The sequence below is a fragment of the Meleagris gallopavo genome, chromosome 1 (genome assembly GCF_905368555.1).
Source record: "Meleagris gallopavo chromosome 1, MGAL_WU_HG_1.1, whole genome shotgun sequence".
Lineage (NCBI taxonomy): Eukaryota > Metazoa > Chordata > Aves > Galliformes > Phasianidae > Meleagris > Meleagris gallopavo.
Window position 1 is genome coordinate 191,296,411 of NC_139404.1, and position 144,179 is coordinate 191,440,589.

Genomic DNA, 144,179 nt, shown 5'->3' on the forward strand with positions numbered 1-144,179 from the left:
GAGAACAAAGCTGGAGGAGCCATGAGGAGAGATCACAGGATCATCATGGAATTAAAGAATGCCTTAGGTTGGAAGAGATGTAAAAGATCATCCAGTTTCAGCCCTCTATTGTGGAAAGCGTTGCCATAAGGGTGCCATCATCCTGAAGATAGGGTTTGGGAAAGAAAACCCATTTCTTCCATTGGAGCAGGATGAAAGGATGAAATTTAGTCTAGGGAGGAGCTAGGCTTGGGAAATTAATCCCACAAAGTACAAATAGTGGACATTTCATAGGGTCAGAGATGGAACCTGCATTTGGTCACATCTGGGTTGGATGGAGAAATAAAAACAGCTTAAATCTATGGAGTCATTGTAACCCAGAGGTCACCCACTCCTGATCCTGAGCCCTCCAGCACCCTGTTTGCTACAGGCCAGATCCATGTAGACATAAGCTTGACAACAACTGATGGCAGTTCTGCCCACTCTTTGAAACTCATACAGAGCTCCAGTAATAGAGTCACGTAGCCCTCTTCCTCTCCATGTGCAGTCCCTGTTAAATCACTGAGCAATTTACAGATGGAACTATTTTTAAAGCTTTGTTCCTTTATGACTTCTGTTTATCTTTCTGTTCCATGACGGCTGAAGTAATCCCGGCCTTCAGGAATAAACTCACTGCTTCACCTGTGTTTAGTTAAAGACCACGAGGTGCAGCGCTTCCCACAAACGCTGCTTGTCAAAGGGGCCATGCATCATGCATTGTGCTGCAAATTGTCTTACCCAAATTTGGTGTCTGTTTGATGCCCAATGGAACCGGTGGAGATATTTAAAGTGCTGGCAGGAAATAAAGGAAACAAGCCCTTATTTTCTTTTCTGCCGAGATCTCGGCTGAAAACCGAAGAGGTCTCCCAGTCCATCTCCAGATTGCTGCAGAATGGGGATTAACTTTGCAAAAAGAAGCAAAATCCCCCTCTCTCCATCCAAAAAGGCCCAGCAACAACAACAACAACAAAACGTCTCCATAAATCTCTACTGAAAACATTACATCTGAGCAAACTACTGGTGTCACTTTCTGCTCTGAGATGAATCTTCATCCATCTCCCATTACACCTTTTAGCCAAAGCCTTCATTGGCCAAGTGTAGCTTCTCCAGGAAGTTCAAGCCCTTAACCTCCAGTCCTTTTTCTGGCAGCCTCGAGCCTGAATATTTTGTGACAGATGTTCAGGGCCATGGATCATTAAGGGATAAAGAACATTAAGAAAGAGGAGTTTGCCTTTCTCAGAGTTAGTCTGGAACATTTCATTCAAAGCCCATTTTGCTGCACGCTGCATTTTTCATTTTAGTTTCTAGCTGTTACCTATTTTCCATCTGTGTGTAAAATAAACCACGAAGAATTTCTCTGTTAAAAAAAAAAAAAAGAAAAAGAAAAAAAACTGTAATAGTGGTCTTGTGTGGACCTCTTGGGAAAAGAGCAACTGCAACATGTTCAAGGCAAGTGGAGAGATCTGAAATCTTCATCCAGCCGATGCTGAGTGCAGAAATTACTGTTCCACAATTCGGGCTTCCATCCAGTGGTTGCTCTGTGCAGGCTGTAGAGATGCACCAAGGTATTATTTCTAATAATCGTAAAATCATAGAATTTACTCTAGAGAGCTAAACACAAACAGGGCCCATACTTTGGATATTGATGATATAACTCAGCCATGCTGAGTTATCCCTGTTATACCTCTGCCCTGGACAATCCATCCCTCCCTTACATGCCATAGTTTGGGAAAAAGCACGGGATATTCAGACACAATTCGGTAGGTGCAGTTCTTTGCAGCTTAATCCAAAGCAAAGGGAGAGTCCAAATTCATTTTCTGAGCTCAAGAAACAATACCTGCACTTTGGGGAAAGGCAGCTAGTGATAGAAGAGGAGGTAATGACCTTAAGCTGCAGCAGGAGAGGTTCAGGTTGGATATTAGGAAAAATTTATTCTCTGAAAGAGTGGTGAGGCATTGGCACAGGCTGTCCAGGGAGGTGGTTGGGTCATCATCCCTGGACGTGTTCAAGAACCATTTAGAGGTGGCACTGAGAGACACGGTTTAGTGGGCATGGTGGTGATGGGTTGGGGTTGGATGACTTGATGACCTTAGAGGTTTTTTCCAACCTTAATGGTTCTACAATTCTATGACTCACAGAAAATGCAGTGTGTTTAGCTATTTGGGTTGAACATCAGTGTTACATCAAAAGATGTTGAGTGGCTTGCTGCTTCTTACATCAAACAGAATGAAAACCATGAGGTCCATTTTCCCTTGCTTTTGCTCTGCAATCACAACTTTTTGCTCCATCAGAGATTCACCCTGGCTGCATAAATGAATCAAATGAGGTTTTTAAAATCATTTTATTTGGGAAAAATCCAAAACTTTGTGTGGGCACAGGTTGATGCAATCCCTCACATTATAAGTGTAACATATTTCCAAGGAACCAATAAGCCACTGGAAAGCCAGAAAACAGAATTTGATTCCTACACTAGTGCTTCAGTGTATTCAGTCAAGCTGAAGAATAAAAGAAAATGAAAGAGATAGGAAAAAAAATCAATCAAACAAACCAAAAAAGAATAACTTCTCATAACTTCTACATGGAAATGTGGCTGCAGCGGCTTTGAGTAACTGATAAAAGCACAGACACAAAGCAGGCATGCTGTCCCTGTATTTGCTGGCAAGAATCGTCCAGCAACTCCATCCAGACTGCTGAAGGGAGGGTGAGATGGGAAGGGAGCCTGCAAGCACTGCACTGAGGAATTGCTATCAACACTCCATGCTTTGCTTGTGGTGTTTTTCCCCCACCGACTCACACAGTAGGTTTGTGACTTCAATCTGTTTATTTTTAGTGGGAAACATGAGTAGGTAAATATGTGCTCTGAGCTGATATTTTAGGCAGGAAGGTTTAATTATGTATGTGTGTGCACTGTTGTTGTGTTTCTGAGTATTATTGATTTTGGACTCACTCCTGCACATCCCCACACACCAGAAGAAGTAAGTTGTTTGGCTGCTATCACAAACACTTTGTGCTACTGCTGTACAAACTGGTCAGGGTGCAGCTATTTTTCCCCCGGTTCTTTGCTAGAAAAGTCAGAGCTGTTCAAAGCTGCCAAAAAGATTTGGGGAAGGGAGCCTCCCATTTATCTGCAGAGGATAGATATTGGACATGCACTTTCCCCCACGTTACACTTGCAAAATGCAGCCACTAAGACATACACTTGGCCCACGGATGGACTCAGCCTCCGTTCTTCTTCAGTATTTGTTTCTTTTGCTGCAAGAATCACAGAATCATGGAATTATAGGGTTTAGAAAGGACTCTGGGGGTCACCTAGTCCAACCCCACGAGACCAGTGGTATCAGCACCAACAATGGCTATGAGCTTGGCCCACTCTACCAAATCTGTTGATGCCTTACATCGTATCACATGTAATAGGTCAATGAAGAGGATCAGGGCTCCAGACAGTGATAAATTGACACTGTCTCAAAACCTTTGACACTGTCTCCCACGGTATTCTCCTGCAGAAGCTGGCAGCCCGTGGCTGGATAAGGAACTGGCTGGAAGGCCGGGCCCAGAGAATGGTGGTGAATGGAGCTAAATCCAGTTGGCGACCTGTCACGAGTGGTGTTCCCCAGAGCTCAGTGCTGGGACCTGTCCTGTTCAATATCTTTATTGATGACCTGGATGAGGGCATTGAGTGCACTCTCAGTAAGTTTGCAGGTGACACCAAGTTGGCTAGAAGTGTGGATCTGCCTGGGGGTAGCAAGGCCATACAGAGGGATCTGGACAGGCTGGATGGCTGGGCTGAAGCCAGTGGGACGAGATTCAACAAGACCAAATGCCAGGTCCTGCACTTTGGCCTCAAGAACCCCAGGCAGTGCTACAGGCTTAGGGCAGAGTGGCTGGAAGACTGTGTAGAGGAAATGGACCCAGGGGTATTGATTGATGCTCGGCTGAACATGAGCCAGCAGTGTGCCTGGGTGGCCAAGAAGGCCAATGGCATCCTGGCTTGCATCAGGAATGGTGTTGCCAGCAGGAACATGGCAGTGATTGTCCCCCTGTACTCAGCTCTGGTGAGGCTGCACCTTGAGTACTGTGTCCAGTTTTGGGCCCCTCACTGCAAGAAAGACATTGAGGCCCTGGAGCTGGTTCAAAGAAGGGCGGAAAAGCTGGTGAGGGGTCTGGAGCACAGGTCTTATGAGGAGCGGCTGAAGGATCTGGGATTGTTCAGTCTGGAGAAGAGGAGGCTCAGGGGAGACTTTATTGCTCTCTATAACTACCTGAAGGGAGGTTGTAGTGAGCTGGGGGTCTGCCTCTTCTCTTGTGTAACTAGTGATAGAACTAGAGGGAATGGCTTCAAGCTGCACCAGGGGAGATTTAGGCTGGTTGTTAGGAAATACTACTTCTCTGAAAGAGTGGTCAGGCACTGGAATGGGCTGCTCAGGAAGGTGGTGGAGTCACCAACCCTGGAGGTGTTCAAGGAACGGCTGGATTTTGTGTTGAGGGAGATGGTTTAGTGAGAACTATTGGTGATAGGTGGATGGTTGGACTGGATGATCTTGTAGGTCTTTTCCAACCTTGGTGTTTCTGTGATTCTGTGAAATTGAGTATTTCTCCCTCTGCTTGCATAGTAAATCTGCAGTTGTATAAGCACTTGCTCCAGTCACCCCAAATCCCACAGGCAGCATGAGATCCCTCTAACATGTACAAATGTGTCCTAGAGCATCCTTACATGGAAACTCTTATCTTTATAAAATGGAAAACTAAATTTTGAAATTGCGATTTTTGGGCAACTTTTATTTGACATTCAATTGTGTTCAGACTCCTTAGGTAAAAATCTCTCAGGGCTAATACTTGTTTTTGCAGAAAAACTACAATCCAGTCCCAAACCTGATCCACGTGTCTTGGATAAGATCAGAAAAATAGGATCTTAGAATCATGGAATCATTAAGGTCAGAAAAGACCTCTAAGATCATCACATCCACCTATCCACCCATCACCACCATGCCCACTAAACCATGTCCCACAGTGCCACATCTACCCTTTTCTTGAAACAATTCTAAAAATTTTAAAGCAGGCAGGCAAATTAAGGCATAAAAGATAGGCAGATAGGCATACAAGATGGCACAATTTTGATTAAAACAGAATAGAAATTTGGACAAGAATTTAGACTGAATGACTCAGATCAACTTGGACTATCACCAATTACTATATCATCCATAGCTTTACCCTGCATCATGTTTTTTCCAGTCTATAAATCAAGCAACCTTAAATAATGACCATCACCCCACGCAGACATCTCTTCTAATCACATTGTCATGACAATACATATTTGTAGTATTGCAGATGTTCAGGACCATCTTATAAACAGGATGTAAGTGAGCATCTATTAAAAAATTAACTAGATTGCTGCAGTTGCTAAATATTATTAGATGTTTCATAATACCAAGTGTTTTATGGCCAACATATAAACCAGCAGCTGCTGTTGGACAAGTTTGTTTTTCCACTCATAATCAAATTTTGGCTTGTGAAACGGTGCTATTTACTACCCTTATTCTTTTTTCTGGGAATTTTTGCAACAAGCGCAGACAAATAGAAGAAAAGAGAAAAAAAAAACAACTATCTTAGCTTTTTTTTCATGAATTTCTTTTTTGTGTGTGTGTGTTTAATCCACCCACCCACTTCCCTGTTGATTGCTGATAGCTCTCCTCTGTTGCTTTTTTGCTGTTGGAAATGGCTCATTGCCTCTGCACTGCTGCACAGGGGGTATTTTCCAGGTCCCACATCTGGGTGGGTGCCCAAGACTCCTTCCTGTATCTTTACCATTGTGAAGCTGGGCTGTGCATCAGATTTTCTATGTATTATGATTTCCCTACAAAAGAAAGCCTGGAGCACACCTACATTGCAGCTGTAGCAAACAGGTCTGTCATTGCATGGCTGGTAGGTCAATATTCAGGAGAGTCATTGCATTTGTTACAAGATATGCACAGAGGATACTTAGAGGTACAAGTATAGAAGAGAAACAATCTCATTTTTCTCAGGTTCTTGAGTAAATTACAACAATGTGAAGATGGAGCATGCCTCTTGGCATAAATTCATCCAAAGGAGACATCACTAGCAGACTGGCCAGGAAAAGGTGACAACTCATCCAGCATCAGCTATAAGAGAGGAATATCTAGCCTAGGACATTAGTTTCCCACACCACTGCAGCTTCCTGAAGGTCTACAAGGGATCCACCTAGCTCACAGGCAAAGCACAAAGCAATGGGCAGACATGGATGCAGATGGAGGAACACTGAGAACAATAAACAACCATCACTGTTCAGCAGAAGTCATCAAGCTTTCTGCTCCATTGGTGACGGAGCTATCCCTGCAGGGGAATTCTGCCAACAGTGAGGCACAGACTGGAAAAGCACAGATAGATCTTTGGAATCTTTTAATAGATAGATAAGTATGGTTACATCCAAGCAGAAGCAGTTGGACTCTTCACTTTTGGGTGTGAGAATCATAGAATCATAGAATGGTTTGGGTTGGAATTTACCTTGAAGATCTAGTTCCACCCCCCTGCTATACGCAGGGACATCTCCCCCCAGGTCAGGTTGCTCATAGCTCCATCCAGCCTGGCCTTGAGTGCTTCCAGGGAGCAGGCATCCACAATCTCTCTGGGCAACCTGTACCAGTGTCTCATCACCCTCACAGTGAAGAATTTCTTCCTAATACCTAGTCTAAATAGACCCTCTTCCAGTTTAAAGCCATTTCCCCTCATCTTGTCGCTACCTGCCATTATAAAAAGTTCCTTGCCAGCTTTTCTGTAGGCCCACTTCAGGTCCTGGAAGGCCGCTATAAGGTCTCCTCAGAGCCTTCTCTTCTCCAGACTGAAGAGCCCCGACTCCCTCAGCCTGTCCTGAAAAGAGAGGTTCTCCAGCCCTCTGATCATCTTTGTGGCCCTCCTCTGGACCTGCTCCAGCTGCTCCATGTCCTTGTGGCAACACAGCCACAGTGCTGCACCTCAGCACTGGGCTCTGACCGCTCTGCTCCATGCTGACACTGCTCCTGCTTCCCACTCCTTCCCACAGCAACCTCAGAACCTGCATCTATCTTTTTCCCCAGAAAAAGTTCATTTTCCTTCCAGAACCCACCTCTCCATCTCCCATTGACTTCCATTGACTTTTGACTCTTCCTCTCTTTGTTTTCTGGTCTTTTCTTTGGATACTAAGTCCACACTTTCCTCTTTGAGACCAGGACCCCAGAAGGTATGCAGCCATACACTTGAAGTCACCAACACAGCTATGCTAGCATCTCTCTTTTTCTACCCTCAGTGATGGTGAAAACGTGTGTTTTTCCTGTAAAACCCAAGATTGAGACTCTCATTCCAGAGCACACTGCCTTATCTCTATATTCTCATCTAATTACTCTTTTCTTTTTCCTCACATTCTTTAGCCTTGTGCCTTTGCCCCTTCCCTGTGTCCATGTGTCAAACATTCTCTGTTCTTCAAAGCACTGCTTAAAATGCAGCCCTCCAAGCAGCACTCCTCTTCTAATCACTGTTAACCCCGGATAATCCTCACCATGGAATATTTTCCCATGTGTTTAACTTTGCTGCTTTAGATCTGAAAGCCTCCTGGACAGGGAGTATGTATTATCTGTAATCTATAAAGTACCGTTTGTGTCTATGCTTCTTTACAAACCTTATCTAATACCTGGATTTCACTGCAGTATATTTATGATCAGCCACAAAAGGATGAGGGGGACAAACTGAGATGTGAAGTTAACCATTTAAAGCCTAAGGCAAAGAACCTAACGACATAGAATAGGTTGGAAAAGACCCTCGAAATCATCAAGTCCAGCCTCAACCTAACCATATTATCTTAACTCTTAACAACCTACTGCTAAATCATGTCCCTGAGCACCACATCCAAATGGTTTTCAAACACATTCAGGGATAGTGACTCAACCACCTCACCGGGGAGCCTATTCCACTGCTTAACAACTCTTTCTGTAAAGAAGTTTTTCCTGATATTCAACCTAAACCTTCCCTGGCACAACTTGAGGCCATTTTCCCTCGTCCTGTCAGAAAGAGATGGATTTCACAGGAGATTTTGCTTTGTATTGTAAAGAAAGTTTCATTCACAGCTACATGTGAGCAAAGAGCTGGGTTGGTGATTTTTTGCTTTGTTGCTTCCATCCAGAAGGAATTTCCTCTGAAGCACAGGTCTGTGAATAGGTATCTCATGTTGCTTTATTCTGATGGCAACTGCTATGCTAGCAGATAAGGCCTGGACAACCAGAGGACCACGCCGAGGACCAGGTTCTGACCCTGTTTGGCTTACTGGGAGAGTTGTAGACAGTGAAACGAGGCATGCGGACTGCCAAAGGTCAAGATAGTCTGGAAAAGATAGAAGTGCCTTTTGATAGCTAAGAAGAACACAGGGTGACCTTCAGCTCTGTTGTACTCAGCAAAGCAGTACCTCCTGACCTACATGATGAGAAGATCTTTTGGGAACAGAGGGAAAGGCAGCTTAGAGTATTAGATCCCTAATAAATCATGCTTGAGCTCTAACATCACTGCAAACAAACTCAGCAGTTGCCCAGCCACCAGCACTAAAAGGCTTGGCAGAACACACAGCACCAGCTGCTGTATCTTGCACACAAAGTCAACACCTAGATTGCTGTAGCTTTATAAATTTAAGTTAGAACAACTGGCTGTTCCTAATGCTCTTACATTCCACCCTGAATGAAGTGACTCAGCAGAACAACAGCCAACAATGTATATCACTATATATATATACGTATATTTCTACACATGTATATAATATTTTATATATATATATGTATACGTACACATAATTTCTATCTATTTTTTCCTAAAAGTACTGCATACCTAGTTTCTGGCTAATGGGCTTGAAGAGTCTACAAATGCACAATAAAATCTGAGGGTGACACATAAGTAATTTCCTCTTTATTTGGAATATGAATCTCAGCATGTAATTGATTGGAACTGAGGTTCATGAGCAGGTCTGTGAGCTATAAGAGTCACTCTCTGGTGAGCTGATTGATGAGTGCTCTGTTTGAACCCAGCCAAATGCCCTTCACCAAGCCCTGCAAACCACTTTAACTCATTTTGGAACCACAAAAAACAAACCAGCCTTGAACATCACTACACATTTATATTTGTACAGAATCATAGAATGGTTTGGGTTGGATCTGGTTCCATGGGCAGAGTTGCCATGTGCTAGATCAGGTTGCCACAGCTGTAGCTGCAACTTCTAAGGATGTATAAGGCACAGGTTCTTTCTGAGAGAAACAAAACTTTCACTGAACAAACTGTGCAGTTCTCAAAAGATAACATTTACAGCATGCAGAGCTGCCTTCGCTTCTGAAACCAGCTGTAGAGATGCTGAGTTGAACAGTACAGCCCAGAATTTGCCCACATACTTTAGGCAGTTAATTTTGGCAGTGTCACTGATGCAGGGTGTGTAGTTTTCTGCAGTCTAACTCATAATCTTGGCTTGGAATTAGTAGTAAAGATGATATATCTATGGACATAATAGGTAATAAATATGACATACTTATAATAGACTGAAAAGACTGAAAAAAAAATAATAATAATAAGTCTGAAAAGTGCACTGCTGTTCCTTAGTGGCACAGGCTTCCTCTGGGGAGAAGAGAATGCAGGGAAGACTCTGGATGAGGAAAGCAGGCATATTTTGTTGGTCAAGAAACACCTGAGGATGTTACAAGGTAGGGAGGAAGTGTGCTGGATGAAGGTAATTTGTCAATTAAAAGTTGCCAGTTAAGAAAAGAATTTGCAGGAACCTGAGGGAAGTGAGGATACCAGATGAGAAGCAAGATTGGCAGCTCAGGATGGCAAACTGGCCTCGAGGAAAGACACAGCAGTTGGTTAATTACATGAGGAGAGGTGGGGACCAAAGGGAAGACTCTAGAAGATGCATTTTTCTCTTTCTTTCTTTTTTTTATTTTGCCCTAAGTCCACACAGTATCCAAGCAACCCAGAATCACAAATGGATTTTATCCTCACGCTACCCTGCAAAGCAAGGAGATGGCCAAATGCTTGGGAGCTGAGGCGAAGAGCAGAGCCAGTGATGTATTTGCCTGGGGTCATAGGGACTGTCTAACTCCAGTCTGGCATTTTTACCACAAGGGCATGCTCCCCCTGAAGGGGGGAAGCTGGTCAGCAACTTGCTGGTGTTTATTTGAGAAGAGAGGCCTGAGGGTAAGAAAAGCATTAACAGAGAAGGGACAGAAATTTCTCTCTCACACACACATATCACCTTGTTGTTATAGAAATTGAGTTACAGAAGTTGAGTTACAGAAGTTTTCCACTGGAAAAAGAATACATAAGCACTTTTCCCACCTGCACCCACACACTGGAGCGAAGCTCACCATGCATATCTCTGTTGGGTGAGCTTGAGAAAGAGGGTAGTGAGATGGGGGAATCTTGGTGAAGGGTGATAGAGGTCCCCTAAGGACAACGTCATACTTTTTCTAAAAGTTGCATGAAGACAATTCTTGTATCTTTTCTGACATGGAGGCTTCATGTTTCCTTTTCTACCAGCTGGACAACCTGGTGATGGTATCAGTATGTATGTATCAGATAGTATATGGAATCATGGGATCCTTTGAGTTGGAAGAGACTTTTAAAGGCCATTTGGTCCAATTCTCCTGCACTGAACAGGGACACCTACAGTTCCATCAGGTGCTCAGAGTCCCCTAAGCCTGACCTGGGTGTCTCCAAGGATGGGAACACGCACCACATCTCTTGGCAACCCATGCCAGTGCTTCACTACCCTTATTGTAAATAACTTTTCCATATATCTAGTATAAATCTCCCCAAGATTCTCCAGTTTTGGTCTCTCTAGGAGTCTTCTTCCACCTGTTCCTTAGAGACCATTACAGCACAACAGAAAATATTAGGAAATGTTATCTTTGCTTAGTTCCATTTCTCAAAGAAATGCATGCAGCATTCTCCAGGAAAGTTGCTATCCTAAGCAAAGGTGACTTGCACGAAGGCTGTGAGAAGGCAGAACTTAGTAATAATTTCAGAGAGTAAAATACAACTCACGTTCTGTCCAACCCTCATTTGTTGCTCTTACACTTGTTTTCCACACTGCCAGTTGTTAACATAAGCACTTTATTCCATTATTCCATTACAGAAAACCACTATCCTTCCTCCTTCTCATAAAGACAAATAACAGAGGACTTCCCACAAATATTTTAACCCATCACAGTTTCTTCAGTTGTGGGCTTCTGAGAACATTGTGTTGGAGACACTTATTTTCAAATAATAGCTTTTCTATTCCTAGTTACTTATAAAATGTTTCCCCTTTAGAATTGCAGAAAACATATAAAGAAATAAACATGCCTGCATCTTTCTTTTTTACTTTTGGGTATCACTTCAAATGTCAAGGAATGAAGAGCAGAAGAAGAAACTAAATACAAGTTGTTGAATGGCATCATTTCTCTCTTCCAGTTGAGTCTGGGAAAGAAATGAAGAATTCGTGTTTGTAATGTCATGGTACATGGTGTGACGAGATTAAAGGATTTGGGGTTTTTCTGGTGGTAATTTGTTGTGGATTGTTGAGCTATTTCCTTTGTGAAGTGATCACGAAGGAGACCCGCCTGCTACCAAACTCAAACTGCAACATAAAACAGTGATTAAGTATTATTGTTCTTCACAGGAAACAACACATCCCGCTGTAAACAGTTTGTGATGTTCTGGTTTGAGTTCCCCTTGAAACATCTGCATAGGGCTGTTTATGCTCCTGCAAAACAAGAGGGAGTTTGCACCATGGCTGGAGAAATGTGGCTTCCGTCCTACAGGGCTTCATGCAGGTGGTATCTGAAAAGATACCTGAAGCTTTGATTTATCCTTTACGTCAATTAGCATGTGTTATTGGGACAAAAAAATTAAATCATACATTTAAGACAAAGCTCATCTGCCAGCTCAGCCCTCCAGCGTCCAAACATGAGGCCATAAAAAAAGAAAAACCAAATGTTACATGCTCGTGTTTGAAAACTGAAGCGCACAATTAAATACATCAGTTTTTTCCCAAGCAGCAATATTTCTCCTTTTCCATTATAATCAGGATTTATTATTTTGACAAACCCTTCGTTTGGTGAAACAAACTGCCAGTAGCTGATTCTAAAAGCAAACAGAATTGAAGCACGGAAACCCATGTAAGTCTGAATGGTCTTTGGTTCCTCAGCTTGACCCATTCATGCTACACATGAGCTCCTCACTGTCACAGGCATCAGAAATCTCATGAATTTCTTGCTTTTGTATTACCACAGGCCAGCAGTATCCCACACACTTCAGAATAGAATGGAAAAATAAAATGGTATGATAATATAATGCAATAGGGAAGAAGCGGCAGGAGCAAGTCTCAGACCTTTCTTACCATATTTCATCATTTAGGTTGGATATTAGAAAAAATTTCTTCTCGGGAAGAGTAATTGGGCACTAGAACAAGTTGCCCAGGGAAGTGTTGGGGTCACCAGGCCCAGAGGTGTTCAAAAACTGTGGAGATGTGCACTGAGGGACATAGTGGGCATGGTGGGGGTGGGTTAGGGTTGGACTTGGGGTTCTTAGAGGTCTTTTCCAGCCTAAGTGATTCTATATTCTATGATTCTATAATCCTACTTCAGCCTTCCACACTGTTTCACCAAGATATGGATGAGAATAAACTGGAGTACTCTTCAATAAACCTTCAGAAGATGCTGATGCTTCATGTTTTTATGAGCCCCCAAGCAATGAGGCCAACATCCCAGGCACTGTGCTTCCCAAAAACAGACTCTTCTTCCAGAAATATCCTTCAGACATCATCAGAGACCCTTGAAATCTGCTCAGACAGCACGAGTTCTCCCCCAGAATTCCTCATCAGGGCTCTGCTCGCTGCAGCTAATTACACAGAGATGTTTTTTCCCTGCAACACATACTCTGGCCACTTCTTCAGTCACCTTCTTTGACTCTGTCAAACTGGACAGTTGCATGAACCAGCTCCATGTCATTCCCTCAGATCCTGTCATTGTCACAGAGAGCAGAGATCAGCGCTCCCCCTCCACTTCCTGTAAGGAGCTGCAGGCCATGAGGAGCTCTAGGCCGCCATGAAGAGCTCCAGGCTGCCATGAGGAAGCTGCAGGCTGCCATGAGTCCTCCCCTCAGCCTCCTTTTCTCTGGGTCAAACAACCCAAAGGACTTCAACTGCTCCTCACACATCTCTTCCCCTCCAGACTCTTCTCCATTTCTATAGGCCTCCTTTGGACACTCCCTAATAGCTTTATGACCTCTCTGGTTAGGAGGAGATGGATCAGAACACGACATTCAGAGATAATTTTCAGAGACTTTTCCAAAATTGATAGTTTGTGGGAGAGCAGGTAGAATTTGTACACACCATGACAGCAAAGTTCACTGCCACGGTCTCAGAGCAGTAAGGCTGTAGCCAAGTCACCATGCTCAGCAAAGATCGCGTTGTGTCAGCACACAGTGAGGCTGGGTTCCTGCCAAGCCAACCAGAATGTATCCACGCTACGTCCTCTTGGGTTGGATTATTTACGTTTTGGTGTTAGGATCTGACAAATAAACCTAGCAATATTTTTGGCAAGGCTCCAACAGCAGCAATAGCAAATCTTATGTTAACACAAGTTACTGCTTACTGCACTGCAATAACACAACATGTCTGGTCAAGGGAAGTAGAAGACAAGTCTGCTAGACAAGGCCAACCAGACAGCACAAACTGCAGGAATAGGAATACCCTGTATCATTTGTATCACTTGGCTTTTTTTGCTGTATTTTGGTGACAATGAGCAAAAAATGCTGAGCATCAAGTATGGATAAGAAGGAATGAGTACCAAGGAATCATAGAATCCTTAAAGTTGGAAAATACCACTGATCATCTAGTTCAACCATCCACCTATCACCAGTATTCATTAGCAACATGTTAAGTACCACAACTTAACACAATTTCTTGAACATCTCCAGGGACGGTGACTCAACCACTTCCTTGGGCAACCTGTTCCAGTGCCTAACCACTTTTTCAGAGAATTTTTTCCTGATATCCAACCTGAACTTCCCCTGGCACAACTTGAGGCTATTGCTTCTCATCCTATCCCTCTTACCTGGGAGAATAGGCCAACTCCCACCATGCCACAACCTCCTTTCAGATCACTGTAGAGAGCCATAATGTCCTTCCTGAGCCTCCTCTTCTCCAGACCAAACAATCCCAGTAAATCCACTCCCCATAAAACTGGTGCTCTAGACTCCTCACAGCTTTGCTACCCTTCTCTGGACATGATCCAGAGCCTCTGGGCCCATCACTACAGGGAGGACACTAAGTTGAACACCAGTGCTGAGAGGGACAGTCATCTCCTGCTGATTGCACAATTTCTGATACAAACCAGGACGCCATCAGTATTCTTTGCCACCTGGGCACACTGTTGGCTCATGTTCAGCTGAGTATCAACCAACACCCCCAAATTCTTTTCCTTCGCACAGCTTTCCAGCCACTCTGCCCCAGGCCTGTAGCATTTCCTGGAGTTGTTGTGACCAAAGTGATCTGGCACTTGTCTTGTTGAAACTCATCCCATTGGCCTCAACACATCGATCCATCCTGTCCAGATCCCTTTGTAGGACTATCCTACACTTGGGCAGATGAACACTTCCCTCCATCTTTGTGTTGTTTGCAAACTTACTGAGGGTACACCCAATTCCCTCATTCAGATCAAAGAAATTATAAGCGTCCAGGAGAAACTATCATCATGTTCTGCAAAAATAAAACCCAGGCTGTTCAGATGCATCCCTACATTCCAATTGCTTATCATCTTCTAGAGCTCCCAAGTGATCTCAAAAAACAGTGAAGGAGCTGCCATGACTTTAATGAATATTAACATAGAGCACTGTAACAAAAGAGCAGTGAATGTTTTTGCAAGATGGACTCATTCATTTGCAGGGAACAGTATAGTGTAATCAAAAAGCCACAAAAATGTGAAACAAAGGAAGAAAACACATTGGAATCCTTGCAGGAGACTCCATAAGATCCTGGGGAATTGTATCATATCTATTGTCACTATTGTACCATGAACCATAGAATGGCTTAGGTTGGAGGGGACCTTAAAGCCCATCAAGTTCCAAGCCCCCTGCCATGGATGATTGACACCCATTAGATCAGGCTGCCCAAGATCCCATCCAACTGGTCCTGAAAGCCTCCAGACATGGGACAACCTCAGCTTTTCTGGGCAGCAGTGTCAGGGCTTCACCTCCCCCTGAGTAAAAAATTTCTTTCTAACATCTAACCTGAATCTCTCCTCTTCTAGTTTAAAGCCATTCCCTCTTGTCCTATCTTTATCTATCCATGTAAAAAGTCAGTCTCCTCCTGCTTATAAGCTCCCTTCAAGTACTGGAAAGTAATAATGAGATCTCCCCAGAGCCTTCTCTTCTCCAGGCTGAACAAAACCAACTTCCTCAGCCTTTCCTCTATGACGATAGGAGAGGTGATCCAGCCTCCTGAGCATCTCCACGGCCTCCTCTGAACCTGCTCCAAGAGCTCCACATCCCTCCTGTACCGGGGACCCCAGACTTGAACACAGTACCCCAGATGGAGCATAAATCCCATCACTTCCAGAAGTCTTCACTCATCCCATTGGACAGCAATCGTAATTTCATAGTTGAAGTCACACAGCTTTTGATGACATGATTGAGAACCTGCAATTTTCAAATTGTATTTCTTGGTTCATATCTGACTTGCAGAGCTCACCAGTCCTGGGCTGAAAAAGAGGTCCTTAGATGGCTTGTCTTTCTCCCTTTCTGTTTCACACCAGCCCCATGGGCTCCATCTGCCTGTGGAGTGGTATCTCAAAGACAATATGCCATCATGATCTCTGAAGCGTAAGAATCCAGATCTTCTACACTTATAGTCAGGAGGTGGCCTCATGCTTTTCTGCAGTCATCTTAATCATCTGGGAAATTTCTTCATTATTTCCATGGGAAATCTACCCAGATTAGAGCTAATCTCTGTGCTGTAGACATTATTGCAACATGACCATGAAGAAAGGGATAGAGAAAGGAAAAGGTAACCATGAAGCCCCTTGGCAAGCACACAAAGGACATCCTTTCTGCCAGAACCAAGAACGAGGGTGTGATTCATGAAGAAAACAAACCTCACCCTCTTAAGAAAGTTGTTGGACAGGAAAAGTGATTTCAGTGGCTCTAAGAACTTTAGAAAAATTATTTTCTCGGGGTGGAAGGTGAGGAGGAATGAGGTAATGGGTCCACCTTGCTCAGGAATTTGATATCTTTGTTTTACTCTGAGAGCCATTGTAAGCTTTGCAAACAAGAGTGCCACGACCAAATCAACCATTTGGGTACAAAATGGGCTGGCCATGTCTCACTGTAGGATCTGCAGCTCTCGGGGGGGTGGATTTTGGCCTATTTTATTTCAAGACACAACTGCAATACTCTTCTATAAAGTGCACTAACACTTCTGGTAACAGAAGAAACTGAGCTCCATGGTACATACAGAGAGCCAGGAAATTGCTCTATGAATCCACACACTACCATCAGTTTAATCTGATAATAATTATTTGTAATAATGCCCTGTTCTGAGCTCTTTGTAATCAGGCAACTCTGGTTTGCAGTTTCTTTGTCCTGAAAAGTTTTTGCAGATCTTTGGTGCTGTTTTGGTCTATTCAGCCCCATTTAATGCAGAACTTGTTCATCCCTGAGGTCAAGTGCAATCTTAGCCACAAAATGAGTTTGTATGTCTTCAAGGCACATAGATCAAAACCACTGCTTTACAGGGAAATCAGCCTAAAAACTTCCAATATCTTTTTGGGCTAGCAAAAGCCTTAAATCAGAACTAAAACCATGCTGTGGTCACCTATGGATCTGTACATGGAAGACACGTGGTGTTCACTAACAACTCCAGTTGTAGATGAATGCAATTAAGAAAACATTTCTGAGCATCCAAATCCTTCTCCAGACATTATTTTCAATAGTAAGAAATACTAGAAAGTGAGAGATCACCACAATGCTTTCTTAGTTCCCAGTGTCAACATAGTCCAAATGTAGGGATTATATACAAGTAGAGTCCGGAAAGGAAAACAAATATCCCTATTTCTGGGAACCCTGGAGCTACAAAACTTTGTTCTCACTAAACTCGTGCTACTTCCTATTTCTTGTGGTTTGTTCTCATGCTGTTTTTAACCTCTTCTCAATCCAATACAGTATTTCCATTTCATGTCCAAAACAAACCAAGGAAAAAACAGAAGACACAGTGCATATGAAAAACAATTGAACAGAAACATTTTCATTCCCAGAAGGATTTTAGCCACAATTTAGGTCAGTTCTACTTTTCCTTTTCTTCTCTCCTAATGAGTTCACATGTTACTATTTTAGCTCATTACAAAAGCAGCACTGAAGTGTCTCTAAATGAAACATAGGCTCTGTTTTCCCATTGAATAACAAAAGGTGCAGGTTTGGAAAAAAAAAAAAAAAAATTCCAGCTAGACCATTTGGTTTAAAGGTGATTTTCCCTGTTTTATTACTACATCCTCTTATTAAGAAAAACAGCTGGGTGGAATGAGAAGGAAATATCATGGAATCACAGAATTGTTTGAGTTGGAAGGGACTCTACAAGGTCATCTGGTTCAACTCCCCTATAGTGAATAGGGACATCTACAACTAGATATACTCCACATGCTTTGAGAACTTGGGAAACTGAGGCATGCAGAAAGCAAAGTCTTCTTTAAGAGCTATTGAAGAGCCTTTTCTTGACTCTTTGAGCACAATCAACCCCAATTAGAACACTGAGCACTCATATCATCCACAGTCAGATCACCATACATGCCCGAAAACCCTTCGTGTTCAGTCCTTTCTAGGTTGGGATGCCCTTTCATGATCTCTCATTTTTGAAAGCACGCTGCTTGCAGGAGGTAAAAGGGTTGGGTAAATAGCAGAGTAGGGATAGCAATGCAGGGTGGTACATCCTATCGTGGTGGCAGCTGCTGGGCATTTCCACCCAAAAGCAACACAGTGAACTGAGCATCAACCACTTATATTCCCAGCTACAAGAGTAAGACATGTCCAAGTCTTTGCTGGGATGGTAGAGGAGAAAAAAATGGCTTTGTTTTTTCATTTCTCAGCAGATATGGACACAAGAATGGCTTAGAATTGATAAAAGGGGAGGAGGTCCCAAACGTGGAACTGCAAAAGGAAGAACACCTTCTTTATTCACCTGCAATAGACAGGAGAAGTGCAATTACAAGAGAAAAACTTCACTTTTGGCTCAGGATTAGTGCTACTTTACGCAGTCCCGCTGTCCCAAAAGGCACTCGCTCCCTCACAGTACCCCAAAGGAGCTGTTTATAATAAGGGCTCTGCTTTTATTTCTTATTTCAAAACAAACCTTTGCCATTTCCTGACCAGAAAAGCTGTGCTTTTAATTCTGTTCTGCTAGAGACTTTGAAAGTTGAGAGACTGCTGCTTTCCACTATAAATAGCCTGGGCTCGCTATGACATCTCACTGTGACATTTAGTTCAAACAAAGAAAGAAACCTTGACAGGAAACAAACAAACAAAAAAAAAAGATAGAAGGGAAGAAAAAAAAAAAAACAAAAAACACGTACAAGAAAAGAAAATGAGTTCCTACATCTCTGGGAGAAATTCATTTCTGGATAATGTCATAACCTTGAGCGAAGTCCTTGTTTTCAATCCTTGAGACACATCCCCACCCCATAGAAGATGCCTGATCCTCATTCTGGAGGAGGCAAGTCTTCTCCACATGACACACAGTAGGAAAATTTTCTTCCAGCATCTCTCAAAATAGTCTCAAAGAATTTTGTGGTATCATTTTCACACTCCAGAAAGTCCATGGTCACCATAGCTCCAAATTACTGCCTTTATTTCCCAGAGCCCTGAAAGCAGTGGCTGTTGCATCACATGTATCTGAAACCCTCCCATCAACAGGCACTCAAGCAAGAAGACATAGGTCCCAAGATGTGCATCTTGCCATAAGCCAGGTTATTGAAAACTTGAAACAGAAGTGATTTCTCCAAGTATTTTACATCGTTAGTTTGGCTTCCATTTAGTTTTCTTGGAGTACAGATGAAAGGTGATATTCTCCATGTGTATAAATACCCAATGTGTGTGTGGAGTGCTTATAGGACCCCAACTCAGAGATCTCCAAAAGCTGCTTGGAGGTGGTGCTGGGCACTCTGCTCTGGGTGTCCCAGTTGAGGCAGAGGTACCCATCTAGAGGTCACAAACTCAAGACCAGAAAATTCCATATGAGGTGGTTGAACACTGGAGCAGATTGTCAAACTTTCACCCTTGTATATTTTCAAAACTCATCTGGTCATTGTGCAGAGCATCCCCATTTTCCACCTGGAAATTGGGTTATCTTCTTGTAAAGCAGATAGATCAGACAACAGGTCTGAAATAAACTGATGGGGAAAGCTGATATCCGGGAACACAGAGAACTGGGAGAACGGAGACCTGAGAGGCACCAAACAAAATCTATCTTGCTTGCCTTTCTTCTCAAAAAGGCTGCTGCATCAAGTAGCACTTCAACATTTAAGGATTAGTTCATCTGCTGGAAAAGCCCGGCCTGATCCAACATCCATTTCAAAGCGTTTACACTTATGGAGAGAGTCAGTGGCCAAAATGATGAGTACAGTGTGGCAAGGACACTCATAACTCACTGCTATAGATAAACAGTCTGTTATGTTCTGCATATGCATTTAAAACAAACAATAAAAAACGTTCTTAGCAGCAATCAAAGACTTTGCAAAGAAGCCTTCAGAGCCTTTAGTTGATTTCTGGTAGAGAATGATGTGAAAGAAGTCCTAAAGTCGTGGAGTCCTACAAGTCCTCAGGACAGTTCTGGCCAACAGCTACGGAAAGCTGTTTGTTAAAATAAATGACATGGAATTGGCTGTAACGAGCAATAAATTAGACACGTTCTCACACGAAGAGTCGTCAAAATGTTAGCAAAACCTCCATCAGAGAGGATGCTATATATATTTCGGGCACTTGACTGACAAAATCTCTTTGGATTCTCATACATCGTCCATGAGACATTCCTACTCCCTCTACTGGTTCCCTGATAACACAAGGAGCTCAAGTTCCTCAATACCCACCCAAGTTAGGCAACATGGGGTTAAAGAGAACTGATGTCAAATTTCTTCTTGCTTCGGAATCCACAAACACATTTAAAAGCAATTTTTTCCTCGCTTTCTCCTTGTTAAATTCATCATGGTGACCTCTAAACTTATCCTAAGCTAAGTTTTACATTGGTACAGGAAGAGATTAGATTCACAAATTGCAGAATGGCTTCAGGACAGACTTTGGATGGGGGAAAAATTCTTCAGTCCCATAGTATGGAAGGAAACTTCGCATGAGCTGTTCGTTACCATTCTTAATGGCTTAAGGGAGCCAAGTCCTGAGCCCAGTATAGCCATAAAGGCACTGAATAGGCTGTATGGCCAATAGAAGAAAGCCTCTAAGCAGCGTGATTTTTCTTGCTCAGTATCTTAATTACGATCAGTCCTTTCTGGATTGAACTTTTGCAGTGTGCCCATGGGGGTTTCGTAACCACCTTTGTCTGCAAAACACTTCTTAGTTCTCAGGAACGGTTGATATACCAGGGGAAAAAGCACGCACAGAGTCTCACATTTCCCTGATTTTGATTTTTTGGAGGTCTTAGACTTTCTAAGTCTAAGACTTTCTATCTGTTCAAAGGATTCTCCACATGTGAGATGACATTTGTAACTCCAAACAGTTTCACGTTTTCTATTTTGTCCTCGATTTTCAAAAGCCCATTTTGTCACAGGTAGAAAGACAGAGACTAAGAATGCATTTCTCCTAAGGGTTAAACCTCTCCAGTAAATGTGCTGCCCTCTGAGACTGTAAGCATCCTTAAAAGTATTCCTGACTTATCCTTTATTTCAGTACTTTCTCCCAGCTTTGTATCAGATTTTGAAAATCCATATAAACACTAATGCAACACCAGAGCACATTTACTGAAATGCTGAATTCAAAGCAACTCAAATCCTTTTTTACTTGCTCTCCAATTCTTCCACATCTTCTCGCTACGTTACAACCCAATTAGCTGCCAACTCCTAAGAGCGTAGATTATCATCATCGTAGCTCACCTTTATTCTGTTCCACGGGGAATCATCACATTAATTTCAGGAAGGACGATGCAGCTTATTAGTGATAAGGGATATGCGAATGTTAATGTACATGCTGATGGTTTATTTTTAGGAGCTGAGCGATATTTATAAGGCTGCAAGGAATGGGTGCAGGGCTACAGCAGGATTCTCTTCTGTAGGGAAGAAAAGGGAGATAAGGCCAAATGGGTTATCTCATCTTGCACGCTTCTTATTGCTAAAGGTATTTATGAGGTTTAAGTGCTAGAACAATTAATTAAGTAAGGGAATCTGAAACAGCTCATTTGGGAAAGAATGGGAAGAGGAGGAGCTTCAAGTTAACCTGAACACATTGATTTCAGCAGTCTTTTTTTTCTAAATTGCTTACATGACCCCCAGGTAGCTCCCCATGTGCTCCCATTTGCCAGCCTATAAAACAACTGCTTCTTAGAGTAGCGCTAAAAGCTTTCATGTTTCTCAAGATACTGCTATCTTCAAGCAACTGTCAAAAAGTCACTGCAGATCTGCTCATACCTTTGCTGCAAAGTCATCACTAATGGTGCAGACAAAGTTCTTATATAAAACATCAGATCTAACCAGGACTTAACAGTATATGTAATACGTTAGCAGTGAATTCACCTTATGCATTTTCTTAGCATGCCCTTTTTGACCGCAAAAAGGATCCTAATCATAGGATCATTAAGGCTGGAGAAGACCAGGAAGATCCCCAAGTTCAACCCCAATTCACCCCACCATGCCCACTGCCCATGTCTCTCAATGCAACATCTCCACGGATCTTGAACACCTCCAGGGATGGTGACTCCACCACTCCACTGGGTAGAATTTATGGCAACATTTTTGCACAAATGTGCTGAAGAAAAACCTTGCTTTGCTTTTTCTTTTTATGGCCTTTCAGATCTTGATACGGCAGGGACGCTCAGAACACAAGATGCCAGGAGACAGCAAAAACGTGATCCAAGCCAGAGGAAAATTTGAAGCCTGAGACCATAACTCAAGACACTCTTGTTGGTCAGAATTATTCCTCAAGAGTGACAGCTCCCAAACGACTACCACAACTGAACAGCTTAGAATGGCACGCTGGTAAGGTTTTTCTTTTAACTTGACAAATGCTATGTTTCACTTCATATAAATTCTTACCCATCCTGAATATTAAGCAGAACAGAAATCTATTCCAACATAAAGGTAACGCAAAAAAGAAATGAAATTAAGCATTTGCATGTTGATAATTTCATCTCTCGACCATAATAAAAATGTGTGATTCAGAATCAGTGGCAATGGAAGAGAACACAGAAGAAAATGCCTTATGAAAATCGTAAGGACTTCCTTCAAAATATAACTGAGGTTAGATGAAGAAGCAACAGCACCATCTAGGGGATTCTGCACGTTCTGACATGCATGGATATTCAGGACAAGGAAAAGTAATGTTTTAGGTTTTGTATTTTTTGTTTGAGAATCACTCTAGTTTGAATTTAATCGTAACTACAGTATCAACAGTAAAATCACAGCTTAAAAAAAAGACTGACGCAAAAAAACTGTATTAGACTTTGGATGAAATCTACTTACAGTAGTACTCCAGCACCAAAAAGTGGGCAGTTAGGCTGATAGATGTATATACAATTAAATGATATGTCAAAGTCTTAAAATGCTTAGTTATTTATAATGAAATCTATACAAAACAGTTAAAAACGTGTTTTTTATATACATTTCAAAACAAAAAAAGTATTGTCTTCATTAGCAGAACGTATTAAAACTGGTTCTCATATCCCATCTGAACCCACTCCCCCCTCTCTGTGGCTTGTAACTATCACAGAAACCCAATGTATTGCTTCAACAAGCCAAGTCATAAGGCTGATTTCAGAGACCTACCACTGTATACTGATCTCAACATCGAAACTCCCCAAGTGGTCACTTTAAAAACAGCATGTCAGAGTAAAATACAGATTTTTTTAAAAGCCTTAGCTCACTTCTAAGCTCCGAGGTTCAGCTTTTAAAGACGTGGAACCACTTATCCCCCAATTTTGAAAAATGGATATATAGCAAAATACATCCCCCACAACCCTTATTGTACTAGAATTTACACACCTGCCTGTTTAACAGGAACTTTTTAAACAACTTGGACTCACTTTAAGTTTTAAATAAATAATCAGAGATCAACTAGAGTCGATGAGCATTTCATGTGCTTATGGCACAAAGAAACAGCTCGTACACCGTTACCCTAATTCCTTTAAAGCATGAAAACAAAAATCCACGAGCAAATCCACACTGCTACCAGTTAGTGATTTTGCTTATTTCCAAACATTCAACAACAAGAATTTTAAAAAAATAAACTATATTTTTCGGCTTATGAAAAAATCTTAACTCTAAGTGAGCACAAGTGCAAGAAAGCTAACCAATTCCAAAACTCCTGGGGCTCTTCCAGCACTGTCAGAGACACTGTTTCTCTCACATGCTATTTAAAAATACAAATATTTATTACACATTCTCTTCTTTGATGGTGTTTTGCTCAGCAGCTAACAAAAAGACGCAGCAAATTAAAGATCTCTTTTCAATGAAAGCTCTTTCAGTATCTGGGCAAGGGCTTCAATAGCACGGGCTGTAGAATTCGCTGCAGATTTGCTTGTTAACAGGAGTACATTCCACTGTCACGGGATTACTGTATCTCAGTAACTACACCTTTTTTTTTTTTTGGAAACAATTTCTAAGATGCAGCTTTTGCAATACTGTCTTGTTAAAACACACTGATGCTTCAAGGGTCCAATGAACAACTCTAATAGGCAAAGTGCTCTAAGACATCACAAAACAAGGGCATCTGGGATACTCAAATCCCCGGATAGGTTAAAGTGCACTCCAGTGTCCCCATTCCTTAGGATTGTTCAGCAGAACTCTGAGAGGGGCTGGGCTCAGTGCCATCCTCAGCGCTACTGTCCATGTCATGTTCCACTGCAGTCTCCTCATCATCATCGAGACGCTGACTGGTGAAGTTGTTGAGCTCCAGGAGCCCGCTGGGTTCCACTACCACGTTGGAGCTGGAGTGACAAGGGATGGAATATCGAGGGATAGTCTGAAAAAAAGAGAAAGATTTAAGTTCTAACATGCACAGCTTTGGCAGGCAAAGGCATCTCAGCAGGCACAGGAACTCATGGAAAAAGGGCTATTTAGTTTTCCAAGAACAATTTTTCCTAGCTAACGCCTGTTGCAAACATTTGTCAGAGCTTCAAAGGACCCTTTCGTAAGATGAGGTTGTGAAAGACAACATCTGAATGCTTTGTTAAGGCACTGATCGTGGGCTTGGACCTTCACTAAAGGTCTGTGACAGAATTGCAGCACAACAAACAGCAAAACCACTGACTGCCACCACTCATCACTCTACAAATGCAAAGCAAGAGAGAATACTCTTCAGCATCTTATGTTTTCCTCAGCTGAGCATTCAGATCTATGGAATAGCTCTATTTCTTGTATGTGATAAAAGCTCTGACCCTGTTCAGTGCTGCAGTAGCACAGAGGCTAAGGAAACAAAACAGATCTAGGCTGTTTATTTCTCCTTATGCTTTTTCTGGTCCTGGAAATTCAGTCTACATCTTTATACAATTCAAAACTTGGGCAATGTTCTGACTTTGAAAAAGTCTGTAGCATGCCATGACGATAATCAACATCTCCAGGTATAGAAAATAAAGTAGAAATTTCCTTTGGTCTGTTTAAGGAAATGAGGACTAGGGATTGCACAAAAGCCAAGTTAGCTGCAATGAAGAGTTCACAAAGTGACAAGAAAAATTTGAATGCTCTGTACACAGTTCTCCCCATCAAAAGTATTTCACTGTTACACGATACACAATAAAACCATTTCAATCCGCACATCATTTCTGTAAACAGATACACTGCCAAATATCTGCAACAATTCATATATAACACTATGAGACCTCAGACGACTGAAATACTTCACCAGTTGACTTTCTGACCATGAATTACATCACAAAATATCACATTTAAGACAGCAAAATCAATTAAAATATCAATCATCAGATAGGCAATGATTCCAAGCATCTAAAGATTTAAAGTCTCTTTATCTTAAAAGTGAAAAGACTGTTTATATACAGTTTACAAACGTCCTTGTGAATCCAGACCTCATTTACTGAACTTTCCCATCCAGTGAGCACAACACCTCTACTTCATTTTCTGCCCAAATTAGTTTTATACTCATTAAATGGCATAAAAAATTCTAGATCATAGATCCACCGTATGCAGTGATGGTCACGTTTGAATCATTTCAAAGTGAAGCACTTTGTAATAGATGAACTTGCTTTGTTTTCTTAGCAGAAAAACAAAGGAAGACACTGAGAACACCATGAATGACAGTGCTGAAGAAACCTGAGCTCATTTTAACAAGAGCTACATACTTTGAAGCTGTAATCCGTTGCAAGCCTAAGAGTAGAAAAAGCAAAAACTGAAGAAAAAACAAAAAATACTTGAACACTGTTCAGCTGCTATCATGACATTAGACAAAGCACGTTTGCTCTGCTAAATCTTTGCCTTATTTGCTCTGGTCTTCTCTTACCTGGATAACAATTTCTGATGAACTCTCTTCAGCTTTCTTTTGTGATACATTCTGAATGTGTATAAAGTGGTTTGTTGTAGGCATTCCTTGTGCATCGAGTTTCCTCTCTGTTATAGTAGGACCAACAGCAGGAGGACTTGAACTGGATTCTTTACATGTCTGTTGCTGGGGGATGGAAGTTGCCGTCATCCCTACTGCAGCCACCCTCGGCACCTGGGTACAAGGTGACGACTCTGCTTCGCTAGCAGGTTTACTAGTGGACATGGCCTTGATTTTGCGGATCCACTATCACAGTTTCTACATTTGTATCAATCTGAGCTTCCACCACCATAGACATTCTCAAAATGTCTGCTACTGCTCTCTTCATGGATGCCTGCATGGGAAACCGTAACTGGCAATGCCAGTTTGGGCACACAACTGCCACCTGCTACCTTTGAAACAGGAGGTTGATGCCCCTCAAAAGTTATCTTTGTAACAGTGGATCCTTGAGTTATAATTGGATGCTTGCTGCACCTGAAAATCAAATTTTTGTTGTTCACATTACAGCTAGATTTTTTTTTATTATTGAAAATCTAATCAATATTTCCAAGGACAGTATTGGCACAAACAACATACTTGCTATTAAGAAGACAGTTGAAACTCAGTGTTTTAACAAAGGAATTAGCAACGAGATGGCAACAGGTAATTGAAGCCTGGGGAAACGCAGCTCTTTGGGCTGCTAGATAAGGATTGTAGCAGTATAATACCACAGCAGCCTCGTCTCCTTTGGGATTTACATCCCCAAGTGACGTTTGTTAACTCTCTTGTTTTCACACGTACTCCTGAAAGGGACAAAGAATTTGTACTTTTCTGGAGTTAAAACATATATGTATTTTTTCCATGTTCCTTAGTTGTTTCATTTTCCCCTCCCAAGGAAAATGAATTTACTCTTGTACATGAAAGCCACTGAACTTCAGGAAGATGTAAACTACAAAGGAAGATGTACAATGGAGAGCCTTAGGAGACTGCAGTGTATTCATCTTTATTTCCACAGAAATAAAAAGTGCTACGGGAACGTAAATTAATAATGTGTCATATCTAAAAAAAAAAAAAAAAAAAAAAAAAGGAAGAAAATAATTAGGGACAAATTCCATGCACCAGTGGTGGCAGAAATTCATAAAAACTGTCCAACAAAACACGTTTGTGAGCTCTACGGATTTTTCCCCTATAACACATGTGCTTCTCTTTCCTAGTGTCAACCTTCTGATGGGGTAATTAATATCAGCGGAATGAGGAGTTCTCTCTTGCCAGGACAAAACACTGCTACAGCGACAGGGTTGGTGTTTAGATTTTTTCCTTGAACAGCGACGTGTATTTTGCATGCTATCAATATTCCGTTACCTGGCTTGCTGGCTGTTTCTCTGAAGAGGCAGGTAGCTGCATTTGACTCTGGGGGGGTTGGGGTTGCATGTAGATTTTTTGTGCCGTTGGTGCCTGTTGCAGTTTGGGCAGCTGCTGCGTGGTTTTTACTGCAAGCACCTGTACTACAGTTTGCTGTGGCTGCGCCACTAAGGTAGGGAGCTGCCTTTCTTTGGCCATCATGTGGTGTGGGGGGTGCTGTGCATCTGGTTTGGTCTGTGCTTGCTCTTGCTGGAGGGGGGTTAGCTTTTGATGCCTTATAGAAAGCTGGGGCATTTGTGGGAGTTTGTGCTGGATTTGGTCGGCCTGCAGGTGGATTGTCTGCTTCTGCTTAGTCTGGAAACATTGCAGAGTTTTCACTTGCAGTTGAGTCTGTTCCAGCTGCGGCTGACTCAGTTTTTGCTGTTTTTGTGCCTGCGATTGTGTCAGGGCAGATCTGTAGAATAGGCCAGTCTGAGGATCTAAGGTGTCCATCTCTTCCACTTCTCCCTCCTCAGTTCCAAGCTGTTCACTCTGTTTGGTGAACGCAGTGTGACTGCTTAAGGCCTTAGGAAGAAGAAGTTGGAGCAAGTTAGTAAGGAGCAATCTGATTTATAAGAAAGCATGATCTAAACATAATTTTTGATGCTTCAATCTTTCTGCAACTGATTTTACTACTGCTGACTCCCATCTCACGTATACATTTACACAAAATTCATGACACCTATGTAGTTAATAATACTGTTTCCATGTTGAAATGTAGCAAGCCCCCACATGAGAACATTAACTGCGTTAGCTGCTCTTCAGTGGAAAATACACAGCCCTGGCTCACATCACACTAGGGTTCAAATCCATTAAATCAGCATGGCAGATAGATATGAGAGAGTAGGGACAAAGAGGTGGTTCAATCGTTAACTTCTCATTAAAACCAGAGCCCATCTACACAACTTCTTACTGTGCCTCTCGAAAGTCTAGTCAACCCCTCCATCTTTTCTCCTGCAGCTCCCAGAGATGCCCAGAGAGGTGGTGGTACCCCATCCCCTGGTGATGCTCAAGGTGAGGCCGGATGAAGCTCTGAACACCTGACAGAGCTGTTAGGTGTCCCTGTTCAGTGCAGAGGATTTGGACTAGATGGCCTTTAAAAGGTCCCTTCCAACTCAAGCAATTCCAAGATTCTATAATTCTCTACACCTACTATCCATCCCATTTCAGCACAGATTCTCTTTTCCTTCTCCTCAAAATTTTACTACAACTTTTCTCATGCATTTCAAGGAATTTGATTGGATTTTTTTGAGGGAGCAAGAGACCTATGTTACTACACTTTGTGTATCTTCGCATAAGCATTCTATTGACTTCAGCAGCCTACTCAAACACCAGTGAAAATCTGTTCTTTGAAGTGGATTTATAATCCTAACACAGCACTGCCCTTGTTGCACAGCTGAGGTTGCTGATTTTTCTACACTAATGCCAATATAATCTGCAACGCTGACCCCTACAACACAACAATATGGAAAAAAGCACCTGGTTGCTCTCAAGAAGATGACATAAACAGCAAAAACTAATCTAGGAAAGACTTCTCCACAGTGACTGTGAATACCTCTTTTAACACTCTCAAGTCTTCCTTTTTAACCCACCATCCTCCCCCATCAAAACAGGCAACGTTGAACTCATTTGCCCTCACACTTAGCATTTCCAATGAGAGGAACACACTCATTCAGAAGAAACCCTGCTCCTGCATCATTCACATAACCTCCTGCTGTTTTACAGACTGTTTGCAAAAGAAAGGGTACAACCTGCTGCATGATATGGGTAATTGCGCCTGTGGAGGATGCGGGGATAGATTTCACCACAACAGAAGTCTGCGTTGCTGTCTGTGACTGAGCCACGTGCTGCAGCAGAGTCCTCTGGGGCTGGGATGACTGCTGGTGGGGTTGGGACCGATGACTAACTGAAAGTAAAGAGGTCAGTGGCACTTCTCCAGAACTAACTGCAGTAACTTCAACTGTTTGCTTTGCATTTATCCTTCAGCTGAAAGCATGAGTGAAATAAAGAGCTGAGTACAAAATATATTTGATTGTATGACAGCTTCAACTTTAAAGTGCAGATCTATTTTGAGAAGCCTCTTAAAATAGCATCTCAGGGACTTTGCTTTTGTCTCTGTTTCCTAAGTCATCACAGTTGGTCCAAATCTCCTCTGGACTCCTTTTCCCAGCACGCCAACTTTGCAAGCGGAATTTGTACTCTGTTTTCAGCTGGGTTCTTTTTATATAACCCATACTACACAACACCGTAGAGCACAAATTATTCTGTCACCTTTACAGGTGCCAAAAGCACCTGCACAACTGACTGCAATTAAGAACAGCAACCCCTGCACACTGAATTTCTATCACTGTTAAATCACAACAAATACTCTCTCAAGTACAAGCTAAATTTGTGAGATTAGCCATTAAAAAATGCTCAGATATTATTAAGAAAACAAGCAAGGCCGATCAGAAATCACAGACTAAAATTAGAGACCTTGTCAAGGGTCTGTTAGAACAGACACGACCATAAGTTATGGAGCAATGGTTATGGCTCCATAATTAAATAATGGATTAACAGAGAAATGATTCCCTTGGCAATTCAAAAAATAAAACATCAATCATTCCATATTGCAGTCACTGATAAGACGTAAATCCAAATTCCACGCCTATCCATACCAACATGTAAATACTTTCATTAACGTTTTGGTCATGCAATACTGAATAACTGAAGGAGAAAAAGCAAAGTTTATATTCAGTTATACTATAACTGAAAGTTAAAAGACCAGCAACCTTGCTGAAAGTTAGAAGGAAGGTCAAATTTTGAAATAATACGACAATTTCACTTTCCCGTTCCAGGAAAGGAGTTGGATGATATCAATACCAGCTTGCATGCTGTGCTAGATCCATTATGGATATCCCCCAACAGTTCCTACCCAATTCAAAGCTTCATTTAAAAGTAAAGTTTCTAACCTATGTGGTTGTGTAGATATTCTTCCGAATGTGAACCAAGACAGTGTTGTCTTCCTGAGTCTGCAGACAGACAAAAAACGGTGACACTAAGATGCGTGAACTGCTCCCTTGTCCTCACCAGGAAGTACACTTTGAATCCCAGCTCCCATACAGATAAAAGTGCACCTAATCCTTTGGTGGAATCGTATGCAGGAGATTCCACAGTCAATTACATCTTGCAGACTACCTTACTACTGAATTTTCTAGCAGAAAATACAACTGTACGGATTATGATGAATCCTGAGAAGCAGAAATTAAAACAAAAGGAAACTCTGAATTACCTGCATTCCCTGGTAATGTGCAGTTAAACTGGGTGAAGGGATAAAAATGTAAGAGCAAAATAATCGGTTTTGTGCTGTAGCAGAGACTGCTGTCAGTCAGCCCACAGTAGCCTGCATTTCCCTGGCAGATTCCTGTAAATCATCTCAAACTTTACCAAATAAACACTACTTTAAGCATTAATTGTTCAGGGAAGCTTTCAGCTTTTGTACTCCATATGACAAAGTCTCTACAGAGATACTGACTTTCTCTCCTCTCCTCCCAGCACCCAAAGGGTCCTAGTTTACATCAGCTTTTGCAGTAAGACCCAGTAACAAACAGAACTTTGAATACAAACACAATGCATGGCATCTATGTCAGTGAGCATGACTGACTTGGTGACTGGAGAGCAGTTGAACATTATTTATTCTATTTCAGAGCTCGATTTAAAAAAGATCCAAGGGAGAATGAGTCAAACATTCAAAACCAAAGCCAGACACATCAAGTGTTATTTTAGAGTAACAATAAGCCCCTCCATCCCCAATTTTACACAACTTAAATTTAGAATACAGAAGGGACGGAAACGAAAAAAGGAGTATAGGACAGGAAAATGACAAATAAAAAGAAATTAGATTGGACATTGAACGGTACAAACACTGAAGTTACAGACACATACTTATTTCACTCCCTCAATGCATATTTTGAACACATTCATGTTTTCATTTTCCAAATAAAGACAGTAGGTAGACCAACAATGTGGACTTAAGAAATTCAATCAAGTAGTTTGATCCTCTTGTGTGAAGCTGGCTCATAAGTAGGATTCTTAAGGTAGCAGAGAGCATCCAAAGAGACTTGGCATAATTAGAGAGTTGTCCAATGGAAAGGAGTCATGGGCTAAGACAAAAATGACATCCAGATAGGAGGATTCAAGTGTTAAAAAAAAAATAAAATACAGAAGGTAAGAGTTGTTTCCCAAGTATAATTTCAGTTTAAACCATTTCTTCAAAAAGTGCAAATTTAGCAGTTCAAATCATTCCGGCAAATGAAGAAGCCGAGAACTGCATTAGGAAGCCAAAAGCACATCTGGCTGAAAAACATACTTTGTGCTTGTAAGCAAGTAGCATTTTGCCAATATGGATGAAGTAAAAAATAAGTGTAGTTCCTGTAACTTCGTTTTCTACTTCTTTCTTACTAGACATTTTCCCTAAAGACAAGAAGGGCAGCGTTTCCTCACCATCTAATCAGAGGACAGAACGTCTCTTTAATTATAATGTCTTGAAACAAGAATCATTTGTTTCAACTAAAAGCACTTTCCAGTATGTTCCAGAAAAGCAGATGCATTTTCTGCCCCACTCTGCATAGGGTCTCAGTAGTGGAAGAAAACACTCATTTCTTCACTGGAGGATTACAGTGAAATACAAGTGAAAGAGAACTCCAAAATAAAGTCCCAAGACTTCAATTACAAAACTACAATCAACTGTCTGAGTCACTTACCAGTTGTGATATATTCAGCAACTAATTCTGATTCTACTACAGCAATTGAAGGGCTTTCTGGAGAATGTCTCTTTTCTTGGGTCATCTGTATTGGGACAGCCATTTGGCTCAAGTCAATGGTAGGCTGCCTTGGCTTCGATTCTAACTTCTCCTTCACTGCTTTCAAAGAAAAGCAAAGCAGGATGCATTAAAACAGATCTCCAGTATGAAAGCAATAGTTTAACTGTAATGTAATTAATACATTATGTACATTACATAATTGTTTCAAAAGAGCTTTTATAGAATAAAAATCAAACTAGTTTTGTTCATTTAAGGTAGGTGCTTTTCAATTACAAAATTTCTTACAAACTGCTGCCTAAGCAAATATAGCAGCTGAGAGCTCTGAAGTAATCCTAACCAATCAAATGCATTTCCACACCTGTTGTCTGCTGAAGCTCTAGCAAAGCTTTTATTGTGGAAGTAGCCGACTGAGATTCACTGGATACATCCTGGTAAATTATTGTAGGGCTGGTGTCCACAGCTATTTCGTGTTCTGACCAATCTTGACTTCTTGAAGCAATCACATGGACTACAGGCTGAGAATCTGTTGACAAAAAAAAAAATGTAAGGCACATGAAGTCAGTCATCATGGAACCAAGTGGGTTGGAGGTCTCTTGTCCAACATCTTGCTTGAAAGAACAGTTGGGCTCAAAATCAAACTACATTAACCATTATTCTTTAGTTCTGAACTTTTACAAGGATGCAAAGCCTCATACTGCAATGCTTTTGTTTAGTTTTAATTACAAGTGACCCAAAGTAAAACACAATTCATTTTATCAAGTTACCAAGATCTTATTTCTTAGTTCTTTATCAAAGCTTTGATAAATCAAAGTTCAGCATCTCTCTTTGCATGCTGAATTCACCTTGAAGGTTTTCACAGTTCAGTTTATCAACATGCATTCAGCATTTTGAATTTGCACTGCCTACCTTTCAAGTTTTTCAGTCTTTTTTTTTAAAAAAAAATTTATTGAAAATGACAGTATAAACCAAAAGTTACAGTATTATACAGAAAAGGTTACTGATTGATAAGTAAGTGTGTTTAACTGAGAAATTTCCTTTTATTTAGTGTAGTGATACATTCTATGGTCACTTCAGACGAAAGGTTGAGTGTTAGTTACTTTATAAATACATTTATTATTTATCCTATTCTTTCACATGAGAAGCTGCATCTATATCAGAGCTTGAAGGAGTGGTGGCTGTACTGTCTTCACAACCAAGAGCCCAGCAAGGAAATATTATTTCTATTTTTCACAAAGGATAATGATGTATCTATTAAATAGCTCATGCAAGATGAATATACCTATAAGGGAAGTGACAGTGACACTCAGTGACAACAGACTAGATGAAGAACTTTGCTGAAGAGATGCACAGAGTTATGTGAAACTAATCAGCATGCTTGGTAGAAACTCCACTCCTATTTTAGGAAATGTTGATGCATACCTTGGGAGCTCTGAGAGGACTCTGTAGAAGAAGAGCTGCTATCAGTGTAACTTTGTGGTTCTTCTTTCACTTCTGGAAGAGATGAATTCCCTGTCTCTGCTACCCTTGACGCCTGCTGTAACGTTTCAGTTACCAACTGCCTAGTTTGTTCACTCACAACTGTTGCTTGAAATGTCACTGGCTTTGGTTTTATGAGAACCTGGTTAGAAAGATAGATTGCGTACAGTAAGAGCACTCATGAAAACAGATCTGAGCAATTAGAGAACAGTGTGCCACTAAAAGAGATCTACGTACAAGACTTAGACAATACTGATAACTTGCTAAAAGAAGTCTACCTGTAAATTCAGCAACTCTGATTGTTAAACCATGAAGTCCCAGTAAATGGCACTGCACAAGAATGTACTTCTCAGTAATTTTGAGCACTTAACATAATAAAGCACTAAGCAGTCATTCTTCGCAGCTGGACACAGTGATGTGGACAAGAGAAAGCTAGGTAAGTGAGCTGGAACATGCACTGCATTGCTAAGGACAAACACCTGTCTTCCTTAGCCCACGATAGCCTTGAATGCTCAAGACACACAAAATATTACACCTGCTTTTAGCTCTTTCATATACAAAAAGCAACCGGAGAAAAAAGGTGAAACTGGGAGCATCCAGACAAAAGCCAGATTCTCTGTCTACAGCCCTGCCAATAACACAAGACTGTAGGGGAAATGTGAAAATACATCAATGATAGAACAGCTTCAATAAAATTCTCACATTTGACACGACCTATGTTCAGTCTCCACATCTTTACTTTTAATGATCTAGTCATTAGCTTTAAGACTTAAAAGAGGCCTCCTGAGCCATGACCAGACATCTTAAATTTCAGCTATGTAATAGGCTTAATAATTCTTTTCAACTTATTCTATGCCTCCAAGAATAGCTAACAAATGCCAACACTGTGCTCAAGAAGCCAGAATCAAGGCCACCTCATAACTTTCTTAAGTCTCATTCCCCACAGACACATTCCGCATATATTCATCTCGCAATAATTGTGGCAACACAGTGAAAAATGATCTATTTCCCATTAAAATTTAGGGGTACATTTCAAAACAGAAATGGGTCCTCACTGTACCTGCGTTTTCCCTTGCTGACCATAAACAATTTTAGTTGGGATGATTTTGGTGGCTGGCTGGACCGTGGACCCTATTCCTTTTGGCTGTGTAACAATCATTTTTGTGATGGGTCTCGTGGCAGTGATGATAGCAGGTTTTGCTCCTGCTGGCACTGCCTGAACAGTTTTCTCCCCCTGTAGAGAAGTCAAAGTTTACAGGTTAACTGAGTGAAGTTCTTCAGGGAGACCCACTTCTCTAAAAAAATACACAGTTATTGGTGAGTGTGTGTACCACAGAATCAACCTACTGCTGTTAGAACTAGATGTATTTAATACAAAGAACATCCAAGACTTAAAGAACCCTATGGCTTTGAATGGAAAAAATACCCAAATCCTCTTTTCCATTACTTTATCTTTCGAACTGCTCTGAAGGGTTGAGCAAAGAGTAACTAAATGACACTGACAAATTTCTTGAAGTTGCTCCAAAGAATTCACCTAAGCTGGAACTTTCCTCAAATCTTTTGCAAATGTTTATTTAAAGCCTCTCATTTTGGCATAACATCTATGAAACTCGAATTGGAAAACTAAAAATAAATGACATAAATATAAATCTGTGTAATCCTCCTGCCCAAAATATTAATTGTATCTGTTTTTTGTGTGTTTTTTTTTGTTTTGTTTTGTTTGTTTTTAAACAAATTAAATTCCTTTATTTTGAAGATGCATTTTCACAGCTGTTCCATGGGAAACATTGGATTTTGAAATATTGCTGACGGATAACTAAACTCCTGATAGCTTAAGAACAGCAAGGAAATTGAGCATGCTTCTTTAGTTCTGCACAGTAACAAACTACATGAGGAACCATGTTAGTTGCCAGTTCTCTCAGTACTACACATTCCCACCAAGTAGATGGAAATTCCAACAACCATACTTTTTTTTTTCTGAAATACCACCAGTCTGGTGTCTCCTATTGTGTAACATCATGAGATTCCTATTTGCATGAAAACATAGCTTTAGGTTTTGTTCTTGTTTAAGCCAGAAAAGTTGAAATTTTCAAAAAATATGTCTTGAAAAGTTTCAAAAAGATTCCTGCTCAGCTAGCCAAGTAAACTTTAAAAGATAACGTGATTAAAGCATTCAATCTCACAGTTCTAGTTATGAATGAAAAGCAGGTTCATAATGTGTGAAGGAAAATCCAGCTGCATCTGGAAACTTGATTCTGTTTTTACTACACATCATGTTATTCAAGAACTACACCACTACCTAATACTCAGGAGCAGGAAATCAAATGTGGTACCTTTACTGTAAAGGAACAGCTTATTTCTGCCCAAAAAAGACACAGAAATGCATGCTTGTAACACGTCTAAGGTTCTCATTACAGCATTAACAGGGTAAGATTCTACTTCTGCTTAATTCTTCAGGGTTACAAAACAATTAACTGTGGAAAAAAGGGCAAATCATAACTCTGGGAACAATCCCAGCTTGTTTTAAATATCTTTAATAACTTGCAAAACATATTTGTTCTTCTAACATCCTTGAAATTAAGGCATGCTGTATCTGCTACGAAGCTCATGCAAAATTGGCTTTTAATTGAGACTTTAGCAGAAAGAGCACAGCAGTTAGCACAATCTGTCATTTGGCCATAGATCTTTAAAGTCTTACTTACCCCAGCATTCAACAACGTTGTGACAACATTTTTGCCAGGAAGCCCTTGAATTGTGGTTCCTTTTCCAGTAGTCTTTTGCACAACAATCACATTGGGTTTGGAAGTCATTGGAATTGTAGTGATTTTGGTTGTAGTTCCTAAATTTTAATGAGAAAAGAAGGAATGTGAAGCTTATCCCACATATATTTCCTTTCACTTTAGAAGTTGGCTGCATAGAAATCACTGTATTTAAATCTTACAGAACAACAAAGAAAGCATCTGGAATTGGAATTTATGCAACTCAACACATAAAAGATCAACTGCTTGCTCCACAAATCTTTCGTCTATAGGCAAAACAGGCATGTGCTGAACAAGAGCAGTTCATTCTGTATTAGAACAGACAGCTTCTTCTCATGAATTACAGAGAAGACTAATGCAAGTGTCTCAGGATAATACATCTAACTTCTCAAAAGCTAGAGTTAGCATTAAGGGCAATGGTAATACTCAAGTCAATGTCCTACATGCACAGATAAGAGTTGACTTAGATGACTTTGGAGCTCAACAGATAACTTAGGCAGAAGAACCTGTATGTGTCAGTAATAGCCATCTCTTTCTAGAATTGAGCTGCTGCAATATAAGTGACTAATAGTGGATTGAAGGAAAAATGAAAATTAAGAAAAATATGCTACTGTGTTAAAATCAGTTCTTGAAAGTTGAATTCCTAACTATTTTTATTTTTATTTATTTCAAAGAGCTGTGTTGGTTATTTCTCTCCCTCTCCCACTATGTAATAAGATCCATTCCCTGCATCAACCTGCAGAGCAGGCAATGCTGGACCACCCTCCACAATCTACAATGGCACACACACTGATACTTATGTAATTAATGTTATCAGACTGCCATTTCAAGATCTACTCAGACAGCCTTTTTTTGTTTTTAACCACCGCTACCATTTTCCCTCTGCAGAAAATACTGCTCAGTCATCACAGTTGCAATCCCAAGAATTCCTCTCATTACCTTCTACCCACTAGTCATGCCTGCAGATGCCTCACTATACAGTTCAGATCAATAACTGTACTAATCCTGAGGAAGGGAAGATTTGCTGAGACACAACCATTATTTTCTTAGCTTAGGAAGCCTCTAGCTGGCTGCTCCATTAGCAGAAAAGGAAAAGAACATGAAATAAAAAAAGAATATATAAAAAAAGGAAGATATAGTTTTTAAACTTGTGTAATATCAGGACAAATTGGTAGAATCCTCACCAAGATCAAGTAAGGGCTTCCCTGCATAGTCTGCTGCTCTGGAGAACAATAATACTCTCTTTTGTTTATGAACTCGTTAGTCTATCTAGAAATCTCCTTAAGAACTCATCATACCTGAAACAGGATGAAGAAGTTACCGTTTTAGTCCTAAATCCGATTTTGCAGAAAGTAAGATTAAAAAAAATTGAGGCACGTCTACCAGACTACACTCCAGCATGGCTTTACCCCAGCCTCTGGCCTTTCAGTGCCAGGATCTGGCTGGTGGTACTTTGGGATTCTGCTAAGAACCAGCAGCATGAGCTGTTATCTAAGGACAAAAGAATCCATACTTCTACCTGTTATTTGTATCTTCACTTTCAGCTATTTTCTTCTGAGTTAACCTCTCCAATAAAAGCCCTATACATTATTTAAGCACACAATCCAAAGAAAAGCCCTGAACAATCTGAGCAAGTATAGACTTGCTTGTGAATTCAATCCCAATATATATTAAAAAAACAAACAAAAACAACTCATATGCTTACCAGAAACAATATTACTACTGATAATCTTGCCTCCCAGAGTAGCCAGTGATTTTGGTACTACTGTAATGATGCTACCACTCGTGGTTTTCACATAAGTTGCAGCCCCTGGAGTTCCAGCCATCCGAGCCCCTATAGAGGGGCTAACTGTCGGCCGTGTGTATGTTGCTTGAGTTCCTGTGTTAAAGAACAAAAGACAAAAACAGCAAAGTTCTCTGTTAAAACATAATTCCCTATTATTCGTTAGGTGGGGAGAAAAAAAAAAAGTTATATTAGAAGAAAAGCACTAGATTGTATTCAGAGAGACTCTATACTGCAATTTATTGCAACTCCTTGTGAACCTACAGGTAGTTTCTAAACATGCAAAGCAATATTCAAGCACTTGCCATCTTTAAATTAAATAGAGTTTTGTTAAATATTGCACTACATGCTCTATGACTGACACATTTTAACTCGCGTCCTTCTTCCCAAGATTTTACTTTTCAATAGGTGCACAGATTCTACCTGAATTTTGCCATTTACTCCGCTAGACACCCAAGAATTAGTTCTTTGATGAAACTATGAGAACTGATTTCTGTTCCTCCTGAAAGAGGCCTAGACTCCCATTTTGTCCATGAGACAAATCATTTAAGAACACGAGTAATTACTTCCCTCAGAGATATATTTAGACCCAAGAGTAATTTACAATGACAATACAATTGCATAGATCTAGCGTTTAGCTAAATCCTATTTTCCTCTACCTATTCAGAACAGAATGAGGTGAGAGTACACAGAAGAACATGCTCAAAATAATAACAGGAGTCAACAGCTACACTATGAACACAATTTCGTTCTGCTTGTACTGCTGCCAATAATTTGCTACAGATATTAATTGTTAAACATCACAGAGAAAACCAACTTGCTTTACCAAGAAAGCCATATGTTCAAATCTAAGAGAGCAGAACAAGGTTATATGAATTAAAAGTACTGCAAAACTGTTAACTCTTTTTTATATACTTGGAAATGTTTGTGCGAAGCAGGAGCTATAGGTTTTTGTTTCTTTTTAAGATATCATTAACTATCAACATGAGCTAATAATCCCAGCTCATGCTAAAAATTCAGAAAACAGGGATAGAGCTCCTTTGCACATTTTCCTATACAAGATCATAACTTGCACCATCTGCATTATTTCTGATCTTCAATGAATAAGAAAACACAAATACAATTAGATCTCCAGAAAAAAAAAAAATAAATGGGATTTTAAAATTCAGTTTTTTGGCAAGACTATGAGCAAGTCATCTGTCTTTTAAACTCCATGTGTCTAAAATAGAAATGATGATGACCTACCTACTTGAGGCACCTAAAAAAAAAAAAACAAACACACTAATGTAAATTGTCTAATGTAAGGTGCTACAGAAGTGCAAAGTATCAGTGTATTGCAAAAAAAAATAATATATATATATAAGTATATATATATATATATTTAAATCAACTCAATGAGGATGGAATTTTCACTGTTTCTGCATTAATGCAAAGAGATCACAAGAGGAATGAAAGAGCTAAAATCCTTATCTAGCATAATGATCCAGGTCCATGAATGTGATGTTGTGCTCACTGTTTACAAGAGAGAAGTGACCTTTTTCCCCCTAGCAAACCGTGTTTTGCTGCCTGCATGCCTGGGTTTAACCCTCCCTTCCCTTCTCAGAATCGTAACTTACCAGAGGGAGTAGTGACCAGTTTAGTTGTCATGACAGTCCCATTACTGCTAACAACCATAATAGGTGAATTGCTACTGCTGGGCAATGCCGCTGTAACTGGTTTGGGAAGGATTTTACTGAGCTGCACCTGTTGAGTGATTATTTTAACACCTAGGAAAGGAGAAAGGTTACTGTTAAAATACAGGCACGAAAAGTTACTTCCTGAAATGCTTTCTCAGACTGAGCCCTAGTGGGCAGGTAGCCTCACAAGGCTTCTATTCTGAGCCCATTTATTCCTGATTATGAAAATACTTTTCTTTTTTGTAGGGCTGTTTTCTTTAATTGTTTGTTTGCTTATTGTTTTGTGGGTTTGGTTGTTTTTTGGTTTTTTTTTTTTTTTTTTTTTTAGATTTCCTTGCAAATAAGATATTCATCATCTTTGCTTTCATGTGCCTGTTTCAATTCCTAGCGACTCCCACTGAGTCACAGGATTACATTCTATCACTGATTTATTTCATTGAGTTTTAATCTTTTCAGGTTCATGACTCAAAAACTAGAACACATTTCCCAGGCCAACAGGTTACAACCAATACCAAATTGTTTCATGTACAGTGAAGCATCTAAAAAGGAAGTAGTAATCCATAAATTTAGTCTGTTAAGTTTTAAGGTTTTAAACAGCCCACTTGAATTCCATCCTTGTGAACACATAAAAAAGCTTCCTGCACAATCAGTTCGGCTGGGTGTAAGGAACTAATTGTAACTCTGGCTACAGAAGGTTGCTTTAAGTAAAGTATCATCTCTTGGGTTATTGGTTATCTTGACATTAAGAAGAACTGGAGTGAAACAAACTCAGAGTAGAAGTAGCAAGGATGGGGACACCTCATTATGGCAATGATTTTGCTCACTTTCATTCAGTTATCGTAGAGGGATGGGAGATGTTCGAGATTCACTTCTCAGTTGCAAACCAAAAGGTCACTGCTGTAAGCTCAAAAGTTATCCAGGCTGCATGTTTCTCAGGTGGTCAAGTTCTGTGTTGAGATTCCACTGTGTTGGTTAAATGCTACGAAACACTCAGCCTGAATTAATCCCACCCAAACGTAGGCATTTGTATTTGTACACAAAGGTTTGCAGGTGAGCAATTTTCAGGCCATGAAACATCCTCCAGAGATGTTTGCTTCTTCTGCATTGACTATAACCACAGTACAGAGTACATAAGCTCCAAATCAGAAAAGAAAAACTGAAGCCTTTGAATCATCCAGACACAACACTGGATAAAAAGCCAAGCCTTCATGAAAATCAGCTCCCATCTGCCAGAGAGAATAGGTTGAGAATCAAATGGCATTTCCAAAGAAATTTAAACTAAAAAGCACTCTGAGTCCAAAACCATGGTAAAGGCACAGAGTGAAGCTCTTATTGATGAAGCATTGTTTAATAATTGGAGGATGGAGGTGTCCTATTTGTCTTCATTACAGGGCACTTTTTCCTAGGCAGTGGTGGTGTAATCCAAGAAGTTTATTAAAGGACAGGGGTAGGTTTGTTTGTTTCTTCATTCCATAGCCTGTTTTAATTTTTTTTTTTTTTAAACTAAACAGTACAAACAATTTTACCAATCACATTATTAATATAAAACATGGATTTAAAAATACTTTGCACTTTTATAGCACTTTTTGTTTTAGAATTTGCTAACTTTGCAAGTATTACTTCTTATTTTACAGTAGAGTAAAGCCAAGGAAGAAAGATTATGCAACTTGCCCAAAGTCAACTGAATGAGTCAACATTACAAAGAGAATTAAGATCAACTCCCAGACTCAGATCTAATTGTATTTTTGCTGTAACAAGTAACTCAAAAATAGATTTCAATTTCTGGACCACAGAAAAGAATTGAAACATGGATTAACTTTTTTTTTCCTTCAGTTGATACAGCTGAACAGCTCTTGGATCTTCAGAAAATCGGCGTCTTCATGTTTCAACTAAGTTATTTTTCAAGATAATTACATACCTTTCAATGTCTAATGATAAAATACTTAATCCTAAAGTATGGTCTACAATACCTGAACCAAACAAGAATGACAGAATCAAATTCTTCAATTACTGTTAGCTGACAACATAATATCATCCTTCTCTATTATTTAATTTTGAAATACTGTCCTTACGCAGCTACGCCTTCACAGCTCCCTCTCTACGTTTGGGATAGAATCCGGCCCCTACTTTCTTGAGGTTTGGGGGTAGATCACAGTTGGCAATATAACTCAAGATTAACTCCAACTACCTGATTCCTGTTTGATCTGAATGGTGGGCTTGATGCCAGGTGGAAACTGAGATTGCTGGGGCTGCTGTTGAGCTACAGAAGACTGTGCCAGCTGTTGTTGCTGTGGCTGCTGCTGTTGTTGCTGCTGTGGCTGTTGCTGCTGTTGCTGCTGCTGTGGCTGCTGTTGCTGGGCCTGTTGCATTTGGTGCAGTTGCTGCTTGGGAGACTGCTGATGCTGTTTGGGGAACTGTGCTAAGATCTGCGTTGGATTCCCAACCAAACCTTTTGGGGATGGTAGTCTGGTAGAGGCTACTTTAATCGCCGATGTGGATACGCCTGCAAAAGAGTAAATGGTTTGAGATTTAACAGGGTAATGTGAAAGAAAAGTATGATTTCTTTATATATATACTCTTTCACTTAAACTGCCTTTACTACCGAAGGATGCAAATAAATACAGAATGGTTAAAAAAAAAAAATAGTACTTGTGCCAGAAATGCTCTGTTCAGTGTCAAGGGAGCTTTATACAGGCTTTCAATGTGACAGTAGAATATCTTTAGGTAGATAACATGAAGACCACAATTCTAGCCTATTTCCTGCACCTTTTGTAGTAAAAATAACTTCATGAATCTTTTCAAAGCCAGATCTTTAATCTTCAATAAAGCAAAACATTTATAGTGAATAAAAATCAAGACTGCAACAAGCTAGAACACGGGAATGACAAATGTCAAATCCATCATTATAAGGCAGTATCCATTAGTGAACAAAAAATTGTCTTACAAAAATGAATCAAGTAATGGTATGTGATTTAGAAAACTATGGAACATGTTTTTTTTCTGATGAAAGGTTAAACAATCTTACAAGTAATAAAGTGGTGCAGTCAGATAAAAAAAATCTTTTGAATACATAAGCATTTAGGTTACTTCCTTGCACAGCTGGCAGAGCTGTCAGAACGTTTCCTGCAAATTTGGGCTTTACCTCAAATTCTGCACTGTACATCCTCAAGCACCAAAAAAGAATCACAGAATGGCCAGGGTTGGAAGGGATCTCAAGGATCATGAAATCTCTAACCTCCCACCACAAGCAGAGCCACCAACCTCCACATTTAATGCTACACCAGGCTGCCCAGGGCTCCATCCAGTCTGGCCTTGAACACCTCCGGGGATGGACGGGGCATCCACAGCCTCTCTGGGCAGCTGTTCCAGCACCTCACCACTCTCTCTGTAAAGAACTTCCCCCTGACGTCCAACCTAAATCTTCCCTCCTTCAACTTCAAACCATTTCCCCTTGTACTGCTGTTATCCACCCTTCAAGAAGAGTTGAGAAAGACAAAGTCCATGTCTTAAACTGGCATTTTTTAACCAAGTCCGTGCTAAAGTGGTAGGCTTTAATCTCTTCTCTTACTTTTCCTCTACAGTTATAGACAGCAATAACACTAACAGTCAGAGCAACCTACAATTCTGACAATCTAAATAAGCAACCCTTTTCTGACTGCATGACCTATCAGCTTCTCCCTTTTCTCGGTCAGCTGTTCTCGTTTACTGATTTCATTTCTCCATGGTGGGAGCCATTATCAGTTTATCACAACATTTCATCAGTATCTTTAGTAATTATATTGAATTTTTAACCTGCATCAGTTACTTCTGAATTGTAGCTGCCACTTCCAAGATCAAATCCAATTAAAAATCCACAGTTCAATATGAAACACTGCTGTAAGCTTTTGCGTGCTGTAGATTACTGATGTACCTTAAGGACTTGATTAATGGAAGCAGTATGGCCTTGATTTGGCTCAGCAACTTTTTGTGGAATGAAAAATAGAATGGAAAAATATAGACCAAGAAAAACACTACGCAACAATTGTCACTGTCAGGCAAGTGGTGGTCACTGAGGTCCTCCCAGTCACTCACACCTTCCCATCCAAAGAGACAGCCAATGGGCACAGAGTTGAATCAATCATGCTAGCAGGCATAGCTGGAAAGAGAAACCAGCAACTCAGGTGTTTTAAATTCAGGCTCACTCAGCTCTTAAGATTAAGGACCTGAAAGTTAAGCTGTCAATAAAACATGAAGATAAAATGTATAAGCCTTTTTTAGAATATTTTTAATACTTCAGAAGTATTACGATACTGAGTATGTCAAGCATAAGCTTAATTTACTTGGTGAGAACTCTGCATCTTTCTGTGAAAGCATTAAGAGAAGCAATCAACATGGTATTCAAATGATACTGGAAACACCCATTCTTTGTGAATCAGACAGAGCTCTCTGAAAATACTCATTCTGGGGCAATGTTTTAATGCCAAAAGAAATTTTTTTTTCCTCCGAACTAAAAGCTTTGCCACACTGCCTCATCAGATTCTCTTTAATAACTGAATTTACACATCAGTGATTGAAGAAGGAAAAGAGCTGTGCCCAGCAAGAATTCCTCTGTAGTATCTTAGATTAGTTTCATCACTGTAGTGTTTGTTTTTTAAAAACTCCTCTTTTGAACTCAGCATATGTAAACATAAACCTCATCTCTAAGCTGTTCTCAAAGCAATGCCTAACTTATCAGCAAAAAAGCTCTTAAACATACAACGTTTTCACTATACCTTGTGCTACCGTTGACATTACCACAGATGGCGTTGATGATACCACAGCAGTCACAGCAATTGTACTTGCAGTACAGGAGGGAGTGGAACAGCTACTGCTGCTGGTGCTACTGCTGACCAGAGAGGACTGAGAAGCAGTGATAACCACCGGTTGTTTCTGAGTAGTTGATGCGATGACTGATGTTGGAACGAGTTTCGTAACTGCTGCATAGTTGTGGGACTTGGAAAGGATGTTGGGTACAAAAGTTGAGCTTGGAGATGTGGTTACTATTATCACCTGAAAGGAGGAAAAAAAAAAAAAAAAAGAAAGAAAGAAGAAATTCATGTGTTCTTTGCACTTACAAAGAGCATAAAACTTCAGTAACATATTGGTGTAAGAGCATTTAGTTCTGGATACACGTTTATCAAGACCATTTAAGAGTGTGAATCACATTTGCTGGCAACTAAAAATTTCCCTTAGTTTGAAAAGACAGTTATAAACATTTCCTTAGAAGATTTTTTTTTTTTTTTTTTTTTTTAAGAGATAATTCTACTTTAATTAGATAGCAATTGCTGGTTTGAAGGCAAACAGACAGGAGGAATTAAGAGCTCAGTTCTGTTAACCAAGCCAGGAAGCCTGAAGCCCATTTTGAACAAAACAGCAGGGAGTTAAGTACGTTTTAAACACCATTCTCCCTAATCTAGCACAAATATCAAGAAATGGCAATGAAGAGAATAAAGAAATGTCTTTTTCTCTTCAACAACTAACAGCTGCTGAGTCAGTAATGGGAAATATTTTTGATCCACAAGGATGTAAGCAATCAATATTTCATCAGTGGAAAACCTGTTCTAGGTTCAGAAACAATTTGTTTTAATTAGAGTCCTCAGTAACAATAAATTCTTTCATATCTGCCTGAAAACCATTTGTCTGAAGACAATAGGCATTACTCCTAGTATGATCTTCACTTACAAGCCTATGCTCTGATTTGACATTGATATACATAGAAAGAGGTCTGTCCTTATGCAACTGACCTAGAAAACTGCCCATCTCTTTTTAACATGGGAACTACTTATGTAAGGAGGTTTGTGTTATTCTGTTTACTCCTACCTCCTTGTATTTACAAACACACAGTTGAAATAGAAACACACAGGACAGAAATACAACGCATTCAGTTTGCCATGCAGGAACGTCAAGAAATGGTTTCAATAAATCACCCCCACATCATTTATTACAAATCTAGAAATTTAAAACTTAGTCACGATTTCATTGAACAAAATCAAATAGAAAAGAGGTACATCAGGAGGAAATAAAATCTTGGCCAGAACAAATTGAAGGTCTTATACTACTTCCCAACGCTACTGAAATCTTGCTCTGAATTGATGGAATGGATGGAATCAAGACAGCAGATTTCACCACCGTGGTTGCCTCTGCCTCTCCTTTCTACTCCTCACTACTTTTATGATCCCCGCTACTTAACTCAGTTTTTAAACATTTTGACACGAGGAAAAACAAAAGTTTACTACCTTCACCAATGACAGCACATTTACCACACCTCATCACCACCCAAAGCATAAATTTCCCATACCCACTGCTTCGCCTCCTTATTTCTTATTCCAAGAAGAACGTTTTTGCTGTGCCACCCTTATTTTTGCTTTCTAAGTGCAATTTAATCCAAACACTCTTCTGAAACTGCTCCTGGGCTGTGGCCAAATACACATGCTGAACACTACATAAGCCCAATTTTGGTACTAATCTTGCATGTGAAAAGACCCTAAGGTATGATCAGAGTTTAATTATCAGATGGCACTAGTAGTTTTTGAATATTAGGGCCAGCTCCATTCCATATAGGATAACTAATTTAGGAGCACACACGACAAGTTGCAGGTTATGAAGGAAGATTATTCATATTAAACTTCCTACATAATTCCTAGTGCAACAGGGCATCTTAAGCATCTCAGCTAAGTACAAACATGCAGGATGCATCTGGATGTAATCACAACTCCTGAACAGTGCTGTTCTTCAATCAAAGCAAGAGATAAAACCATCAGTTCGAGGTTATTACATAACAGGACTTTGTTTAATCATGCAGGGGAAAAAGTCTTGTCAAGTATTACAGCTCAGAATCAACTTGCTGTCCTGTGACTAAGCAGGTTTGGATCTCTATGTTCTGCTGTGTTAATTCTGGGAGAAGAAATGCAATGATGATTAGTGATCTTCCTGCATGAAATATAACAAGAATTTCTTTTTCTGATTAAAAAAAAAAATTACAAATTTTGAAACTTAAATCACAACAATTATGTTTTTGAAATACTATATTTTCACGTGTCCAAACATTCAATGGCATGGAGATGCGCCAGGGAAAGATCAGGCTGGGTGTGGGGAAAAAGTTCTGCAGAGGGTGGTGGGCATGGAACAGGCTGACCAGGACAGAGGCTGTGGCCTCAAGCTGCCAGAGCTCAGGGACACAGGGTTTGGGTTTTGGGTGGAGCCAGGAGATGGACTCAGTGATCCTTGTGAGTCTCTTCCAACTCAGGATATCCTGTGATTGCATGTTAACTTGTCACCAGAACTGCACCACATCTTTCCACAGCAGAAAGACTGACTAGTGACCAAGAGTAAGTTGTTTTTTTTTGCTTTTGTAATAGTAAGATATAAATTCCTTACATTTACTGTATTTAGTCCTATCAGCCCTATTCTGAGAAACACCAAAATCTAGTTCCCGAAGAAATGAATGAATCAAACTGCCAGAAGCTGAAGCTAGATTCCTTCTGTGTCCTAGACAGAGGATTTTATTACAGGAAGAGAAGCCAGAAATTGGAGCTGTGACATTATTAGTTGTTACGGCAAGTCTTTCTCCAACCCACTGAGATGTCAAAACAATTCTGAAAGCTGGCGTGTAGAAACTAAAAATTTCATTCATATCCAAGAACTTCACTCATACCCAGCTGCACTTGTTTAAAACGGTGCAGTTCCAATTTGAGTCTAACAAGTCTGTCATTTAATTTAAAACTACACAGAGGGATTTCTCCCACCAAATTTATCCGGCGACGTATCTCAGTATACCTAAATCCAACGAAAGAGGGCAGTGTGACAAGTTCAGACACAAAAACCACCACCATCTGATGAAACAAATGATTTTCCCATAGCTGCAGTCTAGCAAGAGTCACAATGTGCAAACTAAGACCTAGAATTTCCCAATCTGAATGAAGCAAAAGCACATCTGCAGAAAAGACTCCACTGACAGTCCTTTCTTTTTCTTTTGCAGGTTTAGTACACTCCAGCTTTAACTACCATGCATATATAACACTATAGGTAGTCAGGGCAAAGAAAAGTCTTCCTGCACAAAAGGTGAGCCTAAAAAGAGCAGCAGGCTAGGTAGGTTACTCAGGTTCTAAACTAGTTGTGTGTTTGCTGCAGCAAATGCAGGATGTTCTGTTTAATGATGTATGCTCACTCACAGATTTCTATGCATGTCTTTCTGAGGTGAAGACTGATTAAGGATGCTGTCAAAGAACAGTAAATCAAATGAAAACAAAGACCTTGGAAATGGAAAAAGGTCAGAAAGCAAGTTCTTTATTGCATGTTACTTCAGTTAAATTGTCCTTGTTTTCAAAGTTTTCAAAACCAGGACATGGGAACTCTGCTAACCCAGAGTAATAAAACAATTAACAAGACTATCCCATGTGAAGGTTTGAGTTCAAGTGTCAAATTCTCACAGTTGGAAAAAAATAAATGCTCGTTAGTAGCCAGCCTATAACCAGTCTGTCAGTACCAAGGCCAAATTCTTTTTTTTTGCCTCTCTCACAAGTCTACTTTAATTAATAACTGCACCAAGAGTTAACTTGGTCTGAAACATTAATCTTTTTTAAACCTTAAGGACAAAATAGCAGACAGATCTGAAATGCACCGTTAAGCATGGGAAAGTAGTCATGCAATAGAACAGCCACATAAAATCTGAGTCCAATAAAAAGTTTCAAAATGGGTAAGCCTTCACATGCTGCATTCTCACAGAACCTGGGCATACTCAGCTGAGATGATGAAACTGATCTGATCACCACAATGCTGCTCATGTAGAATGAGAAACTGCACACTAGAACTAAAAGGAAAACAAAGCCCTCCCCAGTCTTCCATCAGCTCCAGTGGCAAGCCTTATAGACCCCCGGAACGTAGTCTCTAGACAAAAGGCATGCCAAGGGAAAGTCCAGGCCACCTCTCCTGGAAATCTACTACTGCAAAGAATAATTATAAGTAAGGAAAATAGAAATAAGAAAGATTACCTTTGACCAATAGTTGTTACCATCTGAAGGCTGTTCAGTGGCCTATGTGATCCAGTTCTCAGTGGATCAGTGTCCATATCACAAAACCCAACACCACAAATGGTACTAACTGGCAACCTTGTTGGCAGTCTCACCAGAGAGGCCAAGAATTGAATGAGCATGGAGACTGAATCCCCTCTCATCCCTAGAAGTGGTCCCTTCAGGTCAGGGTTGAGGCACATTGGTGGGGCAGTCTGGGGGAAGCTTGCACTCCCGCTGCCTGTGCTGTACCTGTTCTGTGGATAAAAAGAGGGCTTCAGTCTCCACAGCCGTCAATCCAGGTCCTTTCACACACAGGTGAACTAAATTCATACACGAGTTTGGTTTTCTCTTTGTTTTAAAGAAGGATTACCTTATCCCAAGCATAATCCTTAAAAAAAAAACAACAACCAAACAGCTAGACAGTTCACAGAAAGGAAGAGTCAAACATCACATCTTATTCACTGATAAAACCAAAATAAAGTAACATTTGGCAGCTTCCCCCACATACCTTCTGTGTTGTTGTGTTTGTTGTCTGTGTTGAGGGCTTAGTGAAGGTTATTTTCACTGGCGACATGTGTGGCGGTAAGGAGTTGGCAATGCTCTGCATTATATTACTCATCTTGGGGCTGCCACTTACAGGCACTGTGATAGTTTTAGTGACAGGAGTCACTGCCTTCGGGACTTCTTTCAGGAGAACAGGGGAAGAACTGGAAGAATTAGTTCGCCGTCTTTTGCGGGGCTTTTCATCATCATCTGAGCAGCTGACACCTGGAAGAGAAGTGTTTTTCTAAATTAACGTTTTCCCCAACTTGGGGCTCTCAGTGCTTTCCAGAACACTTCAAACTTGCTGAGTCTTGCACACATTTTCAAATAAAAGAAAAGGAAACAGAGAATAAATTAAATCTTATGGTCACAACTAACATCTATGATGTTTTATGTCCTTAATGAAGACCACACTTACAGTGCCAGAAAACAAAGAAACAAAACCCTCAAAACCTTGCTTGGCTGCTTCACTCCATTTAAGATGTAGAAAGAATGCAGAGTAAGTGCTGGAGTTTCATTCTATCTCTAGAAGTCTGTCCAGTGTGACTGCACGTACATGAGAGTTAGGATAGCATCAGTTTAAAACTTCACACTACACTGCTGTTGTTGGTTGTTTACTGGAAAGCTGAAGTTTATCCTCCTGTAGACTTTCCTGATTTCAACCTCTGCACGCTCTTTTTGTTACAACATGCTTTTTGTTACAGTACCTTTCCCCTTTTCACATCAATATAGCATCTCATGTTCCACTTTCATTCATAACATCCTTAAACCTCACTTTGCAAGTTTAAGTCTGGTGCATTTTGTGCAATAGTAAGGCATCACCTAGCATTCAATTAAAGAAAACAAGTCTAGCCTCAAAGAATTTCATTCATCCCCACAATTGCCGACTGCACAAGTAGAAACAAATTACTGCAATATTCAACTGAGCAAGAGATATTTCATTCTACAGCATGATCAAGGGATCATAAATACATACGAAACTTTCCTAAGTAGGCAAGAGGTTCATAAACTGATATGCATTGCAGAAAGACACAGTTTAACTACCTCGTAAATTCTTAGTTACTAGGTAACATGCATGTTTACCAAAATAGCCAGGGATAAACAAATTCAGTAAAAATATACACAGGGAGGACTTGATGCTCCTCTACAGAGCAAGACTGAAGATCTTGTATTGTATGCCTGTGCCTTATAGACAGCAAACAGTGTCATAGCAAAAAGCCTTCTTGCTGGTAACACAAGGAAACGTGGTTGACAGACAATCTCTAATTAGGGTCAGGATCCAACTACACTCAATCTAACAACTAAACATTAAGGCATTCAAAAAGTAAGGATGCAGGAATTAACATGGAAAAGAAAATGCCTAAGTGGCATAGCAAATGGTTTCCAAAAGATGGCATTCTGTATTAGCCCATAACCAGTTCATTGGCAGGTACACATCAGAGTCATGCAGAAGGCTGATGGTTGCCCCCACACACAAATGGGAAACTGACCTAGAGAAAAGCTTGCAGCTTCAAAGATTAGCCTTAGCACATTGGAACACCATGATTAAGCGTTGATCTACAAGTAAAGGCTCAAAACAATTTCCTTTATGGTCCTGAACAAGCCTAGAGATGAACCCCATCCCTAGAATATCATGAATATCTTTTAGCAACAGGCTCTAAGTACTACACAAAGTACACTTTGTAAACTTGTAATGAATGCAAAGTCATCGATCACACTGAAAGTGGGCAGGAGATTCAGGAGATGAGAGAAGCACTCATCTCAATTAAAAAAAAAAAACACCACAACACATGCAGCCTGCATGTTAGGACACAATTGTTACCTTCATGCATTACAAAGAAATACTGAAGATAAAAATGTATTTTTATCCACCCTCTTTCACAAAACAATAACAAAAGACCAAACAGATTGAACTAGCTGAATATTATCTCTTCTTATGTATAGCTCATTTCATTTCTCATTTTCACTGCTGGGGTTTTGTAAGAATGTTATTCCTGTAATTTCATGCTAGAAGCTGTACTTCTGCCAAGTGTTCCAGAAGCACTTAGCTCAGAAGTAATGCAGCTCGACTGTAACTCACACATGACAAGCAAGGCAGCAGAGAACACAGGAGTTAATGGCTCAATCAGGATGTGACTTGGGTGAGGTCACAACAGATCAGTGACAGAGGCAGGACTATAACTCAGCCCGCCCAAGTTTACTCTTATTCAAGTTTGTTAAAACTGCTGTGACTGATGCAACACACTCTGAAGGATGGACAATTCCTTTAAAAGATAGAACAAAATAAAGCAAGTGACAAGGGAGGAAAAAAAAAAACCTAAGAATGGTTGGAATAAAAATGAGAACCTATCATCTCTCTACTGTGTGTCTAGACTGGTTTTATACTCATTATTATGTAATAATTCAGTAAGTCTAAACTAAATATATAAGAGGTTAAGAACATTTTCCCCCTCAATCTTTAAACTAAAACTGAGTGATGAGCGCAATGAATCAGAAAAATTGAAAAAAGAAAAAACTTAATGGGTTTTGTAGGTTGATACAATCAATACAGATGACTGTTTGCAGGTAACATTGCATTTATGTACAATTTGCTGCTTTTGGCTAGCAGATGTTACACAAACGTGTACATACTGCATTAAGATCAATTTTCAAAATGTTAGTTATCCATAACAACAATACAAATAGCAAACAACACTTCTGAACTACTTCTTTATTAATCTCAATTTGTCATCTGCCTTTTGGTAGGCAGCAAAATTCAAATAAAATCAGAATAAAGCACTTTTAATTTCACATAAAAACAAGCTTGGATGGTTTGGACATGTTTATGAGGACTTACTTTGCTTTTGGAACTAGCTTATTTATTAAACAAGAACAAAAAACACACCAAAACAACATGAAGAATGACTTCTATTCATCATGTGCTGCATTTCCAATTTAAATACATGAAGATGGATGCCTGTTGCAATCTCATATCCAATAAGATTTCCAAAGTTGCTTAGGTATGCGTGCTTCACAAAAAATTTGCTACCAAATGAATCACAAAATTACTAGACATAGTAAACGCTGTAATTTGTTCAACCATTGAGTTACACCTTAGAAATCTCTGCATTCTCTCAAGCTACTATTATTTGAACACAGTATGCCAAAAGCCAAATTCTTAAGCAATGCAAGGCTAGTTTAGATCAAGTGAGGACAAGCACAACAGCTCTCTAACTGAAATCATAGAATCACAGAATCACAGAATTGTAGGGGTTGGAAGGGACCTCTAGAGATCATCGAGACCAACCCCCCTGCCAAAGCAGGTTCCCTACACCAGGTCGCACAGGTAGGCGTCCAGGCGAGACTTGAATATCTCCAGAGAAGGAGACTCCACAACCTCCCTGGGCAGCCTGTTCCAGTGCTCCGTCACCCTCACCGTGAAGAAGTTCTTACGCACATTCGTGCGAAACTTCCTATGCTGCAGTTTATGTCCGTTTCCCCTCGTCCTGTCTCCACGTACCATTGAAAAGAGACTGGCCTCACCGCTATGGCCGCCACACCTCAGATATTTATAAACCTGGATCAGGTCCCCTCTCAGTCGTCTTTTCTCAAGGCTAAACAGACCCAGTTCACTCAGCCTTTCTTCATAGGGGAGATGCTCCAGGCCCTTCACCATCTTTGTGGCCCTCCGCTGGACTCTTTCCAAGAGATCCCTGTCTTTTTTGTACTGGGGAGCCCAGAACTGGACACGGTACTCCAGATGAGGCCTTACCAGGGCAGAGTAGAGGGGGAGGACGCCCAGGTCCCTCTCTCTGCAGAGCTCCTCTCCAGCAGCTCATCCCCCAGCCTGTATTGGTTCATGCAATTATTCCTTCCTAGGTGTAAGACCCTACACTTGCTTTTGTTGAACCTCATCCGGTTTCTTACTGCCCAGCTCTCCAGCCTGTCCAGGTCTCACTGAATGGCAGCACAGCCTTCAGGCGTGTCAGCCAATCCTCCCAACTTCGTATCATCAGCAAACTTGCTGAGGGTGGCCACTATCCCCTCATCAAGGTCATTGATCAAGATGTTGAACAAGACCGGACCCAGCACAGAGCCCTGGGGGACACCACTGGTTACAGGTCTCCAGCCAGACTCTGCACCACCAACAACGACCCTCTGCGCTCTGCCAGTCAGCCAGTTCTCAACCCACCTCACTGTCCACTCGTCTATCCCACACTTCCTCAGCTTTGTTATAAGGATGTCGTGGGAGACAGTATCAAATGCCTTTCTAAAATCAAGGTAGATTACATCTACTGCTCTTCCCCCATCCACCCAGCATGTGACAGCATCATAGAAGGCCACCAAGTTGGTCGAGCACGACCTCCCGTTGGTGAACCCATGCTGACTACTCCTGATAGCCTCCTTTTCTCCCAGTTGTCTGGAGATGGTATCCAGCACAAGCTGTTCCATCACCTTTCCAGGGACGGAGGTGAGGCTGACAGGCCTATAATTACCCGGATCTTCCTTCTTGCCCTTTTTGAAGACCGGAGTGACATTGGCTATCCTCCAGTCTTCAGGGACCTCCCTTGTTATCCAAGACCTCTCAAAAATGATGGAGAGCGGTTCGGCAATGACCTCCGCCAGCTCCCTCAGCACACGTGGATGCACCCCATCAGGTCCCATGGACTTGTGGACCTTAGTACTGTCTAGGCGCTCATGCACGTCCTCTTTCCTGACTAAAGGGAAGTCTCCCATTCCCCAGACCCTCTCACTAACCTCCACGGTGTGGGATTCCTGCGGGAGAGCCTTTTCACTGAAGACAGAAGTAAAGAAGGCATTCAGTATCTCTGCCTTCTCAGCATCCTCCGTTACCAGAACCCCCCCCTCACTTAGTAAGGAGCCCACATTCTCTCTAGTTTTCCTTTTGCTGTTAACATACTTGAAGAAGCCTTTTTTATTATCCTTTATCACTTTAGACAGATTCAATTCCAGGCGGGCTTTAGCCTTCTTCATTGCATCCCTGCAGGCCCTGACTACATTCCTATATTCTTCCCAAGTGGTCAGACCCTTTTTCCACATTTCATGGACCTTCTTCCTTCCTTTGAGCTTGCGCATGAGCTCCTTGCTCATCCACACAGGTCTCCTGCCACCTTTTCCTGATTTCTTGCTCACAGGGACGCACCGATCCTGAGCTTGGAAGAAGAGCTGTTTAAATGCTGACCAGCTCTCAGAGGCCCCCTTCCCTTCTAACACCGAGCCCACGGGATAGCTCCAAGTAGGTCCCGGAAGAGATCGAAGTTGGCTCTCCTAAAGTCCAGGGTAGCAATCCTACTTATTGCTTTGCTTCTTCCACTCAGGATCTTGAACTCCACCATCTCATGATCACTACAACCCAAGCTGCCCCCAACCTTCACTTCCTTAACAAGTCCATCCCTGTTGGTGAGAATAAGGTCCAGTAACACCCCTCCCCGCGTCGGTTCCTCCACCACCTGCATCAGAAAGTTGTCTTCGACGCACTGCAAGAACCGTGTGTGCCTGGCCATGTTGTCGTTCAGCAAATATCTGGATAACTGAAGTCCCCCATAAGCACCAGTGCCTGGGAACATGACGCTACATCCAGTTGCTTTTGGAAAGCCTCATCAGCCTCCTCATCCTGATCAGGGGGCCTGTAGTACACACCCACAACAGCGTCATCTTTACCAGCCTGCCCCTTGATTCTCACCCATAAGCTCTCCACTGCTATATCACTCTCCCCCAAGTGTATTTCAATACATTCTAGCTGCTCTCTCACATAAAGAGCAACTCCACCACCCCGCCTAGCCAGCCGATCTTTCCTAAAAAGCACACAGCCCTCCATGACAACATTCCAGTTATGCGAGCTGTCCCACCACATCTCCATGATGGCAATGAGATCATGACCTCGCGACTGCACGCAGAACTCCAGCTCTTCCTGTTTATTTCCCATGCTACGCGCATTAGTATACAGGTACTTAAGAGAAGCCGCATCCCCCCACTCCTCTCCAAGCCTTTGAACTCCACTGTCTCCACCCATCAAGTTCTGTTTGGGGCCTCGAACTGCCCCCTCAAAATGAGCGGTCCTCATTTTGTCCCCTTCCCCCTTCATACCTAGTTTAAACACCTGTCAATAAGTCCTGCCAGTTCCTCGGCAACAACCCTCTTTCCCCATGGAGACAGGCTGCTTCCATTTGCAGCCATCGTGCCAGGTGCCGAGTAAATTGCTCCATGATCAAAAAAACCAAAACTCCTGCGTTTGCACCAACTCCTAAGCCGTTTGTTCAAGAGATGGGTTTTTAGGCTCATCCCAGTATCGTTTCCTGCCACTGAAGGTACAGATTTAATAACCACCTGCACACCTGTTCCTTCAACTACCCTCCCCAGTCCCCTGAAGTCACCTTCGATAGCCTTCAGGCTTTTCTCACCAACTTCTTCACTGCCAGCCTGTACTATCAATAGTGGATAGTAGTCAGAAGGGCAGATCAGTCTGGGAAGTCTCCTAGCAATGTCCCTGAATGGTTTGGGTTGGAAGGGACTTTAAGATCATCTAGCTCCAACCCCCAGGCAGGGACACCTCTCACTAGATCAGGCTGCTCAAAGTCCTGTCCAACCCGGTCTTGAAATAAGGGCCCAAAAATATTTCCAAAATAATGCATAGATCAGCTGTGAAAATGGGAAGGAGAGACCTTTCTAACTCAAATAAGAGACTATATGCAATACTTAAGCAGGACAAGGAAGAGGGAAGTCCTCTGCAGAAGCAACCTGCAGGGCCACCTTAAAGATAACTTCTGAATGAGCTGGATTAGAAATCCACTGATATAAAGCACTGCCTATATTTCACTTTCAAAATACTTTACAGTCTTGTTGTTAATGCTCCCTGAAGCAATTTCCTTGGAAATGGGAAGCAATATACTCATTCTTTAGACTAAACTAAGGCATAAAGGCATTAAATGACTTGCCCAAGGCTAGAGCGTCTATTTCAGCCCACGCTTCAGCCACAAGATAAGCCTTTTCTTTGCCTTCTGTTAATCAGTTACTATTATCACTTACTTTTGACATAAACAGTCCTTCCACTAGGCAAGGATAAACTGGAGACTGAACAGGTGGGTCTAGGGGACTTCATTGTTGCTACACTGCTACCTGGAACAAGGGTAGCGTTGAGGTTGAAGTGGTACTTGTGTAGGAATAGCAAACCACCACTGAAGAGGAGAAAAGACACCATCCATATAAGTGAAGCACAGAAATTTATTATTCTATCACTATCTCAGCAACTGAAATGCAAGCTAAAGACTTACTGTGGGGCATACACTTGCCTCTGCAATTCTGTTATTGTTGAATACTCACAAGTTTGATTTCAGCACGGCCATGGAATGAACTGCCTTCAGAGGAGAAATCTAACCTCCCCTCCTCCCATACCCAGAAACTTGTGCTGCCAATTCTAGGGTTTGTCTTTTCATCCTCCTTTACAATAATCAGATTTGTTTTACATTACAGTTTGTTCATTTATCTTTAATTTTAGTGTTCATTCAGTATAATGATCTCTTTCATTTCTTAAATGTTTATCTAGATTGGTAACTGACAGAAGACAGTTTCTGCCTCCCCTCAAATGTACATCACTTGAAGAAATTAAAATATTCCTTGAGCAATGAGCAAATATTTTTGGTAATGGTTATTTTCAAGTTTACTTACAAGTCACAGTACAATGGTCCAATAGTTCTTAGAAAACCAGAAAAAAAAAAACCTCTTTCAAGAAGTGCTACACATCCTGTAGTTGTATGAAGCGTAACTGAAGGCCATCCAGCCAAGTTACACAGAACATGAGATAGCATTATTTAAAAGGCAAAAGAAAAGTAGAAATCAAACTTAACTTGATACATTTTCAAAAAAGAAAGATTTGGATTTTTAAGGCATCTAGCACTAAGAAAATAATTTAAACTATGAATAGCTTGTGTAGAACCTCAGCATTCTCTCACCTTCCTTGTTTCCAGTTTCTGCAGGGACTGGAAGAGATGCGTTGTGCTGAACAGCTGCATTGGCAACAGCATTAGCTGTAACAGTGAAAGCTGTTTGTGGAACAAGCCGTGGCATCAGCGGCACCAGTCGACGACCTTCTATAGACCATTCCGAAGAGCTGTTTGGCCCAGACATACTAAATAGAAAGGAAAATCTTTTAACTTTTCTGCTGACTTTCCTAAGCACTCAGCATTCTTACTTAAGTTCCTCTTTTCAACAGTGAAAATTTAAAAGGCTGTTTCTAAAGACACACTAGAGAAATATCTCCAGTCTTCTTCCTTTCATGACAGCCCTTACTTTTTCCCAACTGATGCAGAAATCCTCCCATAGCATATCTGCTTCTTTTAACATGATTTATAAAGCCCTTACAGGGCTGTGGATGACATGTTCAACTCCCCCATATCAGATTATCTACTACTCAGGTAGAGTTAGTTTACCCTCCATTTCTGGATGACAAAAATAGCTAGAAATCCCATAGATTTCATGAAAGATTACCAAAACTGATTACGTTGCAAGAGAAAAAAAACCTCAGCTTCTAATGCAACTCTTGTTTTACCTTGAAATTTCTCAGACTGATTGAAGTAGTCCCAAACAAAGTAACAGCACATGAAATGATTCAAGTACACCCCGAGCATCTTTCTCTACAGAATCCAGCCTGCTCCTCCCTGGTCTGCTGTAGGAAGCCTGCTTTGCAGGGGGGTTGGACTCAATGATTTCTAAAGGTTCCTTTCAACCCCTACAGTCCTGTGATTCCTCTCATTTTCTCTCAACCTTAGTACTTACAAATCAGAATGCTTCAAAAAATGCTTGTCTAGATAGAAAGCTGTTCCTGCTTATAACTGTTTTACAGCACTCATTTGAGAAATCAGTGAAATCAGAATAACAAATTATTTTTCAATGCTGTTATGTTGTTCTTAAACAAACCAACCCATTTAATGTATTAATATATTCCAAAAAACAACTTCCCACATGAACTACTGCAAGCAAGTTGCAGCAAAAGCTACAACAAATTAGTTCATAAAATGCAGAGGATCTGCTCTGCTGTTAAATCTTGATATGCTTCAGCATTCTTCATACATATTCACATAGTACAAGCAGAGCTGCACCAGCTGAGGTAAAAATACATTTTTTAAATCAAAAACAAGACTAGAAATGTTGCGCAACGCAAAGCTAGCAAAGTCTGCTTTCCTAACGAGTTAGATCATTTAAATCAAATACTATATTACCAACCATCACTTACAAAGAATTTACCAGAGGAAAAAAAAAAATAAAGAGATGCAGCACTTTACAGTTGCACCTTGCCTGGATTATAATATCTCGTCCGTTTGAAGTTTGCTACTTCGGGACAAACTGTACGCTTGCTCTGGAAAATGCTAAAAACAGAACTCCTACTTAAAAAGGATACTTAATTCAAGGAAATAAGCCAGACTTGACAATATAATGCTTATTTTTCTTTTATTATTTGTTCTCCTTCTCTAAAGAAGTGCGAAGAAGTTGGCGGGTTTTTGTTTGGTAAACAGCGCATTTCTAATTCTTTAAACATGAGCATTAAACCACTACAATGTTAAATATCCTGCAGCACTAGAACAGTATGCTAATCTTGGCAAATCTATGATCAGACAATTGCTAACTCCAAGCAGCTTGCTAGTTGCATGATTTCCATTTGTTTTTCCTCACTGTAACACCTAGGCTACACGAGGTAAACTAAAAATCAGTGGTTATAACACAAAAGAAAAGAGGGAATCATCACAGTCCATCCCTCTTTCAGCACACTTCTTAAGACTATTAACTATCAGAGATACATAAGCGCTTGTCCTCTTGCTTCTCTCCACCTCTCAAAGTCACGTGGAGCCTGGGAAAGCAAATACAAGGAGAAACCAGCCCAACTGATGCCAGCACAGCAGCTGCATCAAGCAGGGAACAGTGGACACTGATGTCATCAGCTTGCTGCAGTTCTTTTTTTTTCCACCTCGCTGCTGATGCATTGTTTTCCACCAGTGTTTCTCATCTCTTTCCTTCCTTTTGTTTTTCTACATAGACAAGTATCTCTTAATATGACCTTTACAAATGGATTTAAACACAATTAAACTTAAAAACAATTATAAAACAAAGATGAAAAACTGTGCAAGCTGCTCATCAAGTTTACATTTTATCTCTTTTCTCTATTTTGTTTCTTCTGGTCTATTTTACAGAAAGCTCCTCTTGACAAAAAGGCTCTTCCCTATGTTGTGCCATATAGTGAACGGGATGCCCTGAGATCCAAAAGGTTAAATCCGTCCTTGCACCCTGACCTAAATCTGATACAATAATTCTTTCAGTCATACGCTGCTCTTTAAATCACCATCGATCTTGAAAATTCTATCGTTCAGTTAAGGCATAATGGATTTTCCAAAAGGCACCTTTGGAAATCATGGAGGAAATGACCTCTAACTTACTTGTGTGCAATAGTCGTTAGCCGTTCATCATTTACTGCTCTTCGAACTTCAGCACGATGTCTCTCTGTTGAAATACTATTAAAAAAATACCAATATATTTTAGTCAAAGGGAGACATGAACATTTATCTACAATTTTCAGCTAAAACGAAACTTATGAATAATCCACTCAGGAGACAAAGGGGGACAGGCGTTTTAGGTTTGAGAGATTGTCAATTAATTTTTGCTATCACAGTGAGAAAGAACGAATCACTGCACAACAAGTGCTACTGAAGAATAAAGAGAACATTACTGTCCGCTGGGTGCCACTGCAAAACAGCTGATTTCCAAATCAAAGATGGGAATATCAAGGTAGAAAAATTTATACAGAACATACAGCATTCTTCCTTGCTGTAATGTGGTCCCAAAGACCTCAAAATCCTACCCTGACGGAACCTGGAGCTAGCAAGCGTTCATGAGATAGCTGCAATCACTAGATATCTCAAAAGCCATCAGCAAAACAGTAAATCTTCACCCACAGAAACTCAAAACTCAAAGCAAATCAGAATCAAACATCCATAAGACGGAGAATTAAGATTTGTTTTACAATGTTAGTGATAGAAAAAAATATGTTAAGTTCTTAAAAGAAAAGAGGCCACCAGCTCTTACTTTATAAAGGTCAGGGTTACCTAAGCACTTTAGAGAGTTCTCCAAGAAGATCCTTCTTCTCTTTCGTAAGATCTCCCTGTGCACGTAAGGCACTGATGACACCTGCATATGCCTCCAGTTCTGAGGAATTAGAGCAAACAGTAGTTCTATTTAATGCTCACAGCAAAAGGAAAAAATGTTATTTTCAGTATTACTGACAGTACTCTATTAATTTCCAAACTCATTACAAGGAACATGTCTTTCAATTATTTAGTGCTTTTCAGGAGAGATTGATGGTTTAGAACTCTCTCAGTCAATTATTCTGCAGCCTACAGCTTTTCTATGAAACAACTGGATCATCACAGAGGATTATCTAGTTGTATAAACCCAAGCACTCCCCGAGCTGACAGTTCAACATAGAAACCTTGAAAAAAGAGTCCAGAAATTTGAGTAGTAGCTTAGAACTCTCTAGAAGCAGAAGAAAATATTTAATACATATCACTATTAAAAGTTATAAGGCTTAGAGAAGAAATGCTGTCAAAAGAGTAACGGACTTGTTTTCCTTGTACTGCTCCTTAATTAGCATGGAGAGCATAAGCTCCATTTTGTTAAACATGACTATCATTATCTTTTCATGCCCATTCACCTGATATGTACAACTGTTCGAATCTGAAAACAATGCACTGCAGTGAATTAAAGCCATACAGTACACCAAACAATCCAGCCTGTCTTAAACATAGGGCCATCACGAAGATTAGCATGCAAAAGTGTAACTCTGATGTAACGTAAACATGTAATACCAGGTGACTCACGGAGAACACCATCAGCACTTTCAAATTAACATAATAGCTAAAGGCTACTGAAATACTGGATGCTGTCCTACTAAACAGGGTCAAAAACATCTAATGCACGTACAGTTGGAGCCTGCTAGCTTGCTATTCTAAGCATAGCACTACGTGTTAAAGAAAACATTACTAAGGGCCACGCTTTGAACCAACAATACCAATTATTTTGCTATTTCTGCAGATTACTTTCATTCAGAGCTCCATTTCAACAACCAGTTATCCCACCCCCACAACAGATCCCAGTTAATCAAAAGCATAAATAAAAGGGGCAGGCTAAAACTTAACAAGAGCCCCAAAACACATCTGAATTTTCCTGCAATTAAAGACGACCGATGCTGCTCAGACTGGGATTCCAAAAAGCCAATTAACAAATCAAATCAAGGAGTTGCGCTGAAAAGAAGCCCTGCTCTGCTGCCCTGATTAAGTAGGCAAGACACAAAGCAGAGTCGCCTTGGTTAACTCCACAGCCTGCACAGGGATGCTGAGAGACCTACAGAAGCATTTGCAGCTTCGGTTATAAAACATTTGCTAATTAACGCAATGGTGATTACTAATATCAACATTTATTTAGACAACCATGTTATAATATTTAAGATACTAATTATTTTCCTCTGTTAACAACATAAAATAATCCTCAGATACAATTGTATAATTACTTAGCAAAGAGGTTCTTTTTTTCATTTTCAATACAGATGCTCTATACTAAGAATAAAAAAATGCACATTCTGGCTTTTTGAGAGTTTGAAAAGATTACACAGAAGCTGTAACCAGCTTCCTCACCTTCCTGTCTACACAGCATTACTAACTGACGTGCTCTCTTTTCACGTTGAAACCATCAAGCAAGCCAATAAATGCTTCAAAAACCAGGTTTCACATATAAATACCAGTATTTCAAGTGCAAGGTGATTCAGTTGTAAGCCACAAAAGCTGCAGGGCAACACAAGGCATTGTACACCTCAGGATACATTTCAGCTTTCCCTGCACCACTGTATTTTGCCTTGAATGAGCAACCAAATGAGATGTTGGGCTGAGAGCTTGACTGATCTGCTTTGTGGCTGGCAGACTAGCTGTGCCCCTTCTCCCTCCAGCCTTCTGGTGTGTCTGTATAAATGGAGAGCTCCTCTACCCTAGAAGAGACGCGGCAGCTACAAGCTCTTATCTCTGTTATGCTGGCAGGGCCCTCTGGCGGGGACACAGCTCATGCCAGCAAAAAAGATTTTTATTTCTTTTATTTTTTTCCTGTCGGCCTAGGTTATGTCACTGGAGGAGGTGTAGCTGCAGTTCTGTTTGGCTCAGCTGCACCAGCAGGGTTCTGCCAGCACACCGCCGTCGGCTGGAAGTTTTTTTTTCCACCCTTCCAGCCAGCAAGAGCTACGTTAGCATAATTTAGTAGCAGAGATCCGGTCCATATTTTTTGGCATCCTGCACTTTCTCCTAGTTTTTTGCCCCTCGAGATTCTCTTCAGACTTAGAGCTATCACTTTAATGGATGCACAGCTTCGTTTTGATGCTGTGTGCAACAACTGTGTCACCGCTCCAACAGAATGCAAATCCCAGATTCTCAAGAAGCAAAGTGAAAAAAGAGCAAGGTAAAAAAAAAATTCATATCTCTCAGAAAACAATGGCGATGGCTTCACAGTATACGAGAACCTTCACATAGCTAAGGAATACAACACACAATCTTTTAGCTTTCAAAACGTGAACTAGAAAAGCTGAATGATTAACATGACTGTCACAGGAAGTTTGTGGCAGGCTCAGCTTTCCTCCTGACATCACCTAGAAAAAACTCCTCAGAGCACAGCCTGAAAAGAAATTCACTTCTCTTTTCTTCTAATCCTATGCATCATTTAATTCAGAAAAAGCCCTTAACTTAAAACAAAACAAAACAAGTTTCTTAGGAACGCAAGAATCACAGTGTAGGATCAGATGAAAGGATTCTCTCTCCTATGGTAGCCAAAAGCTTGCATGTGAGGAAAGAGTAAATATTTTTATTAGCTTCCAAAACAAAATAGGATGTCTCCTTACACATCTGCAATCATAGAGCATAAAAAATCTCAATATATACGCACACATTTATTGGGCAAAGTACACAGATATTAAGCTAGAATTGAAACAACACAAAAAGCTCCTGCTGTAAAGTTAGAACTTTCCACATTTCTTTGACAACTCACGTAAGTGAAGCCTGAAAGTCACAAGATATCATACAGATTATTTTTTTTTTAATTACATTTCAAGTCTGTGCAGTGGTAGAAGTAGAACTCCATGATTCTCACAGGTCCCTTCCAGCTTGGTATATTCTATGAATCTGTAAGTCTTTACCACAGAAACACCACAATCAAATCAAAATTCTATGCCTTTTTGGTACAAATAGGTGCCTTAGCACAGAACTGAAGAACAAATAAAGACCCTCCTCTTGCCCAGATATGATGTCGCATGTTCATAGCCATAAACACTGCCACATCAAAGCAAAGATGGACAAGGATCTACGAGAGATTTAATCCAACGAAAACAATTCTGTTCTCTCCCTATTGCTCAGGCAGAGCATCTGCTCAACATCATTTTAAGCCACGTCTGTCTGCCTAATGACACACGGAAAAAGCAGGAAATCATTTGTAAGTTGCCTGTAGACGTAATAAAGTATTTCATGGAAGCAGCAGGCAGGCAAGTCTTAAAAGGGCAAACATACAGACCCACAAATTGCATCTTACTGTACCCAGTTTGCGAAGGATCCTCTTGCACTCATCTCTGCTGAGATCCAGAAGCGTTGGCCACACCACAGGCATCTTGTCTCTGTGCTCCCGCAGAGCTCAGCCTCCCTGAAAAGGAACACAAACGCAGTAAGCGTGAGCCCACTGTCTATCCACTTCCCAATGCAAAGTCCCCAGGCTGCTCACAACACCACATTCCCTCCCATCCCTGCCCCAACCTAATGGCATGCGTTACCATGCAGGAATTCAGCAGTTTCACAAAGGCGTGGGGCTTCCTATGGTCTCTCCCACCAGCCAAAGCCTTTCTCCTGAGTTTCCTACCTCCTGCCCCAGCCTTCTTTTTTTCATGTCGAAACACTCTCCGAATAGATGCTCGAGTCTCCTCCCTCTCTTTATGCACAGAGCACCTATTATAAGAACTCTTCCAGCGATCCACACGGCCCCCCTCCCCCCCCCCCGCACAACGCATTTAGCACCGATCTATGACAGAACGGCAGCAAAATAAAAAATAACGCGGAAATCTGCTTTCCGCGTCCCCTAAAATAAAAAGAATAAAATAAAAATAGTAATAATAATAAAAAAAAACAATTCAAATACGGGGAAAAAGCCCTACGAGGAGAAGATCTGGAGGGTGGGGGAGGAGGGAGGGAGCATCTCCCCCCAGGAGAACGGGGAAGAAGGGCCTGAAGGGAGCACAGGGAACAAAAGCCCCGGCCCCATCCCCGGGCTCGGAGCTCCCCGGGAGGGAGCCTTCAGGCTGCAGTCACCCGGTGCTCCCGCCCGCTCTTAGCGGGGTTCCTCGAGTACCTCAGAGCGAGGCAGAAAGGCCCTGAAGGCAGAAGGGATGTGAAGGCCGCGCAGACAGGGAGCGGGCGCCGGGCCCGTGAGGGGGCGGCGGGTCCCCGGCGCCCCGGAGAAGGAGAGCAGCCCCGTTCCTCACAGGGAAGAGCCCCGGCGAAGGCAGGAGGTGCTGCTGTGGGAGCGAGACTCACCTGGCCGGCCGTGCCCGGCACATCGAAAGACTCCTCGGCAACACGACCCCTCCTCCCCCCGCGGTGCCGCTCTCGGGTTTGTTTGGCGGCGGTGGCGGCAGCGCTTCCCCGGCCAAGATGGCGGTAGAGCGCACTGCCCATGCGCCAGCTCCGCAAGGCACGACGGGAGTTGTAGTCCGTGCACCCTCATGCCTTCATTCAGCCACTCAGTGAGCGAGGAGATGGAAGAAGCGGGCGCCAAGATGGCGCGGGGAAAGTGCGCCGCGCGTGCGCAGCGCCGCGGGGAACTCTTAGGAGATGTAGTCCGCTGTGCGTTTGTCTACGCGTTGGGAAGTGGAGCCGGCCGTCCCGCCATAGCCCTTCGGGCGGATACGGGAGGCGAGAGGGAACAAAAAGCCGCGCGCGTTGCTCTCTAGGGCTGGGGTAGCAGCACGGCCCGTAGCACCCCACAACCACTCCGTGAAACAGCCATTGGCGTAACGATGCGATTTTTACGCCCGTCACACTTCTCAAAGTTTGGTCGTTAACCGTCGAACGCAGTTTCTGAAAGGAAATCCGGGGCGTTATTTGCTCGTTTCCAGCTTTCTGACTCAAAATCGTGTGCGGTGACGGCAGCCAGCCCTCCTCAGTGCAGACAATGCGGTGGTTCAACCCGCAGCCGTGAACCGCACCGGGACGGCTCCATCCTGCGAGCCCGGCGGCTGCCTCAGATCTAACAGCCGTTGTGGCTTTTTTTTTTTTTTTTTTTTTTTTTGTGCGTGTATTTTGTGGTTTTCTTAGCAGTGCAGTCGATCATAGCCTCTAGAAAGTCCTCAGATCGGATTAGAAGTGAAAAAAGAAACCATCTCTGGCGTGCAGCTGAAGCCTGAAGGAGACTCGGCGGTTTGTGGCTGTGGTGTGACAGCGAGAAAGGAGAGCAAAAAGAAAAAAAAAAAATCAAAACCAAAATAAGCAACAACAACAACAAAAAAGCCAAAAAACCGTAGATACAGGATGAGCTCTGGGCAGCAGGCCTTCGTGGGGCTTTAGTTTTGCCTCATGACTTTGTTTTTCTGCACTTCATTGTGTGTGTTTCCCTATTTTGCAAATGTATATATGTGTGTCTATATATAGAGAGAGAGAGAGAGCTGAGGAGGAGGATGGGAAATGTCCCCTGCATCATAAATGTCCCCCTTCATCCTGCAGATCATAGAATCATTAAGGCTGGAAAAGACCACCTAAGTCTCCAAGTCCAACCCCAACCCATCCCATCTAACCACTGACTACGTCCCCCAGTGCCACATCTCCATGGTTCTTGAACACCTCCAGGGATGCTGTCTCCACCAGCAGCCTGGACCAATGCATCACCACTCTTCCTGAAAAGAAATTGTTCCTAATATCCAACTTGAACCTTCCCTGGTGCAACTTAACATGATTCCCTCTTGTCCTGTAATGGATGTTTCAGGTTGTGAGGAACTGGTGGTTTTGGACCCACACCACCCATTTTTTGCAGAAATTTGTTACTGTCTGTAACCCACAGCGGGTCTTTTAGCAGGAAATCATATATAATGAAAAGAATTGAAACTTTTTTTTTTTTTTTCCCCTCCCTACATAATTTAAAAGCTCCAGCCTGCTGAGGCTTTTGCTGGAAATGCCAGCAGGAAAAACTCCCTCTGTTCCTGTCTAGACGTTTTACTGGGAAGTGTGTGGTGTGGTCCTGGGAAAGGTGGTGGCTTGCTTGTGTGCAAGGAGCAGTTCTCCTTGTCAGTGGCCAAAAGGAAAATGCTGGTTTGCTTATTTTCAGTAGTTCTCTAGGAAACAATAAAATCTTAGAAATGAGCAATCTCTCTGCTGAGCCCAAATTTCTATTCTGCCTCCATTTTTTTTTCCCGAGAAAACAAGAAAATCATAGATTCAGAGAATATCCCAAGTTGGAAGGGACCCACAAAGGTCACCGAGTCCAACTGCTAAAAATCTTGTTTTATAGCTTGCTTGCAGAGGAGCAGACACAGCTGGAAGGTTTTTGAGGTGAAGACAAGGTGGATGGTACTCTTTGAAAGGCAATGCCTATTTCTAGATCTGCAAGTGCTTTTGTTTCCACCTTACTACAGAAAAATGTTTATTCCTTGTGATTTCTGATGAACATTTTCTCACATGCAATTTCCTATTGTTCTCCACAGCAGTATAAATCTCCAGCATTTGAAAATGATTATGCTGAACAGTACAGGAGAGCTCAAACAATTCTCCTTTTTTTAATGCCTTCTTAAACAAGAACCAGCTGAAGGCAAATAGCATCATCTTTGCATAACATGCCCTAACAAAACCAAATGCCCTAAGCTTAGCAGAAAGCTAAGGAAGATGTAGACAAGGATGGTGCTAGAAGTTGCAGCTTTTCTTTGTAGCTCAGAGGTTCCATTGCAAACCCAGCTTGAAATGTGACTTTTAGTTCAGTTAGGCAGCTCAGCAGGAATGCCACTTACCAGAATAATACAGCCCTTTTGAGATTTATTCATCAGTAGCTACTGTGATGCTCTAGCAGAGAATCATTTTTATTGCATGAGGTAAGTAAGTCATGCCCAGAGCAAGAAACTACTCCATTTTTTTAAAACATATTTTATCTAATAAGGTGTAGATGTTAGCTGAACATTTTCTTGAAGTTTTTTTTGTGCTTATTTATGTATGCTCTCCATCCTCATGCAGTGAATTCTCTACTTGCTAACAATGCAGCTCATGCTGGTACCTTTTCTCAGGGAAAGCATGAATAATGTGTTTTCTCAGCCTGGCTCAGCAGGTTCAGTAAACTTAATGAGACTGCTTAGTTTTTTATTTGTTTGTTTGTTGTTTGTTTGTTTTGAAGATCTTTAATTTTCTTCCAAAATCGACAACAGGGTCAAGTTATTACAAGCAGACAGACACACAGTAACACTCTCATGAGCACTTATGTATGTGCTCAAGCAAATCATATACGCTGCATTTCTTTCTGCACACAGAATGAAAAAAGAGATGTAAGACATGAAGCAGTTATGTATGAACTGTCTGAAGCTACGACTTTCTGCAGATGTCCTAAGTCGTTTTCCAAGAATACTTCTTATTTTCATTAAGAATGAAAACCCAGACTTGGAAATATGTGGGAGAAGGTCCAGAAGGCCTGAAGGCCAAATTCTGCCTGTAGTTGCAACAGCACAGTTGTTCAGAGCCACCTACTTAGCTACAATCAATTCTCTATTACCCATACCAATGGGATGGCTGAGATACTGCAGACAAAGAAGAAAAAAGGACACAACAAAATCACACAAAAAGAATGAATCCTGAAAAGCATAAGAGGTTATCTGGACTCAGAATGATTGCATGGAGTCTGCTTAGATAATTTAGGGTAATCCAGGCAGGCCACCCAAGGGAGACCAAGACTTGACACCATTTCTTTATGTGTGATGAAGAGAATGTCAGGAGCATTCCAGTTATGTGCTAAAAAATGAAAAAAAGAGCAGGGTGGTTTAGACTTCATTAATAAGGAATCATAGCTAAACACACCATGGGTGACATTTTCTCAGTGCATTCACATAAAATAGACTGATTCATTGTGGATTCCAGAAGAAAATGCAGAATGTGAAAATGACAGCTTTTTCTTTCATATATTCTTAGTTGCCTTCCACCTTCTTTGTTCTCATTACCTACATCCTCAGTTTATGACTGAGACATCAGTTACAGAGGCCCAAAATTACAGAGCACTCTGACTTTTTTAAAAGTAAAACCACAAAGAAACTTGTTGAGAGCAGCTCGGTTTCAGGATTCCTGAGGATGCAAGGCTCATGCCACCGTGCTGTCAGCCAGTTCTGTCTCATGATAACCAGTAAATCTACTGAACATTCAACTGATGTCAACAAGTGATTCACAAATTGGTCTTATAAGACTGTTACCTTAGGTCTAAAAGTGCTAGCAACGTATTACAGCCAGCAGACACTGATGAAATTAGATCTCATTAGTCCTGCAGTATTCTTCATCTGTTGATAACCCAGTGAACAGCCCTGGGCAAGTTGTTTCACTTTTCTTGTACCTCATCTCCATTTTTTAATAAAGAACTTAGGAAATGAATGGCAGAATGATATACAAAAGCCATGATTAATCATTTATAACAGCATATTGCTAGGCTTATAAAGAAATGGCTCAATTATGTGCATTTAAGCAAAATCCATTCCTACTGACATTAAGAAATACAGTGATCATCAAGGACTCAAGTATTGTTTCACGTTCTCTAGGACTGGATATAATAATTCAATTCTCATCAATTACAGGCACTGGATTAATTAATTACAAGTTTTCTGGGAGCGTATAGATTAATCTGTGTCTCACTACACTGATGTACCGCATCAGACAATGGAAGGGAGAAGACAACATGCTATAGTTTTGAGGCACCAGTAGTGAGATGGCACAGCACAGGGGAGAAGTGGGGATTTTCACTTGGAAAAAGTGATTTGTATGCAGCCCAGGTCACCAGCAACAAAGCCATTCCTCGCAGCTCTTTGGGGGCACATACAAAACGAGCACAGCAGCCTCTCTGCTCTTCTTGCTGGATTATTAACTACATCTCCACTCATGCTGCTACAAACTCCATTCTCATTGTGGCACACAGCTGACAGACCTGCATTCATCCGATCTACAGCTGTATTGATACGAACTCTGAAATGCCCTTTTCCTTCAGAGCAGCCTTTTGAAGGTAGAATTGAGGCACATCGGCTTGGTACTACATGAGAAACATACACAACTACTTCTGTAAAGAGTGAATTTTCAGTATTCAGAGTTTTGTGCTGATAATTTGAAAAGTAGAATTGGAAAATCAAGAAAACAGCAGTCAGTAAAGCCACAACACTCTTATACTAAGGCAAATGCAACATTGTAGATAATGTAAAATTTTTTGGAATTTAAAGATGCTTTAAAATATGTTCCATGTTTTGCATAGGGAAGAGATAGCCAAGATTCTAACACAAATTAAATCCTTTCTTGGTCTTTTTTTATTGTTGTTGTTTCCACAACAATGGCCTAACCAACATTAGAGATCATTCAGTGACTCGATGCATTTTCCTGACATAAGCATCTCCGTTTTAATTTTATTCCATCACCCTCAGACGACTTCTAAACTCTCCCCCTCCTCAGACCCTTTCCCATCACATTTTCCTCCCGGCTAAGATAGGAACAGAAGCCTCAGCAACATTCAAGCAATGGCAGCTTGCCAGGAGAGCCCTTTATGCACAGCCTTGTCAGAAGCAGGGATTGTCACAGTGGGCTCAGAACTATTTGTACTCGAATCCACAACAATATTTCAACTTATTTCACTGGAGGGAGCTTTGCATTGCCAGTTATCTTTTCCCCCTACTGTAAGTAATACATATTATATTTAAAACCTCTATCTATTTTGCAAATAGGAAGAAATTCAGTGCTGAAAGTAGCTAAATTCAGCGAAACCTAATGCGTGGAAACACCACTGGAGTCAAGCATCTATTTAAACACTACAGGGAGGCAAAAGCTTGATTATATAACCTGAAACAATATTTAAAAAAAACACGTCATTGTGTCATTCTGAGGCATGTCAAAGAGCAGCTTAAAGTCAGAGGCTTCTGTGATTCAGGGAGACAGATGCATACCTCTGTTCTCTTTGTAATGTATAATATTGGTTAACAATGCACTGAGAAGGAAGCAAAGGCACTTCCCAAAACAGAAAGCATGGGAAAAGGATCAAAGATGTCATTACACTTTAACTTGCTAAAAGTGTTAAAAATGCATGCTGGAGCAGCAAAGGATTGCACAGCTGTGATCACTATACAGGGATCGGGCAACAAAAGCAGCTAAGGTGTCAACAGGAGCAATAATTAAAGAGTTTAACACCTACTGGCCAATGAAACCAGGCATTTCCTCATCTTATTTTTCTGAACACTTATTGTATTTTTGCAGGATACAAGGGTGCCAGTGGAAAAGCAAGCTGGTGCTGTGTCTGCAAACTGGAGTAATGAGCAACATCTCTGTCACTGTGCAGTCGTCCCTGAAATTCTGGGAAAAGCATGTACTTTTTAAGTGGATTCTCTTAATATGACCAGATACCAAGCACACAGACTGCCTGCTGCTCCTGGGTTGAGGCACACACGCAGGAAGAATAAAAGATGTCTTGTATTCTCTAGCCCTATGCTGATATAAGTGATGATCATATAAGTGGAAAAAAAAAAAAATGTATATAGAAAGTTCTTTATGGTGATATTGAAAAAAAAGAACATGACGAAATGGGTATATAGCTTACTGTACACATATTAAATATTCGACTGGCAGTGCCTGATTAGCTAATGTCTGTATTTTGAAAGGCTTTTCTCTCTGAATACCCATATCAATATATTGTACAACCAAGGCAGTGGATTGAGGAACCAAGGACTGCAAATTAAGGTTAGCATCACCAGCTAAAAATGAATGCCTCCAAATGGGCAGATGGACAGGAATTTGTTAGGTTGCTGCTTTGTGAATTTCTGCCAGAGCTAGAGATGCTCTGCTAGCATGTGCTGCCCACAGAGCAGCACAGGAGGTTGTAATCATCTGCTTTGGCTGGAGGAACTTTTCAGAAACTGCAACAACTGCTTATAATTAAGAAAGCTGCTTCCCATGAAGAGAGGAATAGCAGTAATCCAGAAGGCAGACAATTTTTAACTTAGTATAGGTCATTTGGAAAGCTATGCCAGTGCATAAATAACATTGTTTGGGCCGACCTTGACTGACACAGATTGTACCCCTGCATAAAAGTTGAGTGGCACAAAGCCAATCGTCCTGTTTTCTCATAGTGCAGACTTGATACAAAACCTGCAAGAACCAGCATTCTTTGTATCAGCCATGATTTCTGTAAAATAAAAGATCCCAGTAAAAAGGGACAACACAATGGGAGTTCACCTGATGATCCTCAAAGATTTTCACTAACTTTCATTTGCAAAAAGTTAACTACCAGGATGGAGCCAGAATGCAGTATTACTCAGAGTCACAGTTAAGCTGCACATTGGTCACCAGCATTGCATACTTCAAAATGCATTTGCAGAGGTCCTCTCATGTAGTGTACAATGTTATTCCCCACCTTTGCCTTTCAATCCTCCAGAACTATAGGCCCTGAACATGAGCACTGCTTTTTTCATCCTGTCTTTGCAAATTTCATCACGTTTCAGCAGGGACGCAGATACAAATATATACAGACATCCATGGGATTAAACTGAGTATTTTTAGTTCTGACAGTTATCCCAACGACAACATGGTCATATGACTTGCAACAGACCACGTAACAGAAATTCATTAAAGGATATTAGACTTTAAATACTGTCTTGCAAATAAACTTTTAAATTTTGGTAACAGGAAACCTATAGAACACCACAATTGTATTTGAATGCTATTAGAAAATAAAGGCATAATAAGATGCAGCCTGTGAAAGAGACATCCCATTCATTCCAGGAGCACATTAAAGAGATTATTTTGCAACCACTACAATGCTACATAAGTTCATCTGACCTTAGTACTGGTGAAATAAAGCAATTAAAAATCCAAATGAACACATACGAAAAGACAGAATTCCTTTAATAATTTATCTGGATGATACAGATTACCCGCATAACACTATTAATACAGTACATGATCTCTGTTCAATGTAAACAGTATACAGATAAAGTTGGAAATACATTGTGAACAACACTGGAATAACCCAGAGGATAGTTAAAAAAAAAAATACAAGAATAGCTGTAGCATTCTTGTATGGTGATACTTCGATCAGAAGTTGTCATTGGGAAATATATACCACAGTTAATTTATTTTTAATATCATTGTAGTCTTCTGGTTTGGCTTTTCGAAGTCTTAAGAATTTCTGCACGCAATTCCCTTGTTTGATGGATCAATATTGAAGAGAAAAAGAGCCCTTCAATCCTCAACAAAATATACAAGCACTGCCACTATCAGCTAAGGGAGAAGAGGCATTTTTTCATACTGAAGCAGGTTTTAAAAGTGTTTTAAATTAGGAAGCTTCAAGCTAATATTACACATTCATGCTGCTAAACCACTGCTGTGATTGAAAATGATCCTGCTCTCATGTGCATTTCCCTACATCAGCATGAGCATTTATGCAATCTGCAAAGCAAATCAAACTAATTAACCTGAATTAAAACTAATCTATCTGAGATAAATTCGTGTATTTAAGAAGCAAAAAAAAGCTATTTCTGATCTGATTCATTCCCTTAAACAGTTCACTGGATATGAATGTTGATGACTGTCTATACAATGAGAGCAATTAGGTACAGCTAAACACATCTTCAGCCTCAGCTGAAACTACTCAAAATGAATGAATAGAGCTAAATGGCAGAGCCAAAATTCTGGTAAAGAATTAACATCACATAAACTCACGCTATTTATATTAGTCCAAACAAGATATACTTTGAGATCATAGTTTGGAGGACACTTGTTAATAAGGCTTCCTAATCTAACAGACAATTCTTCTCCTACCCACACCAAATAAAAAAAAGCTGGAAAAGTTTTAAGTCTGTCCAAAAGGAACCAAATGATTAAAAAAAAAAAAAAATCATAGATTGGTTTGAAATACTTTGCCTATTTCATTTCTTCAGCTTATGCTTCCAAAATCCCACATTTATGTCAGAATTCTGTGTGTCTTCAAAACTTTATAAGAGATGCCCACAGCAAAGGAGAACTACTGCACTTCAACTCTTGCTTGACATCATTTATGCATTTCAGAATGGCCATGCTTTCTCTCGCTATGAGCAGAACATGTTTCATGACTGAGCCTTTCCTCTAACTACTCAGATTTCTACTCTGGTTTTTTTTCTAAACTCAATTCTGTTTTTGCCAATGAGAGAGATGAAGTCTTCAGAGCAGGTACACTCCTTGTTTCGATTACTTTTCAACACTCAATGCCCATCTCTTGGTTTGTCTCAATATCCATTCAGTCCATGCTAATGCCTTCCTGAAGAGCCAAACAGAATACATGAGAGAAAAAGGTTATGGCTTTATTCTGTAACCGAGGCTTGTTTTCAGGCTAAATACACTCAGTATCACACAGATGTTATTTAAATGGGCTGTACAGTTCGTACTATCACTTTGGCGATCTTCAAGTTTGTTTGTGTCTATGAGGTAAATTTCATGGTGCAACACTTCTCCTCAATGCACAACTCTCTTTCTACCATGAAATGAAGGATCTTAGCTCTTTGTTCTTCTGCTTCACGTACTTTCTCCTTTGGCCCACGCATTCTCACAACGGAAACTGTGGAGATTCGGGTTCCTGGCACTACTAATTTGAACACTAATGAACAATTTATTAGCAGCTTATTTCCTTCCTGCATACCGCCAGCCTCACATACCCTCAAGCGAAAAGGCGGGAAACGGTACGTCCCCCGGCCCCCAACTCCCAGCTTTGCGCTTGCGCCACGCTCCCTGCGGCTGCCTCACTGCGCAGGCGCGCCGCCCTCCCGCGCTCTCCCTACAACGGGAAGCTAGAGGGGCCCGCCAGCAGCCCGCATGCGCACCGCTCATCCGGGCTCCGCATGGCGCATGCACTCTGCGAGCGGCCGGGCCCAGTGCACTCTGGGAAGGAGGCGGCCCTTGCTCCCGGCGGAGGGTGGCGGTGAATCCTCCCGGCCGCTCACAGCAGTGTGGAGCCGCTTCCCCCCCCCCCACCCCTCCTCCCTCCCTTCCCCCTGGCCTCCTCCTCCTCCTCCTCCTCCACCCCACATCCCCCCCCCTGTGGCCCGGCGGATTTAAAGGGGCAGCCCCACCGATCTGGGGGGCCATGCCGAACTTCTGCGCGGCCCCCAACTGCACCCGCAAGAGCACGCAGTCCGACCTGGCCTTCTTCCGGTTTCCCCGGGACCCGGTCAGGTGAGAGCCCAGATCGGGAAAGACAACCGGAGAGCGGCGGGGAGGAGGGAGCGGGCACCGGGCCTCGCTTCTCCCCTCACATCCCGGCCTGACACCCCGGCTGGGAGGCGGCTCGCTCCCTCCCTCCTCCTTTTTTCCGTGCTCCTCCTCACCTAGGCGGGAAGACTCCACTGTCAGGAGCCGCCCGCTTCTCCTCCTGGCGGCGGCCGCCCGCTCTGTGGTGCCCGAGGGGCGGGGCTCTGCGGGACCCTCCGGCCCGCGGCGGGAGGCGGGAGCGCTACTGCGCATGCGTCGAGGCGGCCGTTCGCTGCTCCCGCTGTACCCCTGTACGTGGGGGTTGCGTTTGTGAGGATGGGGGGAGGTTGGATGTAAGAGGAATGTGAGGGAGGGTGTGCCTGGCTCTGAAAGGCACTGTGAGGGACTGTGAGAGGGTGCTAGGGTGTGAGGGAGTGAAGGGTTGCTTGGCTCTGAGGATGCCTCCTTTTGACAGGTATCTCATGCTCATCAGTAGCCCTTTCTATGCCATGTGGTGCTTAGAGAGGTTTTGGAGTGTCCTCCCTCAAAACCTCTCTGGATGCCATGCTATGGGGGGCTCTGCTGGGGTAGGGTTGGCTTAGGGGAACCTTGGGGTGTCTCCAGTCTCAGTCATTTCATAAATGGCCAAATGGCTTAATGCCCAGACAATTGGATGGATAAATAATTGATTGGATGGTCATAATCAGTCCTGTGAGAAGGACCTGGGGGTCCTGATGGATGAAGAATGTAATATGAGCCAGCATTGTGCTCTTGCAGCTCAGAAAGCAAATGGTATCCTGGGCTCCATCAGAAGAGGGGTGGCCAGCAGGGACAGAAGGGGGATTGTCCCCCTCTAATCTGCTCTTGTGAGGCCCCATCTGGAGTATTGTGTCTGGGTCTGGAGCCTCCAGTACAAGAAAGACAGGGAGCTGTTGGAGAGGGTCCAGAGAAGAGCCACAGAGATGATCAGGGAGCTGCAGCACCTCCTCTGTGAAGACAGGCTGAGGGAGCTGGGCTTGTTCAGCCTGGAGGAAAAGAAGGCTGCGGAGTGACCTCATTGCAGCCTTCCAGTACCTAAAGGGAGTCTACAAACAGGAGAGGAATCGATTCTTTGAAAGGGGAGATAACAGCAGGACAAGGGGAAATGGTTTGAAGTTGAGGGAGGGAAGATTTAGGTTGGATGTCAGGGGGAAGTTCTTTAGAGAGAGGGTGGTGAGGTACTGGAACAGCTGCCCAGGGGGGTTGTGGATGCCCTGTCCATCCCTGGAGGTGTTCAAGGCCAAGTTGGATAGGGCCCTGGACAGCCTGGTCTAGTATTAAATGTGGAGGTTGGTGGCCCTGTTGGTGGCAAGGGGGTTGGACCTTGAGGTCCTTTCCAACCCCGGCCATTCTGTGATTCTGTGAATCAAAAGGTTGTGAATGGCTCTATGTCCTGGTTGAGGTTGGTGACGAGTGGTGTCCTCCAAGGGTCTGACTTGGGACCAGTGTCATTCAACATCTTTGTCAGGGTTTGAGCGTACCCTCAGGAGGTTTGCTGATGACACCAAGTTGAGTGGTGCAGTTGACACAACAGAAGGAAGGTACCTGGATGGACGTAAAAAGTAGGCCCACATGAACCAAGTGACGTTTGGCAATGCAAACTGCAAGGTGTTGCACTTGAGTCTGAGCAGTCCTGTATATGCATACAGGCTGGGAGAAGAACTCATTTAGACCAGCCCTGCAGAGGACATAGGGATCCTGGTGGATGACAGGTCATCCATGAGCCAGCATTGTACTCTTGTGGCCAAGAGGGCTAACAGTACCCCGGGTCACATTAAACTGAATGTGGTTTGCAACCCTGGAGGCCAATCATATCCAGGTCTGCATCAAAAGAGGGCTGGCAGCAGAGCAAGGGAGGTCATTGTTTCTCTCTACTCTGCCCCCGTTAGGTCCCATCTGGAGTACTGCATCTGGAGACTTGCAACCTTTATGATAAACAGCTGTCAGTGAGTCGGTGGTCAATGGTAGAGCATCCTAAGCAGCAGCAGAAGTGGTGAGGTATTCAAGTTCCAAATTCCAAGAAGAATCTGTGTGCTGGTAAAGCAAGTTGTATGAGTTGATTTAGGCCGTGGAAAATGCAGTGAGAAATAAGACACATTTAGATGTAGAAATCAACCTGTCAATTTCACCCCTGTGCCAGTGTAGATCATGGAGCAGATTCTCCTGGAAGCTGTGCTAAGGCACATGGAAGGCTGGGAGGTGATACAGGATAACGAGCTTGGTTTCTCCAAGGGCAGATCCTGCCTGACCAACCTAGTGGCCTTCTATGATGGCCTAGCTGTGACAGAGGACAAGGGAAGAGCCACTGATGTCATCTATCTGGACTTCAGTAAGGCCTTTGACACAGTCCCCCATAACATCCTTCTCTCTAAGTTGGAATGATATAGATCTTATACATGGACTGTTTGATGGACAAGGAACTGGTTGCAAGATCAGTGGTGGTCAGTGACTTAAAATGGTGATGAGGACCAGTGCTCTTTAACATCTCCTTCGGTGACATCAACAGTGAGATCACGTGCACCTTCAGCAGTTGGCAGATGACACCAAGCTGTGTGGTGCAGTCAACATGTCCAAGAGATGGGATGCCATCCAGAGAGATCGGGACAGGCTGAGCAGTGAGCCCAGGAGAACCTCATGAGGTTCAGTAAGTCCAATTGCAAGTCTGCACGTGGTTCGTGGCAACCCTTGCTATCAGTACAAGCTAGGGAATGTAAGGATGGAGCACAGCCCTGCTGAAAAGACCTAGGGATACTGGTGGATGGTAGTTGGACATCAGCCAGTGTGTCCTCACAAGCAAGAAAGCCTACTGTATCCCAGGTTGCATCTAATGCAGCGTCAGCAGGGCAAGGGGGTGATCCTGTGCCTTTGCTGTGTGCTGTGAGACCTCACCTAGAGTATTGCGACCTGATGTGGAGTCCTCAGTACAGGAGAGACGTGGAGCTGGTAGAGCATATCCAGAGGAGGGACACAAAAATGATCCAAGGGATGGAACACCTCTCCTATGAGGACAGGCTGAGAAAGCTGGGGCTGTGCAGCCTGGAGAAGAGAAAGCTCCAAGGAGAGCAGCCTGTCAGTATCTGAAGGGGGGCTGTAAGAAAGAAGGGAAGAAGGAAAGAAGGTAAGCAGGTTCTTTCGCAGGAATTGGACAAAGGGAAATGATTTCGTATTAAAGAAGGGCAGATTAAGATTGGATATTAGGAAGAAGTGTTTTCTGCAAAATTGGGTTTTGATGCTCTCTGAGCTTCAGGCATAATTTGTAAGGAATCCTTGCTGGAAAATCTGAATGTTGTCAAGTTATGCAATACATGATAGTTTATTGTGTAAAGAAAATATCTTCTTCAGTTCATAACTTGTCTACTGAAAGGAGCTTTAGTTTAATGTTTGCCATTGTAGCATGTCGGGAATGTGCAGTTAATGGAACTATAAACTAAAATACTTAAAGTAAACTTAAATACTTAAAACTATGTTTTAAGATTTCTTAATGTATTTACTGTCAGCCATCATTTGTAGAAGCTTAGAGTCAAAGATCTTTTGGAAAAAATGTGTATCAGCTATAATGAGGTGAATAGCATAAATTAATGTTTGCAAAAAGAAGTGCCCATGGAATTGGATCTCAGTTATGGTTGTAGGAATGGCTTACTTCTGAGTCAGTAACTGATAACAGTCAGTTATTACTCGTAACATTTACCATCTCCCTTTAGTTGTGTGGCTACCTGACAAAATACCAACACTCCAGTCTTTGCTGCTGAAGTTCCATAGATGTCTAGGGCTCCAGTTACAGATCTTATGGTCCAGTGGGTGAAGAGCTTGGTGCCTGTGCCTGATCAGGATCCACAAACTCTTTGTGCCAAGATCATTTACTCAGGAGTCGATTTCAGCACAGGAGGTGGCAGCCACAGCTGCCTTTATGTAACCAGGGGGGAAAACAAGAAAGGAGAGGAGCATTTGGTAATTTTATCTTTGTGCAACTCTTTTTTCCTGTATGGCTGTTCTGAGAAGCTTGTGGTGTCTTTTGATTTGCTGAAGAGTCTGATCTGGTGCTTACCTTCTATTAGTATGTACTTAACTTGTTCTCTGGATGGCAGCAACATTGGAGATAGAGGAATTTGGGCTGACTTTGCCTTGACGACTGTATGCCAGCTCTGATGTATGTGCTGTATATGTGCCATTGCTGCCACCAGTTTGTTCCTGTGTTTGCTAGGAGGCGATTCAGAGGAGCTATCATAAAGCAAGGAGCTTTGACTTTGCTCTGTGGTGGTCTTCCTCAGCCTCCCTGAGTCAGTGGAGAAAAGCATGTAAGGTCAGGCTCTTGTTCTGAACATCCCTCTATCAGGAGGCTCATCAGCCTTTGAGACAGCCAATATGATTGCCCTTAATTGTTTGCTAATTGGAGCACCTGCTTAGAAAGTATTAGAGCTAGACTGAATATGGTCTGCGTGTTAAAGTTCTCCAATGTGAAAAAAGCCATATTTATGCTGTGTGGTTAAAGGAAGAGTGTTCTCCTGTTCTCTTGTTGAGGTGCTTGCATTTTCCAGGCAGGAGTGCAAGACCTGTGCTGCTGAAAGACTGAGCAAGAAAAGTGTTTTTATTTTAATAAAAGTTGTTATCTGTGAATCTATGAGAATAATATATTAGAAATGACTCCTGCTTTGTGGATCTTGTTGCTGCTGTTATTTTTTTGTTCTAAGTGCCAATTAGAAAAACAAGAAGAGAGAGAAATCTAAGTTGAAAAGCTGAGAAGTATGTAGCAAAGTGATGTGTTGTAAAAGAAGTCATTGAGAATGAAAGTTCCTTCTCATTTTTATTGTAGGATTACTGTGATAGCATTATAATTCTTGGTAATGTAGCTGTTTCTGGCTTTCTTCAGTTTGTTTGGGGAGGGTTTTGGCCTAGGAGAGGTAGGAGCTTGTATAACTTCATTACACAGAATTATCAACAATAAACCTTCTATCAGATTACAGTAACATTTGTGTTACTGTATGTGGTGAGTCTGGTGCCTCAAGGTGCATGTCCATTACAACAGTGCTCCTTCAGAGAATCGTCTTCGTGGGACTTGTTTTTATTTTGAACTTCTAAACACTGAGATATTAATGACTGCTGGAATGTTTTTAACTTACATGTATAATTAACTGAGCAAATGAAATAGTAGATGAGTTTTACTGGATGCTGCATGCTGCTCAAATGTGGTTGCATAGACCCCATTAGGGGAAGTATAAGCTGACTAATTTACATCAGTTATTGGTAGTAGTGACTGCCTGGGTGATACTGAATGGTAAGCAAATAGATAAAAGCAGATTTTTGAACGATCTTTTGATTCTTTACAGCCTTTCATGAAGGGCAGGGCTCACTGCACACTGCTTATGAGCCAGGCTTGAAACTTAGGGGAATTGGTTTAAACTTAAAACTAGCTAACATTTTCTGCTTACGTGCAGGTGTCAGAGATGGGTAGAGAACTGTCGAAGGGCAGATTTAGAAGATAAAACTCCAGATCAACTCAACAAGCACTACAGACTGTGCGCTAAACATTTTGAGACCTCTATGATATGTAGAAGTGTAAGTAAAACCAAACATTTGCTTATTGCACCTTGCAGAACATGATTAAGATTCTTTTTAATCAGATTGCTGCATTTAATCTTTGATCTCCTGGGTAAGGGGTCTATGGGAAAATTAATCTTTTAGTTTTAATTGACATTGTTGTTGTGGCCCAGGGTACTGCACAGACTTGTAGATGTCTGTACTGGCACAAAGGATGAGGTGGAAGCAAGTAGCTTGGAATAAGAAATGCAGAACTGCTTCTGCTGGCTTACTGATTGTGTAGCTCTGGTCTTCATTGCAGTTCTTTTCTCGTGCAAAACTGTTCATTTTGTTTACTGTCACTATATGTTACAACATTATTTACATTTATTGGGAGTAAGAATGTATGTTTGCATACCTCTAATTATTTAAAATCATTAGTGTGCTGTTACTGAAGTGTGCACATCGTGCAGTTCAGTTCAGTTGCACTCAGCTGTGGCCAAGAGGTTTAAACATTCTGTGTATCTGTCAGGCTTTTGGTTCCTGCTATTTTTTATCCAGCAAAAATCATGGTACTGTTTCCTGTTAGCATGAAGAATTGAAGGCTATTATTTCATCGAGATGATGCTGATTTTTTTTAACAGCTTGCTTAGCAGTAGGAAATGATAGATTTGTGGCTTTGTACCAAATTTTGATTTCTAGACTGAAATAGACGAAGTTGGTCTTCTCGTTATGTAGAATAATTAAAACATGTAGGTCAGACTATGAATTCCTAGTGGTAGTACACATGACAGGGTCTTTGTTTAGCCAGCATCCCAGAAACAGACCAAAAAATGCCCATTGGAAGTTAATTCTGGATCTGCAGTGAAGCTTCATGAAACTCTGTTTGAAATCCTCGGTCCAGTGACATGTCTAAACACGGTCAGTTAAAGGTCTGTTCTTGATGGAAACAGTTCAATTTAGACAATGTATATTTGCATATACTGTGAACTTAAATTTGTATTTAAAACACTAACTGCTGGAAACATTTATATGATCATCTAGAAGCCTTCCTCTTCTTCATCTGACAGATGTGTTTTCCTTCAGGGTGATCAAAGTGTTTTCTTTCTGATGCATCAGTGTCTGTACGTTCAGAAAATTTATTAAAAAATAATAGTAATATTCAAATAACTTAAAATTGCTGCACCAGGGGTCTGTGATATGAAGATAAAGGGGAGGAAAAAGTGGTTATACTTATTTTCTTAAACATCTCATTTTCAGTCTTCTTTCGACATCCTTGAAAATGGTTATTGCATAGTAGAACTATATGTCTGTTTTGATGCATCAGAAAGTGAACATAATTAACTGGAAAAAAAATCTGTGTACAAAACCAACAGAAATTCGTAGGTGATGCTCATTGTACACACAACACAAAACCCACAAAATTTCAGAGGTGATTTTTTTTCTTCCCCAAAAACACAGAATTTCAGAGACTATGCTTGCTTCCCAGAGACAACACTAATCTGGATGTCTTTACAGAGTCCTTACAGAACAGTTTTAAGAGATAATGCTGTGCCAACTATATTTGATCTTACAAGTCATCTGAACAATCCCCACAGCAGACATAGAAAACGAATAAAAGAGCTGGTAAGTTTGTAAAGTAAGTTTGGTTTGGCTTTGCTTTAATAAGCAAAGTTAAGTTAGAACTATGAAAACAAGTAAGTTCATGTGAAATTTTACATGAAATGTCTAATGATTAGCACTTTGGTGTTTTCAGTTTCTATACTGCTATTTGAGTATAATGTTATAGATTGTAAGTTAAAATCTGAATGTTATACTGAAGTTTTATCTACCAGAAGTTTAATCTGGATAATCTGGAAAACAAGAGCTGATTGTGTCTTCCAAGGGAAGCTTCCTCTTACTTGTTATTGCAGTGCTAACTGAAAAACACCTTATAGCTGCAACCCTGCAAATCTTGCTCCGTGTTGATGTTTATCTGAGTCACTTCTGCAGTTCAGACATCCTTCAGAGCTCTACAAATACAATCCATGTGTAGAAGCAAGGTCAGGCAATTTCTTGTGGAACTGTAACTTGTCAGTGGCTCTTTTGGGACACTTTGTGTCTTTAAGTCTCTGTGGGTTTCCGTATACTGAAGATTAAGATGAATTTAACTCCTAAACTGTGTTTATACATCAGAGTACTACAGACAGTTTCTAGATGCATTTGATAAGTGTTTATTAACTGAAACTTAGAAAATAATTGAAAGCTACTGCTATCAGTACGTGTTTGTAGTAGAATGGAATTCTTTAATGTAATTGATTGACTCATAATTGTAAAATGCAGATTGAACAATCTCCTGATGTGTTTATGGGAACCTTAGCAGTAGTAGCAAACCATTCTTCTGCAATTAGTAGATACGTGTTGTGACAGCAATAAACTGCCTGAAGAACCTCCTTCTCTTAGACCTTCTAGCACGTTTTTGGTAGGTATTAACAGTCTGAAAATGGTCTCATCTGCAGTATTTGCATCTGACCTTGATATATTTCAGTATTTTAAAGGGATCATGTGGTAGACAATAACATCAATGTATCTTTTTTTTTTTTTTAAGAGTGAAGATGAAATAAGAACACTGAAGCAGCAAAAGAGTAAGTGGGCAAAATAATCAGTTCATAAAAACTTTGTTTATTAAGACTGATAAGGAACTGTAGGGCACATAACTGTAAACTTATTTATTTGTTTAGGAGGATAATTTAGTTGCTGTCTGATTCAGATAGTTCATCTAAGCTCATTCCAGTGTAGTCAGTCACTTCAAAACTGGAAATATTCTTCTCTGGATTCCAGTAACTTAAAGGTAATGTAGAGAGTAGAGGAAAGCAAATGTTATGTTTTAGTTGTCTTAACACAATATTTTGTATTTTGTAGTTAATGAAGCTTTTGAACGGGAACAGGCAACTCAAGAACTGAATGAAAGCAATGCACAAAACGCTGTCTCAGAGGAAGGTGGGGAGCAGCAAGAGGAAAAATCTATTCCTTTAACTCTAGAAGAAAGAGAAAACAAGGATTACCTTAAGTCATTGTTTGAAATTCTGATCCTAATGGGTAAACAAAATATTCCCTTGGATATCCATAATGCAGATGAGCTTCCAGAAGGTATTTTTACTTCAGATAACTTTCAGGCTCTGCTGGAATATAGGATCAATGCTGGAGATGAAGTTCTGAGGAAACGGTTTGAGATGACTGCGGTCAATCTTGAGTATTGTTCAAAAACGCAGCAGAAACAAATGCTTGAGATCTGTGAGAGCTGCATTAGAGAAGAAACACTGAGGGAAGTAAGAGACTCACACTTCTTTTCTATTGTCACTGATGAAGTAGTAGACATAGCAGGAGAGGAACATTTGCCAGTCTTGGTGAGATTTGTTGATGATTCTCATAATCTGAGAGAAGAATTCATAGGATTTTTACCTTACGAGGCTGATCCTGAAATATTAGCTGTTAAGTTCCATACGACTATTACTGAAAAATGGGGTCTGAACATGGAATACTGTCGGGGTCAAGCCTACATCGTCTCCAGTGGGTTTGCTTCTAAAATGAAAGTTGTGGCTACAAGACTCTTGGAGAAGTATCCACAAGCTGTGTATACTCTGTGTTCCTCTTGTGCCTTAAATGTATGGTTGGCAAAGTCGGTTCCTGTTGTTGGTGTTTCCATGGCCCTAGGAACGATTGAAGAAGTTCGCTGTCTTTTTAGTCGATCTCCACAATTACTGGTGGAACTGGACAATACAATTTCTGCTCTTTTTCAGAACAACGAGGAGAAAGGTAATGAGCTGAAGGAGATCTGCCGTTCTCAGTGGACAGGCAGGCATGATACTTTTGAGGTTTTGGTGGATCTCATGCAGGCTTTGGTACTGTGTTTGGACGCGGTAAGCAACGATTCCACTGTCAGGTGGAACAACTTCATTGCTGGTCGAGCATTTGTACTTTCAAGTGCATTAACAGATTTTGACTTCATTGTCACTATTGTAATTCTGAAAAACGTTCTGTCTTTTACGAGAGCATTTGGAAAAAATCTCCAGGGACAAACATCAGATGTATTCTTTGCAGCTAGCAGCTTAACAGCGGTGTTGCATTCTCTGAATGAAGTGATGGAGAATATTGAAGTTTATCATGAATTTTGGTTTGAGGAAGCAACAAATTTGGCTGCAAAATTGGATGTACAAATTAAACTCCCTGGAAAATTCCGCAGGTCTCAACAGGGTAACTTGGACGCTGAGTTAACATCAGAAAATTACTACAAGGAAATTCTTAGTGTCCCTACAGTGGAACATATAATTCAAGAATTAAAAGATATATTCTCAGAACAACATTTAAAAGCTCTGAAGTGTTTATCTTTAGTGCCCTCAGTCATGGGTCAGCTCAAATTCAATACGTCTGAGGAGCATCACGCTGACATGTACAAAAATGACTTACCTAATCCGGACACGCTTTCTGCTGAGCTTCATTGTTGGAGAATCAAGTGGAAGCACAGAGGAAAAGATATTGAACTTCCAGCTACTATTTATGAAGCACTTCACTTGCCAGACATAAAATATTTCCCAAATGTATATGCATTGCTTAAAGTCTTGTGCATTCTTCCAGTGATGAAAGTGGAGAATGAAAAATATGAAATAGGACGAAAGCGCTTAAAGGCATACCTGAAAAACACCGTGACAGAGCAAAGGTCAAGCAACCTAGCTTTGCTGAACATAAACATTGATATAAAACATGACTTAGATTTAATGGTGGACACCTACATTAAGCTCTATCCAGGTAAAGTGGAATTTCAAGCAGACTTTCTTCCCTCGAACAACTCTGAAGTAACAGAGAGCGCTTAATTTTTTTAAGCTCTTACCAGTCTGATTAAACAGCTTTTTGCTAGTTAACTTGCAATGGGGGGGAGGGGGGGAAAGACTTGGAAATCTAAAATAAATAATCACCACAATTGTATTTCCATTTTAGGTCTCAGATTTAAGAAGCTGTGGTCAATAACCCACGTTATGTTTTGTTAGTCTGTATTAAATATACTATGTGAACAAAAACAAGTCTGAAAATAAGCCCATGTTCTTTGCAGAGGTGCTTTCTGTGTCTGATTGACGTAACTGGGTGCTTGCTTGCTGCATCTTGGGAAAAGTACGTTGTGATGATTGTAGATCTGATGGGGCTATTACAATACTTTCTGATGAAATAGGTTAAGAAAAAACTGAAAGTGTTAAAAAGGGTATAATCGATTTCTGTTCTGTTACTTAGAATTTGACTTCATGCTTTTTGAATTTGTCTTTAACTGATTCCTATTCAGTTGGCATTTTGGAGAACGAATTCAGGAGTTGCACAGGCCTCATGGTGTGGACTGTTCTTGGTGTAAAGTGAATGTTCGTGGTACAGAGATACGTTTAAGGTTTCACTGGAAGAGTCAACCTCTTTAATCTCTTGACTGTTTACATTCCTTTGTGTGAGACACACAACTTTAGGCTTTTAACAAGCATGGCAGGAGTACTGAAATTCTTTAAGGACACTAAAAAAATTAACATTTATTCCAGAACAACATAAGTCTGTTTGACAAAAAAAAGTGAATCTTATTGTCTGTTTACTTGTGAACTCACCCAGGAAAGATTAAAATAAGAGTTCGTTGTTTGTCTGGAAGTAAGATTGAAAATATTGCTGTTATTTTTGGCAAGAATAAAACATTTTTGTACAGTTTATTGCGATTTAAAATAAAATGTGAATTGCTTTTTATACAGTATTGAATTTATTAGTAAAGCGATGCCTCTTTGAGAATGTCTATACTTTTGTAAGGTACCTTTTAGTTTGGTTGTGTTTGTTTTGTTTTGTGATCCTAGTAGTAACCTTGTCTTAAGACACAGAAAGAACTGTGTAGTAATGCATGATCTGTATGTTCTGCTGAAGGTTTTCTAAAGCATTTTGAAATAGTTTTTAAACACACCGTTCTTAATTGCAGAAGTTTTGTTTGACTGAAGCAGTGACAGGTGGAAATAGCTTTAACTTGAATGGCTGAAAAGTTTTGTAGCTATCCTGATGCATGCCAGTTTTTTAACTTATAATTGTGCTTCTATGTATTTTCTTTCCAGTGGAGGAAAACCCCAGCAACAGAAAATTGAATGACTGTAGAGACGGTGATAAATACAACTCCCAGTGTGATCACAGGCAAACAATAAGAATAAATTTGGAAAAAAACAAACCCTACAACTCTTTAGTTCTAGTAAACCTAGTTATTAAAATGGTTATGTACATCTTAAATGTTTTTAGGAGCTTTTATTTACATTGGTGTAGGTAAAAATTACTTTTAAAAGTGTTATCATTTCTTTTGCTGCTATTTCTATCTGATATCTGGCATGCTTTCCTATTCATGCAGTTGTCTCAGACAGAAAATGTAATAACCAGTAATAGCTTGTTCTTTTTCTGAAAAGGATATATGGAAAAAAAAAAAAAAAAAAAAAAAAAGAAAAGAAAAGAAAGTTAGAATTCAGACAGAAAATCTTTGTTTAAGAACATCTGAATTACAATCTTAATAATGGGGGGAAAGAAAGGACGAGGGTTAGGGGGAAAATGCTTTTCTATCCTGGGAATGTTTGTCACTTCTAGACTTCTAGTAAACACGGTGATGTGAGGTGAGCCTTTTACCAGTCCTCTATCAGGAATGCTTTAAGAAGAAATAAAAAAAGGTGCAGCAAAGTGACTTACTCCAATAGTTGGAATCCCCACTGCACAGCAGACTTGCCGAGCTCCCTGAGTCTTTTGACAGCAGGCAAGGTTAAATGCCCTGTGAAGCAAATTAATTCCACCTAACTTCTGTTTCTGAGCTGTAATAATTACTGCAGGCTCATTTGCTATCTAAAGAAGCTGTCTAGGTACATCAGAGGGCTGCTACTGTTTGTCTTCATTTCTGATGAGACAGAGACCACAAAAATTGCACTTCAGCTGCTAAAATGTGTTGCTTGAATATAGGCATACGTGCATAGTCAGACATGGAAAACTAATCCCCAGTTCCATGTGACTGACCAAAAGTGCTGAAGACTTTCTGATTATGTAGATAGGATCTTTTTGACTGATGTACAGAGACAAATGGAAGAAGAGAAATGCAGTAAAACACCCCGCTAGCTACTGAAGTGTCTTCTGGAGCCAAACTGTGACTAGTTTTGCTAATTAGCTGGCTCCAAGTGCCTTGATTGGTTGCTGTGCTTGATCATCACACTGCCTTTCACAGCAATGTGTAGATTGTAATCAATCAAAAGCTCCCTACTAAGGCTATTTGAATTGTTCCTTTGCTGCAGAATACTTCGCTTCTTTTTGATGTCAGCACATCACTTGAGAACCTGTAGCAGGAAGTCTGAACGGTGGCTTTGCAATATCCACAGGAGCAAAGAAGTAGCAGGTGGCAATGGTAGGTAGCCCTCTGACTTAGGAGGACTGTGTGGAAGAAACCATTTCCTGAAAATATACTGGCTTCCATCTGCTGGAGGTGCAGACGGGAGACAGCTGAAGGAGAATCCAATAATACAATATCAAAGAGAATATTACTGCTAGAGCAGGCTGGAGTTCCATAGAGAAGTAACTGAAACTGAGACGAATACTGAGGATAAGCTTTGGTTCCATTTTTTAACAGACTTTTGAGACAGAGGGAATTGTCATCTTAAATATCCTATCAGTACAGCAGGACAGTACGTGTTTCCAAGGAGCAACTGAGGTATTTGCCTGACTTTGACCTGGCTTTTTGGAATACTCTATGTAACAAAGCAATATGTTTTCCTCAGTGGTATTTTGTGTAAACAGTACTTGTCTTAAGCATATACAAACCCTTTCCTTTTCCCATGCACAGAGTTTTTGTTAGAATGCTCTATTGCTCTTTTCAAAAGTAGCATGTAGCTTTCTATCTCCTGTAGTGCTTTTTCTGTCTGGCTATAGAAATGTTTTAACTGCTTGTCTGGCTGCCAAAGTTCTGCTGTAAAGAAGTAGAGGACCAGAACTGCTTAATGATTCTGGGTGCAGCTATCATGCACTCTGTTTATGTGAAACACTGCAAATCTCGGTGCTGCCAGAAACATCCAAATTAATCTGAAAGGATGAAAATAAATCTCTTTACTGGATCTGTTCCAGGCAGCAGTTCCTAATATAGAATAACAATAGGTGTTATCCCAAACTAGGCTTAATATTCAATAATTTCCAGACCTCTAAAGCTCTCATTTCCCTAAGGGGAAAAAAAAAAAGTTTACGAAGAATCATTTTCTACCCACTGTTTCACATATGTGTAAGCAGTGAGGCATCAGCAAAAAAATAGAATTGGGAATTGTAGACAGTTCTGCAGCAGTTTCAAAATATGTGTGTGCTTATACGCTGTCCTTAGTTTGCCAAATTGTGTTAATTGTGTTCCATAACACTGTAACTGTACACTTTGTTATTGCCATAGGTGTTTTTTTTCCTATTTATTTTCATGTGGCAAAGCAATCTTTTCATAAAACCTTACTTCTGTGTCTTCTGTTTTAGCTTGCATTGTGTTCACCCTTGGAAGTGTCTTTGAAGGCAAAGCAAGTACTAGTACAATTTATTCAGTGATACTGAGGATCAGGAGCAGTGTCCTGATGACAGAACAGGACCTTTGCAGTTCCCTACTGCTCTGTTTTGCAGTGTCCTAAAGTTAGACATCATCAAGCAAACACTCTTTGTGACTGCCCAGGTAATCTTACTGTAAATGTCGATGCTTTTATGTTGTAATTTTGGCTGAAGTTTTGCATAAGATTCCCAGCCAATCTGTGTGTTAACTGGCATGAAAGTCTTTAGGAAGAACAACTTAGTTTCCCAATTGTAGATCTTGAGGTACAGACAAAAGATAGCTTTTACCAGGTCACCATGTCCTCCAGCTTCATCTGCACATTGTCTACTTCAGGCATTCATGACCACATCTCCACCAGCAGGAACTCTATAGCAAAGCATCTGTAGGCATAACAAAGGTTCCTTATTTCATGCTGTGAGCCTGCAAGCATACCTTACAGGCAATGGTTGGAAAGTAGGGGCATGTGACAACTCTAGCTCTACTAAAAGATAATGAGCAACAGTGATTTACGTTTTAAAATCTGAGATCCTTATCAATGCCCAGAATCTGTTAATAGTTGCAGGTGTTCTGTGGCATTTCTCACTGCGAGGTGGCTAGTGAGTGTCCAGTCATCTACAGTTGAAACTTGAACTGGAAAAGTGCCTTTATTTTCTTACTGTTGGAAGAACATCTAGAAGGTCTACTCGGCAAGATGATAACTCTGATGTGGCCCAAGAACTGCAGTGGGGTTTTCTTGTAGGTAAATTCTGGCAACTAAGACACTTCAGTTTCTACCATCAACAGGATGTGGTGTCTGAGGGGAAGAACTGAATACCAGCGCCTTGCTCTCCTTTTATCCCTTTCATTTCTAGAACAGAGGAATTTCAAGCTTTGTGGCTGATTCCAAGTGAAGCAGCAAGACACTTCTGTACAATGTATAGAAATATCTGGTATTTATTGTGCCAATCCTGAAGAAGCAGGTGGAAATTTCTTGACCATTCCTTCATTCAGTCCTCAGATTCACTAAAGCAGAGGGCATCCTTAATGCCCACCACCACAGGAAATGCGTGCTCCTCCTGAATGCAGTGCTGCCAGATGTGGAAAAAGCTGTGAATAACCTTAAGCAGTGATGCTGGTCATCCCAACAAGGGCAATGAAGACTTCTGAGCTCTTTCCTGAAGTTTGGGAGATGAAGATTGGCTGCTTCTTTTTGTATAGTTGACTGGAACAAGGACAATTTACCAGTACCGTAGATGGAGAACAGTTTTGCTCATGTCTTAAGGATCCTTGGAACAGATACTCACCACCTGCTTGATGTCAGCCTTTGGAGTTGGAGTATTTAGTGAAGTATCTTTCATGGCAGGTCCAGCAAGCACTCGATCAGTGAGGGTAGCCAGTAGTGATGAATATATCATACCTGTGTTCCTATGAAAGCACTACAAAGTGAAAATAAGTGGATATCATACACGAGCTGCACTGCAGGGTAGCTGGGACTCCACCTGCAATCTCAGGTCCTCAGTCCACCTCCAAGGGAATGTTATCATTGTCCTTAGAGCAGGCTACAAAGGGGTGGTACATTCAAGTTCATGGTGCTTCTCAGCAGAAGCAGGCCAGTTCCTAACTCTCTGCTTGTCCATACTGTACTTTCTGTGTGTGTGTTTTTTGTTTTTTTTTTTTTTACAGATAAGAATGGGTGGCAGCAATACAAGGTCAGCTGTATTTCACTGTGAGTCTTAATCTCCGCTTTTCCACAGCACAACTTCATTGCCTGGTGAAGATATATTTGGTAGAATATGTTCCTTGTAATGCATGACTCAGTTCAGATTTTTATACTGCATCTCTCAACTCTGGCATCCAGATGCTTGTAGGATGTGTCCAGGAACTATCACCACCGCTTTAGATCAATTGTCCGAAGGTACATTTCTTCTGCTTAACTTCTGTTATGTTGGCTGTGTCTCTTTGGGAAGGGCTGGTTTCCACTTACGGGTTTCATCAATCGCTAGAGCTCTTCTCCAAGTGATCAACATTGACCAATGGGTTGATCTATGTGGTAGGATGCTGAATTTAGCAATGGGGAGTGGGAAAGAAGCCAGGTTTGGGGAACAGGACAGTATGCAACTTGTCTTGAGGTTCCAGGCAGAACTGATTCATTATCTTTTCTTTCACAGTCACATCTGGTGGAAAAAGGCTGGCTTTGGCTGCCTGGAGCCTGATTGCAGTGCTCACCAGATCCTGAAGCAGATGATTGCCTAGCAAAGCTCTATTAAGGAGAATTAAGGAAGAGATCTTGGACAAAGTGGGCAGACCTGTGAGACTCCCTTAGGGAGACCTGGGAATAGGAAAGATTGGAGTTTGAGTTGACTGAACCTTTTCTTTGGTGGTTGTTTAGTCAGACTCTCAATCTGGAGCCTCTCAGACAGCGACTGAGGCAATGATTAACAGAGTGATGGGTGGGAACACATCACAAGGATGAAAAGAGAGAAGCCACATTTGCAAGATCCTCTTTCATCCTGCCAGGCAAATGTACTTGTGTACATCCTCAGTGCTTTCATTTTTCTTTATGCCATCTTTACATTTATCACATTTGGGAGACAGAGCTGGCAAATAGTAACTACTTGCTGAGAGCTCTGTTTTGTGTCTTCAGGGATTTGTTTGTTTGTTTGTTTGTTTATGGCTTTTACAGCTTTCTCTCTTCTCTCCCTAAACCTGGAAGAACAGAAAGGCACAATTCCTCCTGACCCAGGATGCCTGAGGAGCAGTAGTATGAGCAACCACAGAAGACTGTATCTGCAGGGAATAAAGAATGAGAAAAGGGCCACAGCTAAACAGACAGTGCCTTCAGGAAAGAGAAGCTGCTTGGAAAACAATCTGCAGTCCTAGAAAGAAGATTCTGTAGTGTAAAGGGAGGTGGACTGGTGATGCTGGTGGTGGTGCTGCTAGTGATAGAGGAAGGATGTGGTGAGCTACTGGGAAGGAGGGAGCATTGGTTTGGAGAGTGTGGAGAACACGAGATGGTTTGTGAAATTCTTGAGAGAGGGCACGGGTTGGTTGGTGTGCGTTGCTGTGAGCCTGTGTGCATCCTAGAAGTAAGCACAGATGGTTTGTTGGGCCTCTCCATCTCCATCCGCCAGCCTGCAGATCAGGACTGGGCTTGATAGCTTTGTACTGCTGACACAAAGTATGTTGGAGGCAGGATGATGATGCTGGAGAAGTTAAACCCATGTCTGTCCCTTTGGACCCACCATTGTGCAGGCAGCCAGTTGAAGGTACCCTTGACCTAAGCTGAGAGACTTAACAAATGGAAGGTTAATCATTTGTTTCATTAAATCAGAGGCCACTTCAAGCACTGCAGCCCAATTTATGCCACGTGTTGCACATAGCCTGAAAAGTATTGGTGCAGAAATAGGATCCATATGGGCAGATCCTTAATGGGGAACACGTCCTGCTGAAGAACGGCCTCGGGTATCTGCCTGCACAGATCAGCTTAACAGGATTCAGGTCTCAACTCTTAATTTATAGTGTTGAGCAGCCATTAAGAGGAGGGAACAATCTGTAGGAGGTACAGCATGAAGTGGACAGTGCGGTGACATGCATTTTCCCTCCAAGGAGCAAGGCTTGCTGCCTTTGCTTTGGTGTAAGGCTGTGTGCTCCAGGAATAATCAAAAATATCAAGGTCTGGCCTGGATTCCTCCCTTGAGGAAAGAGACAGATGATATCATTGTTGGAGTTTTTTGGACATCACAAAGGTACTTACTGAAATGAGAAAAATATGGTTTCAATTCATTTTTTAATAATAAAAACGTAACAGAATGCTATGAGGGCCAGGAGCCTCACTGAGAAAAGAACCTTTGCATCCTGAAGAACTTTGCCAAATGAATAAGCATTTCTAAGTCACTTTTTAATTCCTTTTTTTGTATGTATACATGTGTATATAACATATACAAAGCCAGATGTAAAGAAGTTCCTTGCTTGTCTTGCTGACATCAGCTTTCTTGTCCAGCTATGATGAAGAAGCAATCCCATGGTGATGTGCACACAGCTCATTCCTGCAAGACTTTGCACTGCTCACGTCTCCTCCTGAACCCTGCACCCTAAGATCCAAGCAGAAAATAATGAGCAAAATATTAGCAAAATCCATGAGTCTAAACACATCCTAATGACCAGTTTAGACTCCATTCTCACTGAAGAGATGAAGTGAACGTTGGCTTTAAGTTTTCAAGTACAGCCAGCTAAACTCACCTTCCAAACATCATGCATAAGGCAGGGGGTATCCTGTTCAGTGTCAGAAGAGATGGTGGAAAGCTTGGAGGAATTACTGCTTGGCAGGTGAGCTAAGCTCTCTGCGTTTTGCTGTTATAAACTTTAACCCCGTAAGTGTCTCATCATTGCAGAAGATGTGTTTATTGAGAAACCTGTGGCTTCAGCGTGGTTTGTTAGCCTACGTAAAAGCACCCTTTTGCATTACTATAAAAGCTGGATTTGGAAAGTGCTAGTTATCACAGAATCACAGAATTGTAGTTATATATATACAAATTGAGTTAAGGTATTCCTGTATTTTCTAGACTATTTCTCATTGTAACAGAGGGACGAATGAACAGATTCACAACTCTAATCCTGTGTCTTTGCACATTTCAGGCAAGACAAAAGAATGAGAGCCCAAATGCAGCCGACCAGTTGGGAGCACACTGCTGCTCCTGCAAAGTTCTTCAAGGAGAAATGCTGACACAGCCATTTCCAGCACTATTTGCTGCTGCAAGGAATACTTAAGGTACTGCATGCCTTGCTGCTTCCTGGTTCTTCACGTTTCACTGCTGTTCTTTTCTCTCAGCACTGATCTCTGAATAATTGTAAAGGGGACAGGTCTCTCTAGGGCCCGGTGCAAATTTCTACCCTAAAGTCTTTCTTTTAAAAGTGAGTGCTGCAGCATGCCTATATTTAAGATTTCTCAACTGGATGTGCATTGAAAGGCTACTATTTTTAGACAGCATTCAACACCTTCTGTGGAAAGGAGCTTGAAAACAGTGTCAGGGTGGGCATTCACAGTTCAAGGTACTGAAAAGCACAGATTTCAGAAATCTTGGTCTAGGAAGAAAGTTCAGCGTCTGGGTAGAGTGCTGGGTCTGTGTTTGTTTTGCTACCTTGGTATTGTAATGAACTCCCCAGGTGGTTTTCAGGAGATACTATGACAAAATCTTTCCAACCAATTCTAAAGTCTGCTTTTATGATATGTCCTCCTACCTTTTTAATTATGGTTTTGAGAACCCCACTGGATTCCATTCCATGAACTATTACATATAAATATTACTTTCCTACTTCACTCCAATTATTTTCCCCTTCCCAAATGTAGCCCAGCAGTCCTACATACTTTTCGTCTGCAAAGTTGCATGCTTCTTCGAGTTCACACTGGTCATTGCTTCTATCTTTACTAAATTCTTTTATTCTAACTATGATATATTTGCAAGCAACGCATAAATTTTGGTGCAAAGGTATTTTCCTTCATAGAAGATCTATTTATTATTTCTTTATGGTCAGTAGATGCACTGTTAAGAATTGATGATACATAGACACACTTCTTGGATCTACTGGATGTGGCTTGTTTGTAGGAACAGAGATGAAAAAGCAGCTGAGTCTCCAACAAACAGTATCCTAGGAAAAAAAAAAAAAAAAAAGGATAAAGCTGCAACAAAACTCCCTTGTTCCAGGTGCTGTTGTGTCTCTCTCCACAGCAACAATATTCAGCCCTGTCAGAGCAAGTCTGGCAGTTGACTGTATTTGTTGTGTAGCTGGGAATTGTGCTGCTGCTGAAAACTGTGTATTCTAGTGCTGGCTTTCAGTGTGTGCTATTAACTCCTTTCACCTTGGCTCTGTGAGATGCTATAAGCTTCCCAAAAGAGGCAGACATTGAATTCTGCTCGTTTTCAGCACTTGGACATGCTTTCATCGTTTCCCAGTTCCTGCAAATTCCAATTAGGTTCACCCTCTGCTGTGAATACAGAAATCAGCACTTTCTATAGGATTATCAGTACAATCCTAAATAGCATAAACCCCCAACGGATGCTTTACACACTGACTATAGCAACTTGTACATTCCAGACTCATTGGAAAAGTTTAATTATCTTGCTCTGCTTTTTCTTGTGTTGACCACTTTGTTGTTTGTACAGTAACTAACTGCTGTTTAAATTGAAGACGTAGCAAGCCTTCACAAACAACCAAAACATTGCTACATTTCTCTGTTTCTTTGCTCAAAGATCAAGAACACTTGAAGATTTTGCAGAGTACTGACCACTGTGACAACTGCAGAGCACACCTTGAGGAGGTTGTTACAGCAATGAGGGTTAGTAATTGGATCATATGGATCCACACACTTTGCTGCTTGCACTTCTTTATTTTCTCCACACCAACTCTCAACTTTGAATACACTGATTTGTGTCATCGTGTTCCACTGTGCCTAAATCACAACTTGCACTACGTGTGTCCTGCCGTGCTGTGCAGGTCTCTGGTTGCTGTGGGCACACTTTGCCCTGTTCTCTGCCCTGCTGCAAGCATGGGAAGCAGGGAGCTGCAAGTGGTGCCAGCGCTGCTGATTAGCTGGGGACTCAGGTGAACTCATTTTGTATACAAAAAGCCATGAAGATATATCCATGGATAGTCATATGACTTTGATGCCTAGAATATTTTCTGTGTCATTCACCTATTTTAGAATCCCTGTTATATAAGGCCCAGTCATCAGATGTGTTGTTATGACCTGCATCTAGCTACACCAAATATTTTCAGCAAATTTCCTAAAGCTCTGACAAGTGCTATAAAACAAAGGCTCTTGTCCAGTAGACTTATAGTTATGGCACAATGAGAGACAGTGAAAATAAGACAAATGAAACATCAATAGGACAAGAGGTAGTGGCCTGAAGTTGTGCCAGGGGAAGGTGAGGTTGGATATTAGGAAAATTTCTTTTCTGAAAGAGAGGTAATGCATTGGCACAGGCTGCCCAGGGAGGTGGTGGAGTCACCGTCCTTGGAAGTGTTCAAGAAAAGGTAGATATCACATTGAGTGACACAGTCTAGAGCAGTCACAGGCATTGACTGAGGGTTAGGATTTGGTGATCATATTGGTTTTTCCAACTGTTATAATTCTATGGTTCTAAATAGAAAGCACAGCAGTGGTGAGTTAGTTTGGGATAAATGAAGATGCAGTCAGTGGTGTTAGTGAAAACTAAATGACAACCCCTCCTAATAACAGCATCATTTTGAATTCACTCTCAGTACTGGACAAGGAAGGATCATCAATAGAGGAAGAATCCTAGAAGCTCACTCCCTGCGTTTTTAATTATAGGCATCTTCATCTCCTCTTACAGCAGTAACAGCAGTTTGCGAGTGGTCCCACTTCTCCTCTTCCTCATTCCATTGGCACTTGCAATGTAAGACAGAGTATCTCTGCAAAAAAGGTTAGAGATAGGAGCACAAGTGTACAAGAGCAAGGGTTGTTAACATCCACTTGAAATATCAAATATCCACAGCTGATTCAGAAACCTACCTCCTGTGCTTATCTAATTACAAAAAAATTAATATAGCCATTTCTTCATTTTCAACAAATTGGCATTTCCTGAAGTATTGTGATACTTTCTCTGAGCTAAGTATGGCTCCACTAGGATTTTCGTGTACATTCTGGTAATATCTTATTACTTGTAACAATTGTGCTAGGTCAGATAAAAACATGTCTTGCATTCTTTGTTGTCCCAGAGCTGCTGCACAGTAGATGGTTCAATGTGCTAAATGCACAAAGAGTTACAAGTATGCAAGTCTTTTCCCTTCCTTTCCCCTCTCCCTCTTTCTTTTCATCTGACTATCTCATAGCCAATACAGAGTAAGCACTTCTAGACTGGGAGGGAGTTCAGGAACAGAGCCATAAAATAATTGGCATTTTATATTCAACAATAATCTTGAATAATTTTAAAAATTGTTTTTTAAATAGATGAATCTGGTGGGAAGCATCATTTTATAAATGGCTAAATTGAAGTCATAGTAGAACAAGCTTGTGTGGTTGGACATATTCAAAATAATTCAGCTTAAAAACATTGAGTTTAATTTATACACAAACCATTCAGGAAAACAGCACAGTTCACAGATAGTTTTCCAAGTTTACAGAAGGTTTTGACTGAAAACTTTGGATAAATGCTGTTTAAACCACATGGCTGTACTGACCAAATCCACCTCATTTCCATAATATGCACTGACAAAAACAGCCTCCTTTCTGCGTTGTTTTGTTTTTCAGTTTATTGGATTGCTCATCTCATTACAGTGATGAACATCAGAGCTGAGCAGCGAGCAAACCCTTTGTCTTAGGCTGGGTTTTTCTTTTTGTTTTGGGGCAGTTTACCTATAAATAAGTTGCAAGTGTTACCACAGGAAGGTAAGGGGAAGAATATTTTCGGTATTAGGATAGCTTGGCATTCCTTTTCCAATTGGAATAAAAGGGTATGTTGTGCTACAGAGCAGTCGCCTTAGATCTTAACATTCTTAATGTTTTCTTCTGTATTAGAAAAACAAAGAGCAGAAAGGAAAATGATATATTAAGGATTAAGATGGCAGTAAGAGCTTCTCAGTAGGAATGCAAGGGGACATTAGTTTTGCTTCCCACACAGGTGAGATCCAAGGTAGACATGAAGTGATTGTGTGTGCAGATTTCCTGGAGTCTTTGAAATGAGTGCGTTTCAGAGCAGGCTTTCCAGATGCTGTAATTAAATCTTGAAAGGTTCTCTAAAGCATTGATGAATCTTTACAAGGAAATGCAAATCAGCACAGCTAAGTGGGAAAGTGGAACTTTTTTTATGCTCTCAGCACTTTGCTGTGCTTGTTTCTAATACATAAGAGCAATGTTCATGTTGATCGTGTGATATTATTGCATTGCCACTTCTTAATACATGATAGATGATTCAGCTCAAACGTTTGTTCCTGACCACACAAACTCATGTTGTACTGGAGGGAGTTATTAAAATGAAGCCCTCACTGTGTTACACAGGACTTTAACCATTGCTTCTACAAATTTGTCAGAAGGACACCTCTTTTGCAGTAAGCTTAAAAGTACTCCCAAGTATTGAAGGCAAAGGAGGCAGTGCTGTGTGCAGCAGGCACCTTTCTGGCTCTATACTGGATTTGTTTGCAGACTTTATGGAATGAATTATGCCCATCTTCCATCATGGATGAAGAGTTACTGGTGCATCCCTGTGTTCTTCACAGTGTGTCATTCCATCACTGTCATCACATGAGATCAGGACAAGAAATGGGAGCAGAGGCACAGGATTGCTGATGTGGCATCATTAACTTCCTAGAGCTGCTGTAGCTTGCAGAGCTTGGCTCCTGCTCCCTGGTCGCTTTAGCAGAGCCCTTCCCTATTTTTTTTTTTGTGTGTGTGTGTGTGGTTTGTTTTTTTTTTTTTTTTTTTTGTCTCCAAAACCTCCAGGATCCCTTTTTATGGGATGTGTGACTTTTTCCATAACGCACTCCAACGGAGCTGCTTTGATCCTGCCTACCAGAAAGATGACCCACAGATCTTAAAAGCTGTTTGCTCAGGTGTGTCCCCTTTTGATTCCATAAAACGCTTCATTTCTCAGTCTTTCTTCTTTATTTAAGGAGAGAGATTATTCAAGTGAATTTCCACAATGGGTTTTATTTGGCTCCGAGTCCTTTATTGACTTGATTGTGGTGCTGCTGATACTTTTCCTTCAATGAGGCAGTTGTGACAAGTTGGAGCACCTAATTTGTGCAGACTGCCCAGAAAACGAGGAAAACGAAACAGCTGGAGAAATCCAGCTCCTTCCAGGCTGAATGGTTTCCTTCTGTAGATTTCTCCAAGTCACAGCCCCTTCTTACGGGACATGGCTCACTGAGAAAATGTGTGCCCTGTAAAATAAAAGGATTAGGAAACCACTTTATGGCTTGGGTGATTTATGGGTTCAGAACAAATGTCTGTCGTTCACTTGGCCTGCAGCTCTTTTGGAGGCCAAAACAAACCACTTTAAAGATTTGGTTCAAAAGGAGGACTCGGATCTCCCCTTAAGAGGATCTTTGTAAATGATGAAAACGCTAGAAAAAGTCTGGTGTGTCCTGCAGCACCTCTAGGCTACCACTTCATGTTCTCAGAATGCAGCAATATTGAAAGGTAAAATTTGTTCCAAATGTCCCAACACAGTGGTATTGTCAACTTGGAAAGCCAGTGATGATGCAAATTTAATATAAATATGCCAGGGGAGAAAACAAAGAGAAAATGTGTTATGTGAGCTTTATTTTCTCTCTTAGAAACATCAGCACAAGCCATGGCATTGCTTTGCTGAGCTGAAAAGAAGAACTGAAGTTCTTCTGGGATTAGCAGAGCCAAAGGAGTTTCACTGTAACTTGTGGAACCCAAGTGGATCCACAAGTGATCTGATCACAAGTGATCTCTGATGTCTGATAAAGGATGAAGTTGTATTCAGCTGTTTCCTATAACAAAGGGATCTTGAGGGTCCTTGTCCTATTTCGTGGCTTGGTAGGGCCTGTCTTTCACACCTTTCTATGTGAAATTGGCCATTTGTTGCAATAAGCAGCTCAATTTCTAAAGGATTTGCTCTTCCAACCCAGTTGCGTGAGGACAGGTATAGCAATGTGATGGGGCTGTAGGTGTCCCTATTCACTGCAGGAGAGTTGGACCAGATGGCCTTTAAAGGTCTCTTCCAACTCATTCAATACTGTGATTCTGTAATTTGCTCTAGACTGTAGTTGTTCTGGTATAGGGTTGTTCTCCCTGCTTGCCTCAGCTTCATTCTTGGTGCTGGGAGCCCAGAAGGACTCCTAAGCTGCTGACATCATTTATCAAGCCCAGCTGCCAAGGAAGGATGCTGATTGTAGGCGCTCATAGCATGTCATGGGGAAAACATTTCCTTCTTCTCCACTTTCCGAGTCACTGAGGGCTTTCTGAATTCCTCCTTGGCAGCCTTCAGCATGGCTCCATGGAGCTGTCTGCCTACCACAGAGAGCCACCTGCATTTGAATATACTCACCTTCTTTGCATTAATCAAAATGCACTTAGGAGCAGTAGGGATGCATTGGGCAAGCCAGGCAGGGTAGCATCTGTCATGGGCAAAAGCATCCAGATTTTCTAATGAGGCTGATGATCATAGGATTAAGCTGGTTATGTTGCTAAAACTCTTTCAATCAATATGTCCATGGCCAGTGCCTTTGAAATTAGATGCCATCAAAATGCTTCTTTTTGTGTATTTTCAGATTTCTGAGTACTTCATCCATTCTGAGAAACCGTGGTTTTGGGAGACCACCAAGGAAACTTAGAGATTGTAATAACAGGGTTTAGTGTATTAGAAAATAAAATAAAAATCTTACTTGCTCACCTTTTGGTGAGTGATTGTATGTTTTGGTACTCATATCTAGGTAGTTAGAAAAATGACCTGATGTAAGAACGCTCAGAGATTGCCTGTCAGCTCTCGCTCTGCCCGTCTTTTTGGATCAAGTGTTAAAGCTAGTTCCAGATTTATTGCTTCAGAACTACATTGAATTGCTCTAAATTTGTACTTGAATGGTAATTTTACTGCTCAGCCTGGGAGCATTAGGAAGTATTGTGACACCAGTTCCTTATTTACGTTTTGGGTAAATGCCTAACCCAAAGGTAGCATAGAAAAAAGAAAAGCAAAATAACAACCTTTGGTTTTGCTTTATGCTTATAAAAATACATCAAGCTGCGTTCTTTTTTTGCCTCGGTCTTCTCTGATAACTGCTCATCACACAGCCCTCAAACATTTGGTTTGGTAGGAGGGCAACTGGGGAAGCAACATCCCTCTTACTGTAAGCGGATCAGGTTTGTGACCACGTGAGGAACCTGAACATCCACAAGTCTGTGGGTCCCAATGAGATGCATTCCAGAGTGCTGAGTGGGGAGGTGATATGAGAGAACCAGCATGGCTTCAGCAAGAACAAATCCTGCTTGACCAACCTAGTGGCCTTTTATGATTGTGTCACTGCAACAATGGACAGGGGAAGTCCCATGGTGTCATCTATCTCGTCTTCAGAAGGGCCTTTAACATGAGACCCCACAACATCCTTCTTGCCAAATTGCATAGATATGGATTTGATGGATGGACTCTTTGGTGGACGAGGAATTGGCTGCTGGATCAAGTCCAGAGAGTGGTGGTCAATGGCTCCATGTCTGGATGGAGACTGGTGATGACTGATGTCCTCCAGGGGTCAGTGCTGGAGCTGATACTCTTTAATGTCTTCATCAGTGACATCAGTAGTGGAGTCATGTGCAGTCTCATCAAGTTTAGATAACTACCCTTATAGTTAAAAACATCATGTTGAAAAAAGGATATTTGCAGTGGATGAGTAATTATAATAGAGTGGATCACTACAAGGCAGACTCATTTCAGATAATGTCCCCTTGTCTCTCACCGGGACACGATCCTCTTTTGCTGGTACAGCAATTGTTTTTTTGTGTGTCTCCTCTTCCACAGCTGTGTTTGGAGGTGGAAGAGACTTTCTCTGCTGTGTGACATGATGACGTGACAAGTCAGAGGGATAGGATTAACAGGGAGGGACTGGAATGTTTGGTAGAGTACTATGAGCACAGCTGAAAGGTTTCAAATGGTTTAAAAATGGGCTTCATCACTTGCTTAGTGTATCAGGTGTGGATGCTACTCGTAAAACTGGTGCTTTTCTTTGCAACTTAATGTGTCCAGGAATCATTGCCAAGAAGAAAAAGAAAAACCAACCCTGCAAAAAGTTGTCACCGAAGTTGAAATTGTAACTCAAAAAAAAAACCACCTCATTTTTGCCTTCATTTTCCACTGATTTTCCACTGAATTAGCTTCTTAAAATTTTAATGTGCCACAGCTGCTATGGAATCAAATCAAATATCTGATCACAACTGCTTTGGAGATCCCTCACTTTCTCTTTGGCCCAACCAACAAGTGATTAGGTGTTTCACTGTTTGACTTTGCAATGCCTAATGGAGTTCAGAGCACAAGTTTGGTTTTCAGTATTCATTTACTCACTTAAGAGCCTGTGGCTTACTAGCATTCCGTGAATTAAAATATGTGATTTTGTGTGTGGTAGAGGTAGGACCGCACGCATTGCTGTGTGCTGCAGCCCAGGTGATGGACACTGATTAAGCTCTTGATTGCTTATTATCAATCCTCACTCCCTGATGTTCCTAAGTCCTTTTGGCACTGCAGTACAGAAAAGATTTCCCATCATTACCCAAATGTTTTTTAGGAGATGTACATGAAACATGCAAATTTATGATAAAAGTTAAAATTTATACCTAGAGTGCCAGGTTGGGTTCACAACTTTTATCTTTATTTGCAGCCTTCTTTTAATCCATTGTCCATGACCGTGGAATAAATCCAGAATCACTAAGGTTGGAAAAGACCTCTTTGAGTCCAACCCCAACTCATCTCTACCACTAAACCATGTCTCTCAGTGCCACATCCCCATAGTTCTTGAACACCTCCAGGGACGGTTACTCCACCACCTCCCTGGGCAGCCTGTGCCACTGCATTACCACTCTAATGGAGTAGAAATTTCTCCTAATATCCAACCTAAACCTCCTCTAGCCTAACTTGAGGCGCTCACTCTCATCCTAACCCAGGAGAAGAGGCCAACCCCGACAGTGGAGTTGGATAAAAGAAGGATTAGAATACAGGCTTAGACCAGATTTTCCCTGCAGGTAAGCTGGCTTTATTACCTGCTCCACTAAGAAATTTAGTTTTGCCATTGTTTTGTTACGTACTTAATGGATTTTTTAAAAACAGTTGCCAGAGCTGGTTTGTGTCCAGTGAAGTCTGGGAGTAAATGGAACAGCTGCACAAAGATGTCCAACATAATAGGTAATGCAGGTCTTCAAATAAAACCCAGTGCCATCAAAGCCAAAATCTGTAAAGCTCTTAACAAAAAACATATCTGTAAAGAACAGATGGAAAAAAAGTTGTTCTGAGCTATATAACAAGAGCACATCAATCAGCCCAGCAGCAATGGCATACAGAAACCTTCACACAAGACAAAAGAACGTAACCAGAACCAGACACAATTCCAACAGCTCCACACTCCTCAAAAAGCAAGAACCAGGGTGAACCATGTCCTAGGGGACTGAGGATAGACAGGAAGCACAGTAGTTTGGGAGTTATTTTATCTCCATAAAGTTGGGGTTTGGGAGAATTAGAAAAGCATCATTCCAATACATTTTTCAACAGATCAGTTAAAAATACAGCCTTGAGCTCTCAACCAGTCTTTTTTATGTGTACTGGAAAGCCAGTGATAATCGAGCTGTCTATAAGAAGAAGCAAGCACTCTAGTGTGTATGTATTCCCCTGTGTATTTTTATGTTATTTTTGCCACTAGATGTCTCTGCTGACTTCACAGTGCATTGGATGAGCTGCTTTACCTGGTGAACAGGAGATACGAAGGTGGAAACCAAGCTGTGACAAAACCTGCTTCTCACCGTATTTACAAGTGTTTTGTTTCTCATTAATTAATATCATCTGTTGGAGATGGCCCTTGAGTTATGAGCCTGTGCGAATTTCTCAGCTTCCTTCCTTTCTTTCTACTGGGAATGGGAAAAAGACAGTTGCTTTCATCCATCATTACTCCTATTTTGGAAAACTTGTTGCCTCCTTTGCCACTTTGATTCTCGTCCTCTTCCTATCTCCCTGGTAATCTCTTTGTTTGTGAAGGGCATTGCAGGGATCTGTATGCTGTTATGAGTGAATCATAGAAAATCCTGACTTGGAAGGAATCCACAAAGATCATCAAGTCCAACTCCTGGCTCTGCAGAGGACAACCTAAACTCTACTAAGAGTATCCTAAACTGTGCTAAGACTAAGAGCATCAATTCCTTTAAATCATCCTGTGAGTAGCACAAAGAGGTCTATGGGATGTCATATAGAGCTCGGGGTGTCTGAGGAAAGCACAGTTTCGATAGGTGCTAACATGGAAACAAGAAATCATAGACCAACCTGCATACTGACTCTAAGCTCCTGTGCTCAAGATGTGAGGTGGCTTGAGGCTGGAATCTATATGGTTCCGAGCTTTGCATTCGGCCAGGAATGGATGAAATGATGACAGCACTGGCTGTGTGTCCTCTGAAAGAAATCTGGTTGCCTAGTGCTAGCTCACAGCAGGTGCGCAGGCTTAATTCATAGAATCATACAATGGCCAGGGTTGGAAGTGACCTTAAAGATCATCTATTTCCAACCTCCCAGCGGTGGGCTGATTGCCACCCATCAGCTCAGGCTGCCCAGGACTCCATCCAGCCTGGCCTTGGGCACCTCCAGAATTGGGGTATCCACAGCATCTCTGGGCATCTGTGCCAGGGCCTTACTTATTGTCCCCTTGCAAACAGGGACCCATCAGTTATGGTGAGAGTTGGGGAAAAGTCACAAAGTGGAGGTGCTGCAGACTATAGAAACTTTGGTAATGTAGGGTTGCAATTGGTAAATGTCATTTACCTGAGGTTTAAAACCTGACTCAGAATGGCTTTTTTCCACTGATATCACTACTAGTCCCTACCCTAAGGGACCTTGAGGACAGGCATGAGCTTGCTCCAGAAGGGCTTTGTAGGGGAACTTGAAGTCTCAGGATTGTAATTTCTTCACCAGTACCCTAAGCTCCACAAAGAACTTCAGAAAATCTTTATCTTTTTTTTTTGTGTGTGTGTTGCAGCTCAGTGCTCTGTGCTTCCATTAGAACCAAACTGGGAAGATTTCGACACCAAATGACACCTACCCAACTCCACTGTCTTCCCACGACAGTTGAGGGTAGTGGCCAACTGTAAGGAAATTCCAGGACTGCTCAGAGGCGTATCTCAGAGAGCTCATGTTTTAACAGGCTGCCCTTGAGATAATGGTGAGAATTTGCAAGTTTTGTCCCCTCTCCATTATTTTGCTCTGTATATCTGCAGCAATTATCAAAAAGGAAGCACTGCATGGGATAGGTGGGACTTTGAGAAACAACTGTGTGATATACATTCTGGGACTGGCAAATGTGGTCAACATATCTCTGAACTCACATGACAGCACTTTCAGTCTGAGTTTAAAACCAGTAACTGCAGGAAGAGAAGGTGGAAACCAGAGCTTGGGCTGGTCCCTGAGTCTGACATCACATCTTCAAACAATGACCTGAATGCAGGAGGTTTTATAGATTTCTCATCTCTTTACCTATTTTCATTAATGGAAAAGTTGCATCTAAAGCAAATGTGTGTTGGAGTGGAAATTCTCTTCTTTCCCCTTTTATTCCGTTTGCTTTCCTTGTTAGAATGACAGAATGATTTGAGTTGGAAGGGACCGTCAAAGGTCACCTGGTCCAACTCCCCTGCAGTGAACAGGGATGCCCACAGCTTCATCAGGAGCTCAGAGCCCCATCCAGTCTGCCCTTGAATGTCTTTAAGAATGGGGTATCCACCACCACTGTGGGCAACCTGTGCCAGTGCCTTACCACTTTTATTGTACTATTTAGCATAGTACTGAGTGTTCTAAAGTGCAAAGGGATTCATTCCCTCTCTGTCATGTGATACAGGGATCCCACTTATAGCGTCCCCATTCCTTGGTCTGGCCACCTTAAACAGGGAAGAGCAATATGGACTGAAAAGGATATAAATGCTTGAGAAGCCCTGGGGTCAGTATACTGAGACGTGTGAGCTCCTGTGACACAGTGAAAAAGAAGAAAATGAATGGGTTAATGATTGGACTGGATGATCTTAGTGGTCGCTTCCAACCTTAATGATTATTTGATTCTGTGAATGAAGTTGTAGGTGTAAAGCATGCTCCAGCACAGAGACTATTGACAGGAATTACATTGCTCAATCCCAAATCCCATAAAGGAAATAAAAAAAAAAAGCTAACTTAAGCTTGTGGTTACATTAAATGGGATTTATCAGAAAGAGCTGATAAGGACCATAGCAATTAAAAGGTGTTACACGGGGACTTATTCCCTTTGAAGACTGGATGAGCCTCACTTGATTATCTAATCTGATCTAATTCATCATGCAGATCACCGACTTTTGTTCTGTGGCTCTTAGAACATACTCCAAAACTGCAGTGCCTGGACTGCTTGGATCATGGATGGATCCATAGTGTTACAACCATAGGTTTGAAGAAGCCTAGTTGGCCAATTACTTCATTAGATTAGAGCAGAGAGAAGTTCAAAATGGTTGAACTTGGAATGGAAAGGATCTTTGTGTCCATTTGGCTATGCTCTAGCAGAGACATCCAGAGTAGGATACCCATGTCTAGGCCACAAAGGATCATGTCCAGATAACCTTCCTAGACACCAGAATGGATGTGAGCAGCCAGTTCTGGAAGGCAATGGAAGTCAATGATGAAGATACAGACTTTTCCATCTCTAGCCACTGAGCCAGAACAGGCTTTGTCCTTGATGGGACAGTAGGTAACAGCTTTAAGTTGTGCCAGGGGAGGATATTAGGAAAAAAAATATTCTCCAAAAGAGTGGCAATGCATTGGAACAGGCTGCCCACGGAGGTGGTGAGTTCATGGAGATGTTCTAGAAAAGGCTAGATGTCCCATTGAGTGACATAGTTTAGTGGGATGGTGGTAATATGTTGGGGTTGGACTTGGTGATCTTAGTTGCCTTTCTTACCTTAATGATTCTATGAACCCTCGCTTTGCTGGCATAGAGACAACTGAGATACTGAAGTATCTGCTTTAGAAGGTGTTCTGGTAAGTTGAGTCACATAGGTCGCAAAATTTCAGCTTTCTATGGATTTGTTCAGCTCTGTCCACTGCCACATACAAAGTGCATTTGGGAGCTTAATGCTAGAGCCGGCAGGGGAGGAGATGGGGAGGAAGCAGAGCAGGTTTTATTGATCACTTTCACCTCCAAGCTGCTGTTTCCAGCTTTCTGAGGACACCTTGCAGCTCACAACTCTGCTGAAGCACCAAGTCAAGCAGCTTGGCAGCAGCAATCACTCACTCCTGTGCTTTAAAACCTTCCCTAATGCCACTGAACTCAAAGTGGGAGATCGTATCCAAGGTGGATGCTGGAGGTTCAGTGATGGACAGCTACTCAAAAAATAAACAGCCATCTTTATTGTCTTGCTGCCAATAAGGACTGGTACAGAGTCGGTTGGGCAAATGGAAGTCATTGATGGAAATGCAGTCTGAAGGGCAGAAGGTGGATAAGTAAGAGACAACAGGAGTGCTAGACAGGATTGACTGTGCATCACCAATTAGATCCAACGGGAAGAAACCAGTGAGTTTTTCAGGCGGTCTCCCCTTGTAAAGTTAAAATAATGTTACACCCAATGACCTGCCCACCCAGGTTGGTTGCAAAAGCACCAGAAAAAATGAAGAGCAAGTGGGAAAACGTGCAAGTACTCATCTCTGAGGACACCAGGGAGTAAACAGGTCATGTGAAGGCTTGGATTCAAGTCAAGTTTAGCAGTCTAAGAGTTTCAGATAGGCATGATGGTCTGGACCCTCACCATCATGCTAGAACAGGCAATCTGGAGAAGTTGTGGTTGCCCAAGGGGTTCAAGGCCAGGATGCATAGGGCTTTAGGCAGCCTGATCTGGAGACTGATCTAGTGATTGGCAACCCTGCCTGTGACAGGGGGATTGGAAGTTGGTAATTCTTGAGGTCCATTCCAACCCAAGTTGTTCGGTGATTCTGTGGTGCATGGAAAAGTGAACTGTTGTAGATGGGATGAACTTGCTTTGCCTCAGTAATTCCCTGCTCTCCCTTTTCATTGCATGACAGCACTAGCTGACTATCTTGTGCTTGGCTTAACTCACTGAAAAAAAACCCAACCCTCCATCAGAAGAAAAAAACAAGAAAATCCAGGCTTGAATGCCCAAGTGACATCTTGTGAGAGACACGACCCACAATCAGCTGTGAGAAGGGTGAGAACAGGAGGCTGAAAGGAGGGCTGCCTTGGGTGCTGAGCAAGAGAGATTATTTGGAGTGGATCAAAGGAAAGGGAAGCAGGAGGTGATAATGTGGGACAGCCCTTCCCCAGGATGGGATCTGCAGGGAAGCAGCAGGAGCCCCAGAGACCAGGGCTCTTACAGCAGGAACAGGGGAAGAAGCAATGCATAACCTCTAAGGAACAGTCCCAGAGCAAGCAGGGAACATCTGTATTGAACAACACCTCAACATCAACATCAGCAGCCCCAGCTCTTATTTCTTGTCATTGCTTTAGAAAGAATAGTGGTTCATTTGGAGACTGTAGGGATTACTGTCAAAATATTTGACTCCAGCACAAGAAGGATGTGGAGCTGTTGGGGAGGGTCCAGAGAAGGCCACAAAGATGCTCAGCACCTCTTGTATGGAGGGGCCTTCCAGTGCCTAAAGAGGGTTCAGGAGAGCTGGAGTTCTTTATCTGGGGGTGTAGGAACAGGAAAAGGTGTAATGACTTTAAACTAAAAGAGACCATATTTTACATGGGATATAATGAGGAAATTCTTAACCACGAGGGGTTGGAATTGTATGGCTTTTAAGGTCCCTTCCAACCCAAGCCATTCTGATTGTAGTCTATGATTCTATGACTCTGGGGACCATGAGATGGCGCAGTTCCCCCGGACATCATGCCCACCCCAGGCATCCTCCCCAAAACCATCTCCCCAGCTGAGTGTTGCGTTAAGGAGCTGCTGCTTTATACACTGTACAACTACATCACCTAACCCCCGTTCTCTTCTCCCTTCCTAGGGAATAAGTGAGGTTCTGTGGGGACAAGAAAGAGCAATCCAGCACAGTGTGCTCTGCTATTAGCAAGTGCGAGCCTTGAAGAGATCCCTTTCTTAAATGGGGCTTAAAAAAGGGTAAACTGATGGCAAATGCATTTAATTTTTTTTTTCCCCTGGAAAGCACTACGAGGACATTTTACTAGCTGATAATGAATGGATGCAGAACATATGGCAGAGGGTGTTGGACTTCTGTGTCACATACTCTTATCTCCAGGAGTGGGAAGAAAAGGTCTGAGGGCGTTAGGTCCTGGTTGCAGATAGTGTCCAGTGCTGTGTTAGGGTCTTTTTCGGGCTGGTGGAGGGGTAGCAGCCCCAGTGTCCTGGCTGATTTCCAGGCAGAAGGGCTGTGTTGACCCTCCCTTATGTTCTCCATCCATTTGAACAGGATCCAGGTGTTTTTTTTTTCTCCTGCTTCCCTTTCCAAGCAGTTGGGTCATCTTGCTGTGTGTTCAAGTTGCTCCCCAAATGGTTGAGTAGTTGTGTTTTGGTGAAAAATCTGTGTCTGCTCATGAATTGAAACACTTATCTCCATTGCAGAGAGGACCTGTGTCCCGTGGGCTCCATCCGATGGATAAACGTGATTTGGGATATGAAGAGGATTTCATCCCTTGGAGATTGTATTTCATAGGATTATAGAATCGTTTGAGTTGGAAGTGACCTTTAAATGCCACCTGGTCCACCTACCCTGCAATGAAGAGAGACACTCACAGCTCCATCAGGTGCTCAGAGCTCTGTCCATCCTGATCAGCTGGTCACACAGTGGTTGCAGCCAGCCTAGAGCTTGCCTTCCTTGCACATAATTTGCACGTGGAGTCACACGCATAGGCTCATTATGGTGCTGCCTCTGGCAGTGTACAGGAACACTCCCTGTCAGGACAGTTTGGTATTCATTCCCTTCAGCATCACTGATTCCCAGCGTGATACAGTCTGAGCTCACCCTCCTGTTGCACCAGCACATTTCTCTGTCTTGAAATATGTCTATAAATGTCCTCCTGGCACGTCAGGCCCTGATCCTTATCACCCATACACTTGAGAGATCAAAACAGCCACAGGAAACTTTCTCCAAGCTGTGCTGCAAGTGCCTCCTCGGCCACATTCCTGTACGGGATTGGAGGTTTGTGTTGCTCTGTGCCAGCACCAGCTCCTGCCTTGGCCATGTGTGCAGGCATCTGGGGATGCTTGAAGAGCCTGATGGGTGAAGGTGCTGCCACTGTCCCCAAGGAGAGAGGGGATAAGTGTTCCTGCAAGGCACGTCCACCCCTTCTGGAATGGTTTTGTCATTGTTTTCCAAGTTAAGCACAGCTCCTGCCACATCGCATCAACATTCCTGGAGGTGTCCAGGTGTGGAGTTGTGGCACTGAAGGACATGGTCAGTGGGCATGGTGGGGGTGGATCGGGGTTGGACTTGGGGATCTTAGTGGTCTTTTCCAAACTTAATGATTGTATGGTCCCACCTCCAACCGGACAAACATTTCATCAAGGAAAGCAGCACAGGAAGCACAGGAAAACAGCACAGCTTCACATACAAACACAGTGCTGAAGTCTAAGCCAGGAGCCTGGCTTTCCTCAGGTGCCCACCTAAACCTCCATGAGATCCAAGTCTCCCCTCAGGGGTGCCCTTCTCCATCTACCAGGTGCCCAGGACACCTGACCAAACACTCTTCAGTATGTAATTCCTTATATTTAATGTCTTCAGCACCCTGTGTTGCCATCCAGCTTCCCCTACCAGTTTTCATGATGCTGATTCCCAGTCCATCTACTCCAAATCTGCTGGGTGCTGAGATCTGGAAACAAATGGGATCCTCCATTGGGATACAGGATGGGACAAGTGCAATAGGAGGGACGTGGCTACCCTTGGCATCTCCAGTTAGATTAGTCATGAGCTTCTCCCTGCGCTTTTTCTCCACTGCCCAATGAAGCTTCCTGATTCCTGGTTGTGAGCCGAACTCTGCAAACCTCTAAATTCCTCCTTGCTTACACACTACGATCTTTATTTGTTTAATCAAAGGGGCCCCTGATAATTATTAACATATTTAATTATTTTTATTCTGAGTCACTCTGCTCGGGCGTGGAGTGATCACAAAGATCTCAACTACAAAGCCCAGAGCCTGGAGCATTTGCAGCACCAAGGAATCAACCCATCACACATGGAGCTCCCATTTTACTTCTCTGGGGAGTCCTGACTCCCAAGATAGCAAAATAAGGCACATTCAGACAAATTGTTTCAAACTAGAGCAGGAGATTTAGATTGGATATAAGATAAAGGGTTTTTACAGTAAAGGTAGTGAAGCACTGGCACAAGTTGCCCAGAGAAGTGGTGGGTGCCCTGTCCTTGCAGACATCCAAAGTCAGGCTGGACAGGGCTCTGAGCACCTGATGGAGCTGTGGCTCTCCCTGTTCATTGCAGAGGAGGTGGACTAGATGGCCTTTCAAGATCCCTTCCAAATCAAATGATTCTATGGTTCTATGATTCAACAACCAAAGTAGGGAGGAGCTGACCTCGGAGCAGAGCTGGCAGTGATGCTCATCTGAGTTGTGCTCTCCTCATCCAGCTCCTAGCTGTTTTGTCTGTCCCCACTGATATCACACCCCTCCACCCCACCTCTAGCTCAGCAGAGGCAATCAGAGCACGCTGCAATTAGCATTGTTTGATGAGGAAACTCCAAATTCTGCACTTCCACATGATTTATGAGCTTCCCAGGTGCAGTCATTCCTATTTCTGTCAGTTCATGGTGAGGCTGCGCAGATTTTCCTTCCCTGCTATCCATCAGAGCTTTGCAGGGAATCACTGCTCTTATTGAATACCCTTTTGAGACACCAGAGTCACTTTGTGCTCCCCACTCCATCATTGCAATGTCCTTGTGCACCCCAAACTTGGGGAGAAAAAGCAGAAAGAAACATCCTTGTTGGGTTTGGTCCATCCTGGCACCAACCTGGGTGGGCTTGGTTCCTCCGCTGCGGGCTCTCTTCTCTGTGCCCAGAGGGGCTCCCCCAAAATTGGAGAGCAGGATCGTGGTTCCTATGGGACTGTCTTGTCCTGAGCCTCCAGTGTCCAAAGAATCAGGATCACTGGCAAACAGGAATTATTTTAACTCCCTGTCCAGCCAATGCAGCAGGGTTGCATTAGCCAGATCTATGGAGCTGAGGATGAGAATTGCAAGGATAAAAAAAAATAAGAGGAACTGAGCGAAAAATCACATTAAGAAAATTTAGGTGCTTGTTGAAATCTTTAGTTGAGAATAAGGTTTTGGTTAAATGCATCTATAAATGTTTATGCAGAGAGAGAGTGAAAGAGGCAGAAAGAAAGAAGTCTCACAAAAATAAATAAATAAATAAATAAATAAAGCAAATCTTTTAGTAAAAGCCAGAACACTGATGCTACTTAAAAAAAGAACATAAGATAAAGGCTGGCCTTTCCTTTCCTGGAGGGAAAATGTTGGAAAATAGTTCTCAGGCTGTTCCTTCCAAGGTCAGGCTCTTGCTCAGAAAGCCTTATTTTTTTGTTTCATTTGCTCTGAAGCATTTTATCACCATTTTCACTCATTCTAATAATATCAGCACTTCTTTTGTCTTGGCTGTTGTCACTGCAGACTCCAGGAAGCACAAGTGGTGTTCTGGATAGGCTTCTCTCCTGCAAGACCTGTTTGCAATCCCACTGTGGACCCCAGAGTGCAATGTTGGTGTTGCCTTATCCCTCTGAAGTACAGAGAAGCTGGGGTGCCCCATCCCTGGAGGTGTTCAAGGCAGCCTGATCTAGTGATTGATTTAATGGTTAGCATCTCTATCAATGGCAGGGGGTTGGAAATATGTTATCTTTGAGATCCTTACCAATCCAAGCCATTCTACGATCCTGTGAAGTCTTTGTGTGTGTCCATGCAACTCCCAGGGCAGGGAAGAGTGGGCTTTGGGAACAAAATAAGGACTCCTTTTGCTTAGAGATATTGCAAACTGGGATGAGTGCTGAAAGAAAGAGTGGTGCCAAGCCCTGTATGCAGACTGTCCCAAAGCCAGACCCTATAACTTGCCATAGGATGCTACAGAAACCCTTGGGATTAGTGGCCAGGGGACAGAAGTGCTGGAGGTGAGATGGAGCACTGCTTCTGCTCACTCCATCAGACAAACTCCCATTGGAATATAAATGTTTGGAAAGTCTCAGCAGCTGAGCATCTTCTCAGGACATCTCAGGATCTTGAAACCTCTGTGTTATTTGAGCCTGAGCTATTTTTGATCCAGTTGGGCTGTCTGAGTTAATTCCTAGCTTGCACAAGCAGTTGTCCTGGGAAAACAGAGAGGTTGAGATGAAAGACTCGAGGCTGTGGCTGCCTCATTGCTGGGAACAGCTCTGTGCCATTGCAGCCTCCTCTTCTCCCACCACTCCCAGCCCCTCCGCAAGCCTCCAGACAAAGCTCCTTTATTGCAAGGCCAGAGCAGGGAGGGGAAACACAGGACCATGAAAACTGCAGCTATATTAAGCCATGGAAAACCACAAGAATAAGTGCCTGCAATCCCAGCCACACTGAACCTGTCTGCTGACTTCCTCTCCAAAGCCAATCTCAAACCTGACCCAGGTGGGAAAATGCCTGTGGTCGTGACCATCCCCCTCCAAAAACACAAAGCCAGGCATTTATCTGAGCAGTTGATTGCAAAGCTCTGCACTGCAATTTGCTCCACTCTGCAAAATAACAAAGCCAAGACACTGCAGGTAACAGCCAGGCCAAGAAGTCTGCGAGTTTCATTCCCTACAAGTGAGTTTTGGCACAGTAGCTACTTCACACCCAATTAATTACTTCAGCACCAGATTATACTTGCAGGCTCCAATAGGAGTGATAATAGGAACCAATTAAATTAATTTATATTTACTTTGTAAGCATATTTTCCTTTGGTAAATCTTTGCTTTAATTTGACAGATTGGACTCCAGTATTTTGTTTTTGTTACGAGATACGGTCCTAAATCCAGAGGAACAAATCCAAACCTGTAAAGCCAAGAAGTCTTTCCCTTTCAGGTTTAAAAACATGTAGGACAGGGATTTAAAAAATAAAAATAAAAAATGTATGCACGTGCCCAGACTAATAAAACATACTGTGAAATGTATGGGGAGGTACTGGCACAAGTGTCTTCCTAGAAGAACAAAATCATCATTAAAACAGTGCAGATGAGGGATGAGGAGCCCGGGTGATGCAAAGTACCCAGGATGCACCAGATTGGTCCTTGTGCTGTCACCTTACTCACAAGTGAACAATTTACAAAGCATTGCAATCTCTCATCCATGTCTCAGGCAACGACCCTAAAAAAGCATGTTCTTTCCTTCCTTTTCCAGCCTTCAGTGGTTCACAAAGTGAAGTTCTTTTCACCCCTGTAAAAAATCTCCTGAAATTAAGGCACCATCTATCCCTGGATGGTATCTCAGCTGTGATTCCTCTTTATCCCCTCCTCTCCTCTCCTCTCCTCTCCTCTCCTCTCCTCTCCTCTCCTCTCCTCTCCTCTCCTCTCCTCTCCTCTCCTCTCCTTCTCCTCTCCTCTCCTCTCCTCTCCTCTCCTCTCCTCCTCCTCTCCTCTCCCAGACCCCATGAAAATGCAGCAGAGCTAGAAACAGCCAAGCCAAGAACATGATCCTGTGGCTAAGAAATGAGGAGATAAACCTCTGAATAAGGGGAGGATCTGGGCTGAAGCCTCTGCCCTCCTCTGTGCTTGCAGCAATAGGGACGAAGTGGGGAAAACCTGAGGGACAAAAGTCAGGTGGCTCACCAAAGTGTCCAAAGAGGCTTTGGGGACACTTTAATGCCATTGGAAAGCAATTGAGCTCCTTTTGGGCTCTGGAAATTTGCTACCTACAATGTTGCTGCTTCCTCAGCCTAGCATAGCACATAGATTTTATAGCCATAGAGCTACTCATTTTTCACCCTCTGGATGGTGATTTATGGCTTCTGGAACAAAGGTTAAACCCTCTTCCTCTCCTTGTTAGTGCTATTTCACACACTTCATACAGCTGAGGGCTGTTGTACTCAGAAGTGTTCCTTGGCTGAAATCCCATAAAATCCAATTTACTCTTCATTTTGGATCTCCCATGCTTTAATTCTGGGAGATGCGTGGGTATCTCATCTCATCAGAGCCATCACCACTAAGTATCAAGTACAATGCAGTGGAGAAAGATCCAAAAAATAACAGCATCTACTGGACAACACAAGTACTCCTACCTCCTTTGGCATGTGCTAGTGAGGCAATGTCACCAAGCTGCCACAGAGTGCTGAACAGATCCCCGCTTTCTCTGCACGTGCAAAGGTCCAGGTCCCATCCATTGCAGCCCGTGAGGATGGGCAGCTGCGGGTGATCAGTGTCCTGAGCCCACAGGAAGGTACAATTCTCCATCCACAGTGAGACACTTCACTGCATTACCACCACACCCCATGGGCTGTTGTTATACTTGGCTTGCTCTTTTGCCAGATTTGAGTTTTACAGGAAAACTCAAAAATAAAAGCTGTGTAAGCAGAGATTTGTGGGCTGAGTTACCATTGGGCTAGGCAGCGATAGCCATGAGAGCTGAAATAAGTCTGCACGAAAATGCAGGTTCTGCATTTCATCTTCCCTGAACTCCATTAGATTGACTGAGGACATCTTCTGTGCTCATAGAATCATAGAATCACCAAGTTTGGAAAAGACCTCTAAGACTTTCCAGTCAACCGTCCACCTATCACCAATATTTCCCAGTAAACTGTGTACCTCAGTAGAACATCTAAACGTTTCTTGAACACCTCCAGGGTTGGTGACTCCACCACCTCCCTTGGCAGTCTGTTCCAGTGCCTGACCACTCTCTTGGAGAAGGTTTTCCTAATAACCAACCTGAATCTCTCCTGGAGCAATTTGAGGTCATTCCCACTCATCCTATTGCTAGTCACATGGGAAAAGAGGCCAACCCCCACTTCACCACAACCTCCCTTCAGGTGGACTCTCATCTGCTTACTGCAGTTGTATTCGGATATGCTTTAACACAAGAGGTGAGAACTAGCCAGATTGTGGCAGAAGAACCTTTCAGTATCTAAAGAGGAACTGAAAGGGGGTTTGCCTATTTTCTCAGGTAATAGTTATTGGGTGAGAGGTGATGGCTTTAAGCTGCACCAGGGGAGACTCAGGATAGATATTAGGAAAAAAAGCTGTTGTTTCAAGGGTTGTTTGAATTCTTGCCTCTTTACCCTTCACCCCTCTCCCTGCTTAGGTCCCCTTTATGTGCCTTAACTTTACTAATAAAAATCTGTTTTGTCTGTTGTCCATGCTATTGCTACATCACTATTATTTTGAAAAACTCCTTCCCAAGAAAGGTGAAAAGTTACAAAAAAATTGTAAAAGGCTCAGAAAAACATGTCTTGTTCTAGATCTCCACTTGCTTGCCCTACCAGGGGAAGGTCAAAGGGAAGCTCAAGAGGGGTAGAAGTTCGTCCTCAGGAGAAAACACCCAGAGGCAACAGAGCCTTGTAGTCTACCAGAGGTCCAAGGCTGGAACCTAAAAGCAGACATATTTCATTTCAAAATGAGGCCCAGAGCTTTAACAATGGGAATGATTAACTGCTGAGACAAAATACCAATGAAAGTAGTAGATTCTTCCTCTTTAGATATTTCAAATTGTGAGCAGATGCTTGCTGGAACTGAGGTTTTAGCCAAGCACAAGTTATTGGGTTCCTTATTGGAGTATGCAATTTTATGGTCCATATTATATGGAGCTCAGAATAGATGATCTTACGGCCCACTGTGATTTTTAAAATCTATGAAACAGGTACTTCTGGATCGAAAGGAGCCAGATTTCCTCTGGATTTGTGTCTCGAGGCTAACTGACTTGTGTGCCTAAGAAGACACACAAAATAGGTTTGAAGCTTTTCTCCTTTAACAGACGTGCCGTTAAAAATGCAGACTTCCAAGTTGAATTTGTCTGGCCTCAGTGTGATTATTTATGGGTCTGCCTCTCTTTGCTTGACTGGCTAGCAAGTCTTGCTCTCAGAGGGATCCCAAGCAAAGGCTCTTTGGCCTCTGCTTTCTATCCAGTGTGGTTGAACTCGGCCAATGCAGTCGGGTGCTGTTATGGAGGGGACAGACAGATATGAGCATACAGACACACCCACGGTCTGGCAGAGAGGAGGCTGCAATAGCTTCATTTCTTCAGGCTGAAAGTAGAGGATAATAGAAGTTAAAATTAGATGAAATGAAAATTGATTCCTTAAGACAGAAGTGGATACGTGGAAGAACATCCTTAGTCAAAGCGGTTGCGTCTCTTAGTGGGGGATGACTCTAAAGATCTTGTCATGTCTTTTGGGCTTACAGAACAAATATTTCTGTCAGCCTGACTTTAGGTATTCTTGGGTTTGTAAAATGTGAGAGCCATTCAGTGCAGAAATCTGGTCCCTCAGTTTTCATGAAGGACTGGCAGCTCACCTTCTAAAAATAAAAGCTCAGTAGGTATTCACTGTCCACACTGTCTGAGCCAGTTAGGATTCAATTAAGAGCATTTCTAGGCTGTATTTTAGGAGTCAGTTTGTCAAGATTTTACCTTGGGGTTCTTGGGTTAAACCTTCTTGTCTCGGTGTCGTGCTGGGTGGAATAGCTTTGCTCTCTGAAGGGATCCATCTCCCTGTCTTCTTGCCCCCACCCTCCCACAGGCACAAGGACTAGCTGATTTTTGGTACATAGCAATAACAATTTGTCAGGATGCCAAGTTCAAAGCCTCTAACCTGCTGCCAGCAAGGAGCCCAAGAGTGAGGTCACAGCTCATCTCAGACTTCTGACCTCCCAGTCATACCCACCATTACTGGATCAGAGGAGGGAAGTGGAAGGGCTTATTTTGAAAGGTTTTAGGTTTCAGGTGAGGTCAAGAAAAGATTTGCCCAGATGGAAGAAATCAAGGGGACAATATGAAGCATATTAGGGAAGATGAAAGGCGTGTAAAGCAATCTCCTCCTTAGCCTAGAAAAGAAAGTCTAACTACCAGTTTAACCTTCCAGTAATGACAAAGAAGTCTGAGCCATCAGAAAATGTAGGAGAAACCAGGCATTGTCCTGCAGAAGGTACAGAATCATAGCATATCCCGAGTTGGATGGGCCCATAAGGATCACTGAGTCCAACTCAAGATTAGAGAAGCAGAGTGATGGTGCTGGGATTTTCAGAGGCTCCTAGAGTACTCCCCACCCTCTTAAGCCAATGGGATTTAGACACTTTTGCATGAGGCTCTCTACACTTTGAGAATGGTAAACTCATGCTGTGGGCTCAATGTCTACTACTCTGTACTCAAAATTTTTGTAAAACGTGAGCCACAGGGAAATAAAATGTTTGCAGGAGGTGGGGAATCCTAACAGAGAACTGTTGTCCTGTGACATGAGCAGAGTCCTCCTCTCCCCCAGGCTTTTCCTTCTGCTCTTTGCCTCCATCTGCTTTTCTGCAGCTTGTTTACACCCAGATTTGCTTCAGTCCTCATGTTCTAGCAGTGCTGGAGCATTGGTGAATCCAGCACTGGGGACGTGCCACTTGTATTAGAAGCAAATTATGTAGATGGTCATATCTATGTATCATCTGTTAACAAGGTTACACTAATAGATGACTATTTCCTGGGCTAATAAGATAAATTGCATGGAAAAAAAAAAAAAAAAGCCAGAACACATTAATGCTTGTGGAGGTTGTGGAGTCTCCTTCCATGGAGATATTCAAGATCTATTTGGAATCCTATCTGTGCAACCTGTTGAAGGGTATCTGCTTTAACAGGGGGATTGGGCTCTATGATTTCTTGAGGTCCCTTCCATTTCCTGCAATTCTGTTATTCTGCCATTATAAGAATAAGACAGAAATTCTATTAATTCAAGATAGTTGAGATGTGAGTACTGGTCAACATACAGATCTCAGGGCCATTGGAAAGAGATCTCAGCCCTGAACTTCATTTGCTGCTATGTATCCAACGTACTCTGAAAGGACATGTACCAGAGGTCAACTTTCCCTGGCCTCTGTGCACTGGATCAAGCTGTAGGTGTCCCTGTTCATTGCAGGAGAGTTGAACTGGAAGACCTTTCAGAGTCCCTCCCAGCTCAATTCTATGATTCTATGACTATGATAATTTTGTTAGTGTTTTGGACATAGGCAAAAAAAGGGGGGATGCACTGTCACATTCCCTGAACATGGTCTTTCTTGGGGTTTTCTAGGCCATTTTCAGTGTAGAGGCAGTAACTGCTCTTTTTGTGACTCTCATATATGTGTTGCCTTTATCAGTATAAATGCAAATGTTGTTACAGGCATAAATCAAATTAAAGTTTTGACTTTTCCAAGCAAGTTCAAACATGTATCACAGCCAGCCTCATAGCTGGCTTTCTGCTTTCTGCTGTATCTTGGAGTTTTCACAGGTCTGGACAAGAAAATAAATCAAATCTTGTAACAGACAGAACGTGATATGCATGAAAACAATCCTTCATCAGCAAGGAGCATCGCAAGTAGTTTGTTCTCAACTCCTACACTGGAAAATGCCTCCCCCAATAGAAGAGCCCACCACACCTCAGGCAGACGACCACTGGACTTACCCCAGCAAGATAAGCATGTTTGGTATTGCAATCCAAAGAACCTTCAAGCTGCTGTAGAAATAAGACTATAAATTATCACAATGACGAGTTTCAGCAGGAAATGTTGGTTGCCCTATCCAACAATAACAGCAATAGCACAGTGAAAACAGAGCATGGGAGGGGAGTATTATTCAAGATGTGGATTTTTTAATCCCTTTTTACTCATTTTATTGGATTTCAGGGGGGATATTAGCAGCATGAGACACAGTTTTTCTTCTGTGTCTGTCTGAAGAGCCATCTGAATCTCAAAGATTTTCCCAGCCAGTAGCACACTGCTGTCTTTCTTACATATCTTGTATTAGCAATGAGAAAGGCACATATTTTTATATTTGATTATATGATATGTGAGATTTCAAGTGCTTTATCTGAGTGTCCAATGCATTTCTCAGGAAGGAATTGTGTCTTGCTCTTACCATGAATGCAATAAAAGGAAAGTCCCTTCCGTCACTAACTCATGGCATTCTGTTGCATTTGAATTCACTTCTTCCTTAAGGCAACAAAAGTTGTTCTTCACTCTCTCCCCATTGCCAAACAGTTGTTTACTAAAACACTGACAACCACTGAAATGGTAATTGTGATATAAGAGATGGTGGAATAAATCCAATCACAGATCATGATTCAGCTGAAATCCCAGAGCAGAGAAAGAAAAAGAGTGGCAGCTGATGTTTCCCTGAAATTACAACCCTGGAGGTGTTCAAGAACTGTGGAGATGTGGCACTGAAGGACATGGTCAGTGGGCATGGTGTGGTTGGGTTGGGCTTGGGGATTTTAGAAGTCTTTTCCAACCTTAATGATTCTATAATTGTATGACTCTAAATCTTCATCGATCCTGCTCCCTTCCCTACTGCACTGGTCAATGAAACTATTCACAATGTTGCTGTTTCTCATTTTCCTTCATATCTCTTAATATGAAGAGGTAAAAATAGGGTTTTCTCCATTCCAGCTGTGTATTTCTGTGTTGGTTTTGCTCAGGAAATAATTTTCACTCTCTATAGAATGGCAAGCAGGGAAAGGTTTACGTTTCCCCATTAAGAAAATACAAGCAAGTTACCGAGTTTTTCTGAATCAGCCTAATTTGAGTAAAAAAAAAAACAACAAAGCAGAAATTAGGAACTGACAATTTTCTTCTCCATCAGATTTGATGGAAGATGGAAATGACAAAATAAAAAAGAGATCCGATATGATATAATAGCAATACTGACAAAACTAATCTTTATCATGCTGGTTACTTTGCAAACATCTTTTTTTTTTTTTTCTAACTCATTTTTCAAGTTCCACAATGTTAATAAAAAAAAAAAAAAAAAAAAGTAAACCATAAATGCCATTCCTCAACCAGTTTGTCTCCATGGGAAACCTTGAGCGATTCAATTGACTTTGTTGAGCACAGCTTTTGAGTCCGTAAAATCACATTTCTCCTCTTCAGAGCAAAGAGTTGGGCTTAAAAAAAGCCCCACCCCTACCTCTGAAAAACACAGTTTGGGAGTAATTTTGAATCCAAGTACGTGTTTAAAATAAAAGTGTTTTTTAGCAATATTACTGAACACAGATGGCTCTAAAGATACCGCAGTGGGAAGGACGGTGAGAAGTGTGCTCAGTTCTGCGTTACCATCTGTCTACCCCCACTGACAGCTCAATTTATAAAGGTAAAATTACTCATCCAGTAGCAATATGTTTGGCACAAGCAAGAGAAACTCACGCTTCTGTAACCAAACGCCCTGGCAGGCAGCAAAGGCATTGGGAAGGCTCGGCTGAGTGATTTTTGCTTGGCTTCACTTTGGCACCCATCTCCAGCTCACGCTGAGCCCGCATTAAATGGAGCAAAAAATCCAACTGTTTTGTACCCGGAGCGTGTTTCAAAGGAGGCGAGTGTTCACACTCCCGGGTCATTTCCAACAAGCTGCGCTTACAGTTAGGTCCCTTCTGATTCTGGCACGATTGCCTGTCAGCTCCTCCACCAAAAACCAGTAGCCCATGACTGATGGTATATAAAAAGAAAGGTTGCTCGCCCTTTTTCTTGGTGTTCCTTGCTGAGCGCAAGGCCAGCTGTATGTCCTTTTGTTCTGGGCAAGAATGGGGATTAATCATTTCCAAAATGAAAGGCAGAGTTTGGAAGTCACCCTTGGAGATAGCGAAGGTGGTTGTGGGGTGGGCTGCAGGAGCGGTGGGCAAGCAGCTAAATTTTTTTCTTTTTGTCATGGCTCTTCGCTTTTACTGTACAAAGCAGACACCAGAAACTGTATGTGGCAAATCGCAGCCAGACTAAAATAAAAGTGGTTTCACCAACAGAATATCAAGTTGTGTCTCCTGAGGATGAGTGCTTAGCACTGCCACCATGCATTTCAAGGCACAGCAATTAATCCAGAGATCTAATCAATACATCCCTCTGTCCTGGCAGTGCTGTAATACCACTCTGCCCATCTGAACCTGAACTTTCCAGAATGAACTACACAATGCTTTAGCTGCTTGCATCATGCCAGGCTTTCCAGCATGTGCTTGTGCTTCAACAAATGCAGCATTTCATGTTGGATAGTAGGAAAAATTTCTTCTCCAGAACAGTGGTGATGCAGTGGCACAGGCTGCCCAGAGAGGTAATAGAGTCACCATCCCTGGAGGTGTTCAAGAAGCATGGGGATGTGGCACTGAGGGATGTGGTCACTGGGCATGGTGGGGATGGGTCGGGGTTGGATGTGGTGAACTTAGTGGTCTTTTCCCACCTTAGTGATTCTATCATTCTATGAATTTGATTTACTGCCAGTCTTCGTACCTGCTGTTGCCTGCATGGCCATAACTACAACCCTTGGATAGAGCATCCAGGAGTGCGTCCTTAAGTGGTGGGAGATATTACCCGTCCCCTCTGTGCATCTGTATTACCTCAGGTTAATACCATGAGATCAAATCCTTCCTTTCTTTTTGCTTGATCCTAAGAGGGAGCGGATGGACTGAGGTGGGTCACCCATCTAGTGATATTACCAATCACAATCTTGTTATTTTTTCTTGGCCTGCAGTTTGTGGGAGGAAAAAGCTCCAATAAACCAAATTTGATTCTCCTCCTGCTCATCTTTGGGATTTTTCGTGCATTGGGTTCCTTCCCTTGCTGGGATGAGACCAATTCGTGGGAAGATTTGGACTTCACCCCAAAAAGTGATTCAGCCTTTCCAGTCCCAGACCAAACAGCTGCAACCTTCTGTGCCAGTAGTGTTAGCTCACCTAAACCAACCTCCCGCCCCCAATAACCAACAAATGCAAAACAGTGGAAGTTCCTGATGAAAAAAATAGCATTGAAACACATCTCAAAACTATGAAGCACTGCATTATCGTCCTTTAATTGCAGTAACAGGAGTTGCAGATGTTTTAAACACTTTGCCATACACAAAGTCAAAATCTTTCACAGCCTACAGCTGTTGCAAAAGCCAAATATTGGAAAAGTAAGCTGTACAAATTGTGTCATTTAAATCATAGTTTAAGATGCTCCTAGACCTCAGTATTGTAGTGGTGACGTCAAGGTGTCCATATTGGCCATGGCTGCATTTTTACCAACCATGGGTGTTCTCTTCATGGCGAGCTCAGAGGTTAATGACACAGAGACAAAGCACAGAGTTCTGTGGGAATACAGTGAAATTTGAAAGCTATTCCATATATTTGGGCTCTACATCTGATTTGGCCACACACAGGCCTATTTGATGCCTTTGTGGGCCAGAGTCTGCAGTGGGGACAGCCCCACTGAGACAGCTGGTGACTTCGGGTTTGCAGTGGCACAACCAAGATTTAAGACTTGAAGGCAGAGATCTAATCTTTCACATTTTGGGTGTAAAATCCTTGAGAAATGCAAAGTAATAGCTAATAGGAAATTTTTGTGTTAAAATGTGGGGTGAAAAAAAAAGGCATGCAAAGAGTAAAGTTATTGCTCCAATATGGACTACCTCAGGTATTAGCTGATCATAAGCATCCATACTCTGCAGTGACAACTCCATCTCTTCATGCAGGTGCTTTTCCCTTTGGCCTTGTTCCCCAGTGTAAATCAGGCCACAGTTTGGCTCAGCTGTGGTGTCAGGTATCTGCCCAGTACTTGGTTTCATCCCAGCTCCTGAAGTTAACCATAAATAAAGACAGACTGTCGTGAGAAGCAGAAGGTAGACTGTATTTTTCCCCCAGACCCTTGTGACTTGTGTCATAAGTCCTTCAAATACAAATGCTTAAAAAATCCCTTCTGACTACATTGATTTTAATTAAGTATCAAGCTGGGAGACTATCAGAAGACAAGGAAATGAGATAGCAATGCATAAAGAGAATTTAAAACCCAATTAAAATGCATTTAAGTTTCTGTGTTCTGACTGTTGTTTTGATCTGCACCAGTGTGAGGTGGGTTGGGAGGCTTCTTTCAGAGAGGGAGTTTCTGACTCAGATCAGGGAGGGAAGACAGAATAGGATGAGTTTCTCTTCTCTGACATCTCTTTTTCACTGTGTTTTTTCAGTAAGAGACATAGAATTGCTTGAGGAACCACAGAATCACAGAACTGTAGGGGCTGGAAAGGACCTCTGGAAATCATCTAGTCCAAATCCTATACTAAAGCATGTTCCTCACAATAGGTTGCAGGTTCCCTAGTGTAGGTTGCGACCTACAACCACAGCTCTCTTTCTTTCCCATCACACTCTCTGTGTCCCGTAGGTAATGAACTTGCTCTATCTTCCCCATAGGAAATACCATTTGATCTGCCCTTCCTTTCCTTACTGAACAACTAGCACTTTTTTTTTCCCCTTTCAGATGATTAACGCATCTAGTTCAACCCCAACCACTTGCTAGTGAAGTTTAACCATCACATGATTATCTTGCTTCTACTAGACCAGGGGGATTGGAGCTTGATGATCCTCCAGGTCCCTTCCAACCCAAGCCATTCTGTGATTCTGTGATTCTATGTTTTCAGAAGACCTGCTTTCATGGAAACGTTGTCTACTAAGCAGTAGCAGACTGGTGTAATAGCAAAGATGCCATCTGAGGGCTTTGATGATAGCCAGTGTTTGGGTGCCATGCTTATGCTGTCACATCACATTGTGTGCCCTGTCTGAAGGAAGCTGTGTAACCTTGCCAGCTCTGCAGTTGCAATTCAATAGCCCATAAGCACACTTGCAGAAGGATTTGTATAGAGCTGGAAGCAAATCTATAAGGGGTCTACTACACAAAGGCAGTTGAGGCTTGGGCAATACCATCCAAAAATACCTTAAATTGGGCTTTCTGAATCTGGGATCTTTGATCTTCACAGAGTGTAGAGGAAAACCTACTGCACTGAGAAAGTAGGATTCTGGAAAAGACAACCAAAACCAGTGCCAAACTTATCTGGGATCGAAGGTACTGATCCACATTTGAGATACCATCCTTAACAGTGATCACCATTGACTATTCCCAAGGAATTTGTGAGAAACTCCACAGTCGTGGGAATCGCCCACTTGACAAAGATACAAGTCTGAGATGGTTTGTAGCTCCTAGGCAAGAAGAGCTCTATCTGATCCAAAACTTTGATGATCTCTTTCAGGAGACAATCACTCCCCTCTAAACTTTGCTGAGATCTTGGAATTAGATGATTGGAATGGGAAAAAAGTGTGGAATTTAAATGTTTGAAATATCTTTGCAAATTCCTGCCCCCAGGCTGATGCTCAAAGACAGGTCTCTGTTGCTACTTGTCAATTTGATTCTTACTTGAATTATTTAATATATCATTACTGAAGATCAATTCCGTAGGCTAAATCCTCTCAAGGCTATTAGTGACTGGAGAAGATAGGACAAGGAAAAATGGTTTCAAAGTAAAAGAGGGAAGATATAGATTATATATAAGGAAAAGTATTTTATGATAAGGGTGGTGAGGCACTGGCACAGGTTGCCCAGAGGTGGTGGTGTGGTGTCCCATCCCTGTAGACACCCAAGGTCAGGTTCGACGGGGCTCTGAGCACTAATGGAGCTGTGGGTGTCCCTGTGCACCCCTCTGCAGGGGTGTTGGACCAGATGGCCTTTACAGAGTCTCTTTCAACTCAAACAATTCTATGATTCCATGAAAAATGGAGTCCCACAGAAACAGCCTATGCTGGTAAAGAAGAGAATGAGGCTGCAAGCAGTGAAAAAGTGGTAAGCAGGACTCATGTGAGGAAAGCAGGAAAGGAGGAGGAGGAGATGTCCTGAACTGGAACAGGTTGAGACACTGAGGTTTCATAAATAACCTGAGTTTGTTAAAAGAATCCCAAGTCCCTTCAGGGAGGCACTGAGAAAGACTAGGGCTGTGTTGTTTGCTGTGACTAGTGGATATTTAATAAGGGAAAGTGAACACTGCAGCAGTTGTGGTAAGGAGCTGCTTCCTCATAGGGGTTTTCTGGGATCTAAGTCCTGTGTCACCTAAAGCTGCACCCAGTGCAGAGGCCACAGCAGCAGAGCAAAGCAGGAATGGTGGGAGAAGATGGCACACACCTGCATGGTGCAGAGAGCAAGTGGTAGATGCAGGAAAGTTAAAGACCAGGCAACACTCATTTCCTAGCAGTAGCCCAGGGATAGAACCGAATAGCCGTGAGATGATGGCTTTGCCAGCCACCGCTTTGCATTGCTGTAATGTTTTTGCAGTTGAACCATCTGGTATTGCGGGTAGTTGTCACAGATGTGAAAGTTATTGGTTGAAGCCTCCTCGCAGCCTCTCTCTCTATTTCAGTCTCATCCTTGTTACCCTGCAATAGAATCACAGAATGGCCAGGGTTGGAAGGGACCTCAGGGATCATGAAGCTCCAACCCCCCACTACATGCAGGACCACCAACCTCCACATTTCAGAGCAGCCCAGGCTGCCCAGGGCCCATCCAACCTGGTCTTCAACACCTCCAGGGATGGACGGGGCATCCACAGCCTCTCTGGGCAGCTGTTCCAGCACCTCACCACTCTCTCTGTAAAGAACTTCCCCCTGACATCCAACCTCAATCTTCCCTCCTTCAACTTCAAACCATTTCCCCTTGTCCTGCTGTTATCTACCCTTTCCAAGAGTTGACTCCCCTCCTGTCTATAGGCTCCCTTTATGTTCTGAAAGGCTCAGGAAGAATACCTTATTGGCCTCATGAAGAAATAAAACACGTTGTAATCATGGCCATGGCTCTGGTGCATTCTTAGAATGGCAGTAAGTATTTATGTAGATAATGAAAGCATCAAGAATTGAAATAATTAGTTTTCATCTAACAAAGAAAATAAGAATTTCTTAAGAGAGATAAATCTTTCTCTGGTACAAATCTGATGTAAAACTCCAATTGTGCTCCTGCTGGGGTTGTTGATTTCCTTGTAATGCTTCATGGTGTTTTTGTCTTAGAGGGCAGTGATAGTATTTCTGAACGCAGAGTCCAAAAAAATTAAAATACTTGAGCTTTCTTTTCAGAAGAAGAAGGAAAAAAAAAGCAGAACATTCAAAAAGAAAACCAAACAAAAACAGATTTTCTTTTTCTTTTTTTTTTTTTTTTCTATTGAAAGGGCACTTTTAATGTCCCCAAAAGGATTGATGAGACAATATTTATCCACGTCTGCACGGGGGCTTTAAATCAATATTTGCTGGAGGTTAGAAAGAGATTCCTGCTATTCCTGTTATCCTGCTATTGATCCACATTTGCTTATTCTGGATTTTCTTGCAATTCTTCTGCCACATTTGTTCCTTGCCAGAATCTGAGATGGGACATGAGGTTGCTCAGGCGTCTGTTCCCAACTGGCAGTCCCCCCTTCTTAAGCACATTTTGCACAGCCAGGAGGCCAAAACAAGATTCTGCTAGGGTGAGGTGAATAGAAATTTGGCAAACTGTGGTTCAGCTCAGAGTAGAGCTCAGTTCACACTGCTTGCGAGGGAACTGCAAAGCATTATCCCATTTGCTTCATGCCAGACCACCTGGCTGGTCCCAATGGCTGGACTGGGCACTGCCCCACCCCATCTGCATGCTCTCAAGTCTACAAACCATAACATTGAGGCAATAATTTATAGGTGGTTGCCAGGAAGGAGTTCCACATTTCTTAACATCTTTGTCCATGGACTATTTCTTTCACCTGCCACATCTTTCAGCACCATCCTCTTCCATCGTGTTGGTGGTTAGAGCCTCCCGAGAAGAAACGTGTAATTGCAAGAGTTGGAAAAGAATTGGACAGGATGCGCTACGAGCTCACTGCAGAGGATGTACTTGAGACACCCACCCTGAAAATCTTCTAAGAAAAATACATACTGCCTATGCCCCTTGCTTAATGTTCTTCATCTGGAGAAAGTTAAAGAAATCCCACACCTCTCTTAATAATTTTGCAAAAGGTCAACATTGATTTATTTGTGAGAAAATAGCATGCCTCTCACATAGGAGTGATTTTCTTCCCATCATTTGAATGCTGGTTGGACTGTGCTTAGCTGTGAGCTGCAGCTTGTTCCCATGTTTACACACAGCAAATATGGACAGACACATGCTAGATATTTTCATGGAGCTGATCTGTTTCCCCTGACCAAGACATGAGAAAAGTCCCAGCTCCCCAAACCAAGAAGAAAGTTAATTTGTATAGAGCAGCTGTGGGAGGTAGAGTAGAGCCTTGGTGTGGAGAGATGAACATACACCAAATTTTGAGCCCATATATACAAGACAGTGTATTCCCTACACTGAAATATGGGGTTTTAGTTAGGGTCATACAGTTAGTCAAACAACTGTAAGTTTTAGCATCCCTGTGCCCTGCAGTAATGAAATACACAGTTTAACCTGGTGACCCAGAGAAAACTGGTTTTGAGGATCTTGATAAGAAATGAATGCTCTACCTGGCATGAGTAGGAGCAGGCAAGTGTAGTTCAGATGTCACAGAGCTCCTTGAGGTGGGGTCTCAGACTACACTGTAGTATCTCAAATAAAAGTGTCAGCACATGGTGAGCCCCTTCTCCTTCTTTGGCTACATTCAGGATAGCTCTGTGCCATTCAAATCTGACCAAGTGCTCTCTTTGATACAGTCACCAGAAATTTTTGATTGATTTGGACTGTCAAGCTTGATCTGTGCCTCGGAATACCCAGCTAATAATCTTCATCTCTGTGTCTCTCAGCAATCCTTGTATAAAGCAAGCTGGAGCACCTTGTCTGTGGATGCACCTCTGGAATACTTCCTTCTGGCAAGCATGAGAGAACCTCCTTCGTTGTTGTTGCCACTGTCTTGAAGAAGGTTTTCAGTCTTGGTTCAGTGACTGCATCTGGAGGTAATACTTAGGGTTTATCCATAGGTGGATGATGGGATGTGGGGGGCTCTTCACATTCCACCTGCCCTCTCTTCAACTTTGATGATAGCCAATGAAATCCCCACTGAAGGTGACTGCATAACATGCAGTATCCTTGCTGCTCCTGTGTGTTGTGGTACTGGTATATGCATCATCAGCATATTGCATGAAGCAAATAGAACTCAGATTTTACTGAGGACTGTAAGCGTCCGGTGGAGATGGACATAGACTGCCTTTGATCTCTGACTGTGCTCTGCTCACAAGTTGTGAGCTGCTTTAGGAAAGGAAACATAAACTGAATGGGCCTGAAACAATTCTCTCTTACGAGGCACATCAAAATTAGTTCAGGCTCAGCTTCACATTTGTATAGAAGTCAATTAGATGAAGAGAGACACAGGTCTGCAGTGCCAGTTTTGAATCAAGAGGCTCCTTGATACCAAGCTGAACTGGAGCCGAGGGCAGTGGAAGTGATCCAGGACATGATCCATAAGGGTCAAGGTACAGGTTTGTTGGCTTTTGGCTCCATACCTCATGTGCTATTTACTCTCCTCCTGGTTCGCGTGAGTGAAACTCGGGAGCAATGAGTTCACACTAAACTCCACAGAAATAAATGCAATAAGCTGTCTGCAAGTAGCTGCCCTTGCTCTTCTCCAGCTCCAGCTGGAGGCCCAAGTCTTCAGCCAAGGCAGATCAATGGCAACTCCATGGCATGGAAGACATTGAGAGCTATAAAGCATCTGTGGTCTAGGCTCAAGTTTCTCAGCAGTGAGGGCTGAAAAGGACTTATAAGAATTTCAATCCATTTATCTTGATGAGGCAGGATTGTGCCTTACAGTATATTTTTTCTTTCCCTGCCTTGTCTTCTTTTAAAAACAATGGGACATTCCCCAAGGTGCTTTGGGGGGATTTTTTTTCAGCTTCTGAAACATATGAACGCAGCAGTGTCAGTGGCTGGGAAACCAATCAGGTGGTGTGGAAAGAAACATGAAGTCTGATCCCATCCAAAACCATCAGAAATACTAAGCTTTCCTCGTTGAGATAGGCTAGGATAGATATTGGGAACAGTCTCTCAATGTGCAATGTGGTGGTGAGGCTGCCAGCTGATGTTTGTGCAAGATGCTTCCTAAAGTGATGAAATGGCAGTGCTCTGCAGGAGACAGCATCCCAAGAGTGATTGAGACCTTTCAAGGAGCAGTGCTTTACCATAGGACAAAATTGCATTCTCTCCCTGCTGCTGGGTTGATTTTCCTCAGTGTTTTGGGCATGGTCCAGCTCTCCCACATCCCCTGCCTGTTTCCTCCTGTTATATGGCTTGTTGTTGAGTGCCTCAGGGTCAAGGCTGCTAGAGGAAAGACAGATTTTATTATTTTTTAGCATTAACAAGATCAGTGTGGGCACTACTGCTACTAACCCTGGATTAAGCGGTGACCATGAAAAGCCTTTGTAGTCAATGGAGAAAGAAGCCTTCTTTCTTCTCTGTATAAAAATCTATGCCACAGATCTATGGCATTCTTGTAAAAATCTGTGCCAAGCTCTGTTAGCTTTGGGGTGATGGGGATTTCAGCCCTCACTCTTTCTTGTTTGTGCTGTTTGTACCCAGACAACTGGATACAGCTCTCATTTGGGAAGAGGAGGGTGAACGTGTGGTGTTAACATTAATAGAAAAAGCATTGAGCCAGAAAAGATTTAGGGAATATGGGGAAAAAAAGGCAAATGAATTTGTCTTAGGAGGTCTGTAAGCTAAAGTATGATGAGGGGAAACAATGGCTATCCAGAGGGCTATAATAAAACAAGAGGTTTATGGGAAAACAAGAAGGATATGGAAAGACCATGGGTTTTGCTCCATCGTATTCATCAATAGTTGATTTTGCCATCCTGCAGCCTCCTTGACTCTGTAACAGCCCACGTTTCTTTCTCATGCTCAAATGCCACTTTGTTCATCAAAGGCAACTTTCTTGTGACCTTATTGTATGCTGCCCAGCAAATCTGGAGGGCAGAATGAAATATGAAACAAAGAAAACATGACAGCAGGAAATGGAGGAGGAAAAAATCTACCCGCCTTGAAATGGGCTGAAGGGCAAGTCTTAGAGTGACTTTTCAAAGGACCACATGAGATGACAGTTTGCAGTGGGGCTGCTTTTCAAACATTACAAGAGAAGGTTCCAAAACTGTCAGAGAGTAAGTTTTGCATGGGAAATTATGGCACAACTCTTGCTGAAATGCTCTATTTTTTTTTTTTTTCCCCCCAGACCAAGTAGGTTGAATCATTTGGAGAGGCAGATGCATTTTTGGATACTTGTCAGCTCTTGAAAGACTTCTTATGGTTCTCTGCAGTCCAGATTTCTTTCAAAGGCTTGCATGGAAAAGTTATAACGGAAGGCAAAATTTCAGATCAGTGAATTTCTGCTGCTCATGTGAATATATAACTTTGTGCATCCTCTAGCAGTATGTATATACAATGCTTTTTTATGTTACTTTGGAACCGGCTTGTGCTGAAATTGTCTGAATATGTCCAAAATGATTTTTGGGGACCAGAATATTTTGGGTTAAAATCCCTCCCTGCAGGAACAACAAGTGGCTGTGCTGGTGATTGACTGCGTAGCACATGGAGATGCTTATTTCTAGCCTGGAGTCTTCGCTGCATCAGCTAAATGCTGTCCCATTGACGTGATTCAAAGTCTTGGCTCCCAACAGCCACAGCAGGGCCGTGGTGAAATACAAAACTGGGTAATGAGAATTCTGCTAGTCACAAAATATGATTCCTGCAGACCCAGCTGAGTCTGGGCTATTGCAGGAAGCACTGTGACTGCACTGCACAGGAGCAGCTGGTGCTTTCTGAGCATTGGTGTGCAGGTACGTATCACCACTGTGGAGCACAATCCCTTGCACCATGCAGGTGTGTGTTAGGTCCCAGCTCAGCATCCCACTGGCAGGACACAAAACTCTGGCTATGATGATAATGGTACAGCACTGTACCATGATAAAAGTGCAATTGTAATTAGGTCTCCTTCTCAGTTCCTGATTTGTGCAAGAATTCAGAAAGGGTATTTATCCCATCCCTTTCTATGCTCTCCAGCTCAGCTCCTCTTCAGTTCTCTGGTCCCTTAGGTTCTTTGCCCCACTCCCTCCACATAACTCTTTACTTACATCTCCATGAGCCCAAGGAGGCATCACCACCCAGGTGAGCCCATGATGTGTCCCTAGGGTATTCCTGGCACCTTCTGATGGTAAAAATTTCCCTTCATTCCCTTTGTTTCCAGCTGAGAGATTAACTTGATTTCAGGATATGGTTTTAATGTGGTGCAAGAAGTAGCCGGAGGTCAGTGTTTATGGCTTGCATGTTTTAGCAATTTTATTCAATGATCAAAGCACAAGGAGCCAGGAATGCTGGGATTTATATACAGTATGTTCGTTGCTGGGTTCTCCAAACTATACCATATACACACTCAGCTTTATCATGTCTCTAGTAGCCTTGAGCATATGTCTTCTCCCTCCCCTCCCCTCCCCTCCCCTCCCTTCCCCTTTTTCCTCTCCTCTCCCTTCCCCTCCCCTTTTTCCCCTCCCCTCCCCTCCGCCCCCCTCCCCTTCCCTCTCCCCTTCTTCTCCCTCTTCCCTTCCCTTCCTTTCCCTTCCCCTTGCCTTCCCTTCCCCTTGCCTTCACCTTGCCTTTCTCCTGCCCTTTTCTTCTCTGCCATTTCCTTTCCTGCCCTTTCCCTGCCTTTCTTTCCTTTTTTCCTTTTTCCCTTTTCCCTTTTCCTTTTTCCTCCCCTCCCCTTCTTTCTTTTTCCCCTTTCCCTTCCCCTACCCATTCCCCTGCTTTTATTTTCCCATCCCTTCCCACTCTGAAGCTGATCAGGCCAAGGACGTCTCTTTTATTGGGCAGAACACAGCACCTCTCTTTTAAGGACATTTATAAGAAAAGGTATTTAAACAAATAGCAAACCTAGAGGACTGCACAGAAATGCTCTGCTTAACCTCAGTCCTGGGTGCAAGTACTGTTTTGGATGCAGACAGCCCAACTGGGCACCCCTCATTTGTACTAGCACAAGAAAACAGATCCTGGGCTGGGTATGCTCCAGCTCCATCATGAGCGAAATTAAGCTAAATTAGTTCATGACAAAGCCTTGAGGTATGGATAGTCTGGTGCTGGGACAGGAGATGAAGTGTGTCAGGCTCCATCCATCCATGCTTTTTGTGTGTGTTCCTTAGAGCTCCTTCAGCTGTATAAAATTTGGTGCTCTGGGTGGGAGTTGTGTTGGGAGGAGAGATTTCTGGCTTATGTGGCTCTTCAAGTGGAATAGGATGACTTCTCAAACGCTTCAAGACACGAGGGCTGATTTTGTGCCTGAGGAGGAAGGGAAAGGGCAGGAGAATGTGGATCCTCAGCCTTCCCAACCTCTCTATCCATTTCTTTGCTTTCTTATTGGAAAGCATGGATCGGCTCTGAATTAAGAGAATCAAAGGGTGTTGGGGCCAGTTTTAAAATTAGAGCTTTAAGGAGCCCTTATCTCCAGCTAGGCTTTATCAGACGTGTAGGCAGGCCTTATCCCATCCCGTAATCCCCTCTTCTGGAGGCCCTTGAACCCCAGTGACAACAAAACTATGCTGTGTTGAAATCGCCGCCTGAAGAAACGTGAAATATCACACGAGGAGGGACGGGTGGAAAATGTGGCAGTACGTTCACCCCCGGACCTCAACTGTGGTCATATTTCAACAGCAGAAAGTTGCTGCAAGATTGGAGTGACTTGCTTTGCTGTAGCTGTTTTGGGGAAACCAAAGCATCTTCCCACTCTGGCTGCCTTGCTGTCTGCAAAGTGTGTAGGGATTATCTTGCTTGGTTGCCCCCTTCAAAGAGCTCATTAATATCACCAGGGAGTTGTTTGTTTGTTTGTTTGTTTGTTTACTATAATAATGCTGGTGTTGTTTCAAGCCCGGTTGTATCTGATTCTTAATGTTTTACTTCAGATCAGGTGCTGGAAGTGTTTGATGTGGTGCTAGCCACAAACCAAAATGTTTTCTGCAGAGGGAAGCCTGGAAGGGATAAATCCTACCCTCAGACAAGGATCCTGCATGGAAACCTCAAACACAAATGGCCTGGAAAAAAGGTATATTTAAATCTTATGCTTAGCCCTGAAGCCACAAATCCTGAAAGCAAATCCCATACCCAGGATCCACAGTATGGACCTGAGTCCATCTGGCCCAACCCTGCTGGAGAAAGGACAGCCAGAGCAGGGTGCCCAGCTTCAGTCCAGGTGGCTTTTGGAGATCTCCAAGTAGGAGATTCCAGAATGTCTCTGGGCAACTGTTCTGTTGCTCAGTACTCCATCCCTCTTTACCTGGGGTACCTCTAGTTTTGCACCATGCGCCTTTGCAGTAGCAGCAGAGGGACAAGAGGGGCTGTGACTCCTATCTCAGGAGCATGATGAGGACCACAGCCCTTCCTGCTTATAGCAAGGCCGTCTTCTGCCCTTTCCTGCTTGAGTCACAGCAGGCTGATCTTTGGAGATGGCCCTGATGTCCTTCCAGGATTTATCCTAGCTGAGGTAACACATACACTCTCCAAGTTTTCTCCAGCTTGAAGCTGGTGATTGAAGGTGAAAATGAACCAGTTGATGAGCTTGGCTGAGCTTTTGGAGCTTAACTGTCTCTTACAAGCTTTCTCCTCTTTCAGATAGGTCACCTCAACTTCTCAGAGCTGATAGACTTGATGATGGGAAGGTTTCCTCCTCTCTCCACTGAAACATGGTTATGAAGCAGTTGTTTGCTTACAGAGCAGCTCTTGGACTCAGTAATTTGAACTAAAGTGCTTTCTACAGGCTGTTTGCATTCACACTCCCTCAGCTTCTATATTTTTAATGAGCTCTTGACATTTTTACTCTTTCCCTCTCTGCTGCAGGGATGAGTCTGTGATCCGCAGCCCACACACTCTGCATCTAATGGGACCAATTTCCAGGTGTCCCACAGATAAAGCAGTGTGAGAGCAGTAGGATACACATCCATACACCTCCCCCCCAGGCCAAAGCCTTCAACACGTGTATCTTGTAAAGCATGTTGTACATTTCTAGGGCTTCATAAACATCAGCTGTTAGCTCCCAAAGAAGCCAAGCCGAGTAATCTCTCTCCCCTTCTGCTGCCTTCCCCCTCCATGTTGTGATCTGATTGATAAACCAGCAATATACAAGGGTAAGTGTTTACTCTGCAATTTCTCTTAATCACCTCAGGTAAAGGGTGGTGTTGGCTTAGTTCTTTTTTTTTTTTTTTTAAATCCTGAAGAAGACGTTACTCTGTTTACTCTGTTCTACTTCTCCCCCACTGTTTACAGCATGGCTTTTGCCAAGAAGACTCAGAAATGCTTCTTCCAGGCTTCGTGAATAATCATCTTATCAAAACCCCAAGGAGATTGAGGGAGAAGGGAGAGGGAACTATCCCACTTTGGCTACTGTAAACAGTTCCATCAGCATCCATCATTCAAGGACCTACTGTGGTCTCATCCAGACTTTGAAGACCTAATGTGGTCTTCTCAAGCTCCCTCTGCAGTCAGCAGATTCCTTCAGCAGCTGAAACTTTTAGGAGGAAGTTTTTTACCCAGAGGGTGGTGAGGCACTGGAACAGGTTGCCCAACGAGGTTGTGGATGCCCCATCCCTGGAGGCATTCAAGGCCAGGCTGGATGTGGCTCTGGGCAGCCTGGTCTGCTGGTTGGTGACCCTGCACATAGCAGGGGGTTGAAACTGGATGAGCACTGTGGTCCTTCTTAACTCAGGCCATTCCATCTCAGTGTTGCAGATATATACCTTTGTCAGCAGCTGGCATTTGGGGACATTCTGCCAAACATGGGCCAAATAGCTGCATCTGTGGTCCTGCCAAGGAAGTCAGTCCTTGGGACTCTGCTTGATCATCCATTAACCTCTCTGCAACCTCTGTGCCAGTCCCAAAGAGAAAGAGTAGTGGGAAGGATGTCAGAGAAATATTTTATTGTAATTTCAGCAGTATGGATTTAATGAGGACGTGAAAAGGGCCCTTGCACTTGTACAGGTTTCCCAGAAAGATTGTGGAGTCTCCATCCTTGGAGATGCCTCCAACTTCAGCCATTCTGTGACCCTACGATTCTGATTTCCTATAGGCACAGATCTGGTTGTGGTGGGAGGTCTGCTGCCAGCTCCTGAGAGCCTTCCACCTCCACCTCCGGAGGACAGACAGATCTGGTGGATCCAGGCTGAAAGGAGAGGTTAGACCATTCACAGAGGCTTTTGGTGCCTTCTATTGGAAGAAAGACCAGCAAACACCTAGGAAGACAAATGCCAGGCTTTTCTAAGTATACTCAAAATGGATGAGACCTAAACCGAGGTTCAGTGGCAGCAAGGAGAGAAGAAGGATTTTCCTGTGCTCAGAGATGCAATGGGAAGGTGCCCTGATTGATCCATCCACAGACTGGGGAGGGTAATCTGTGCCCACCACCTGTTTTATCTGAATATCTGTATTATCTCTGATGCCAGCTGCAATGTTTATGTGGCAGGGATGAATGCCTGTAGTCTGAATTGCTCCAGCAGTGGGAAGCCACTTGGCACCATGGGCACATACTTGCAGCAAAGAAGTCACCGCAGTGAAGAGAGAGAGCCACACAATTTGAATGCCAATTCCTTGCAGGAGATGAGTCTTTGTTTTCCTCCTAGAATCTGTATGAAAGATCCCCTTGAGCACACAGGAGGAGTCTGGCTCACCCCACTCAATAGGAGCTGTAAGATGGGAGGTCTTTGTGGGAGCCTGTTTACAGAGGGGCACAACATTGGCATCTCCTTCAAACAGATTCCACTCACTCCAGCCTCCTTTTTAATGCCCACTTTGAGCTGTAAAGAAGTTAAAAACCTTTGTCACTCTTTCTGGAAGGGCACACTGAGCAGAGTGGGCTTCCACTTCCCTCCAAGAATGAAGGGACCCACAGACAGTATGGGTTTGTTTTGTTTCAAGGTTATGTGCCTGGATCAAACCCAAGCAAGACAAAGACAAATATGCAAAGTGCACCAGGACAGAAATGAAAGCAGCAGTGGGTCATGGCCTTCCCCACTCTGGCTGATGTAAAGCATCCCTCAGATTAGTTTGCAAGGAGCACCACAGTCCATGAAACAAACTCCAGCCTGAGTATTTGTTGACACTGGCTGTCTTAAGCTATCTCATTCACACATTGCCAGCTAGTTTGGACAAATGACTCCATGAATTTTCAAAAGAACAAAAGATCTGCAGTCCTTGAGCTTTCTAACCAGAGTCTTTAAAATCTCAAGAGTGACAGTCAGGGTTAGGTCCACTTGTCATGTCTCTTGAGAAGGAGAGGAGAGGGACAGGGTATTAGGGGTAACAGGGTGAACAAGGAAGGGTAGTAGATGTTGTCCAGCACCTGAAATAGGCTGTTCTGTTTGCTTTGCTTTCAATATCCTATTAGCTCTTTAGCAGGAAGGAGTGTGTGAAAGGCACTGCACAAGGCAGGGATCTTTCTAGTGTCACCAAGTCTTGCTCCCCTTCACTCTCTGCTAGAAGGAATAACCTAAATGTGATGCAGGTGAAACCTGGATTTAGAACGTGCTGATGATTTTGTGGTGTCCTATGCAAGTTCAGAAGCATCAGATTTCATATATAGAAATCTGCATGGGCTGTAAATGGAAATTTGCTGAAAAAGTTAGCCAGAATGGAAAGACTGCCTGCAAAGCTGATAAATATACCATCTGAAAGGGTGTAAATTGTCCCTCCAAGGCATAACTCTGTAGAAAGCTCGTAACACTTTTAAATGCAAGTACCAGTTGTCTTTTCCTAAAGGTATACAGGTTAACCATAGAATCACACAACAGCTTGGGTTGGAAGGGACCTTAAAGTTCATCCACTTTCAATCTCTGCCATGGACAGGGTCACCTCCCATAGATGAGGTGCCCAAACCTCCATCTAGCCTGGACTTGGGCACTGCCAGGGATGGAGCACACACAGCTTCTCTGGGCAAGCTGTGCCAAGGCCTCACCACCCTCATAGTGAAAAATTCCTTTCTAATATCTGATTAAATCTACCTTTTTTTTTTTTCTTTTTCCTTAAGTTTAAAGCCATTACCTCTTGTCCTGTCACTACACTCCCTGATAAAGAGCCCCTCTCCCAATTTTCTAGATCCTTTAGGTACTGGAAGGCCACAATGACCCTCCCCAAAGCCTTCTTCCCAGGTTGAACAACCCCAGCTCCCTCAGCCTTTTTTGGTAAGAGAGATGCTCCAGATCTCTGAGCATCACTGTAGCCTCTTCTGGACTCACTCCAACCTCTCTGTGTCATAGAATCTTCAAGTAATAGAATGGCTTGGGCTGGTAATGACCTTAAAGATATTCTGGATCCACTCACTCCTGCTGTGGAAAGAGTTGCTACCCACTATTTCAGGCTGTCCAATCCTCATTCAACCTGGTCTTGAGCACCTCTGGGGATGGGGCAAAAAATATCCTTGTACTGGGGCCCAGAGCTGAACATAGCACCACAGGACTGTCTGAGAATGGAGCAGATGGGACAGTCCTCACCCTGACCTGGTCCTGGGGTGGACCAGAAACTTCATTTCTGATGAGACTTCTCCAGATTTTATCCTATTCCTTTAATCCTTTGGATATGATCTTCAGTGGAACTTGTGTGTGAGGAGAGGAGAAGGAGAGAGTTCCTGTGTAGTATAAAAAAAGGGTTGATTGCTTTTCTATGTTGCTGAGCTTTCATGTTGGACCTGGGCAACCACAGGCTGTCTCATAGTTGGGACCACCAGGTATGATGACCACACTGATGGGATGTTTCTGGGGCAAAGGCAACCTGCCCAACTGGAAGCACATGTATACTGAAAGTGGCTGCTCTTGTCAAAGACTATAGTAGACATTCACCTTCCAGTTGTGGATGGAGCATTTCAAACCTTAGACAGAATCCCATTCCCTCATCCTCCCTGCACAAAACCTCGTCTTCCCATGTGAAGCATGCAGGATGGATTTCTGCTCTTTGCTGATGTCTTTGTCCTGGCAGCTCCTCATAGCAACCTGAAGCTTCCTCATGGCAGCCTACTCACAGCCTAAGCCATAGCCTGAACTCTTTCATTTCTTGTTAGCCAGCCATATTAATCCCTAAAATAACTCCCCTCCATTTGCTCACCTTGAACTACAAGAACTCATTGCTCATTCATGCACACAGCATCATAAACAGAGCCACAGTGGCATGAGGGAACAGCAGCATGGGAGAAAATGCCTCTCTTTAATGAAAGACAAGATGCATCCCTCTCTTGCATCCCCTCCATGTGCCCCACTGCCTCCCTCACCCTCTGCTAGGTCTGGATTAGAAGCAGAGCACGTCTCCCCATTCCTTTCCAAGAGACAGACCCCTGCAGAGGCGAGGAGATTAACACTGCTGGGCTGTGCCAAACGGCAGGCTGATTCCTCAATGTGGGTCATATCCCATGGGACTGGAGCCAAAAGCAAACCAGTCTGTCACTGCAGAGTATTTATAGGAGGGCTGAACCCACCCCGCAGCCCCTGCATGGCTTCCCCACCCTTCTCATCCGCTTGCTGAATGCTTAAATTTGAAACAGTTGTTGCATGTTGTTTTATGGCTGCAGGGGTATGGCTGGCTGTCTCCCTTATCGGTGTAAAACTGGGAGCTGTCAAGTGGGAGGGAATGCATGAGTGGTTTGGTTGAAGTTTTTCTTTTCTTCTGTGCTTCTGATTCCCCCCAAGCTGGCTTGGTTTGCAAATGGAGACACCAGGAATGGGTTGTAGAGGGATGCTATCGGCGTTGATCCAGGGAGGACTTTCTGGTCCGGTGAGCCTGGTAAGCAATGACATCATTCCCATTAATGTTGGCTCTGTGGAGCTGCAATTCATCAGGCACCTCACTGGAAAGGTTTTGGGGTCCTTTACAAAATAGAGCCAAAGGAAATGTCTGAGCTGTAACTGTAAACAATATAAATTACTGCGAGTGTATCTTTATCATCTATATCTAATGCAAATGCTGTCTCCAAGGCAGTAAAACATGACCCCCAGAGGAAACAGTAACTGTTACCTTATATTACCTGCAGCCAATGTTTCTGTTAAGGTTTAATATTTAAGATACTACATAAAATAGGTATGCATTTTTAAACCAGGATTTTAACACTTATTGAAAATAGCTCTAAGCACAAACCAGTCAATCCTCTATACTCCAAAAATGTTTTAACTGAATGGAAAGTATGGAGAATTACGTTCATACCTTTGATAATGTCCAGAGAGGCACTGATTATTGTTGGCAAACGAGTTGGAAGTTGGGGTCTCAGTGCTCTCATCTTGAAATATCAACACAGGTCCTGGGCTCAGCAGGTGTAGGTGGATGTATATGCATCTATGTTTAGTGTAAGGAAGGTACTTATGGAGTGAATGAACTATGATGTGCAGATACAGATCTGAGGTGAAGAAGCAAATTGGTGACCTTCAGACATGCATATGTGTTCACATCTGTATGGTGTTGGTAAGAAATTGAAGAAACCTTTATTTCCCACATCCCGTTAGGGAAGCCTGAAATGACTCTTCATAAACAGGTCTGTAAAGTTCAGGAGAAAAATGGACTTTCCCCTGCATCAGAAACTTGGATGTAAGGTCAGACTGCAATGAAGACACAGAAGTGAACCTGACTCAGGAAAAAAGTAAATGCAACTGATTTGGAGTCCTTGAGTCAGGTTAATTTGATGTGCAATTCTCTTGAAAATCCTCTTGAGCACAGCCAGGTTTTGGCTTTTGAAGGCAAAAGACCCCAGTTCAACATTCTCCATTTTGCATCCAAAGAGGAAAGGAAATCCATCTTCATGTGCAGGAGAACATGGACACCACATCAGTGGATTGGAATAAATACCAGCATAAGCTCTCTGGTGATCTCAAAGCTCACACGGTCTCTTTTCTCTCTTATTCCACCAACTCACTATAAATGCTGTGTTTTATTAAGGTCACAGCTTCACCTGGGGAGGAAGTATCTAGGGTCTGAAAGCCACCAGGAGATGTAAAGGATCAATGTTGGTAAGTTTATCCTTGTCTGCAGAGAGGAAGAAATGTCTAAACTGAGATAGGTAAGAACTGGAAACTGATGGAGGACAGGGAAGAGGGGAGAACAAGAAAACTGGAAAAAGGAGAATTTCTAACCTATAATCACATTGTCCTTGCTGGTTGAAATCCAGGTATAAACAACACCCATTTCCTTACATTTTACTTTTCAGAACATGTTTTGAAGACAGAAACGGGGGTTAGAAGAGCAGATTTTACTCTTATGATTAAGATTTGCACAATCTGACTTTGGGTTAAAAAGAAAAAGGGCTAAAAATAAAACAAGGGGAAAAAAAAAAGAGTAATGCTATACTAATTAAAGCAAAATTGAAAATGATTGATGTGCACTGGCAAGCTGCTTCTCTTAGAAAGAACTGGACTGACATCTCTACAATCATTCAATGAGTAAGCACTGCGAAAACACTGTTTGGCCTGGAAGGAGCTAATAAGTGCATAGATAAAATCTTATTTTGAAAGCAACAACAAAGGGCATGTGATTTATATCTTAGTCGGTGACTTCATATGTTTTGCAGAGTTTCTCCAAAATATATCGGAATTCATCATTCATTTTTATAACGCATTACATTAAAATAATAAATGTCAGGAAGTTTTTCAGGAGACTGAAAATTCTGTAAGCAGTGCTGAGTGATCAAAGGAGAATTTTGACAGGGAGAGACTCCCGTTGACTTGGGGCTTTGGATCAGACCTGACATTGGCAACAAAATGGACAACAGTTAATAAAAGTGTGCTTGTTAGAATTTGGGTAAGTTGGAGCAGCTAATTGCAGCATCTCAACACAAGCTGGGGAAGATGTATGTTGTCTGGATCCTCACCACTGCACATGATGGGATGTTGTTGCTCATCTACATGGCAGCAACCACGGATGAGCCGAGACAAAGGGAGTGATAGTGGAGGAGGAGAGAGCAGGGATTAGAAGACTGGAGGAAAAACAACTTTCAGGGGGAGAAACCATTCCAAAACATACATTTCTGCAAGGAAGAAGACTGTTGAGTTAAAAGTAGTATATCATTTCTGGACTTCTTCATTTCCTACATGTTGGAGGAGTTATCTCTGTGTGTTTCCATTCTTTTTCTTAATGGAAGCATATATGATGTGTTTCTCACGCATTGTAGTATTTCATGTTTTCATGAGTGTTAACAAAAGCATGGGACAAAGCCAAAGGGGTAACTACCGACCATACCCTAGTGCAGCTGCTTCATATGTTTATAAATCTCATGTATCACCACACAGAATTGGTCGATGTTTTGCCTGTCTGTATCTGCAAGGATATGTTTTGCTGCAAAATGCTGGTCGGGTTTGTGGACCACTAATGCTTCTGTCACACCAGTGCTGGTGGGCACTTGCATTATCAAACAATCAATGAACTTCCCCTCTTTGCAGTCTAACCTCCATGAGGTGCCCCCTGTCCTACAGAAGTCCCCTCTGTTTTGCTTTACAACCAAGAAAAAAAGACAACCAGCCTATGTTTTGGTGCTATTTAGGTAGAATGCAGTCTACAGTTTGCCTTGGAAAGGGTTTGTGGCTGGATCCTAGTTTGTACACCGTGAAAAACAAAATTCAGGTTTGAGGTGTCACAGGTTGAAGGGAAGCTCTTGGAGGGGATCTCTCATCCAAGCCCTTCTCACAGCAGATCCAGAACGGTCGGTTGCTTAGGGCTATCTCCAGAGAACATCAGAATATAAATGGAGATGGAGATCCCACAACTTCAGCTGTAGAGCAACCAAAACTCATTCTCTCCTCATACATGTGAAGCTCTGCTCCCAGCCATCCTGGTGGCCTTGCTGGGCTTTTTCCCAACCTTGCTGGGCTTTTTCCTAGCTCCTGGTACTAGGGAGCTCAAGTCCAGTGCCCAGATGTGATCTCAGTTTTGAGTAGAGGGGAAGAATTATATCTCTAGCTTGCTATCTGTCCCTTTGCAAAGCTACCTCTGGATGTGATCATCCTGTGCTTCAAGTGTGGAGACATTGTAGTGAGGACCTCATAGTCCACTGGGATGCCCCTGGTCTATCCAGATGGTCCTGGCTTGTGCTGCCACATGGGTTATTCCTCCTTATATACTGAACTCTACATTTCTCTGTGGTGAGCTTCTTGAGATTCCTGCTAATCCTTTTCTCATTTCTTCGAATAGCATCGCTCTTCTGCACTGCATCAATCACCCCTTGTTCGTGTGTCCTCTGCTCGCTGAGAGGGCAGCCTGTTCACTGCCTGAGAGCTGCTTGAACTGCCGGGTAGCTCCATAATGACATCCTTTGGAAATGTGCACCACCTCCTACTTGATCAGCTGGGCTGCACAACCTTAATGGTACAGAAGATTCCATGAAGTTTCAAGTCGTCATCCAACCTTTAGATGCAAGATCTAAAGGCCCATGTGGTACTTTAATATCCTGATGATTTACAGCTGGGATTGAGACTTTGTCCAAACTTTTACTCTATTTGTGTAAACCTTTCATGCTGATTGAGAACTCTGCAAATGAAGTCTCTGACTTTTATTTACACTTTATGAAAATTGAGTTGTTCTCAAGTGACCCTACATCTCACCTCAGAGTGGTGAAAATTCACAGCCATGGAGCGTGGATTCATGCAGGCTGAGGGCTCAGTTTGTAGATTTGAATCTACAGATATTCAAAGAAATTTTTCCCAGGGGAAAACAGTCAAATGTGGATGATAAAAGTGAGTGAGTAATGTACTGAGAGCATATCTTCTTACTGCATTTGCCCAGAGTGTCTGTTTATGATGAATGTAAAGCAGACCCAACAGCAGAGTTCAGTTAGGGGTGTGCGTTTATGTGCTAGGATTTTATGTCTAACATGGCCTGTTAGGCTTTTGAAAAGGAAAAACATAAAACCTTGCCTGTTTTTTTCAAAAATGCATTACTGCACTGCTCTTCATGTTTTAAAGTGCTAAAAAAAAAAAAAAAAAAAAAAAAAAGAGGAAATTGTTTATATTATTTGTATTATCTTAAGCCCCAGGAAGAAAAGACACAACTCCATCTATACTGACTGCTTTTCAAGCAAAGCTTGTGTTGGACTGAATAGCCCAAGAAGGTGTCATTATTTGTTTCTCAAAATGCACCAGCTGAACGTCTTGCTGAGGTTCACATACAAACCCTACAGCAAAGCTGGAGCTGTGAGCAGAACTGCTTCTGCCAAGAAAACAAAGACCGTATCAGCTGGATGGTAGGTGCCTGTGATGTGTGAGGGATAAGCAGAGAGCTGTGAAAAGATTTCCGAGAAGAAACCACATCAGTGTGTTGGGCCAACTTCCCTTGGTGCCTGAAACCTCCAGCTGCTGGTGTTCTGGAGTGAGAAAATGGGCAGAGACATTATTTTTGAATTTTTGAGGGCTGGCTTTGCATCTTGGCCCATCTTTTTCTGGAAACGGTTAGTATTGTAACTGAGTCCCAGATGTATGGCTAAAATAATTTGCTTTTATTAATATTCAGATATAAGAATCCAGAAATAAACTGGGGAAAGATGTTAAAGGCAGACTATTGCAAGCTTTCTTGCCTTTTCCCTTGAAAATACTTGTGCAGACCCTAGCTGGAGGCAGGTTCCAGATGATAGAATCACAGAATCATTAAGACTGCAAAAGACATCTAAGATCAGCAAGTCCAAATGTCAACTCACCCCCACCATGCTCACTAAACCAGCCCCTCAGAACATCTCCATGGTTCTTGAGCACATCCAGGCACTGTGACTGCACCACTTTCCTGAGCTTCCAGTTCCAATGCATTGCCATGAACGCCGTT

The 144,179-nt window shown here is 42.2% G+C and overlaps 2 protein-coding genes and 2 long non-coding RNA genes across 14 annotated transcripts; 2 read left to right on the forward strand and 2 right to left on the reverse strand.

Annotated features, from left to right (window-relative positions):
* Positions 1 to 22,598: 22,598 nt before the first annotated feature.
* On the reverse strand, positions 22,599 to 64,969 carry EMSY (EMSY transcriptional repressor, BRCA2 interacting). Of its 7 annotated transcripts, none has more exons than XM_085216494.1 (19): positions 64,812 to 64,969; positions 63,825 to 63,927; positions 60,309 to 60,408; positions 59,643 to 59,717; positions 57,168 to 57,343; positions 49,184 to 49,443; positions 44,398 to 44,674; positions 41,835 to 42,149; positions 39,587 to 39,736; positions 37,893 to 38,066; positions 36,131 to 36,267; positions 34,489 to 34,662; positions 33,372 to 33,570; positions 32,311 to 32,475; positions 31,893 to 32,048; positions 30,102 to 30,161; positions 28,902 to 29,056; positions 27,112 to 27,675; positions 22,599 to 24,240 (listed from the first exon to the last, which is right to left on the reverse strand). In XM_085216494.1, exons 2-19 carry the CDS (start codon positions 63,892 to 63,894, stop codon positions 24,043 to 24,045), a joined length of 3,405 nt encoding a protein of 1,134 aa, XP_085072620.1. In that variant the 5' UTR covers positions 63,895 to 63,927; positions 64,812 to 64,969; the 3' UTR covers positions 22,599 to 24,042. The 7 variants fall into 7 exon arrangements, with proteins under 7 accessions (XP_085072620.1, XP_085072619.1, XP_085072623.1 ...); XM_085216493.1 differs by having other exon boundaries at positions 31,893 to 32,051; XM_085216497.1 differs by lacking the exon at positions 39,587 to 39,736 and having other exon boundaries at positions 31,893 to 32,051.
* A 7,394-nt stretch (positions 64,970 to 72,363) lies between these two features.
* LOC146545846 (uncharacterized) lies at positions 72,364 to 75,078 on the reverse strand. Of its 3 annotated transcripts, none has more exons than XR_014881173.1 (2): positions 74,834 to 75,078; positions 72,364 to 73,770 (listed from the first exon to the last, which is right to left on the reverse strand). It is a non-coding gene; the product is annotated as an uncharacterized LOC146545846 (long non-coding RNA). The 3 variants fall into 3 exon arrangements; XR_014881172.1 differs by having other exon boundaries at positions 74,647 to 75,078; XR_014881171.1 differs by having other exon boundaries at positions 72,364 to 74,106; positions 74,647 to 75,078.
* Positions 74,480 to 85,997, forward strand: THAP12 (THAP domain containing 12). Of its 3 annotated transcripts, none has more exons than XM_085216499.1 (5): positions 74,480 to 74,681; positions 80,168 to 80,288; positions 81,711 to 81,875; positions 82,837 to 82,873; positions 83,151 to 85,997. In XM_085216499.1, the coding sequence occupies exons 1-5, from the start codon at positions 74,593 to 74,595 to the stop codon at positions 85,097 to 85,099; spliced, it is 2,361 nt and encodes a 786-aa protein (XP_085072625.1). In that variant the 5' UTR covers positions 74,480 to 74,592; the 3' UTR covers positions 85,100 to 85,997. The 3 variants fall into 3 exon arrangements, with proteins under 3 accessions (XP_085072625.1, XP_085072626.1, XP_085072627.1); XM_085216500.1 differs by having other exon boundaries at positions 74,481 to 74,681; positions 81,768 to 81,875; XM_085216501.1 differs by lacking the exon at positions 74,480 to 74,681 and adding an exon at positions 76,552 to 77,853.
* A 2,971-nt stretch (positions 85,998 to 88,968) lies between these two features.
* On the forward strand, positions 88,969 to 109,075 carry LOC104909387 (uncharacterized). The gene is made up of 4 exons (XR_014881174.1): positions 88,969 to 92,555; positions 93,445 to 93,577; positions 95,058 to 103,695; positions 104,509 to 109,075. It is a non-coding gene; the product is annotated as an uncharacterized LOC104909387 (long non-coding RNA).
* The last annotated feature ends 35,104 nt before the right edge of the window (positions 109,076 to 144,179 follow it).

Coding starts and splice junctions, on each gene's coding strand:
- THAP12 (XM_085216499.1), top strand. CDS start 74,593: ATGCCGAACTTCTGCGCGGCCCCCAACTGCACCCGCAAGAGCACGCAG. Junction 80,289..81,710: donor CCTCTATGATATGTAGAAGT/GTAAGTAAAACC, acceptor CCAAAAACACAG/AATTTCAGAGACTATGCTTG. Junction 81,876..82,836: donor GAAAACGAATAAAAGAGCTG/GTAAGTTTGTAA, acceptor TTTTTTTTTAAG/AGTGAAGATGAAATAAGAAC.
- EMSY (XM_085216493.1), bottom strand. CDS start 63,894: ATGCCTGTGGTGTGGCCAACGCTTCTGGATCTCAGCAGAGATGAGTGC. Junction 34,663..36,130: donor CAACGTTGTTGAATGCTGGG/GTAAGTAAGACT, acceptor ACTTCTCTACAG/GGGGAGAAAACTGTTCAGGC. Junction 29,057..30,101: donor ATATCTACACAACCACATAG/GTTAGAAACTTT, acceptor CTTTACTTTCAG/TTAGTCATCGGTCCCAACCC.